Source organism: Xiphophorus couchianus, chromosome 11 (genome assembly GCF_001444195.1).
Source record: "Xiphophorus couchianus chromosome 11, X_couchianus-1.0, whole genome shotgun sequence".
Taxonomy (NCBI): domain Eukaryota; kingdom Metazoa; phylum Chordata; class Actinopteri; order Cyprinodontiformes; family Poeciliidae; genus Xiphophorus; species Xiphophorus couchianus.
The window spans coordinates 27,696,111-27,811,399 of NC_040238.1; the positions used below are offsets into that span (position 1 = coordinate 27,696,111).

Below are 115,289 nucleotides of genomic sequence, written 5' to 3' on the forward strand. Positions count from 1 at the left end.
ACTGTTTCTCCTCGTCGCTTTCATGCTTCTCTGCGTAAACAGCTGGCTGGCGTGCAGGAGGCTGTGGGACGGAGACATGCCGCAGGTTAGAAATGCACCAATCGGGCAGCCAGAAATCGGCTCCCTTGATTGGCTCTGATCAGTGACCAGCAGGTCAAATACAGAATAATTATTTTCTTCACTTTGCGAGCTAAAACTCACAATTTTTTATCTATAAACACTGTGTACTTCGAGTAAAATAAAAAAAAATCTCTCTTCACTTTTATTAAAAAAAACCTACAACACATAATATTTTTCTTTTATACATTAAAGTCCTTAAGAATGAGAAAACACATGGAAATTGTTGGGTGCGTCTCTAGCAGATGTGGATGATTCACTTACAGGATTTGAAGGCGCAAACTGCTCAGGGTCAATGTTGCTGCAAAAAGACCAGAGATGAAGACGCCCATTAACACCGCAAACTGCGCTTAGATTTACATCACGCTTATAAATCGCTCAGATTCTCACCTGACAACGTCAACGATGCCACCGACAACTTTTTTGAGAAAGAACATCTTCTGTCAACAACAACAACAAAAAAAAGAACAGCAGAACATAAACTTAAGGCCTCGGTTGGGTTTGAAAACAAAGGAGTGAGCGAAGTAATCAATACAAGATGTAATTAAACCCCCCCGACAAACTACATCAAATCAACTCTTGTGCTTGTTTGAACATTTTTGCTTTACAGAATGCCAACAGAACAGTAACGGGTTTGAGCTTCTCAGTCTCACCAGTTGGTCTTGTTAGTCACAACTAAAATTTCCTCTGCTTTCCTGAGAGTCAATAAGCCACAGACACGCCCCGCAGCCCCCTTCAAACACTTCCTGTTATGGAAGCAAACGCTACATCTCACGCACACAGAGGGGGGGGAAATGCAACTAAACAAGCCACTTAAACACAATTCAAATATGTACACGGTGTTACGTTTTGTTTGGGCTAAAAGTTAGGCATTGCCTGACTAGACGGTGCTTTTTAGCTAGCCAAATATATCCTTCAAGGAGGTTTACGTAACCGTCCAAACTTAAAGTAAAAAAAGTTGCAAATGAGAAACTGTAAGTTTAAGACACAGTGTTCCGACGCAAAGCAGCTAATTAAGTTTAGCTTCAGCTAACGGACCAACTCCGACGTCTAATTAAGGAAACCTGGACAAACAGGAGTTAACAGCAGTAACCTGCTACCACTCCGTGTTTAATATGTAGTTACCGTGTGGCTGGAGGGGTTTACAAACTTGTCCTGTGTCCGAGCCTTTGCGTGACTTCCAACAATGTCAGTGAGAACCAAGACCCGTGAACACGCCTTAACTGACGCAGCAGGGATGAAAATAAGGGAGGCGACAGGAAACGCTCAAGGCAACTTCCGCTTTCCTTCTTACAAAATAAAATGCAGCAGAGAGGAAATTACTATTACTCTTTTTATTTGCCGGTGTGTTTTAGTATATTAGATTGGATTGAATGTAATTATTTCTGATTAAAAATAAATCATTCAGAACAATCAACAAGTTTGGACATTGAACCTTCTCTTGCCTGCGTACAGAAACTTGACCCCAGTGCCTTATAGTGGCTTGATGGAAACTTCATTGGATGTTTGGCTTGGCAAACAATGGCTACTACACTGATCATTTTGATAATCGTAACCAGCACCTTAATATTTTACTTAATGTATATATTTAATAAATAAATAAATATATAAAACGTGTTTCTTAGCAAATAAAGGTTTTACACAATACCACAAAAAACTAACTGAAAATTATTTCCATGAACTTGTCATTGCTACTTTTGCATCAATTAATGCATGAAGGAAAGTATGTCATAGAACTGTCACTAATGTTGGCAGCATTGTTAGTTACATTATACTCTTTATAAATCTATGTGCTCTTTTATTTATGTAATTATATATCTATCTATTTTATTTTATTATTTTTATTTTTTATTTTAACTTTTTTTTTTTATTTACTCATCAGGCTTCTTAAACTGGGCCGAAGCATCCAAATGTGAGCTGGTATGACAACAAAAAATCCTTGAATCCTTGAACATTATCCAAGTTTCTTCAAAATTTTGTTGTAGATTCTGATGACTGTGGACAGGAATATTCTCGTGTAGCAGTGTGTATTGCTACACATCTGCTGAAGCCTCTGACTGAGGACACTTGTTGTATCACAGTCTGAAGAAGAGGGATGCTCTTTAATTTTCTTGATTCTATGAATCCAGCTTGTTTAATAACATTCTTGTATCAGAAGACACAGTTTGAATGTTCCCCTTCTTTCTCTCCTCTTTATTCCTGCTTCAGATTCGCAGCACCACCTTTTCAACTCATCTGGGGTTTATGGGTGCAGTTAAGGTATCATTTGAGCTTTTGTGATGTTAACCAGCTGCTGCCAGTTGTAAACCACCTGGTTGCCCTGGTTATGCATCATAACAAAAGCCCAAAAATGGAAAAAGTATCAACAAAAATTCTTCCAGCTGCACAGGATTCAAAACCAAAGAACACTGATCCAACATAGTGATAGTTTTTGTCAGAGAGGAAAACGTTTTTAAAAAGAAAGAAAAAAACAAATTGACAAAGGCACTACATGCTGCCACATAGAAAAGCTCTTTTGTGTTTGTTCTTATTTTCTCTCTTTGCAGATTTTTTTTCAGTTTTTTTTTTTGAGACAGCTCCTCAGTCACCTCGTCTTGGGTTCTGTGCAGCTGGAAGGATTTCTACTCCAACTTTTCCAACAACAAATATATATATATATTACATTCTATATATATATATATATATATATTAGATCAATCTGAATGTCAGTGAATCCACACAATCCCGAGAGCTTAGTGCTGCCTCTGAACTTTTGCTGCAGTTCACACGTGAACTTTGTTTGCGCATGTAGGTGCTAAATTCAGCCGGTAGATGGAGCCAGAGAGCATCTGACAGGGCTGAGTTATGGCAGAAGGAGACGTTCATCATCCGTATCCGCTATGTAAATATTTTGTGCACTATGAATGCAGATGTACCCATACATTAACACACACGCCTGAAAACACGAGCATTTAAATATTTCAAATATTCTTATTCTTATTACGATTTGGATGCTGGAATGTAAAATTACAATTCAAAAGAAACAAACTCCATGTATACTTTGCATTACTTTTTTTTTTTTTGACAAATAAGACAATCTTCCAAATGTACCAGAATTGGGAGCTCGTTAGTCTTGAGCAGTGGCATCACTTTCATCTCACGTTTTGAATCCAATCTCCAATAAAACAAAAAAATAAATAAATAAAATAAAACAAAACCAAAATATAATTCAGCAGTATTTATCAGTCTGCTGCGTTTTTCTAGATAAGTGTTCTGCCTTTCAGATTCACTAAAAGTCAAGCCTCTAGTGCTTTGAAAGAGAACAACTCTGTCTTTTAAATCATATATACATCCCCTCTTGACTCCTCTCGCTCGAAGATGTGATGGTTGCATCCTCGTCTCCCATCTCTTGTTAAAACACCTCAAACTCCCCACAGAAACATGGCTGTCAGACAATGTTTTGCATATAAAATGATGATTGCTACGGCTGGGATTTTCTTTCTTCATCCCAAATCTCACTTTTGGTTTTGTGGAACAACACAACCTCAAATGAGAGAGTGCATGTCTGCTACTATTGCAGTCTGCTTTTACAAAACAATGCACATGAGCAAATCCTCCAAACTGTGACACGTCCAGAATGTTTGTGCTAAAAAAAAACAAAAAAACATACAGCGTGCGACATGACGTCGAGCTGAAAGACATGATAATAGCTGACATGGAGAGAACAGTGATATGTTTCCCTCAGATCCCACTCCAGCTAAAATTACTCCATCCATGAAATAGAGGTATCCATGGTTACTTCAGGAGCCATGTTAAAGGGTGCCTCGGTGCATCTCTATTCTCCAGCACTTTCCACCTCTTCTCTCATTCATCACTCGAGAGAAATCGCCGAGCCACCTGAAGGTTTCCGACAGCCACAATTTGGTTTTTGCAAATGAGATCTGCAGAGAATAATCTCACCGATGTTGATGAAGATGGAGCGGCTATTAGAGAGCTGTGAATTATGAATGCAAAGGACATTACATCTGCAGTCACCTGGCCGGCTGTGAGACAGCAGAGCCCGTGTGGTTCGCTCCAGCAATTGGGGTGTGGGGGGGTATATTGTATAGGAGCATCACCAACCACCAACATGACATATTTGCAGTCTTCAGAACAACCTGTTACCTTGACAACGCAATTTTATCATTCAAGCCCACTGCTACCTTCTCCCACAGCAGGAATCAAATGTGCCTTAAACGTATACTGATGCAGGTTTTGTTTTTTTTTACTCCTCGTTTCAAGGGAGGACAGAGGACAAATCCTGACCCAGTGTTGCACAGTCAGAGTTCTGCAATTATTATTTATTTCTTTTGTCCTTTAAAAGACTTCCGTTGTGTGTGTGTGTGTGTGTGCGTGTATGTGTTTCTTTTTTTCGTGGGAGGAAACTCATAAAACATTGAATCAGATAAGATTTTTGTCAGATTCTGAAAGGTAAACTAGATACTGAAGCTGATATTTCACTAAACCCCTAAAACGTGAGCAGCAGGGAGAATATTTATTTAAAAGAACAACTGAAAAAGCTTTTATAATGTTTGATATTATAAAACATTATAATATCCCATTTCAAATACAAAGCAGCATAATATTGTGAATTGGAAAGAAAATTGTGCATGGTTTCAGAAATGTTCTGGGTTTTTTTTTTAAAGAAATTATGGGGTGCATTTGTACTAACTTCTTTCTGATACACATCACAAACAGCTGCCTTCATGAGAGAAAAACTAGAAATACATTTCATCTAAATGCACCGCAGTCTTAGATTCAAACTTGAATATTTATTTACCCCAAAACCCCTGGCCCCCAAAAAACAAAAAAAAGTCGGGGATCTGTTGTGAGGGACTATACAGTGAACTTGTTTGGTAAAGTGTCTAATTTTTCTCAGTCATGCGATTAGTCTGTCTAGTTTAGTATAGTTTAACTGTATATAACTATTACTAGTGCTGTTACACAAAAAATGTTAGTTGCTACATTTTTGAACCATCATAAATTAAATTGCAAATAACTGTTTACTTACCTCCTTATCTCCTTTCATGAAGATTTGTGTGTGTGTGGGTGTGTGTGTGCGTGGGTGTGTGTGTGCAGTAATCTGAGGTTACTTTTAATTATTATTACCTAACATCATATACATCAACCTGCCAATGGGAGTGGAGATGGAAATTATCCACTTGGCTATAATCTTATGTATTTGCATCTTTCTTTTTTTCCAAAAAAAAAAAAAAAAGACCTTGAAAGAATTAACAGCAACAAACAATTTTAATGGCAGTTTCTGTCATCTACTGGCATGGAGTGCGGAATGGGACGTGAAATAAAAAAAGGGGCAGGGAAACTATTTTATATACTTCAATATTAGCTGATCTGTAGCCTCAGGCCTCGAGTTTTGACCCGTTAATCTATAGATTAAATGACATGAACAAACTCTGGTGGGGGTGGCTGGAAAACACTTAGGATTATAAAATTGCAAAGTAGCAAATAGTTCAACAGGTGCTGTCATTAACTAAACAACAGTCATCTCACGTTTGCTGCTGTTTATGGTCACTTTTCCATCCAGTTATATGAAAACACCAGTTTATATTTGCAATTTAATTATTCATTTCAATAGCTGTCATGCAGGGACATGCAAAGTTTTTTGTTTCCCAGTCCATGTGCCACTCTTTCTCTGATACAGGATTTCACAAGCAAACAGAAAGGAACTAAACAAAAATAAACAGATAGAAATAAATAATATATATAATGCTATAGATATTAATCGGAACTGGATATTCTGAGAGCCTGATTAATAAAAGATGTTTTCAGCACCGATTCCAGCCAGAACCTGTTTTTATTTCCTATCCTTCCTGTAAATCAGCATCAGAATTCAGATCCCACCGTTTTTCTTCTAGATAATATCATAATTGCAAAAGCAAAAACACCAAGGCCGTCGTCGTTTCTTTATAAATGCGCGATGCGCTCCTCATGGCTTGTGCAGCCGAGCTCAGAAGATTAGGAACGCATTCGATAATGAACAAGGTCAAACCGCGTGGGAGGAAGAGCTGGGTGCAGGATGGCTCATGGCTGTCAGTATGTGAGAGTCGTGTAGACAAACTTGAACTGGACCAGCTCAGCCACACTGGGAACATGCCCTGTTATATTCCAACCCAAGCTTCCTACACAGAAGCACGCCTGTGGTTACAAACAAACATCTCTGGTTGCCAGAGGAAGGACTGAATTTTACTGAACATGTTTTAGCAAATCAGGCTGTTTAAATGTCAGTGAATTGAATTGACACATTTCTGATGGTTTGAGGATTTAAAACTCTATATGTATACGTAAATACAGGTTGTGTGAGTAAAACTTACGTATCCAGGCAAGATGCTTAGATTTACATGCTGTTTTGGCACAAAAGATGACTTAGAGTTGCTCAGTTTTGAGTGGAGCTTAGAGTGAGATGAGGACGTAGGGATTAGAGTAATTATGAAGTCATTTCCATTGTATTGTTGAAGCCAGATAAACCTTTTAGTCCTCACTGTCAGTTGCCATCACCACCATAATTTCCATTTGCTCAATGCCCTGAATAATAAGCAAGATCACGTTTTCTTCTGGACCCTTTTCAAATTCAGAGGTTTACATCGAGGTTGTTGTAGTAAACTAAAACTACTGTAGCGGGATAACAAAAACTGAGATTGAGAACGCATTTTTGCATTTAACCGAAATAAATAATAACGGGAACAACTAGAACTACAGTAACTATGTTGTCTGTTTGTAAAACTAACTAAAACATAGTTAAATTATACGTAGATATGATGCCCGTTGCGTTCATGTTTGTAAATTTATTTATTGTCCTTTCAAACTGACGTGAAATTGATTTTTTTTCTTCCCCCCCTTACATCAGCTGTCTGCTCCCCCTTGCACCACAATGCTAGTTCACTAAATGCGACAGCAAAAGTCGGGAGAAAACACCAGTCAGTTGTATAATAGAATACATTTTTTGTGAATATTATCTTCTGTTGAGTCTTCATTACCCACTCAATGGATACATAATCACAATACAATAATACCTTGACCTTTTTGAATTCAGCACATAAAATATTAACCAAAGTGTGAAACAACTAAACTATGACTATAACTAATAAAAACAAACTGGGATGTTTGAATTAGACAAACAAGTGGCTAATTCAGTTAGTTTAGTTTTATAAAAATAAACTACAATGAAAAACCCAAATCTATTATAACCCTAGTTTACATAGAGTAGGATTAGTAGTTACATAGAGTATTTCTAAGTATCTGATATCATCTGAGTTGAATGAAGACACACCACTGAATGTATTTTAGGGCAACAACTCAACCACAAAGACACAGAACAATTTCATAAGTCTGGCTCATTCAAGGGTAAAAAATTGAAATGCCTATCTGCTTAAATATTTAAATATTTTATGGGACATACAAGTCCCATAGTGTCCTGGAGATGAAAAAAGCAACAGAGCTTTGTTTAGATACTAGTTGAGGCTACTAAGAGAGCGTTGTTATCCACCGTGAAAAGATTTCCAGCATGGGCTGAAGAGCCACTCTGATGGGAAGAAGACTTTACTCCGTTAGCAACGTAAAAAGACTGATTACAGTTTGTGAATGCACACAGTGCAGTTGCTGCAGATGGTTAGACACGTTACGTTCTTCCTCAGGTAGAAAACTTTTAACCAGCTTGAATAAAAAGGTGAACCTAACTGTATTGTTTGATAACCGGGATCATGTATGTCACTGACTCTGAGTCATGTACTCAGTACTGGTTCCAGTTTCCAGTCACTGTGACATTTCTGCACCCGCATGTTAAGCAATCACACACATTCTATCTGTGCCTGGTGACCTTCCGTCACTATTTGGACTGACTGTCGGTTGCTTCAGTAACTGCCTGTACTGATTATGAGGCCACACATGCCCTCCTGACGCCTTTTCATGTCCACTCCTTACAAATCGATCCAGATGTAGCATCAGAGGCAGGCAATCTTCGTGTGAATGATGCTCATATCAGACGAGACACTGAATAATTCATGAGTGTGTTGGTTTTACTCTCAGTCACTCAGGTCATCTAAACTTTGAAACTAATTTCAACACTTTGTGCAAAAAGGTCCATTGGTGCCTTTTCTGTCTAAGGAAACTTTCTCGTTTTAATATTGACTGAATCATAACGACCACATTTTACCAGGATTTTATTGAGTCTGTTTTATCCTTTGCCATGGTGTCATGGTTTGGTGTATGAGCCAACAATGTAGGACAAGATACTTTTAAAGGCAGCATTTTTCCTACTGCTGTTTTTGAAATGAACAAACTGAAGTGACATTAACACTTCAGTTTACTCTTCTATTTTATGCCCTGCTTTGATGTGAATTTGACTTGTGGAGGATTAAGCGCCATTAAATGTGAAAGGTACTGGTTATGTTGATGTTCCAGCATCAACCAGTTTAAAGATAAATAAGAAACTGTACTAGTCACTCTGTAGAGGGAAGAAGTTATAACGTGTTTCTTCCTTCCTTCTTTCTGTGTTACGTTTACTATTATTAGTAGATTATTAATGTTATTTTACTATCATCATTATAAGCACTAGTTTTTTAAAAATTGTGTTTGTTATAGTATGATTATGAGGTGCTGATGCTGCATGTCCAGTAGCTATTTACAGTTGTCGCTATGATTATTATTATTATGGGTCAGTAAATTTTCCGGTCCTGTTTTGAGAGGTAACTTGTAATTATTTGTGTTTTTATGTAGAGTAACTTATTTGTAAGTAAATTGAACCGGCATATGAACACCACAACATGTTTTTAATTACAAATTTCTGATCATTAAGTTGGTAAGAGATATATTTCATTAAACTGAGATAAGGGGCAGGATTAAATTAGTGTGTTCAAACGGAGAAGTAAAGCTAATGATTTTGTTCTTGGTTATGTATGCACTTATTTGTTTTGTTGATAAAAACCTGTTTTGAAATAAATAAGTAAATGCAAAACACATGTTTCTCCATTTTACGGTGTGTGTTTGCATGGATGTGCCTGCCTTGCATCTACTTTTGGGTATAAACAAAAGTAAGCTAACTAAAGCTAACCTAACCTAACTTTCTAAAACAGGAAAACCTACTAAAGTGGGAAAAAAAAAGCCAACCAACTGAATGTCTGCCAGCATTGTTGGTCTCCATTGATCATCCCATTAATGTAAATTTTATTGCTACTAAATCTAGTCAGGCTAAGATTTATTGTGCCAGTATTGACTTGCAATTGCAACTATACTCAAACTGTTGCACTGGGGAAAGTTTCACCTTGATTAAGACAATAAAGGTTTATTAGTTTGTAGAACACGTTTATATGAGGATAACCCAGTTGTAAAAGGCTTTTTTTTTTTTTTTTTTACATCAACATGTGTCTTTACCCTGCAGGGTGTTGCTTGAGAGTTTGAAAGTCTGAGGAGGTCTTACTCAGAGATTTATGCTCTGCAGATGTAGTTCTTGGAGTTCTTCCCGTTATTACATTATGTTTGAGAGGATGGCATCAATGTTTTTGGGCTATATAATTTTTTAATCTCTAACTGGATCATTAAACTCTTAAAAAAAAAAAAAAATTGCCTCCAAGCTGAAATGAATGTACAAAATGGTCACTCTACCAAGTCGTTGACTGATACATTTTTGGAAATGTCTCAAACCTAACTCGGAGTGCAAATGCTTTTCCAGAGCAAGCTAATGTTCTGTCTGTTGAATTGAGAAACTGGGCGAGCTGAAGCGTCTAATCACCACTCAGGAGGTGATTAGACGCCTCAATCACAGAATCTCCACAGCTGCAGTTCTCGTGGTCTTACAGAGGTAAGAATAGAAAAACTATTAAAATTGTGCTAAACATATGGGCAGCTCAGCCTCATGATGTAGGTGGGAAGCAAAGCCCTGGCTGGTGCTGGTCTAGCTAATAAAAGAGTGAAGACAGCTCAGATTACAGGCGGGGTTTTTATGGGTCCAATTAGAAGAGAGCAGAAAATAATGTAGGGCAGTTTGTTGTATATCGCCGCGTACACAGCAGACAGGGTGGTCCGGGTAGCCATGCTTACTTTTAGCCATGACTGTATCAGACGAGCTTAAGTGCTACGCGAAGCACGAGAGGAAAACAGCATCTTGTTGTCTCATTATCTTCCAAAGTCTGTTTACCTGGAGGGGACGGGCGGCAGTCAGAGGGGGAGACTCTCGGGCCTTTGTAGTTCAGAAAGACTCCGCGTTTACAAAGGAGCGTTTTAGTCTGAATAACATTATTTTGAGAGTTTTTAAATCAGGCTTCCCAAATGTTTCAAATGTTTATTGAAATTATGTGCTGGAAAAAGGACGAGTGTAACTTGAGCAACTCTCGAAGTTTAAGTCACAGGTGTAAAACCCAAGGCCCGTGGACCAATTCCGGTCCGCCATAGCTATTCCTGTGGCCCTCTAGACACTACAGGACCACATAAATTGAATTTTAGCGTAACAGTTTTGTGCTCAAAGCATATAAAAATAATCCTTTACATACTGGTTAAAACTATTACTATGTTGTACAGTAACTGTCTGGCATGAGACAGATGATCTGTAAAAAACTGTCTTCTCCCAGTGGCGACTAGAAACAACCAATCAGAGCCAGGAGCAGGATCTTAGTGCTGTCAATCACAATCTCATGTGCACTGCTCATCCCTTCACCTCTTTGCTCTCTAAGCTGCAGCTGGCAGAGGCTGTTGTGAATGCTCAGGCTAGTCAGCATGGCCACTGATGACGGCAGATAAACGGTTTTCCTGTAACAGTAGCTTGTTTGCCATTTGCACAATTAGCAGCCTGTACATGAGGGTGATTGACAGTGCTAAGACCCACCTCCTGGCTCTGATTGGTCGTTTTTGGTCAGGAATAGTGCATTTCTTCAGATGGTAACAATAACTCAGGGAGCAAGTGAAGGAGATTGACTATTTCACATTTTATGTGTCATAAAAAAACATTTTTTACAAAAGTTACATGACATAGCTTTAAATATTATTTTATGAAATTAAATCAGTTTTTATATGTACAGGACCAAATTACACTGATGTTAAAATTTTTTATATTTAAGCACTAATTGCCAGCAAATCTCCTATCTGACCTGCTCTAATGGGTAAATATTCACTTTATTAAATCATACGTTGACAATGGAACCAAGTGTTTTTTTAAATGCTTTAAATGTATTTATTCCATTTTGGAAATCTCTGTAGTATTTTTAAATGTCTTATTAGTTTCTAATTTCTTTAGGAAATTTTTTTAGAGTCTATTAAAAATGTAACATGTAGTTTTAGCCAGACCAGACAACCTGTGGAGGAAAATAGAAACTCTCCTGGTGAGAAATTTGTCAAGAAATTTACAGAAGGGTTAGCTTATAAAGCATGACCCTGAGCTTTGAGCATCTCCTGCAGTTCTGCTTAAACTGTGATCTGAACAAGGATTGAGTATGAGCGACTGTGCGCCAAGGTGAAACACGGCCGTCAGCTGGCAGGACAGGAAAAATTGAAATGGAAAAGAAAGAAAGCGATACGTCCTGTTTGTCACACAGGCGAACACAGCAAACATGTGGGAGAAGGTGCTGAGACCAAAGATAAACTTTCTGATCTAAATGCAAAATCTGTGGCAAAAAAAACAACAAAAAAATAACTGACCATACACATCCGCCTGGGCACACCACCACCATGGTGAAACAAAAAAAATCATAAAATTAAAGATCCAAAATTGAGTGTACTGCAATTATCCTATTTTTTTGTAGTTTGGTTTAGTTAATCAATAAATTCTTAAATATAAAAAACACAAGAAAGGCTTCAAACTGTTGCCTTACTAAAAGGAAAACAATTTCCACGTTTAGGGTCATCAGTTGTTTTCTGTTTTGTTGGCCAAAGTTTTACTCTTTTTGAGTTGGTGGACTGATCAAGCTCATTTTAAGGGCCACATCTGTTAGGATGGCCTAGTCAAAACAAACTGTAACTGCAACTTCAGAGAGGCTGGTTTTACACATGCAAACTAGTTTTCTGATTTATGTAAAAAAAAAAAAGAAAAAAAAAGGAAAAGCCATTGATGTTCTTCAGAATTATGAGCCATTTTGTGACCCCCAATAAATTCCATTAAACTTTTGGTTGTAACCAGGCCTGTCACAATAAGCAACAAATTAACTTCTGGGACAATTTATGGTCCAACGAAATTTGCCGTTGTGACGGGCAAAGGTGAGACGATGCAAAAATTGTGAAATGCATGTGAATCCTTTTCCCAAGGCACTGTATAAAAACCAGGTATAAAATAAATGTTTGCCATTTAGATTTTTGCCCTCTCCTTTTATTTCATGTCATGTCAGCAGCGATGGCGTCAGAGCGGCGTTGCATAAAACGTGTTGGTTGCTGCTGCGCAAGTCCGACCAACCTGAGGCCGAGGTGGAGGAAAAAAAGGAAGCAGAAGACAAGTGATGTTAAAATGAACATTTATAATGACTCTTTGTTGCCGTCGCAAAAATAATCTTTAAAAAACAATTCAATTATTAACACTGAAATGCTGACTTCACTGGTAGTCCACGAGTCATAGAACACAACTCACTGAATTTCTTTTACAAACACAGTACTACAGTTACATTAAATAGTCATTACCGTTAAATCTATTATGAGTGATGCTCAAAGAAACAAACAGAAATAATGACAAGTAATTAATCCTCTCATTCCCTCACCGTAGTAGCTGTTGTCTTTTTATAGAAAATATCCTGCTTCTGAGATGTTTCTGACCAAAGCAGAAAACAGACTGGCAGCATAACAATAATGGTACGTCAGCTCCAACATTGCACAAATAGGGTGATGTTTTTTTTTTTTTTTTATGTTGTTTGTTTTTTTTCCTTTTATAGGGGGGCGGAACCGGGACGGGATCGTCCCGCAGATCCAACAGTTACGACGGCTGGATGCCTTTTGGCTCAGTGTGGAATTATTTGGCACTCTTATTGACAAAAAGCTTTCTCATTTTGTTTTCCCCTTAAAATGGCACAAGAAGGCATTTTCTTTCCAAACCACGTTCAAGAGACTGGTATAAATGCTCTCAGAGAAAGCCCTTTAGGTAGTCTTACACTGCGGACCTTCACAGATTCTCCTCGTTTGTCACAACAGAAAAGACGGAATCGTTCTCGCTCGTAGTATCGAAGAGAAATATACCCAATGAACGAAACATCACTCTGCTCAAGCCGGAAATATTTGATCTTATGCTGTCAGTCCATTTTTGTCTGAGATGGAGTGAACGGAGGTTAAACGTCAAAGCAAATCCCAAAACCTAAAGACATGAGAACTTTTGCAAAATACAAATGTGCTTCCCTTACGTTGACACATAAGCAAGCGTTCAGTCAAAGGAAAAAAACTAAACAAAACAGAACAGTCTTCCAGAGTTTGAGAGTTCAATCTCCACACACTCATGAGTTCTGAGGATGTAGAAGGTCAACAAAGTCCATGGGAGGTTCTGAGGGTCAAACACAGAAATGGCCTCATGTCTGGTTGGCAAAGAATCCATTTTTTTTCTTTTTTTTTCCCCCCCCCAGAAAAGCCTTAACCCGTTTAAAGGGTGGTCACAGTTGCAGGTTCTCGGTGTAATGAAACAAGTCGTGGTATCGTGCAGACTGAGCAAGAGAGAGAGACTCAGGTAGAATTGGTTCAAAGGGAGGAGTGAGCAGCCGTAGCCAGTTTTGTAGCGTTTCAAAATCAGTCCTGGCCTTCTTGTGAAGGGGGATCAATGTCCAGAACACGTTTGGAGTGAAAATCAAAACCGACAAAAATCACCTTTGGAATGACGCTGCCAATTGGTCTGGCGCTCAGATGCGAAACACCCAACGATGAAACGGATAAATCATTGATACAAGCAGGCCTTAACCAATCACAGCTTTTCCTTTGTAGTTTTTCTCCGTTTGGGGCGGCAGAGTCGCTCTTCGTGTTGCTGGTGCCAAAGGTGTCTCTCAGATCTGATTGTAACATCAGCTAAGATGTTTCACCCTTCACTTCAAATCTTCTGGCAAAACATGAAAAAAACAAAACAAAAAAATCCTAATTTGAGATTTAAAACCAAAGTGGAAGCGAGTGTAGAGATCAGTCCTCCGGGAATGTGGCAGAAAAGCCTTAGAGAGAGGAAACAGGTGCTACTTTTCTATTTTGTCTGAGATTCCAGCCCTTCCCGTCATTCTCGAGACCCAACACGGAAAAAGAAAAACAGAAAAACTTAAATCAGAACAAAGGATGACAACAACATGGTTGTGGAAAGCCAACACGGTTTGCCTCATTTCCCACCCACCCATCAATAAAGTGCATTTATGCAACACCAAACAAACAGGAAAATGTTGACAGCGAATCGGAAGTTGTGTTCGCATATCTGGTTCATGACTGCGGCCGTCTGAGGCCTACCTGACCGGAGCTGTTTAAACGCATTAACTTTACATGTAGTTGACATTCCTGCCGTGAATTTACATTAAAGACAGTTAGACATTCAACAAAACTCCTAAAAAAAAAATTAAAAAAAAAATTTTTTTAACAAAAATTAATCAAAAGAAAACAAGAAGAAATGAGTACATTCATTAGATTAGATCTGGGCTTTCAAGCTGTGATAAAATAAAATAAAAAAACACAAGGAGCCAATGCACTGAGTAACATTTTCACGTTTGCTTGTTTCACATTTGTAATCCTCCTCTGGATCTAAGAAAGGAAGAAAGAAAAAAATTATAAAAACAAAATCTTCTCCGATGATGTTAGAGAGATGAATTCGACCCATGAGAAATCCAATCTCAGATGCGTGTTCATGTTTGTGTCTTTTTTTTTTCTTTTTTTTTCTTTTCGGGCCAACATGACGATAATGAGCTCCCTCCCAACTCACAACATAAAGATAAACAGTTTTAACATGAGGTGAGTTCAACTCAAAGAGATATACATTTGACTGCATGCAGCGTTTATGTCTCTGAATGTTGCGAGACTCCTCGCAAAATTTTTTGACTTTTTTTTTTCCCCATTTTTTTTTTCCTCCATAATTTTACTTTGATACCATGCAATAGAAGACGTGCAAAAAGATAACACCGAACTCCACAAACACATCGTTTGATTGTTAATGGCTATGTTATGGATGCTTATAACATGTTATGCTTAGTCCATGCTGGCCTATAGAGACATTTGTGAGAAAACAGCGGTACTTAAGCCACAGGTCAAACGAACACACAAGGGATGCATGGAGTGTAAAACAACATGGATCCATAAAAATCACAATCTTTAACTCTTACTCTATGTACCTATGGGATAAAACAATGCACAAAAAAGTTCTTTGTCCTTTGTTTTCTTAAGTAATGTGTTTGATTATCTTTTCTTAACTTAAAAGATAAGTGTTTGATTGGCACTTGATCAGCACTTCTAAACAAGTTATTGATATCTAACATTTGATCGCACATCTACAAATTCAGAAGCTGCGGAGGTCTAGTTTGGCACAGGTCATACTATGGAGTCTACTATTTATTACTTTTACTATCTTACCAATACTGTATAGCCTTCTATACACCTCGGCTTAATGCTCCACCCCATCGGAGCACGTCTCTAATCAACAGACCAGACATCTTTTCCACTAAAATATTTTTGTATAGTTTACTTATCAAATAGCAGCATTTTCATAACTTACAAAAAGAAGTACATGTAAACCTATTCATTCAAAATCTTAGTAATTTCAAAGGTTCATACAACAGACATAAAACACAAAACAGGACAACATGCTACTATATTGCTTCCAATATTCTTAACATTTTTCTTACTGTCAAACTAAATCATCAGTGACAGAAATATGGACACCACCGCTCGATGATGAGGCATCATAATGCACAAACAAACTGCGAAGCTAATCTTAGTCAGGCTTAGTTGGCACTCTCATCATCCACACAAATATAACATAGTTTCACATTGTATTGACAACGCTGGACTGCATTTGGACTACAAACTAGAATAGCTACAATAAAGTACATATAGATCATATGACGTGACATATTGTATTCCACAGAAATGAGCTCTAGTCATTTTTCAGATAACAGGATATGCATAAAGGATGTCACTGTTTCGGCTTGAGGTCACAAACAAGTTCCCACGTTGCTCTCTCTCATGTGTCTTATGCATTCTGTCCGAAATATTTTGTTTAGAGCTCGAGCTCGGCCATCGGATTAATATTCATTCTGCCAAGATTTGCCTTTTAGTTTTGAAAAAAATAAAAAATAAATAAACAAACAACAAACTAAAAAATTTTCCGTCCTTTTAAAAGGCCAAACCTATCCCCCAAATCTTCCTTCGTTCTTCCCGCTGAGGAAAAATTTGACACTTATGAGCTAACGTTTGCTGGTTGGTCTCAGTGGGTGTCACAGTTTTGGAGGCAGGTGTTTTCTGTGCATTTTTAGCCTTGTGAACTCTGCGGCCCGGGAAAACATTTTCATACCCCTACGACCCGTAGTGCATAACTCCCACCCACGGCACGTCCGACACATCGCCCATGAGACGACAAGACAAGAGGAAGGAGAAAGAGGGGGAGAATACAGGAGGGAAGGGGGTAGGAGGGAAAGAGGACAGACGGAGCGGCTCGGGGACGCAGGAGGAGTCTCAGAACGCAGACAGAGGACATGTAGGGGAACGAAAACATCGGGAGGAAGAGGAAAATTAATGAGAGGGAGAGGAAACAGATTTGGCACAATGTATGGATCAGAGAGTTCTGAAGGAGAAGCTCTCTGGAGTCCAACAGTCCAGTTGCATTGATAAAACACCCCCTTGTTTTGTGCTTTTATCTTATTATATGCTAAAATCTTGGGCAGTAAAAGGTTCTCTTATGCAATGATTTCACAGGTGGCCAGATTGTAGTTATGGATGACTGTGAGGCCTTCCAAGCACAGAGTGAAAGGAAGAGACTTGAGCTGGGAAGAAAGGCCCACTGCTTGTATTGCCACACAGAATGTTGACACACAAAGAGTTGCTTGAAAGTAGTTTGAAATCTGCTTACTTCTTTCTTTTTTTTTTAACACACACACGATTTGTCAAAAAACAAAACGTCCATTCGTCAGATTCTCCTGAAAACTGGCAGCACCAACCCTCACAGCTTTGCATTAAGGAAGCTGATCATAGAGCTTGGGTTGATGGTGACTATATTGGAAATGACCCTTAGAGCAACAGGGAGGTGGACGTACGAGAACCGGGGAGGTTTAGTTTGGGTCGGTAGGTGGGTAAATTTAGTAAAGGGAAAAAGTCAAAAGATGCAGGTGTAATAAATACGTGTGGAGAAATCCTCTCTGTTGGTACAGTCAGGCAGAGCCGGCCCAAGACCGTATGAGGCCCCAAGCAGAATTTCATTTGGGTCCCAATTCCAGTTAAGCCCATCCACCAATAACACCTCTTTAAACTGCCCAAGCTTGATTGTTTTCTTGTTCATTCTTTAGTAATAAGACAACAATTACTTCTTAATCACAGAGTGTGTTTCGCTCGACCTGCAAATTATTTACTTTATTCACATTATTTGTCTGTTAGGCACCAGCGTAGACAAAAGCAGGACAAAGAAAAAATAGACAAAAAGACTAGAATCAAGACCATTGACTAGAACTTAATCATATTAATTCTGATTAAATATAGATAAAATTGTGGGTAAAAAAATGACAATGCATTAATTGCGGATTTAAAAGTTCTCTTAAGTTTTTGGCACATTGGTAACACTGTTGCACACCCTCCAGCCCAGTAGGAGGCAGTGGTGCACCTTAAGTCTAAAGTCAATGTACAGGACGTGTGTGAGCTTGGTGAACAGTGATGGAGGTCTTGGCTTGGCTTGTTGGGCGGAAATGTTTTTTTTTTGCAACACAAGGGCAGCTAAAATAAAAACATGGTTGTGTGCAACTTGCTGCCTACACCTAGACTTCAGAGCCAAGTAAAGCAAATCTATATCTGACCTGATCATTTAAAACATGTAGAAATCTACTCACTGATTCAGTCATAAGCCAAAATTAATTAGAATTGACAAACTTGCCAAGTATTGCTGATTAAAAAAAATAGATTAATCAATATTAATTAGAAAATTTCCAATTAATTTGAATAATTGCATTCCACAACCACTGTTGGAATCAAATGAAGAACATTTCTCTCTACATGACTTCAATTACTACATTTGTCAGATCTTAAAAATAGATACATTTTTTAAAGACAATATTCCATTTTAATTTTGAAAGAATTTAAAATTCTTTTAGAAATTGCTACTTAAAAACAAAATCTTCAGAGCAACGTTGAAGATAAACTTATGCTTTCTAAACACTGATACATATTTGACGCTTTGGGAAGTCAAGTGCTCTCTGGGGTCTCCTGCTGGCCTTGGAGCTCTAAGTAGTTTACTTATTCTATGCCCTTGGATAAAGGTTTGTTAACAAAACTTGGGATGGAGGCTAAATGCTAACTTTAAAAAAAAATTGACATGTCCTTGATATGCTAACCTAATAAAGACAACCGTAAAAGATGGTCATGTTTGGAGCGTTGGGCCGGCTCTGCAGGTTGGTTTTGATCTTGTGACATAAATGTGCATATAAAGATGTATTCACACCCCTAGCAGGACAGACACACTTTACATTGTGGTCTAAATGCCTCACAGTGCAGTCTTTAGAGCCAGCAGACTCAGGATGAATGCTATGGATAGCAGCACACAGGGGGACGCAAGGTAATCTTGGAGTGCTTCAGACATTTGGCCTGCCACCGTCAAGACAAACAAGTGGCAAAAAAAGACAACAATCAAAAACATGTCATGTTTCATTATATGCTCCACTCGAGCATTAACGTACGTTGGGAACAATAATATTCTGCTTAGGTGAACTGCAGAAATTTCTCGTTTGTCGTCATGTCAATTAGGAAGCATTTCTCACAGAAAAGTGACTCCAAAACTAAGTTTTCTGCTCCATGTTGGACTATTTGGTACCCTTACAGAAAAGGCAATAGTTTCTTTGTTCACAGATATAGGTTCTTACAGCTCTTCTTATCAAAAATGCTTTTGTAGTACTTTTGTTCTCTTTGCAAACTGCCACTGCTTTCAGGAAGTCTGAGCCTTTAGATAATTCTTGGGTGTTACAAATGTCTGGCTAAGGCAAAAAAGTATGTCTGGTGTTATCTACTGCAGGATGTTCGGCTTGTATTATAAAATAATGGACTTATATTAGAACAGCCGGACTGCTTTTATTCACAAAATCCTGAAATCAATCAATTGTCATTAGGTAAGAAGCCGGGTCAGATCCAGTGGGCTACCAATGGCTGGACGACACGTCAGCTACTTCAAATCAAGTAAAAACTCAAGTTGTGGAAACGTTTGAATTCCACGGTACAGGAGGTACAAATCTAAGCCTATAGCACCAAGAAAGGGTTTGTCAACAACATATTTCTTTGTGTTTGTAGCAGTGGCTGAATATGAAATGATGTTCTAGTGTTTGTGCGTTTGTGGGAGCGTTCTCTATGTGTCTGTGTTAAAATATAGATATACATTCCTGTGTGTCTCCTCTGTCCTCTCACATTGATTCTTCAACCCCTGAACTATACCTGCAGACGGCAAGCACACAGTTCAGTCTGGGTTTGAGTTATACATTTCTTTCACTGCAACACAATGTTTGATCCCTGGAAAGAAAAAAATAGCAACAGGCTAAAATTGTTTTTACATTCAGATCAACCTGCATTTACAGGTTTAAATAATCTACTTGTGTTTGAATGAGACTATGTCAATAAGTTAAAGGATGAAAATATAAGATACCCAAATTTTGTCATTTCAATTATGAAATGAGCTAGAATTTGACACACGTCAACATAGATGCGCTTTTGTTTGCTTGTAAAGAAATTATACTTGAATTGCTGCCCTAAATAGCTGAGATGAGCTCAGGTGCTTGTCATAAAACCTCTCCCCTGTTAACAATGCCTTCTGCATTGAACACAAAGAGCAAGGTTTATAAAACAGCTCGATTAGCTGGCCGGATCTTTAACTGATACGCTCAGCTCACCGGGAGCTGAGGTCTCAAACCGACGTAAATCCAACAAAAACAACAACAACAATAAAAAGAAGAACAAAATGAAAACAGTAATGAGGTTTTAGAGGAGGGTGAGACTCCGCAGCCTCACTCCTGAATCTGCAACTTGGCAGTGGACCAGTTCAGCTTACTCTGATCACCATTGTCAAAAGGACTTGACACAAACTTTTAAAAAACATCAGGACTTCTGTCCAAAAAACACACTCACAAATCACACACACTTATCTTGGTTGTCTCCCCCGCCTTCTCTGTAATTCTCTCGTTTGATACTGAAATATTGAACATATATTTGGACATTTCTTTTTTTCTATTCTTCTTGACTCTCTTAATTCCTTTCTATCTCTGTCTTCATCCTTTCCCTCTCTTGTCTTCGTTTTAGCCCACCTTCTGTGGGTTGGTAGCGCGCACGCCCTGCTCGTACGTGATCCGCTGGCTGATCAGATACTGCGCTGCTTGTGTAGCGGCCGGCGACCCTGTTATTGTAACTTTACGGTTCCGAGTACCTGGAATGAACTCTCCTTTTTTGGAGATCTGGATGCGGGCTCCTGTCAGCTCCTGGTACTCTACCAGTGTTTTCCCTCCTTTCCCCAAAATGGCACCCACCAGATTCTCGGGCACAGCAATTTCAACCACGTCCTTGGCTCCGTCTGCTAACTTTTCTGTTGCCAACAGGGAGGAAGCCATCAATGGGGATGAAGCATTTAGGTAACCATTGGAAGCTCCAGTAGCAGCTGCTAGTGAGCCCAGGGAGAACCCACCGAGGCCTGTAGCGGGGTGGCCGGCACTGCTGGAGGCATCATTAGCGTAGGAGGCTAATAGGTTAGCTGCAGCAGCAGCAGCTGGGTTGGCACTAGCTGCCACTGCAGCGAGGACTCCAGAGGCAGCTGCGGGGTTGAGACCCAGGCCCAGGGTGTTAGTGTTGTAGCCGTAGCTGGCCAGTGTATTCAGGGCTGAGGTGATGGCCAGCAGATCGTTGCCAGAGAAACTGGACATGGTGGCAGGGAAGGCACCCATTCCTGTCAATCCGGCCTGACCCAGAAGGCTGGAGGCAGTGGCAGCTGCTGCGGCTGCGTTGGGCAGCACCTCGGCTGTGTTGGCGTAAGGGGAGCCGGTGGGGTTGGAGTTGGCCACTGGGCCCGAGACGTTGGAGTAGCTGATATTCAGGCAACTGCTGCTCTGAGGGTCCTCCTGGATTTTCTGTACAATGATTTCCACAGCCTTACGGTTCTGTTCTGGTTCTCCACTGATGGTCACCACCCGCTCCTGCAAGTTGATGCCCTCCGGCTTCTGAGAGAGCTGCACCCAAGCTCCCGACTGCTCCATCACCGCTTTCACTGTGGCACCACCCTTACCAATGATCAGCCCAGCGGTACTATTGGGTACAATCAATTTGGCCTGCAGAGAAATAGAAAGATTGTGGTAGCAAAAGCAAGAAATATGAGGAAGATTGCACAGCATTAATGGTAAACAAATAAGAGGAGTTTCTCTAACTGAGTCAGAGTACTACACCAGCCCTCACTCTACTCAGCAGTTTGTTAATCCCTGGGGTTTAGGCTGCAGCTGCCACACGGCCACATGGTTCTGTCTAGCTATGGAAGACTGCAGGTAAAAATAACCCCATACACTCACATTTTCCTGACCCTACCACACTGTAGGTCACAGACCACAGAACAAGTATGATAGGTAGCAACCAAAGTGTTCAGGACCCGCTTCACACCTTAATACTCCTATTTGTTAGAGATATTAAGTATTGAAACCCTTGGAAAAGGACAGCTGCTTTAAAAACTTCATTTGTGTTCCAAAACTAAACTATAGACAACTACTGCATTGGAGATACCAGATTAGGTTCGCAACTGTTTATTTCTTTTGAAGGATCTAGTTGCTAACTCAACAGACTCTTACCTGTTTAACGCGGTCAGGGTTAACCGTCGTCTGTGGTTGCAATATGCTGACAGGTTCTGGTTTCTGGGCACTCTGGGGCATCTCGCGGACTTTCTCCGCAATGAAGTTGTGGACACTATTGAGGGCTTCGACAGTACCCTGTATCAGACAGACTCTTTCAGTTGTTCCTGTGATAAAAGAGGCAGAAGAGGACAAACATGATCAATGGGCAACAATTACAGTCCTCTGAGTGGATACTTGGCAAGCAGATTTGAGGGCTTTGCTTGTGGCTAAACTAAGATCTACATTTATAATAAGTCTTGGATATAATGAATGGTTCTCTACGTTAAATGGAGCTATTCTTCACTCTCTCCATTTACACAATCAACTGAGAAACAGCTGAAAGAGTGAACACTGCTTAGTTAGCGAGCCACGGGGGGGGCGAAGGATTCCTCTTCGATGATGTAACACTTACAGTGCTGTAATCCTGAGCCTGTCCTTGCCTTGCAGCGTTAATAGACTAAACACACATTTGTTCTTCCTCCAGGCTTCTTTCTACGCCCACATTGACGACCCAACTGGCATTCTGTTGCCATGGTAAAGTACCCAAGCCTTGGAAACAGGTGATGCAACACTAAGTCTTTTATACTGGCTTGCACAATTTTTACAACACTCTCCTTTTTATGTATCCATCTTGCTCTTGGCAACATTTGCCTGTCCTTTGGAAGAATGGAGGACGTCTACAGATTTTTTTTGTGTGTGGGTGTGGGTGTGTGTGTGTGTCGGCTTGACATATATCTGTGCGCAACCCGAGAGAAAGGTTTGGATCCCTACTCTGAGTACAATATGCAAAAAGACTACCTGATGAGATGATATTTAACAGGTCTGCTGTACAAGTCTGCGTCTATCGTCTACCAATTTACATGCACTCAGGACAGCCTAAAATGAATAGGGAGAAAATGCATTTGTCAGATTTAATTTGTGTTATGCTACAGAAATGTTGAATAATGGATGTGGACAGACTGTTGGTCAGTTTAAGCATCACAAGAACTGAGAAGAAATTCTCTGTTCAAAATTGGAAACAACACAAGGCGTATTTGAGTTTATTTCCTCGTTCTGTTCTAGATGGCAAGAAGAACATTATATTTCTTAAAATAATCATTCCTGTAGGATCTGTGGAGAGTCTTTTCTATTTCTTTCTCTCACATAGTGAGAGTAGACTTGATTTTCAATATGCCGGCTCACTGGGAGCTTAGGACTCCTTACCAAAGAAACATTTATCACAGAGGAAATTAATAGCCAATTTAAACACAACATCCTCAGCAACACCAATGAATACGCTGTGTACAATAATTATCTGGCAAATGGTTACCTTGGAGAAATCAATAGGCATGACTGAACACATCCACGCAAAGTTTTCAAACTTTTCTAACTTGTTGTGGCAGAGCCTCAGTGATAATGTTGGCTGTAATATAAGCAGAAAATGGAGATCTGTTTTCCGTCGCATTAGCAAAAATAGACACATACTGTATAAAAACTGTCTGAGGTTAAGTCAGACTGAACGTTTCCTGTTTTAGCTTTGTAAGGGTCACCAAACATATTTCTGTTTCTAAAGGCATGAATGTTGAGAGAGAGGATGACACAAAATATATTTCTGGGAAACTAATTCCCTACAGGAAGGATTATAATATGAAATATATATTATATATTTCCTTAGCTTTTGGAAGAATTTGGGTAAAATATTTTGGATTTCACTCCATAAGCTTTTCACAACAGTTTACTGGAATATTGACCCATTCCTCCAGGCAGAAGTTGTGCAATTAGTCAACTTTGTAGGTTACCTTCTTGGCACACATTTTTTCAACTCTTCTCCACAAATTTTCTGTGGGATTGAGATCAGGACTTTTGCACAACCACTCCTAAACATTGACTTTGATGTCTTTGAAACTAATTTGCTGTTTTGCTTAAGGTCGTTGGATATTTGCAAGACTCATATATGCTCAAGCTTGACTTGATGGCTTACGATGGTGCTTCATTATTTCCATCCATGATGTTCTTTCATCATGGAGTCATGTGTTTTTTGAAATACACAAGTGCTTTTTGAAGTAAAATACACGTAACATGATGATGCAGTCCTCGTACTTCATACTATTCTTAGGTTTGCTTAGTCAAACACTTCAAAACTCTGTTCTTAAATACATTTGCAAAATGTAATCTGATGTTTTACGTAGCTTTTGAAGCAATAGCTTCCTGTTGCCCCATATCAATGCAGGACTCATAATAACTCTTATCAGCATCAACCAGCATCTTCATAAGATATTTTGCATTTGTTTTGGGGTTGATATTCACATATTGCACTAAAACATACGTATACCTGGGACACAGAATCCATCTCCTTCCTAAACAGTTTGACATTCCCATGATCTTTCCGCTGTAATTCTGTATAATGCGGGTGGACACGGCATATTCAGGCAAGTAAATACCTGGATATAACTGTCGTGTTCCTCACTGCTGTTTTATTTAAGTGTAGAATTTCAGTTAAGCGTAGCTTCTATATCCAGAAGCAAACACAAGCGAGTTAAAATAAATCCAGAATACTTACTGACTGCCACAATATTTTTTTTGTTTGTGTTCTAGCGTTCTTTTGGAGCTTTATGAAACAAGCAGACTTGCACACTTTGACATATATCTGCCTTTCTGTCACTACAAGTAAAAATTGGGGACTTTCAATTTCATCCTCTAAATGAAACACAGGAAGCTCTTTAAATCTGGCCTTTTCTTTAACATCAACCTGTTAAACATGGTAAGGGTTCTAGGTTTTAAAGTGCTAAAGGAAAGTATGGATGCTATATTTTCGGAAAATGAATGGAGTTTGATCCATTGTCTATACGCGCTTGTCCTTGCAGGGTTGAGCAGGATGTGTCTATTCTCATTGGTGGTTGGGCGAGAGGTACACCCTTGAAAGGTGACCAGTCCATCACAAAGAAAGAGACACACAGAACTATGCTTGTACTCTCATATCTAAGGGCAATTTACACAGACCAATTAACCTGGCATGTTTTTGGACAACGGGACGAGCCAGAGTACCAGGAAAGAACTCATGAAAGCATAAGAACACGCAAACTCCATGCAGAAAGACCCCAGGCTAGGATTTGAACCCAGAACCTACTTGCTGCAAGGCACCAGTGCTACTAACTGTTCCATCATGCAGGCTGTTTATATTAAAGGAATTACTGCAGAAAATGGTAAAACAAGATATATACTTGTTTAAGAGTGTATATATGGAGGCCTTTTACAGCCTCCATTATTGTAGGTAAAAACAAAATGCACAAAGTCGGCCTCTCTCCATGCTGCCTTAGATGCAGAAGAATATGAATTGGGTCATCTTCAGCTAACCAGAACACACTTAGAAGATGCATAGCCCTGAGTAATCTTGCTTATTGCTTTTTCCTCGGTTTTCCAACACTAAATGCTGAGTGAGGAAGTTGCTTTGCTTGGAACAGTAATTTTGAGTTACACATCTACGCAACCCAAAGGCTTTCAAAGACTGACATTACATCTCCCCGACAGCAAAGGTGTTTAAATGCTGAAGCAGAGACCTCTTGCTGTTGATGAGACAAAGAGGACATGAAACTCTCTGGATCTCACAATAATCTCTGTCCGCTTTTTCACTTCCTGAAATGTTTGCATCAGCTTTTGCCTTGCTTTTGTCTGCAACAGTGAGGAGTTTTGTGGTGATAGGTGTGCGCGCATTGAGTCCCGCTCAGAGTTTGCTCGTCCTACTGTTGTCATGAGGGGAGAAAAAAAAATGTGTCAGGGCCCCAGAGAGCACACATCTCTAGCTTTCCCCACAAGACCGAAGCCTCTCACGTTCTCCATCTTGATAACAAAGTGCAAAAGTTCCAGCACTTCTCAGGCAGCTGGCAGACAGTTTTCGAGATGAAAATCTAGCACAGAATGAGCTTTGTTTGATTTATTAGGACTGTTCACACTGCCACACATAAAATACCTCCATAATTACTGTCAACACATCAGCAGCTTTCCGATGATATTATCCCCGCTACAAACTGAGCTGAAACATTTTTATTGCAAATGTCAAAGCTGAATATATTTATCATGTCACATTGTTGCCATATGGGATGTCTGTAAAATGTAAGCAGTCACTTCAAAACGTGAGACCTTATTGTAATCTTCCATTTTCACAAAGCTAACCAGAAACAGTTGGGGATTACATCACATCCCAGCCAGAGGTTCAGACAATCCGTGTGACCTTGTATGAAAATCAAGCATATAACAGCATGTTCACCGTGAACATTTGCCATCATGTGGTTTAGTGAGATAGGTCTCTAAAGCACAGATGGATTTGCTTTATGTCAAATGTTTTCCTCCATAAATGGTAAGGAAATTGTCAAAGTTCCACTTTGGAGGACTTTGATCCTCCAGGACAGATAATAACGATGTCTGGTCAAGAAGTGTACCAGCCTGGTAAAAACCAGCCTCCTGTTCTACGCTTTGCTTCTTACAGGCACAACAAACTTCAGAAAATGGCACCACACCACAGAGGTGTAAGACTCCAATAACAAAGCCAAATACATCATTTTGTTTTTCTTGTTTTTTTTTAAATAACTTTATTAGTGATTAGCGCTATTAGGGCTGCTAGCATCACTAGTAGCAGCAGTCTCTCCTCTCCAGGTCTTGAAATTTTCCTTTCAAGACCTTTTTGTCTTATAAGCAAACTAATATTTCCAGATCCTGCATATTCCATGATAGACAGAGGAAAGCACAAAAGCAAAAGCAACTTTCTGTAATACAGATAAGCTTCTGGTTGTCTGGTGAAGCTCCATGTAGCTCATCTGTCACTCAAGTTATCACTGTGCAAAACCTTCTACCTTCTAAATGTTTGGCCTAAACATAAAGCAGTTAAAACTTCTCCACAGCAAGCCATGCAGTGCAGCAAACTGTTCATTCAGTTATGTAAACTCACTTAAATGAAGCTGTTCTTCCTACCGATGCTCGTCGGTAGCTGCTCTTTCAGACTGCTACAACAGAGAGCCAGACTTTGACGGCTTCTCATCCCTTCGCCATTTTAAACCTTTGTAGTTTTGGTCATTTTGTACCTGACTTTTTCAGGTACAGAAGAGAGCTGTCTTCCACATTATGTCAAGTCATCAATTCATTCTTGTTTTTGGAGATTCCATTGAATTTGCAAAAGATGAGTTAGCCCAGAGGAGATCCCAGAAAGGCTGAAAATCTTAGAGCATAGCTGCTTTCTTTTATGGTGTGAAACATGGAGGGAGTTCTGTCAGCATTCTGGAAAACTCAGAGTTAAGGTAGGAATGTAGATTCCCTTGGGAATACGCACAGAGACTGATGTTGGTGACAGTAGAATATGCCCACTGTGCTAATTGCTTTATTAGGACATGTTAAATGTTAACATGCTAACATTTAAAAACTTCAAATCATAATGCCATTGTTTTAAATGAATTAAACACAATTTAACAGTGACTCCTCCCCCCCACACAGTGGATCATCACCTCTGCTCCTTGTATAAATAATCAGTGACCTCTTGTGGCAGGAGGGCTAGAATAAAAGAATGTTGACAGATGTTAATTAGTTTCCCAGAACAAACAGAAATGAGTTAAATAGACACCAGCAGGTCAAAGTTTTGACAAAAACAGGGATCAGAAATCGGCCACAGATCTCTGATGCATCTCTACTGCAAGAATACAACTGTTTTTGTTTATGCCTGAACTACTTCTGAATGCTATGTGAGTTAATGTTTCTGACTTGGAACACAGAACAAGAGTTAAGGTATATTCAGTGAGTGTGATCGAAATTTTCTCACAACACCAAACTGGAATTCAACCTGATGATTTAATTCCAACATGAGAAGCAAGAAGTTCCTCAGTACAATATGGCTGCAGGACATATAAAACACAGATTTAGTAATTATCCGTTTTTACTGTAGCTCTTACTTGTATTTCTTGCTAAAGCAGTCAACCCAGAGCTTATTGTGCTGTCTTTATCTGTAAATATATTGGCTTAGCTTTGGTTTGTCCAAAAAGTTGAGAAATGTCTTGCTATGGATTTGTGTTGCTAACAGCCAGCTCACTGATTACAAATGCTAGCAAATCCCACAGGCTTCCTGACATGGTTAAGCGGAGTATGATGTCACTCTGTGACCTGGGTTTCAACTTCTTCTGCAAAGCAAACATAGTAAAAACCCGGTAAACCCGATCACTTCCCCACATCTTTTCTTCCTCCTTCAGCAAAGCAGCTAATCGTAAATGAGCCTTCCTGAATGTCTTAATGGGAAACAGGACTAAAGCAGCAAAAGTCAAGATGTTCGAATTTCAGGTTTAAATTAATGTCTGTTTCTAGCTCCACCATTACAAAATCTTTTCAGAAATGTTCTGTTATAACGTCGTCAGGTCGAAGCTGAATAATTTCCCAGGGGGATTACAGCTGCCTCTGCTTAAGCCTGTCACAATGATATCATTTTTAGTAGACAATTAATTGTCGTGCAAATTATTGCAATTAAAGATTCAATTATCTTTCTTGGAAGTCACTGTTATAGTAAAAGCCAACTAATAATTTATTGATTTACCTCACACTTATGGGAAATAACTGCATCATTAAAAATATTATATTTCTTGCCTTTGAGACTTTGTGTGTGTGTGTGTGGGGGGGGTCTACAAGATGGTGTCATTGAAAAGGCAAAATATAGAAGTAGTCAATTTTTGGTTATTTAACCTGCCTGTTGCTATGCAAAGACAAGAGTTAATATGCGATATTAATATTCTGCCAATTATTATTTCAGAAACATTGGTGTTGTGTTGCTCTAATCAGCAGACCTTTACAAATATCAAGAACTAAACAAATCCCAGCAGTTGTTGCCGTGTTGAGTACAGCATCAGGCTCATACACCAGGTCAGCAGACAGTCAATAGTAACATCTTCAACAAGATGTTAGCGTATATCAGATGAACAATAGAACGATGAACATCATAACAACTGTTTTAGATCAAAGTTGAGCCGTGATTCACCAGAGAGGCCCAGACAAATGTGGGGAAGTAAAAGCTCGAGTTTCAGTCCGTTGACAATCCCACCCATGATGTCATCTTAGAAGGGATACTGCCCTGAAATCAGCATCGAGACATGAAATGTTTGGAAAAGCTCTTGTATCTGTGCTTGCTGACATTTCTAAATAGCTTTCCTTTTACTCTGTTTTCTTTCACAGAACTTCACTGTTTAATTAAGTGTTTTTTATGACATTCCAACAGAGTGTTATGCTGCAAACAGTGTGTGCATGTATTTGGCTGGTGGCAAGCTGCAGAAGGCAAAAGGCCGAAGTTTTGTTTCTATGTTTAAGTCCAAACGGAGAACTCCCACCTTTTTGCAGCTACTTAAATATGCGCATGTGTGTTAGTAGGTGTGTGTAGGCGCCTGCATGAGCAAAACGCAAAGTGCAAGTGGGTGAATGCGTAGTGTGTCATGTTTATCATATCTCTAGCAACTCAACAATGCACCAGAGAACATGGGCTTAAGCCAGATAATGAGAAGAAATCAAAATCAGCAGCTAGGTGCAGAAACCATGCAGAAAAAAAAAAAAAGAAGAAATAGATTAAAAATGAAGCATGACATCATCACACTTGGCCCAAACTCTCCTAACTACCAGGAACCAAATCTAAGCACAACAATGATCGGCAAGGAGGAAAGAGGAAACTTGGCGTGTGTTCGAGCAGCTTGAATACAGCTGGGAGAGGCTATTTCTGGGCCTGCACCTTGTCCCCTTACTCTCCTGCAATCATGCATCATCCACTCCCTTCATTCTGTCCACTCATCCATCTCAGTAACTGCAGGACCCAGTTGTACACTTCCCCATTATGACATTCAATTCAGGTTTGATTTCTTCTGCCGGGCAGCTGGGCGATACAAGGAGGGTGGGAGGCTAACTGTGAGCCGTCACGGAGAGATTTCAGGACAAAATGGCTGCATTGCTTATTGACCCTTGATTGGTTCGGTCTGCTGTCATGAGTGTGATTGTTCTGTGGTCTGAACTCGGTGGAACATTGTTAGAATGTTTTGTTTTAAGGCCGGAGATGCACCCATCCGATTGGAATATGTTCCTTTGATAATCGTTAATCAGCAGAATGTTTATATATAATTACTGGTGGAACTCGGTTAAAAATTGTCTGAGTTAATTACAGACCCTGTAATTATACGCATTCTAATAAAAAACTATACATCAACAAAATAAGCAACATTTTCAATTCAAAAACCCTTTTTGCTGCTAAATTATTGAGTTAATACACATGTGAGCTCCACAACAAAGATATTAAATGTTCTTAATCTGTTATCTAGGTTATTCAACTATCAGAATGGTGCAAAGTGCTATTATAACCATTCAGCAATCAGGGTTTTCTGGAATCTCTGCTCATTCATTGACAAATTCTTTGAAAAGACCCTTATTTTGAAACGTGGACGCTGACATTAACGTTGGGGACGTCTGTGCTGCTGCAACATGTTTAGCATCGAGATGCTATTTTAGGCTTGAAGAGCTTCGCTGGTGGGCTCACTGGTTTTAGCACAACTTGCACAAAACAACAGTTGTTTCCAGCATCTCATCAGATAGCTACTTTGTTGTGCGTCGCTGTTGTTTGCGGATGTCGCTTGTGCGTCAGATTCACAGGATGTACCAGAAATGCACAAATAGAAAGATTCTGGCATGAACTTTTGCATATTAAAACTAAATGCTATTAATTTAAAACTATCTAATTAATGAACTGAAATGAATGCATTGAGGTGGCGGACTGATAAAGACAGAACTCTCACACTGTCCAGTCTGTTAAGACACCAAATAACAGCATGTATTTTGATGCACTTTTTAAAGTTTAATAAAAAAAATTAATCAGATAATGTTGAAGGAAATGTGTTTGTGGGATTCTCTTGTATTAGTTAATATTCTGTTGCATTCAAATTCACCTTTAAAAATACCTGAACCATGTATTTTTCTTAAATGCTGCATATTGATGTAAACTGAGTGGTAGTCTCTCATGTTCTTGGTCACTCTTTGACTAGACTTTGGCTTTAGCCTCCAAGAAATCTATATTTATACAAAACAAAAAGAGCTATTGGCTGCAAGTAAGATTCTAACACTTTAACAGAAACTCATTTTAAAAACCCAGAACTATCCCTTTAGCAACCCTTGAAACTCTTAAATTTGTAATGCTTTGTTATCACAGACCTTTCAATCTGTCGATACTTGAAACAAAAAAAAGTTTCGGCTGCACCAACTTCCACAAAGCGGGACTTTACTGTACAACAGCAGCTGCTTCGTTTTACTTGTGTGGGCCAGAGTAACCACCCAATCAAATTCCTGCCAGCACCCTCTCCCTGAACTCCTCTTCTCACTCATCACAATAATGAGTTAGGGGGGATGGTGGCGAGCAGGTGGTGGCCTATGAACACATTCATGGTTTAAAGTGAGAAAAAAAGATACATATGACTCGTTTTATGTGTTCGGTATCTGCAGAACATTCCCTCAAACATAGCTGTCCTCCCATGCACGCAGCGCCCTTCATCATGGCTAGCAGAAACAGGGTGTAAGATAAATTTTTAGAAAAATATTTGCAAGCACAAGCCCTTCCTGTCCTGCCCTCAGTGATTCCTTACTGCAGTTCACTTGAAGAGTGAACACACATTTCTGAAAGAACAGGGCAGATCTAACTTATATTCTATGTTTTTTTTTAATCCAACATGTACTGTTATATTCTTTTCCTCCAAATGTTACTACGCAGTGGGGATGGGCCAATGTATATAATTTCCTATTGTTCTGACAGTAAAAAGTAATTTTAGAGAAATTAAAGAGAAAGTGCCACAGCTAAATTCATGAAGCTGTACACTGCCAGTCAGCTCTCTAATAGACTTAGACTTAGACTTGTACTTTATTGATCCTTTGGGAAGACTCCCTCAGGAAATTGAAGTTACCAGCAGCTCCCAGGCAAAAAACAAAGTTAACACACAGTAAGCAAAAGTGCAAAAGAATACAAAATTACAAATTAAATACTAAGGTACACACCAAATGTGAGTAACCAAAACCTTAAATTACGCAAGAAAAACCTAGGAGGCAGCTACAGTTTTCCCTTGCTTCCGATACAGACAAATTACTTTGTTTGTGAATTATTATGGTCACAAATAACACAAATAGTGGACATTAAGTGAGTCATGTTCAGTAAATTAGATTCAACATTCGGATGAGACCAATTTGTCAGATTAAAAGTACCTCTTGAAAATAATATCCTTCAAGCAGGTATTAAACATACTTTTTATTAAGTCCACAATTCTATTAAAAATGTTTGGGTTTTTTTCCAATGTAATATTCTAATTTCAAACTCATGGTTTTTATTATCTGTAAGTGAAAAATCATTATTACAACCAAAAAAGCTGTCAAACACCCATCTGGGTGTAATTAATCTATATAATATGTTTCACTGAGTAATAAAGCTCCTAAAATAAATAGACTTTTCAAAATTATTCTAATTTATTGAACAGGTCTGTCTCTATCGCAACAACATATTTACTAAGGTTCCAGAATGCTTATTAAATTTAAAGGATAGTCTTATTTTTAATGTAATAATTAATGTGCTATTTGTTTTTAATGGGAATAATTGCTGTTTTCCTGCTTTATATCATATGGTAAGAATCTCATACCAGCCCATTCCTACTACAGAGGCTCAGTGCAGTCATTTATAACTCAGATTGTATTCTGGGAAACAGTGTTTTTCTGCCTTTGTGACCCAATAGCAGTAGCAAATTCAAAATATGAAAACATCTGGATTATCACCTGAATAAATAGTTCATTTTTGAGCATGTTAACAAATTACAACTGCTTATTTCTTACTTTAAGCACCAATCTTGCTTTCTAAAAGTACCTTTAGTTGATAAAATGTCTACAACAACATAAGGATTATTTGCTCGTATTGGTTCTACGGAGAACATCTGGACCTAATAAGCAGAGAGACGCCTAGCACCTGTTATTTGCAGCCGGCTCACAAACCTCCTCTGAAGCATGAAGGACAAAGCGGCAGGCTCCTCTATGAATCAAGCGTTTGGTGTTTGGACGGTAAGATGTATCGGCGCTGACCTCCACGCTGACAGGGGTCACTGAGCTGCATGTGCAACGTTCTCCTATTGCCATATTTGAGCGATACTCTTTGGTAAAATGAATGCGTACACCTCTGCATATCCAAACGGGGAAAATTATTTTAAGGGAGAAGTGCACAACAGCAGCCAGGTATAGACTTTTGTGGGGATTATCAGGCAGCTTTTGAAATAAAATCTGCAACCTTTCTGGGAAATTATTAAAGTTGATTATGTAAAATAAACTTCTTTGAGCTTTAAGTCATGTTATAATGTTATTCCCTCATCAACACCCGGAGTGTTGCTTTGATTCTTTCATGCATGTTTGAGAAGTCTTTTAATCTCCCATAGCAAAACGCCTGGTTGGACCGAGCGCTGCCTTCAAGATGCAGCTCCTCCTTTTATTTATTCAGTTGCAGTTTCCAAGCTTCCAATCTTTCGCCTCACAGAGAATCCCTTCCTTCTGACTCCCCCACTCAGCTCCTTCAGACTAGCCAGCAGCAATTAGCAAACACCTGCTGGAAATGTGCATCTGCTGAGCTCTTTGTACGAGCTACTTCTCAGAGAAATGCTGGTAAAAAGTTTTTTAAAGGTTCATAGAGGAGCAATGTTGGGATGGCATCTTGAAGGCAGAGTTTCAGACGGAGCAGAAGTTTTTAAAGAGGCAGAGGCCCAATTTCAAGGCATTAAATTACAAAGTCAAAGGTTTTAAGTCATATTTGTTTCTGTTATATATATATACATATATATATATATATATATATATATATATATATATAGCTGCTGCTCACTGCCAGTCAACAGGCTGGAGGACTGCTCCTGAACTTCTCCCTTCCTAACAGTAAACACAGTTCTGAGATATTTCTGGTTGCAAAATACACAAACAATCCTGGTGAGGTACAAGAGGCACATGTATGAGGCTGCCGACTGTAGGCTTTCTACCTCACTGAGAAGCCCAATTAATTATCTAGTAACATCAGCTTGTTATGCTTCTGTCACTCTATGGAAAATGTTTTTTGTGTGGGTGTGTGTGTGTCTAATTTTAGCGGGTCTTAATTACAGCTTTCAGCTTCAGTAGTCAATGTATCAAACTCTAAATACCTTTATAGAGATGACCGTTATCAGTAATAATCAAATGGTAACGCCACCTAAGGAACAGTTGTTGTTTTTCTGTTTTAAATAAAAACTATGTTTTACATTTTGTTTTTGTTTGAGTAGAACATATGAGTGTTTTTGGTTGAATGTAGCAGTGGGACATTATCCCCCTCCCCCACTTGTTGCGGTGAGCTGTCAGCTCATATCTCCAAAGCTTTATCTTGTTTAAAGAAAAATCAGGTTGGCTAATATTTCAACTCCTGACACGACTCCAGCTTGTAAAACGTTCTTGAACACATGCTAGCAACAAACATAGTCTGTCTGTAAAATATCCAACCACCTGCAGGCTAACGATGAGGTACATGTGCAGCCTTCCAGGTTCACTTTATAAAATCAGGGTCCATTACTTGAACTGATGGCAGACCAAGGTTTATGATACTCCAGACAGAGTTTTCTCTGGCTGCATGGAGCATAGAGCAATGCCGTGCTGCCCCTCCCGCACCTCTTGCTGCACATTGCCAATAAAGGTGTCCACTAGGGCTGAAACAATTCCTCGAATGATTCGAATACCTCGATTATTAAAATTCCTCGAGGAAAATTTATCTGCCTCGAAGCTTCGTTAAATTATGTTTTATTATTTAGCGCACCGGGTTCTGGCCGGGACATTATTTGCGTTGCGCAGAGCTCTGACTTCCACCTCTGACTTGTTAACGAAAGTAAGTGTTATCATAAAGTCCAATTTTCAAGTTCATTTTTATTGATAAATGATAATGTCCGAATTTTCGTTGTTTTCGGGGGACCAGTAAGAATCCTTAAAATGACTGGCGCGATGCCTGGAGTACGGCAGCTTTTCTCCTCCGGGAGCTGCTGGTTGAAAGCGAACGGCGGGAAGAGCGCTGCAGGAGTATTTATACAGGTGAGCGGATAGACTTAACAGGGCAGACGGCTGAGTAGTTGAAGGTTACAATGTAAGTGTAGCTTTACGGACGAACCGCACAATACATTTCATATTATCCAGGTCTGAACAAATGGGTGGAGGAAATCATTGTGGCGGCACATGGCTGGTAGATGAGTTTCTGAGCGTGACGAACGAAGGTGACGTAAATATCCCGTTTCCCCTCTGCCCCCGTTCTTACTTTCGTCCCCTGGTCTACCGGTTCCTAGACTTGCGTTAGTCTTTCCCCTGGTCTATTTCCTGCTCTCCATCCTCACTCCAGGCGACATTTCCCATATTCTCAAACCCAAAGCTTGACAGATATGGGGCAAGGTGAGAACTCATCCATTAAACTGACTGAAGATGAGTACATAAACTAAAAGCTCGATCAGAAACATTTTGTGAGCCTCCCTCTTTATTATTAAATTGAACATAATTTCAGATTTTTGTATTACTTCAGGTTAACTTAGAAAGTGAGCTATTATAGTTACAGGTTAGTTTACTAAACTATAGAAAGGTAACTGTTAGGGATGCTCAAAAATGAAAAACTGGACTGATATTGATATCCAATAGAAACACCGGTGTTATGCCAGATTTACCAATATTGTTTTTTTAATAAATTGTTTTATTGATTACTCGATTAGTCGTAAGAATAATCAATAGATTACTTGATTACTAAGATATTCATTTACAACAGTCATAGTGTCCACATTTTTTCCTGACATGGAAAAATATAAAAAAAGATGGCGGCTTAAAAATATTTGTAGACATGTACAAAAACGTCAGTGTGTGCAAAGTAAAGAATTGCTACCTATCACTATTACTAAGACAATGCTATTTTATATCTGCTAACTGGTTAAACAAATAGATAACTCAGCTAAATAATTTTAGCTATGTCAGCTAACAATATTAGCTTGATATTTTTGTTTTACCTCATAAAAAGCAGTAATAAGAAGAAAAAGTGAAATAGTTGTGATATGGGGTTGCATGATTCAAATCCCAGCATGCATGGAGTTTGTGGGTTCTCTGCTCTGACTGTTCAAAAACATAAATATTGTCTGTAATAAAAAGTCAAATTTAACATCATACATTAGCGCAAATATAAAAATTCCCTACAAACATTTCTAAATTGGCACCACAAAATCTGTAATTTTGATTGCAAAAAACACAAAAAAAATATCACAAACTCCTGGAGGAACAGCGATTTATTGATATTTTAACAATTGAATTGGTTTTAACAATATATTGTGGCACAACTGGCCCTTTAAGAACATTCAGATATTTGATTTGGCTCAAAATAAAAATGACTGACAGCCCTGATCTAAAGTAATCATACTTGAAGAATCTTTTACCATACAAAGTTCAGATGTCATTTTCGCAACATTAGCCAAAGAATTCGCGTTCCTCCTTTCCAAGTAAGGCAATTACATGTAAGCTGTAATTTTTCTGAAGGGTTGAACAACTGGTTCAGCTGAAATAATTACTTCTCCACCTATTCTTCCAGAACAGATCACTAAATGACACCAACATAGCGTCGGTATATCTGTTATTTCACCTGAGGGCAACATACGCGCATCTCTTCTGTCACCACCATATGGCAACCAAGTCAAACTCTGTCAGATCTTCCAGAATGACAGCTTGCTATATTAAAGCCTGTTATTGTTACTCTATAATGTCTGTTAAAGCTCAGAAGGATTTCGCAACACAGCGGTGGCTGGAAGAAGTTAGAAACATCAATATGTAATGAGAGAGAGAAGTGAAACTCAGCTCCAGACTTTCAATCAGTCTCCTTCATTTAGCTCAGATGCTAGAAAAACGCCCCGGCGCCGCAACGAACTGTCACCAGTGGAAGCAAGGAGAGCGGGATGAAGCGGCCTGTCAGATTCCCCCTGAGCAGCTGATTAGAAGTCAAATTAACCAACCTCTGCTGTGGGTCCGGTAATGTTACTGCAGTAGCTCAGAGAGCCGCCATTTTGAAAGCGACACATATTTGCTTCAAGGTTCCATCAGGTCAGATCGCAATTGCAAATTCTTGGAATGACACCAACACGTTGAGTTGACACCGGATTAGTAGAGAGCAGACGTGCTTTGGAGAAGCAACGCATCCAGATCCGGTTTTATTCTCGAAGATGCTTGAGTTCACAGTGTGGATAGAAATATATTGCTGAGAAGCTAAACGGGGGGAATAAAAAAAAAAAAGAACATATACCCTTTTTTGCCAAAGCATCTCTCGCCCAGCTGCCTGATGATGTTTATGAGCCGTTCTGATTTGTCAGTCTGATTGAGTGAGTGAGTGTCCCTTCTTACCGGGGTAGAAGTCTTTGGATTTGGACAGCTTAATGGTGGCACCCGTCTCTTTCTGCAGTTGTACGATGGTCTGGCCACCCTTGCCAATTATAGAGCCGGCTGCATAGCTGGGGATCAGCACCTTCAGGAAGTACTCACCCTCCTCTGGGGGAAAGACACACAAAGTGGGAAAAAGGCCACATCATGTACAGCAGCACTACACATCATATACGACATACATATGTATGTATATATATATATATATATATATATATATATATATATATATATATATATATATATATATATATATATATATGCACTGAATGACCTCAAAAAGCAAAATATTAAAGAAATAAATTATAAAAACATAACATCATCAGTATGTGTTTAAGATAGAGCAAGGAGAAAGGTTGGTAATATATTTTTGCTAATATTTTTCTGAAGGGGAAACATTTTCAGGTATTTTGGGTAGGAATATTTGTAGCTTTCACATTCTATTAGCGATTGGAGGCATGTTCTGTGTCCTGGCCCAGATTTTCATGTAGAGTAAATGATGACCTCCTTTCCAGTTTGCAGAGGTCTAATTTTAACCATTTTCAAGGAGTTTTAGCAACACTCTGAATAAATACCCGTCAATGCTCGGTGTCAAATAATCCTGTTTCACGCTGGAAATGCCAGAAATCAAAACAAGTCAAAATGTAAGGAAAAAAAAAAATAGAGCCTCAAGACGCAGACTATCAGGACAAAACACAATCACATCCAACTCTTCATCCAAGCAGCTTATGAATAGCCACAAAGAATTATCCGTTGTAATTAACCGATGTGTGGAGAACATATGGGAAGCAATCCTGCAGATTTGCTCAAAGGGTATAGAGCCAAAATGGTTTAAATCTCCTCCATTTTGGAGGGGCTTTTGTGGTTTAAAGTGGCTTTTAGTAGTCACTGATTGACAGAGTGTCACTGTGCAGCAGAATGTGTTTCTCCTCTTAGCTTGGTAGAGCTCGATTTTCTGCAGTTCTACTTAGAAATCAGTCAAAACCAAGAAAGCCCTCATGCCACTAAGTGCAAACTGCGACGGAGCAATCAGCCACATTTGGTGCTTGTGCCCGTGCGTTATTGATTGACCTGACAACGTTGTGATGATGTCACGGTGAACATTTGACACAGGTGCACACTTGAACTTAAGCACGGGCACAAACAATCTCCTCTGCATGCTGATATGGATGCAATGACGTCATGTTCGATCCCTCTCAACTGCCAATAGGGGTGACGTCAGTAGAACGGGGCAGGGATGTTACAAAGCGCCGTAAAAGCTTTCTGGCCACGGTTCTTCTACCTTTCTCTAAAGTGTGCCGTCAGACTGTCAGCCGTCGCAGCCTGTCACCGTGTTTTGTACTTTGTTGAAGACATGGAACGCGGAGATGCAACCTGCGTGCTGAAGACATGGAGGACGGGGCGGTGGGGAGGGGGGCTGCAGGTGGACTGAGACCAACCTGTTGCCTCGATAATACACTCATTAGATTGAGATGTGAATGAACATGGCACTGTGACATAGGGGAATTTCACAGCCCACATGGTAGCTCTTCCTCTTGTTGCATTAATATGCCCCTCATGTTCCATTCAGACGTAGGCTCGGTTTGCTCAACATCACTCGTAACCAATGACTCTGACAAACATCCACATATTTGGTGCCATTATTAGTAGCGAAATTTTTAGTTTGGCTCTATTAAAACTCACTAATCTCAATTTGACAATTAAAAAAAACACCACATTTTCAGAATATTTCAAGTGAGGATAAAAGCTGACGTATCTTTTAAGTAGAAAAAGAAAAACGATTAGATTCAATGCTCTTTATTCTCCGTCTCCTTTTTGGATATCTGAATCTTGTGCAGGGTTGCAGTCAGCTCTCTGCTTTTCTCTTAACGTGAAACACAAAATGACCTTGATGGAAAAAATAAAACACCGTTGCCAAAAACCTCCCGAGCCACTAAACTACCTACCGCCTGATAACCGACAGCATGCCAGTAGGAAAACATTTCACAGAATGATTTCTTTTTACTGGATCCTAATATTCCGAGACCTGTTGTTGTCAGACGAGCCCAAACCCACTGCGTAACTTTCTGCTCATCTTCAGCCGGGAGTGAACCCAGCAGGGGAGAAAGCCGCTAAGATTCCCCTTTTGTCGCCCTCACAGCCACGTTTGGTGTCATTAGTCAATAATTAATTCCATCCCAGTGTCTGAGATCACAGTAACAGGTTTTAATGGCGTCATGTGGTAGAGTAAACATGGCAATCTGTCGCCAGGGAACGGGAGCAGTGGGGCACATTGGGAGGTTGAGCCAGTGGGGTGTTAGTTCAAACCCTTGCTTCCAGTACTGGAAGGATGGCTTGGAGGAGAGACATGGTCTCTGAGCCAAATGCGTTTAGTTAAGTCACTCAAGGGGGGTGGGTCAGGAGGAAATGCCTTGTGACCGTCCTCCCCTCCTTCTCACAACCCTTCCAAGTACCCTTTCTGCATTTCAATGGACCAACCTGCTCCTGACGGGGGACCAAGGACGATGGAACAAAAATGAGCCGCAACGAACAAATCCGCCTTACGATGTATGAAAGTACTCATGGTGCAGCGTGATGGATAAATTCAACAAGTCAGACAATCAGAGTTTGAAGCTTACCCATTCTGAGATCTGCTGCTTCTCAAGTCCTCTGTCAGATCGCCATCAATGCCAGGGCGCAATCTCTAAAGGGGCTCCTGACATTAGCCTAGGCATAGGTGCAACGGTAGTGTTGAGGAATGCGGCCAGTCGACCTTTTTTTTCACCGAGGTCTTATTCATCAGTGGGGTGCAGAAAAAGAGATTTCACCGCAGCATCCGAGCCATGCCTGCAGCTGGCCCGAGCCTCAATTGTCTGAGAAAATGCTAATGCAGGCTCTGAGTGTTTTCAGTGAAAGACGGCACGCATTGTTCAAGCCTGCATCGGTTTGAAGGGGGGGGGTCTTCCCTGCCGCATCACCCTTTTCACTGCTCTCATCCATATTCATCGAGTGGCCTGTCCGTCTGCAGCAGCACGCAGGACTGGCAGCCAGCGCAGCCAATGGCCGGCCTCCTCTCCTCAGGACGTCACGTTCCCACCCCCTCCGACGCCGGTCCCCAAAAAATTGAATTTTCTCCCCTACTCCGCCTCTTTTGACGCAGCACTATAAAGTACGGCAGTCCATTCACTCACTCTTTTCAGAGAAAAGTGACAAAGGTGAAGTGGCTGAAGGAGCGGACGGCAGCGTCGGACGAGGAGCTTCGCACAATGACCTTCAGTAGAAGCAGGAGAGGTGCATGGAGAACATAGCCAGATGATGGAGGAGGTGGAGGAGGAGTGATCGGAGACGGCGCGCTTTACGCCACCCACCCTCCTTTCCTCTTTTCCCCCACCCCCAATCCCTGAGACGGCCATGTTTGAGAGGGCGGAGGGGCTCATCAACCATTGCAAATGGCAGTGCCGCAGAATGGTGGAGGGGGGTGATGAAGCCAATCACTACGCCTATAAATCTTACACCGAGAGGTATCTTAAGTGACCGAATGAGTGTCGAAAACTGCAGTGTGCTTGTGTGCAAGTACCTGTTAGTGGACACGGGGGTCCAGCTTCATTTAACGGCGCATTCCAGGAAACCTGCACACAATGAACTCTCTCCCTCCTGGATGTTGATCAGTTTGATCAAACTCTAACATTTTTCCTTTATTTTTTATTTATTTATTTTTTTGCTGTTGAAACAAGCCACTTCCAGATGATTCTAGCAGAGAGATGCTCCACTATATAGCCTCAGCTTCCCTGTAGACTCCACTGACTCTCAGGGTCTATCTGGCTCCTCTTTTCTCTCCGTCTCCTCATTACTTTCGCTTCCTCCTATTCTCTGTTTCGCTGCCACCTGGCAAATTCACAGTCCGCTCACGTCACATCGCTCTGCAAGGGCACCTGTGTCCTTCCCTCCAAAAAAAAAAAAAAATCTAATAAATAAATAAACAAATAAAAACACGGTTCACATTCCTGTGCCAGCCTTTCCATTAGCAACATAACAAGATCATAACCCCCCCCAGCAAACAACCTTTTGGAAGACGTGTGCTTGCCAACAACGTGGGTTCACAGTATGGATAATTTAGAAAGAAAAAGAGTGAATGAAAGATTGCTCATTTTGAGGAGAGAAGGGCGTAGCTGATAAAAGAGTAGTCATTTCCCTCATTCAGTGTCCATGGCTCCTAATGCACAGCGAGGGGGGGCTCTCGGCTTTGAAAGAGCCAAGGCTTTCTTCTCTTTGTTGTAACTGCCAGTCATGTTAATGATCAGTTGGGTTGGAATAACGTGATCAATATCAGACGTAGTCTTGGGGCTGGTGATTACAGGGGTGGCTGAGGATTAGCAGGCTGTCTAACACTGTTGTCAGACAGGCTGCAGAAGAGACAATACAAAGATCACTGGATGAAAATGATTTGCTTTTCTGCATTTGTTTTAATTTTTCCCTCAATATCAAATTCCAGTAAATAATTACGCATTTCAGAAATGGCTTTGAGGCTGTTCTGCATACCTCCTTGCTGTACTGTTAACCTTAGTCTATATGCAAATCATAAATTTAGGCAACCACCTGAAACATGAATTAGCTTAGATGTTAAAAGAGAGCAGGATAAAATTCCATCAATTTCTGGCACTTGAGCACAAGAAATACATTTCCTGATCAATGAATAGCAAGTTGAAGTAAAATAAATACTCATCAATGTCAATTTAAATAGTTTTTAGAAATTTGAATCTATTCCAAATTTATATTCCAACTAATGTCCACCCATCGTCCTGACTGGCTTCTCAGAGGGGCTGCAGCAGACAGTGGGCACAGGGGTGGGGGGAGCTGGCTATAGACAGGGTTTCAGTCTGTCACAGCGCAATGCAGGGACATACAAGACAACCATTCACACCTAGGGGCAACTTAGACTCACAAGATTTTGGATAACAGAAGGAAACTGGAGTACCTGGGAAAAATGTATATAAGCACCAAATTTCTTCTGTAGGTTGAATATCAAATTACATTTTTTCCCCCCAGTTTTAGTGTCAGCTACAGCTGTGATTTATTGCTATTCTGATTTTGACACGTCAAGTAATGCACGTGCTGTATAGGCATGGCGGTGGCACAGGGGTGAAGCGTGCAACCCATGTACGAAGGCCTCAGAACGACACATTCGTCACGGGTTTGAGTCCAGGCCCGCTGACCTTTGCCGCATGTATTCCCCTCTCTCACAGTCCACTTTCCTGACAACTACCTCTCAAATAGAGGCCACTAGAGCCAAAGAAATCCTTCAAAATAATTAATATGATACAAATATAACAATCTGATAGCTGGCTGACTAGTCAGGTCGCCATCTCTGATCCTGTAACTGACATGATGCTCCATAATGACTGACTGTGATTTATGTGACTGAAAACATGTTTAAATACCCACTTTCTTGTAAATGAGTAAGTCTAGTCTTTTCCTTCTGCCAGCTGACTGACAGTGTGCAGCAATAGCTGGGGAGGTGGCAACAGTCAGAGAAATCCTGAAACTTTCTATAGCAAACATTAAATAGTAGGAATGGTAAGGTGGAACATTTTTTTTGTTTTGTTTATCTTTTAATACCTATTAGGCACAATAACTGGACAGGACACAGGAAGGAGAGAAAGGGGAACCCAGGACAGCCGCGTCGAGGACTACAGCCTCTGCTCTACTGACTGAGCCACCCAGCGTCACAATGGCAGTTTTGAAACAGTAGCTTCATAAAATATGAATATGTGGGTAACTAAGCCATTCCTCTTCCCCTACATACACTTCAAAGACACACACAGCGGGGTAGGTGATGCTAAGCTGGTAGGAGATGTCAATAACTAGAGTTGTCTGATGTTTTGACTCGGAACATCTCTGATATACGTAAATAAAAATGGATGGTCTTCTGATGGACTAGCGAACCTTCCAGAGTGTACCTGTTGTCCCTCAGTGTCCCCTGGGACAGGTGCCAGGCTCCTTGACTGATCCTGTATTACTTAAGATATAAAAACCCTGTTCTTGAAGCTGCTCTTTCCCCAGAGTCACTACATCACAATTATCCAGCATCAGATTGTGAAATTATGGAAGTGGCAGCCATAAAAAGCCAATAACATATGTGTGAATTGAAACGTTCGTCAAGCTCCTCCAACACTCGCATCAGCCGGTAATTGAATGAGAAAATCCGAGCCAGGTGTTGGTGCTTGCAGGTAAACGGTGAAAAACTCCCTCCGAGAAGCAGGAACGTCACATTAGTTCTTCTTCTGCAGCTGTTTTCGAGGTGTTAATGGATGACATATGGGGTTTGGAAATATTCTAAAACACTGCCTGGTGCCGTCAGGGCTCCCTTCGTGCCTTGCTGAAATTTCATTTCTGAGGAGCAGTGAAGTGCAGAAAGGATGCGCTCACGCTGTCAGAAAATATGATATAATGCTGCTGTCACCGAATGAGGTGCTGCTGGTGCACAAAGGGAGAAATCTTAGTAACATATGGTGAAAAAAAACAACAACAAAAAAAACCAGTGTTTCTCTGCAGACATCTAATTAACCTTAAGTTGTTGAGTAAGTGTTCGCTGTGAGCTGCGGAGCATAACAGCCCTACGCCGGAGTAAGACGTACAGTAGCTGGAATCAGCCATCATCCTCTGACTGCGGCTCTCTAACATCTTGCAGAAAAATCAGGACTCATGCAGTGGTTCTTCGTCACCACTAAACCCAACCGTTATCTGACAGTGCAGCAAATAATTCCCCATTTTTAATATCCTATGTTTATCTTGTAACACGTCTTCTCTTACATCTTTTTTAACAAGCATTCCAAGATTTCTGATTGGAATTTTACCCTCCAGCCTGATTGGCCTCATCAGCAAACCTATAAATAACTGTGGTTAGATAGAGATCTGCACTACGACCGGCGATGAGTGTTCACCCTGGAGGCTTGTATGAATTTTACCTATTGGTTTTCCTGTTTAGCTACCTTATAATTTAAGTTTAACATTTTGAGAGAGCCACAGCACTGAGAGCAACACTGAAATTCACAAAAACAAGAATCCACCAGACCTCCGCTGTTCCTCATCAATGTTCATAGAAAAACATCCAGAAAGAAGCTCATTTGGTGATGGATGAACATAGTTGTTTAGCAATTATATTCATAGAGTAACGGAATAAAAACCAGGACAGATGCTGACAGGAGCAGAGATGCTCCTAGAAATGGTCTGGTAAGCAGAATATTTTTTTCTTTTCCAATCAGTGAACACAACATGTGAGTTCTCACTCTTTAAGCCGACAATAACACTCTTTGGTGTGGAAGCTATTACCAAGTGATTGACTCAGATGCTTCCACCATCAACGGGGTCAGTGAAAGTACAAAAACTGTATAAAGCTTCAGTAAAGGAGGCTGTATTTTCTACGGTTTCTTCAAACGGCTGCAAAGAGGAGTCAGACATCAGCAGATAAAACGAAGATTAAAATATTACAGTAAAGTTACTGTGTTTATCCTTTTTAAGAGTTGAATTATTTCTGTCATAACACATGCTGGATGTGCTTTGGAAAGCACTCAGTTAAGGAATGGATCTTGTCTCCAAGGTAGCTAATTAGTAATGCTGACAATGCTAATCGCCAAAATAAAATGCTAAAACCAATTCAAAAAGTCAATTCTGTAATCATTTAGTCTTTGTATTGAAATTTTAGAAAAATCCTGCACACATAGCAACAAGGCCCCCTATAAATAATTAATCACAATACAGAGACTTCGTTAGGTTTTTGTATACTAACAACAAAGTTCAATAAGACCAATAAGTTGGTATCAGCGGTATGATCATTGCTTTAGTTTAAGAATCTCTCCTAAAATTTTATTTTAATTTTGTAATGGAGTTTCTCAACTCCACCTCAAAAAAGACTTTCTTTTGATTTGTTTACAAATGATTTTTTTTTGTCTGCTTTGTTTATGCAGGAAACGATTCACACAAATATATTTTGTTTTTCTACTGAAGTATAAACCTACAAACTTTGCAAAATTCTGTTTTAGGTTTTAACAAGAAAGAAAAATAAAGGAAAACCCACAAAAACACCTAACGGTCAGAAGCCTGATGATACATTAAACCTGAATAAAAAAAGTTTCTGAATGGGTATCGGCACCGCTCACACTTGGTATCAATATCAAAACATGCCTTACGTGCCTCTAATAGTAACATTAATGGCTTAATAATGACCTCAAAGACACATTGATTAGTCAATTTTATTTTAGTTCTACATTTCATAATGAGAATATGTTTTGGTTTTAGCCACTTCCTTGGATGTGTTTTTATTTGTGTGGAGGACTCCTGTGCAAGAACCGCCTCTTTCTAAGTACCTGAATCTGCTGTGATCTGTTTTCTCTACAGTTCCAATTATCCCTGCCATAAACACTGTTTGTTTCTTGCTTTGAGGGTGGAAAAAAGAAAAAAAGAAGTACAACAAAGATTTTTGTGAGTCTAATAAATCCGAGCCTATAACAGAGAGCAGACTAATGAACAAAGCTAGAAGGTTTAACCAATCAGCTCTCTGCTTCTCTGCATATCTCCAGCTCCAGATGTGGAGCAGAGAGTTTCTTTGGATTCACATTCAAAGCCGACCTGAGCTAAGGAGGCCGTTCAGTGAGTCAGGCAGCCTGCCCTCCCTATTGGGATATGAAGTAACAGCCATAAACACTGGGGAGCCTTCCAAAGCGCACAGGTGCTGCGCTGGAAACGCCAACAGTCAGCCTCAGCCTGTTCTCTGGGCTTCCATGCGCTCTGGCTGCACGCAGACCGCTGATACTGACAGACCGTTTTGCTGTTTGTTTGTTTTGTTTTTTTGTTTCTTGGCACGGATTCCGACACCAACCTGCGGCTTCATGTGGAGGAGACGCGGAGGACTAGCTGATTTCGTGTTGCGGCGCTCTTACCTCCGGTGTTGGTGCGCTTGGTACAGCCGGCCTCTTCAGCCGGAGTTTCCAGCGGCCGTTTGCGGGAATCCGGGTTATCCGCCTCCATTTGACTCTGTTGCTGCTGCAGGTTGTGGAGGTTCGGGTTCGTGTATATCCCGTTGTGGTCCATAGCTGCTGCTCCACCACCATCTCCACCACCGGCCATCATCATGTTTCCACCGATAAACTGTTCCCCCTGCCTCTCTCCTTCTCCCCTCTCGCTCTCTTCCTCTCCCTCTCTCTCTCTCTCTGACACAGACGGAACACGCAGCGCTCTCACCACCACATCCCCCCCAGCCGCTGCACCGCGGCCCCGGCGCTAGGTCTCTGTGGGGGTTCGGATGTTAAACAACACCGGGATCAGGGTCTCCTCTACCCGCCACGCCGCTGCTGCTCCTGCTCCCCTCACGGGCTAAATATAAAAGCCAATTGAGTTCAAGGTGCCGCTCGCTGATCCCGTATTGTTGCGCCTTCACGTGAAATAAAGCAGAAGCGCGGAGGGGGAAAGAGATCCACTCAGCGAGGAGTAAGGGGATTGGGGGGGGGGAACAACAACAGCTTTTTAAACTCTTCTTCACGACACATTTCTCTTGTAAGTCCGGTGTGATGAGCGCAGCTGCTATTATTGTTGCCTTTGTAGTGCAAGAGGGGAGAAAATAGTTTTGGGAGGGGGGCCTCCAGAGATACTACTGTGCCACTGACCGGCCGAACTATCCACAGAACCAAAATAAGAGGGACCCAGCTCCATTAGCTGCTGTAACTCTGCATCCAACTATACAAACTGTTTCTATAAGTTTTATTTTATTTTTTTCCCATCAGCGGTTACAAATTATTTCGGTTTATTCTTTTAAGCTTAAAAGAGGAACTCTATGTAAAATTGACTTTTTAAAATAAGTTCTAAAGTTATTTCGTCATCAAAAACGTACCCAGAGTGTTGCTTTGCTTCTTTCGTGCATGTTTGAGAAATCTTTCAATCTCCTGTTGGCAAACCATTCAGCTGTGCGAAATGCTTGGCTGGACGGAGCGCTGCGGCTCCTCCTCAGAGAGCTGCAGTTTCCAAGCTTCCGCCTCACAGACCACTCCCTCACTCATCTCCTTCAGACTAGCCAGCAGCAATTAGCATGGATCTGGCTGACTGCTCAGTGTAATTCTGGTAAAAATGCTGCTAAAGTGTAGGCAGAAGAACTTGTGAGGCATTTCAGAAAGAGCTGGGAGTTTTACAGAGACAGAAGCCCAATTTCAAGGTGTTAAATTATGAATTAAAATGTATATTGAGTCATATTTTATATATAAAGCATTTTTATAACAACTGAGGAAATGGAAGAAAAAGAAGTCACAGTGCAAACACCTTTTTAGTGTTTGTGAAACAGGTTTCACTACCTCCATCTTAGCCAGCTGTATTTGAATTGGTTTCATAAAGGATAGTCCATATTAATAATCAACATGAGTACACTGAAACAACCATGAAGATATGCCAGATTTAGCCATCAACACATATGTAATCCCCAGTTGGGTGCTGTGGGGTTTCAATCAGGGCCTTCAACAGACATCAACTATACCTGAACAATACCAGAACAATGCAAAAACTATGCACCACACCAAGCAACAGGCATCTAATAACATGCAAATAAATAAAAATACGCCAAGTAAAGCAACAATGCATATATCAAGCAATATATCAAAGTGTATTTTAACAAAATACACAGGCAACATCGCACATAATTGAACAGCCAGCAATTTAGCAAAACTTTTCTTTGTTTCCCAGTTAAGCTCAACATCAATCCAAACTGCTCAAATAGCACATGTGAACAATTAAAAGAAAAAAAAAAATACTAAGCAAAGTTTGTATGAGAATGTAATAGAAAAGCAACACTCACCCATTACTTGTAAATAGGATCCACAGGTTGTTGTGCGCTCAGTGCTAGCTGTTAGAAACTCCTAGCGCTCATAGCTAAAATACCTTACAAGTACCTTACTAAGTTCTGACTTGTCCGTGTTAGTGAATCCAGGTTTGGTGTGGATTTTAAATTTTTAGTTATTTATTTTTTACCCGTTAAAGAGCGTCTTGAAAAAGGCAATTTTGATAAGTCTGCAACTAGGTCAAACGGAATGGAAGCGGATGCGGCCGCCATTTTGTAAATACCAAGATCACTACAGTGACGAATTCAGGGGAAGCTCTTGCCTTACAGCAGAGCCTGTGGGACGACAGGCGGTTCTGTCAGTCACAATTATTGGCTGATAATTCTGTCAGTCCTGCCAATACAGACCCCCCTGTTGCGGGCATTTTTGATAAATCGGTAGCTGAATTTGTACAGCAGGTCCTGAGGCGGAGCAGCTCGCTAGATGCCTTTAAGGCACTTTTTAAAAGTAGGAAATTAAAGTGAAACATCCATAATACGTAATCCCCAATGGCAGAATGAAGAAAAACAATCGACACAAACGGACAAACACACAGAACATATAATTCATAGCAGTTTATGTGCTCTGAATTACAAAAAATGGTTAATAATAAGGGTTAATGCAAATCAGCAATTATAAAAAGGAAGTCACACCCATAAAAATATTTAATTCCCCAATAGTTTGGTTGTTAATAACTCTATAGTTCACCAGATTGTATCTAATTCCATGCACAATACCTATCATTAATTATTGTGTCAGAGTAAAGTTTGGCGCAGATAAGAAAATGGTGTGGGGTTTCTTTTCAGGAGTTGGTTTCAGCTCCTTAGTTCCAGTGAAATGAATCCTTAAACCTTCAGCATACCAAGAAATCCCAGACAATAATGTGCTGCAGACTTTGTGAGAACAGTCTGGGGACGAAAGCTTCTTATTCCAACATCAGTGTCTGACCTTATGCTTTTAGTAAAGAGCCAAACCAAATGAGGACAGAAACATTGCTTTGGAATCTCATACTGACAGTTGTTTAATTTTGGTATTTTCCTATCTCCAACAACAATCAGCGTTCTCACAGAAAACACACAAAAAAAGACCACACATCCACGAATCCAAATATGTTATTTATTTTCTGTAAAAACCGTACACTTTAACGATCTCAAGATCACATCACTTTATTCAACTTGAACAGTGCTCCCTTGTTTGTTTTTCAGCGTACCTGCAGCTACAGAAACCAACATACTGATGGTTTGCCTACTGAATACCAATGTGATGTTCTATGATCTAATCAGTCCTAAATGCAGTACACCCCTGAGATAATCCCTTAAACTGCACTTTAATTAGGATGAAGCATTCCGGTGCGGTCCACTGGGACTAACGGGTAAATAAATGCTGGATCTTTAACATGTAGACATCTGATCGCCACCTTCCGGGCTCTGAGCTGGAGCACTGCTGTTCTCAGCGTCTGCCGCTTCATCTGGCTCAGGGTTGGCAGCCAGCGCCGATACCCTCTGTGTGAGCCTCTCCAGAACCAAATCAGCAGTGCAGGTGAGGCTGTGCTGAAGAGATGACCCACAACAACAGGTCAGAACCATAACGTAGGAGACAACTGCTTTCAGTCATGCAGCTTTGCTGGGGTTAAATAAGCGAGACTGAGAAAGCTAAGCATTTGCAGTGATCAATTCAAGGTAGAACAAAAGGACTTCCTTCATCTTTAAGAAATAGTCTAATAAGCAAAAAGCAGATATGTATTTTAGCAGAAATATGGTCAAACTGAAAAAAATATTCAACTACGCTGCAATTTCTCTTTCCAGACAGTAGAGGTCAGCAATTATCACTTGTGCAACAAGATATTTGACACTCAGCTCTATGGTCACATGGAGCCTGATAGAGAGATGGTGTCCTTGACAACAGTGTGCTACCTGTAGGATGTGCAGTCCTTTCAGAGTGAGGACAGCCAGCTCTCTCAACCCGTCCCCGGTCAAGTCGAGGTAGATGACGGACAGCAAGGGACTCTTGAAGCTCCGCCTCCACTGAAGCTGGAACTCTCCGTCTTGTCCGCTGCCTGCTGGCCGGAATTTGTAACAAAGAAGTTCCTTCAAGATAGAGACGGAGAGCTTTATAATGAGGAGCTCACTGTTCTTATCTGGTGAATACAAAAGATGATAACATGTCCTGTTTTATCTCGTACTGTTCAGATTAATCAGATATGACTTTGAATTCTTAATGTCAAAACATCACCCAAAATCAAAAGAGCCCTTTGATCTCACGGCTCAAGCTTTTGACAAGTGTTTTTGTACTGTAGTGTGATCAGATGTAAATTTGATCATCGTAGGTCTTCAAGGAATTTGCTTAATTTACTTATTTGTATTTCTAGTTTAGAGAAAAGTGTACAGGTAGGATCACTTTACAATGAAATTGTCTCATGTATAAGACAACTACTCTTCAGACTGAGTTACAGCCATGATTTAAGTGTGACAGGAATGCAGTGGGCCAAAGGGGGGATGCGATGTCAGTTTGGCTGGGAGCAGGAACGGAGGATGCAGAGCTTGCTGAACTTCGAGCTAAATACTCTTCAGTAATTCATTGTTCCCTTCCCTGAAGGTTCTTTTTTTTCCCCTTTTCAACAGTTCCTTTTAGATCAATGGTGATACAGGGTTTGTTATTAAAGCATCTCACTGTTATGGTGAGGATGGTGTTGTCTACATAAAAGTTTATATGGTCGGTCACACACTCAGGCCTCTCTACGAGTGGCTGGCACAGAGCAATCCGATCTGTAGCGTAAAAACATCCCCTCAGAGCTTCTTCAGCTTCCTGTGACCTTTTCTCATAGTTCTTTTTTATTACACGTTGCCTCTAAAATTATTTTAGAAAACCAATTTGTGGTCTGATTTGCCAAGAGTAGGTCTTGCAACAGAGGTGCATTCATACCTGACATTGTATAAAACAAATTAAACACATTATTTCTGACATAGTAGCTGAGAAACGATTGAAACACTAATAACAGGAGAGAGTAAGGTGTGATTAAAATCACCTGACATCAGAAGCACTAATAAACCACCTCGTGTTGCTACTTCTTTAGATCTTTTTCTTCTTGTATGGTTGGAAAACCAACCTCAGCAACATTGCAGTTTGTAATATCATCCTATAGCCACAGCTCAGTGAAACATCCTCCTGATACGCTGTCTGGATGTTTGTCAGTGTTTGAAGTTAACCCATTTTCATACTGGAGATCTCACATTCCCAATTATGAATTATTAGGAATGTGAGATCTCCACTGTCTACACTGGCTTTATTATTTGAACCTCTTCCGCTTTGTTTCATGGCGTTACACATCACAACTGCCTAAAATAAAAAGAAGTAGGAAAAAAAATCTTTCCAGCTGCTGAGTATCCAAAATAAAATAAAAAATCCCAACACATATATTATTTTTTTTACCCCTCCAGGGGGTCTTTTTGTGGGCTCTAGTGTCCCTTATATGACAGTAGACTGACAGGAAACGGGGAAGGAGGAAGACATGCGGCAAATGTCGTCGGGTCTGGGAGTCGAACCCGCGACGGCCGCGTCGAGGACTCAAGGCCTCCAAATACGGGTCGTGCTAACCGCTACGCCACCACGGCACGCCCCCCAACACATATATTTTGAAGACTCAATAAATCAATTAGAAAAATGAGAGGAACATTTTTAAATGAGCAAATTACAAGGACTGTACAAGAGCCACTCCAATAAGCTGCCACCATGTGCGGCACTGTTCTAGAACTACATATTGCTGATTAACCGTTGTGGTGTTCGAAATGGTTCTTCATCACTACAAGAACTATAATTCATAATTCAGTCAAGCTGTTTGCCTAGAGACAAAGTATGAGAGAAAGGAGCTGGCAAAATAATTGTGGTTCTGCAATGACTGGATTTAATGGCCACCAGAAAATCATCTCTCAGTCGTCAGTGGTTCTGACCTGTCCGTATGTTCCCAACAGCACCTCCTTCTGCCCATCAAAGTCCAGGTCAATGACCAGAGCACAGAGGACGGCATCCCACTGGTCACTCCCTGAGAGACATGTGGAGCGCGACAAACCACACTCCTGGACGTCTCTGAGGAAACACATACCGGATTGTCTCAGTAAAATCGATTAACTCAGGAAAATCCTAAGTTTCCTGACACAAACCTGTAGACCACTGCCATCTCTATGGTGCTGGTTATCAAAAGGTTGTAGCCATTAAGTTTTTCACCTGGGAAAAAATAAAAAATAAAATAAACAGCAACAACCCTGAGAAACACTGTGGATTTAGCGAGACTAAATCCATACTTCTCTCGCCGCTGGCCTCACTGGACTTGGTTTGGCAGCTGAGTGGAAACAGAAGCACGGTGGAAATCGGGCTGTCAAACTGCACCCGCCATTTCTGCAGGACCTCTTATTGAAACACACAATAAAATACTCATGAGTGACTGAGCGCCCAGCTTCAGGTAGGTGTGTCAGACTTGTAATGCTGCAAAAGTAATTATGGCAAGTGAAGCCAGACTAAATCAAACTGTGAATGCCTTGGAATGACCAACCTAACTGTATAAGTATACACTGAAGTTTATGTGGAACTGCCTAAAGTTTATATTATCTCATGTATATCTTTTAATAATCTGAGCAAAGGGGACAAATGAAGGATAAAGAAAAATACCTGGAAGATGAACAGTATTTGAAATGTATAACTTTAAAAATAAATAAATAATGCAATTCACACAGGACCAACTTTCAGTTGAACATGCCTTATGTTTTTTGAGCTGCTTACAAATGAGCAAAGTACTGTACATATTTAGGTCTGCCAGGAAAATATTTATCTCCTTTTGTCATTTCTGTGCATTTCTAGTAGAGAGTCACGTAAATGTGAAGAAGAAGAAAAATACAAGTACACACCGTTCATATTGCCGTTTTAGACTTGGGCATGTTTCCATCAGTATATCATTAGTTCTATTTGCTTTGTAAATCAGATACCACACAGCAGAGACACAACATGTGGATGGTGGATGTGTCCCTGTGTCTTCACAGCAGAGTGCTATTTGCAAAGTGCCTAAAGAAGCACAGTAAGGAGGAACCTGTTTTATTGTAGATCCAGATAACAGAGCAATCCTTCGGGGCTAGGGTCTTTTTGCGCTTAAGTGATTCAGAGCTGCATGTTTCTGATCTGCATTTACGACTCATTTCTTCTCACCTGGTCCCTTCTGGTTGACCAAAGCCAGTCCAATGCAGCCGTTCTGACAGCCATATGCCGAGAGCCTCTTTCCACCAGCTACACTCGCCATATCCAACCACAACACACTGCACAGAGGGAGAGAGCAGGAAAAAAAAATAGTGAACACAAACACTCAAAGAGATGCATCAGCTTGTTTTTAGCTCGGATGTTAAGGCTGCAAAATAGTAAGAGAGAGCAAGACTTTCAGGAAAAAACAGGAAGGCAGTACCGTCAAGATAATCTGATTTATTATTCTGAACATAAGCAGCTTCTATGGAAACCTGATTTACTGTACGAATCTCTATTTTCCATTCAAAACTAAAGATGAATGTTTAGTTAGCATTGCTAATCATGTTAACTTCTAAAATAAGATGCTGAAGATATATTAAAATGTGTCAACTCTGTAATCATGCTGTCTTTGTTTTAAAACAGTAAAATTATTTTCTCTACCAACTGCCTTCTCACATACAAGATGTACCTCCCAATATAAATAATTAGTGACATCTAATAGGAGGGAGGCTAGATGTGTTTATGTCTTTTCATAAAGACCAATCAGAATTGACTAAAATTTAATCAATTACCGATTTGACAGAAACCACAGGTCAAAAATGTGTTTCCACAAAAGCCTAATGGTGCATCTAATTATCAAATAGTGAATAAAATAAACTAGATATCAGAAAAGCTGAATAGATCGGTAATAAAGAGCAGTGCATGCATTATATACACAATAAGCAGCATGACATAGGTAGTAATGGAGGTGAGAGGCTCAGAATAACCAACTTGCTGGGCAGCTGGTGTAGTTCAGGGAACAGTTTCTCTACTGGTTGCTCTTCAAACTGGTGCAGGGAGGCATTCTGTGGAGGAACCAGAAGTCAGGCTTCAACAAGTACAGTCACACTCAATAACTGCATTAGAATATGTGTTCAGATGAGGCATGTTTGTCAGAAAATAACATCCTAAATGTAGGTATCAAACATACTTTTCATTAAGCCTACACTTCTGTATTAAGACTGTTTTTATAATTGGTCTGATGTAATATTCTCCTTGGCAACTGAATTGTTGTCCGAGTGCCAAGGAGAAGCCCAACAGTTTTACTTTCACAAGTGGGAGTATTGCAGCTTTTGCTATAATGCTCCATTAAAAAAACAAACAAAAACTTTATTTGTAAATTGCTTTGGGTTTATCTAAAATGCAAAATGCATCCTTTTTCAAGAAATGGGTCAAATTGGACCACTAAGCAAAGGTTTTCCAGTTTGATATGAAATCTGTGCCAACCTCCTTGTACAGGTGGATCCTCTGGTCATGACCACTGAGTAGAAAAACCGTCTCCAGGCCTTCATCAGGACACTGCACTCTGACAGAGCAGAGAGAGAAAAACACACTCCCAATCAGACACCCAATCACAGAGCACGAACTGAGTAGTAATAGCAAATTTCTATTTAGTCCAATTCATGGACAGAAAACAGTGTTTAGGTGTCAACACATAATCCTGACTTTAGCTTAAAAAGAAACCCAACATCATCTGTTACCATGGTAATTGAACTCATCACCTCTTGTCCTATATGGGGATAAACTCACTCTGTGTGGTAGAGCTGGAATGGGGTGAACTGCAGCTCCAGATTCAAACAGCTTTCTGTTCAGAGGAACACGTTCACGTCACCGCCAGGACAAGTGTCGCTTTCATACGGACACAGCTTCACTCACGCGCAATGGACTCCAGGTTGAACTCGGAACCGGGCTCATAGTCGCAGTAGATGTTCAGGAAGGGCGTGGCTTTGTCACCGGAGTCCTGCAGTAGGTCAGATACAGGAACTGTTCAAACCACTGGAACATTTTCTGACATGACAACTACATACTTCAGAAGGGTTTATTAAGACGTGATGTAATAAACCAACATATAGTTGCATAATTGTGGAAAGAAAAAGGATAGGTGGTTGATTTAAAAAAAATAATTACAAATAAAAATCTGGAAAGTGTGGCATGTATTTGTATTTTATGATGTCGTTTTAGGGCCACTATAAATAGAAAAAAAGGAGGAGTAGGTTTCTAGCAAAAAACACAGAAATTTTGAGGATAATATCAGAAATATTCAAGTAACAAGGAAGTTTGTGAGCTTCCAAAGTAGAAAATTTTAGAAAGAAAAAAACTCAAATAATTTTGAGGTTAAGTTGAAAAGTTTACTCTTTTAAAACTCAGACAGTTCCATGTTTTTTTTCAGAAGATTTCTGAGTTTTCACGCAAAAATATTTTATTTAAGAAGCTCAGAAATGTCATTGTTTTCACTAGAATATTTCCAAGTATAATCTCAAAATTTCTGAGTTTTTTTGGATGAAAATCACAATGGCCCTAATATGCCATAATAATGTTCAAATCAATTTAACTGAGATACAATTAATACAATACAGATCAATAAAATGGCTTCAGAAGTCACTTTATAGCAGATATAACTGAATTGTGATACTGAATCTCAGTATATAGACACAGATGTTTTGTGAAGTCCTCAGATGTTAGTGAACAAACCATATTCTGAATATAGAGAAACACAGCAGACAGCTCGGGGAGAAAGATGTATATCAATATTTCATACCTTTATGAAGGTGATCCCCACTACCAGGCCTCTTTTGGGTGAAGACTTGTTGAATGCATCAATTGATACGATTTCTGCATCAACTGCATAAAGAAGTTAGGACTTAGTCTGCAACACCAAGCAGCCATTAGCAGAAAACACATGCTTCTTTAGTAGTCCCAGTACCTGGTATGTAGGTGAACTGGACCTCCTTAGCCACCGGACGGACTTTATGCTGCAGCTCCTGGTACCTGAAACACACCACCTTCCCTTTGAGAGTGGCCGCGAGCAGCTCCTGCTCCCCGGCCTGACACAGCCCGTAAATGTTGCTCTGCGACGGGAAGCGGCTGAAGCTGTCTTCCACGAAGGGGTAGGACTCCCGGAGCATCATACAGGACAAAAACAAGCCCTTTAAATGCTAAAACATGGGATTAATGGAGCCTGGTTGTTTATGTTTCAGCGGTTCCTCATATACTCAAATAAAATCACAGAGAGTCAAGTTAGGTCACGGAAGACACACCACTTCCGGAGGTTAATTTAAAAAATAAAGCCGAAACGCCGCCTTCTCGTCTAGCGAGAAGGATCTCGCTGCAGCAAGCAGAAAGGGGCGGTGACGGACCACTGGCGGAAGTGGAACTGCTGCACTCCGGAAGTGAAGGGGGCGCTATTTCCTATATCATCCTCGGTCTCCCGTTTTTCATTTCTTTTTAAATCTGTGATAAATCTTCGTCTTCATCTTTAGTAGTAGACCCGAAAAGTTGCAACTAAGGAGTAGATTTAGAAGTACGCAGAAAGCTCTCTGTTTGCTCTACTTGCGCAGAGACAGCTTGAGATCCTATAAAAAACAGAAGGAAATCTTTGAAAGAGCCCTCTTGGAAAGCAGAATGAAAATATGCGCAGCAGTGTTTTGTGATAAGTAAGATTATTTCTTTATGTAAGAAGCAGTTCTTATAAACAACGTTGTTTGTTTATTTTTTGAAAAAGTAAAGCTGTGTATGCTGAAAGGCTAAGGACACTACATATTCTTTTTTGTGAACATTAATGTTTTATATTATGTCGGGGAAACAGTAGGCTATATTGTTTTGTTGTTTACTTGGCTTAAAAGGCTCTCAAGGACAATTTCATTTACATTTCATAATGATTAAGCCTGGGAAAATAATTTATTGGGTTAAACATATCCAACAACTCTATATATGTGCAGCAAGTCTTTCTGTTGACTTTCCGTTTTGATGATTTTTTAAATAAGCGCCAGAAAGAATAGATTGGCACAGCTTCGCGCAGCAACTCTGTGGCGCTGCAAAAATATCCATCCATCCATCCATCCATCCATTGTCTGTTCACCCTTGTCCCTAATGGGGTCGGGAGGGTTGCTGGTGCCCATCTCCAGCTACGTTCCAGGCGGGAGGCGGGGTACGCCCTGGACAGGTCGCCAGCCTGTCGCAGGCTGCAAAAATAATTTTAATTAATTAATTAAAGCACAGAATAATAATGACGCCTATACAGATGTCAGCTGACCAAGCAGCAAATGAGCTGGTCTCTGGCTCCATCTTTTGTAAATTACAAGCAATTGCAGTATAATGATACAATGGGAATTTTTATTTTCCCATGAACAGTTAGCGATTCCTTTCTTCAAGGACCAGTGTGTGTATATATATACATTTACTTACAACTTTCATGAATATGCTGCCTGAGTCACCATGGTTACCTTTTTGTGAACTCTTAACAAGTTAGAATATCATTGCAATGTTGATTTATATTAGTAAATCAATTGTAAATGTAAAATCACATATTTCAGTCAGAGAGTTTCATTTTTAGTGATTATTTCTGTTTTAGATGATTAGATGGTTATTATTATAATAAGTAATGAAAACACAAAATTCCATTTTTCAAGTAACTTGTTACATAAAACGAATTTTAAAAATTAAACGGTGGACTAATATTACAAATATATATATATATATATATATATACATATATATATATATATATGTATATATATAAACAATAAAAAAGGACTGGGTGCCCAAGTTTTAACTGTTTGTGGATTTTTCTTAAGCCACACAGGTCATGAATATAAATACAAGCTCAAATATATACATACACCTTAAGTCATATATGGATGAATGTCCCAGTCTTGGTGCCCCTCAGCCTATAATTCTTGAATTATTTCCTTCATCTGACGCCAACAGTTTGACCGGCCCTTGGCTCAACCATACAAGAAAAAAAATTTACCAATTCTGGTTTTAAGGATTGTAAAATGAATGGTGCCCCATTAAGTTGAAGCACAGAATAATAATTACGCCTATGATTTCTACATGTAAAAGTCTGACTGTCAATACATATCCACTGATCTATTGTTTATACCCACTTATTTAAACTAAAATGAAAATAAAAAGTAAATTTTTTCTGAAATTGTTTCATAGTTCTTCTCAAATCATCTTTGTCCACAGCTATGATATTTTTAATCATTTTGATAATCATAGGTTGTTTATCCATAATATGTTTTATATTTAACAACTTTTTTGCCCTTGAACTTTCCATTTATTGGTAGCAACTGATGCCATGAAATCTCAAAAATATGACTGCAGATATACAGATGTCAGTTGACCAAGCAGCAAATGAGCTGCTATCTGGCGCTATATACATATATACGTATATTGTAGTTGCCTTGCAGCAAGAAGGTCCTGGGTTCGATTCCCAGCTTGGGGTCTTTCTGCACGGAATTTGCACGTTTTCCCTGTGCATGTGTGGGTTCTCTCCGGGCACTCTGGCTTCCTTCCAAAGTCCAAAAACATGACTGTCAGGTTAATTATTCTTTTTCTAAATTCTCCCTAGGTCTGAGTGCATGGTTGCTTGTCTTGTCTGTCTCTGTGTTGCCCTGCGACAGACTGGCGACATGTCCAGGGTGAACCCCGGAGGAACGTTAGTTGGAGATAGGCACCAGCACCTCCCGACCCCACTAAGGACGAGGGTGTACAGAAAATGGATATATATATATATATATCAGACCAAAATTTGGACACACCTTCTCATTGAATTCAATGAGAAAGTGTGTCCAAACCTTTGGTCTGTACTGTATATATATATATATGTTCTTTTTTTTGTTGAAAAAGAGCAGTTGCATAACGTGTGGATTCTATAGCTTCTATGTTCTCATAAACTGATTTTATTCCTGTAATAAGCAGATCCCTGCAAATAAAACCTTGTATCCTTGGTATAAACTAAAAATGTCTTTTTTTCTTTCATCAGCATAATTACTCAGAGCCTCAAATGCCCAAAACTACAGCTGCTCCTGGTAGGCACAGTTTTTCACTGGGAGTGAGACACCTCACTGTTGCTTGGAAGGTCATTTGAACACAGCAATATTTCAAAATGTATTATCCATGCAAGAAAGGGAGTATGTGATGTGACAGTGAGCAGTTCTTGCTGATTTCATTCTTATTTTACGGTTGTTTTCTTTACTGTGGTTCGGTGTGGCTGTAGTTCAGTTTACTGTACTGACGCACAGAATCGCAGCTTTCTTATCATTTCATCTTACTGTCATTTTAAAGCAGTTTTCTGTAAAGATGGGACTAACAGTAAAAAGCAGGCTAATTCCTGGCTCACACATACATGGATACTTTCCAGCTTCAAATATGGTATCTCTACAGTTCCAACTATCAAAGCCAATGAAGAAATCTTGTGCATGGTTCACTTTCTCACTTGATTATTTATTTATTTATTTATTTTTTGTCAAATACTAGTATATTTTGTGCATAATTTACATGTAGGTCAGAACATTCAATTTTGGTCTTCCTGGCTAGATCCCCTCGTGCTTCGTGTTCACCGATTCCTCGACATCACTTGTGGGAAACTTTGATTTGGACATCTATTAATTTCTTACAATATTCTTTTTAAAAATAATGTTTGCCTTTTTAAAAAAAATAAAACCAGATTTATTGAGTGCAGGATTAGTAGCTGATCTTAAGACAGATTCTCCCACTTGAGCTATGAATTTAACATCTGCTTAATTTAGAATCTGTCTCAGCAAAAATGCAAATATTTAATTTTTAATACAAATTAAATTTGCAATTCATACAAACCCATGAATTTAAATGGGTCTGTACGCATCGGAAAGCACAGTATTTCATCTCATTCAGAGCACCTAGGGATATTCCAGTAAAGATCCAGCAGAGGGCGGAAGTGAATAGAGAAAATGAAACGAGAGCATGTGTGTATAAACACACCTGCTGTGGGCTGCAGCATCAGCACCACTCCTCCTCCAGATCCCTCCCTTCTTCTCCTCCTCCTTTTCCTCCAGTCTGCAGCATACCTCTCTCGTCCTGCACCGTTCATGCCATCCTAAACCTGAGCGAGAGCAGAGGAAGCAGCAGAGCCACGCGGCTTTGTTTCCAATAGCAGCTCCTGTGTTTTCCGCCAGCCTCCTCCGTGAATCAGCACCAGAAAACCCTGCAAGTAAGTGGCGACACTGAAAACATCCGACGCATGGTTTTTGCAGAGGCCAGTTGCGGTTTTAAGATGTGTCGCACATGTATTTGCTTGTTTTTTTTTTTTTTTTCTTCTACCGAATTGATTCCTTCGCAGCTAAATATTAATGTCATTGTTTTGTTTATTAAAAAAGGAAGGAGGAAAAACATTTAGCATGTTTGTATAAAGGAGACTGCTCTTTTATGAGTGTTAAATAATACAGGCGGGATTGGAGGAAAAAGTGAGGTCATGCAGGTTGATGAGATGGATGGAGCAGGTGAGATATCTGAGCGTGTGTGTTGCTTGTGATCTTGTATAAATTGCAGACTAGAGCTATCATCCACTGGACAGAGAGGTAATTGCCACTTGCATTAAATTTGTATGGAATTCAACAGGAGTGTTACGTGCTAAGTTGTTAATAAAAAACAGATTCTATTCATTTTTACCTTATATTTTATGTGTAGGATCAGAAAAACATCCTGATATTTATATAATTCTGGGTTATGACTCGATGACAGGATTATCTAATTACCTTCTTAATTTACAGTTATGATTGCTCCAACCTTATTTGTCTGGATAGAGTGCGTTTACATGTTGAAATTTTTCATTTTTAAAGCTTCGGCCCTGGGTGTAAGTGAATTTTCCAACCATTGCTTATCAAAGAAATTGGGTTCAACTGTGCATGTGACAAAACACATTAATCTGCAGATGATCTGATTCAGGACTTTTGGTGTTCTCATTCTCAAAATCTGCAAATATTCATAATCAAATATTAAATAGAAAAACACTGACACTCTCAAGAATATATCAGTTATACTGCTGGACTTTGTGCTCATACCTTTATTTGCAATAATATCTATAAGTCTGATGATTGTATCATGAGTCTCAGAACAATTCTTGAATGCCTTTATGTGCGCTGTGACTGTTAATGGGAAAAAAAACATTGAGAGAAGTCACACAAAGCAACCCATTAACATAATAGTTTTCTGGTTTAATCAAATAAAGCATTTGATTTGACATTTGATTTTTAGCAACATGTATTTGCAAATAGTACAATTGGTGTACATAGATAAGTGCAATCTTTCCCAATATTTTCTGCATTACAAATGTTCTTATCACGTGTCAAAGTTTTCTAAGGCCACCTTCACACTGCAAGCCTTAATGCTCAATTCAGATTTTTTTGTGGATTCTGAAACATTTTTGCGTAGTTGTTCACATTTCCAAATATATTCGACTTGCAAGTGATGTTCTGTGTGAACTGCAAACAACCTAAAAGTGTGCAGCATGCGCAGTAGAGGAAGCAGTAGTGTCACATGTAGACTATGCTGAATGTTTGCGGAAGTAAACATGTCTGCTAATAGTGGACAATATCTTTAAATTTTAAAGGTGTTGCCCAACTGGAGCCAGCACATTAACAACTTAATCCACATTTTTCTTCCTGCTTTCTTCCACATAAACGCAGGTCATATTTTGAAAAGATCAGATACGTATCAGATTTAGAACCAAGTGAGTCGCATTTGTAAAAATTGGATTTGTGCTGTTCAGACTCTCATTAAAAGATCAGATACAGGTCGCACAAGGGCAAAAAAAAAAAAAGTATTTGGGTCACTTTAGGCTACAGTGTGACAGGCAGCTACAGGCAGCTCAAATTTTCCAAGTCCTTTATGTTGTAAAGTAAAAGATGTGTTTTCTCCCAGTTTATATTAATCTAAATGTTTGCACAAACCCATATATATTCATATTATATTTTTGTCAATTCAACATTACAATACCTCTAAAAAAGATCATGCTGAGCATCAGAGTGCTCACTCTGTAGCAGCAGCAGACTGCGCTGAGATAGCTTTTCTGTAACAAGTTCTGCCCCTATATTTAAAATGAATCTTAAACAAAGCAATCTCCCATATCTGACAACAACCATCTGTTTAGTGTATCAATACTGGATCGGATTGACCCCCATCTCTATATTAACCCTATTTGGAAATTAAACCTTCACTATTTGGAAACTACTGAAATTTATAGCTCTTTGGGCCAGGAAAACATTTTCTGTGGATATTATGCTGGAGAATGCACAAAACAAAGAAAGCAAAGGCAATACAAATGGGAGATAGGTTGAGCTGTTCTGGGTGAGCTGCTCACCTTAAATGAAGGTTAACAAAATTCTGCCCAGGGCCTCATACAACCTTGATCCAGCTCTGTTGGGAGGGCATTAATTAAGACCTCATCTTCCTGTCTGATACCTTTCTTTTTTTGCCAGAAAAAATCCAAACTATGGTTATTGGATTTTTCTGACACTTTTGCAAAACTGTTTTCAGTCTCTCCATCATGTTGCTTGGAGACCCTGAGAACCTGAGGTGTGAAATGAAGCATCAAACAAAGGTTAAGTGAATATGTTTCGCACCTTAGTAATGCTGGTTAATAGTTGTTTCTAATAATAATGTTGTCCTTGAGATTGTGAAGAGCAATTTGAGACCAACTTCACCCCAGTTTTTGTATTGGCATCTTTAGGATTTTGCATTGATTAAAGCCTGGTGGTACTGGTTAAACTAAGAGCCTTTTGCTAAAATGTGTCTGATAAATGCTCTTCATAGTGTTTATTGATTCCAGTACCACAAGCTTTCCACATTTATGGATCATCCAGTTCATTTTATTAAACCTCAGCAAATCCTTCCTGTCATGTTAACGCGTAGGCTGACATGACGCTGCCAGTGAGTGACCTTTGAACTGTCTGCTGTCGGTGCCTTTCTGGATGCTGACGTTTGCATGATTGATACATTATGTCTGACCTCAGCTATATCTCAGCTGCGATCAATTCAGTAAGAACACAGTGTGCACTGCTGCGAACGTGTGTGTCTGTGAGTGTGTTTTACAGAAGCCATCTGTTTCAGATATCATATACATGCATGTGTGTGTTTCTGCGGGTAAGAACGCTTGTCGAAAAGCCCAGGAGTGTTGCACACTAGTGCAACCTTCAAGGATATTGTAAAGGGCAAACAAGGAGAAGGAGGATGGGAAACAGTTCAGTTGAGAAAATTACGAAGAAACACAGAAAGTGTGTCAGTGTGACTCTTAGTGCATGCTATAAAGTTTACTTGAATTAAATATGCACCAATCAATCTGGTTTTTTTTATTACCAATACTGATTTTGACTTTATCTGTTTGGTTTTTTTTTTGTTGCTTTGTCGCCAAAGGATTACAGCACAAAAAGAGAACAAACAAAAAGGGGGAAAAAGATTAATTATATACAGTTAAAGTAAAATTAACTGCATTACATCAACAATAATACCAAGTAATCCCACTGGCTTTGAACTCGCTGAATATTTGCTTTCTCTGAACACACCAAACATTGTTTAAAACACATGTGAACAAAAAACTCCCAACAACTCTGAGCTCTGAAAGATTAATTGGTGCACCTCTAGTTACAGTAGTTACGTTTTGAATAGAAGAGTCTTAACAATTTAGGAAACCATAGAGAGACTCTAGTTAGTTTGACAACTGTATTGTTGCAGCCACCTCCTAGCCCACTTTTGTCAGTATGTATATAAATCTCAGCGTGTTATGTTTGCATGTGAGTAAGCACACTCAAATCCACGTTTTCAAATTCACGCTGCTTTTGTCTGGAAGGTGGCAATGAGTCCGCCGTGGCTCCTCCCCTGCAGTCATGGCCAAGACATGAGGGGTGAGCGGGGGAGAGACACGCCTCCTCGCATACGCACATGCACGTCCCTATGCTGTGGAGAGTCAGCATGAAAGCCATTGTTTCACTTGTGTGCAACCTTTTACAGAATGTCAGCAGTCAGTTCAAGGGCACAGAGTCAGCTCATTTGGGTAACAAGAGCAAGTAAGCTGGAGCCGCTACTTGAACAATTCTTTTCATGTGCAGAGATCCTTGAAAGCCCGTTTCACAAATCAGCAAGATGACAGAAATCCACATGATCAATATTTAAAGAGCCCTCTTCATATTCTGCATCTATCCACTTCTGTTTTTCAGCCTTGTCTGTGTTGCTAAAAATAAAACTGTTCGCCAGAAAAGTTGTGCATGTGAGATGTCGCCCCCAACCCCAAAGGAGTTCATGGCTCTGTTAAGCACTTTTCTCCCAATATGAAAATAGTCACTTCTTTTCTTAATATATTCTTTCCCTCTGTCCCTCCTGAACCCTTGTTTTGCAATTTTTTTACTCACTCCTCACCATCTTCCCTCCCCCACACATCAAGGGTTTGCACATTACAACACATTTCACATTTACACATAGCAGTGCAATCTAGAATCCTCTCTCACCCCCACTAGTTCAAATCAATTGTACTTCCTCTGTGCTTCATCATTCAGTCTGTATTTTCTTAAAATAAACAAAGGTGACTCAGCCTCTTGTCCTTCCATCTTAATGTCTGGCTCTGAATGTCTGCAGCCTCTGCAGAGTCCAACAAAGAATGCTTCTCTTTATTTGTACTCTTCACAGCTTGAATGTAAGGCACATTTTTTTCCTCTCTTTGTCCCATACAGTTTCAGGCATGCAAGAGTTAACATTTCTCACTCTGCGACAGGCATTAGGGTAGAGGGTGGAGGGGCTTTGTTAATAATAATGCAGAGCTACCAGCTACCGGTGTGGACAGGCAGCCTCATTTCACGCCTCTTTCAAGCTGCCACCAGTGCGATGGATGCTAGTCTGTGTTTTGACTGCTCTCTCACAATCTCCTTTTTCACAGTATTATGACAAATGGGGCGATTCTGCTCGTTTACACCAACGTCGGTCGCTTGACCAATATCAGTTTGTCCCATCTTAATAACTTAAACCCCAATTTAATTTTCTCTACTCTTTTGGCTCTGTCTGCATTTCATCACGTTGCAAGGTGCACAGCACAGCAAAATAAGACGGTGAAGAAACAAAACCTGCCTTATGAAGTGAAAATTGATTCCTGGTGATTGCCAAAGGCAAGAATGAAAAAATATGAAGTACATAGCACAAACATCGCCTGTTTGCCATAAACCTGTACTTGCGAGTGACAGCTTTTTTTTTTTTTTTCATCAAATCTGGCTACAGGGATGCTGTGTGTAGGAGTATTCTCGTGCCTTGAACTTTTACACATTTTTACACATTCAGCCATAACCATAAAGGAATTTATTAGCAAAAACACTCTTTTACTTTATAAGTAGTATAAATCTAGTTGTCTTTTGAACAAATTCAGTGATGTATCAGTAAAAATTACAAATATTGAACCATGCACACTAATTCTTTGATGAGAAATGATGATGGCAGCATCATACTGTTGGGATGCTTTTCTTCCGAAGGAACAGTGATGCTGATCATTGATGGGAAGATGGACGGAGCTAAACGCAGGATTATAGATGCTGCAAAAGACACAGGTCTTTCTTCCATATAATGCTTATGATGTAAAATTAGGAAAAAAGAAGTCAGAACTAGAACTTCTCTTTTATTAAGTTTTTAAACAATGAAAATCTCAACAATGAAGAGGTTAAAAAACTGCTTGAATTTCATGACAAAAAAGATGAATTGAAGTTGTATTGTTTGCAATAAAAAAAAAATTCAAAAATACTTATTTATCCCAGAGGGCAATTTAAAATCTTTCTTCCACTTACTCAATTATGTTCTACTTTGGGTTACATACAAGTTCAGAAAAATACATTGAATACATGATAAAATGAGAGAAAGTTGCATTGTAGCTACAGACTGAGCTATGTGTGGTTGTATAATGGAGTTACTAAAATGTCCCTTTTCTTCTTCTGCATAGAAACAAATTCAGAAAATGATGCATGTCGAGTTTCTTGTTGCCTTTTTAGAATACTTCAGAGCTTGTTGCAGATTTTACTGCAGTAATCTCTTGGTTGTGAGAGCAGCACAGAAACAAAGCATGAAAATGTTTCCATGTCTGATTGCATTTGGCCATTTCTGACTCATCTGATGAATCCCATTAGTGGCATTTTGTGAGTTTCTGTCAGTTTCAGAGCAGGTAGCAAACACAGCATGCCTGCACACGGTAAGGAGATAAATCAGCTTTTATTGGCGATGATCTTATTTCCATATCCCCCTTATTCACTTAGCTATGACCACCCACTCTGACCCAAGATTCTCAATAAATCCTGTTACTGTCCCCCCTGCGATGTGGGAGTGCAGAGAGACAGATAGCGAAGCTGCAGACTGCTGATGTGTCACCTTAGAACGATGGAAATGGGATTGATTGCCTCACCCTGCTCTTATAAACACTTCATTAATAAGATGAAAGATTTGATTGGCTGGACCAGCATGGCAGAAACTTACAAAATTCTCATAAAACAGATGGGATCACTGTGGGGACAAAGCTTGTCTGAATATGGTGTGAACCACAGACTACAGAAGCAAAGTGGAACATTTGTTGTTTTCAGATGCAGAAAAGGAAAACCAGTTCAAATCAATAAAGACAAAAGCTGCAAGACTATTTATATGTCGTTTCCTGAGCTGCTTTGCTTCTTTTTTGTATGTGATGGTAAATCCCATGAGTTATCCCTTGACTTAACGCTCAGTGAATCGTCTTGTGAGATTCTGCAGACGGGGTGTCTATTGTGCACTGTGATAATGAAGCATTTAGCTCATTCCACTGCTATTTCTGCCCGTATTATGCTGCAGACAGATATAGGAGGAGCAGGCAAGGATTGTCTGAGCTTTTACATATTGGATGACTTTCATGGAATGTTCTGTTTTTGTTTGTTATGTCTGTTTTAATGTGCTGACCAGCAAAGTATTAGATTTATTACCTCTATGCAATAAATATAGCATTAAGTGCATTGACGCAAGTTCCACCTTTCTGGGCAACCAGTTTTAATGCAAACCAGGTGCTAAATCAGATCATGTCATGTATAAATATTCAGGAGTCACGATTTATGGTGATACACACAAACAGACGTCATTGTTCTGTGCCGTCTCGTTTGTTTCTATTTTAAGTGCTGGAATTCACATCTCAGCACAAGTGTGGATGAAAGAGATGGGAAGGGGGAATACATGTGTGAGAGTGTTGCTGGTGTCCCCCTTGGGGACCACAGAGCTATAAAACCTGTCTGCTAGCCAGTGGGGGGAGGAGTAGAGTAAAGCGAAGTGCCAAAGACAAATGGCTTTCCTGAAAGCCGCTTGTGCTGCTGGACGAACAACAAAGATACCGGGGAAATGCATGTTGGGCACAAGTGTGCGCCTGAACATTCGATTGGCTTTGTATTGTCTTAGTAGTTGTGTGTGTGTGTGTGTTTGAAAATGGAAACAAATGCTGCAAAATAACAAAATAGGAAAGAGAGCACGGGGCTCAATTCAAAGAATTTTTGGACTTTTAGATAAAACAATGCAAATGTTTGCCACTTGGCTTTGATTAACCTTTTTTTTGACTGTAGACTGTTTTTCTCAGAACAACCTCTGTGCATAGGAAAGAAAGAAATAACTTAAAACATGTCAAATCACTCGAGCCTATTGCCCAATCACGAGAAAGAAGCATCTTTTTACTGTCTCATGCAAGTATTCATACCACTTGATCTTTTTCATATTTTGTAAGTTTACAACATCAAACTTGTATTTTATTGGAATTTTGGGATTCACAGACATGAAATAAGTCATATTTAAGCTGGCATTAAATACATTCTTAAGAGAAGCATTTCCACAGCATTATGTTGCCACCACTTTGGTGGATTGAAGGTTTAGATTGTTTTCTAATCTAGCCCTGCTTTAAACTTCTCCACAGCTTTGTCCTTGACCTGGCTGCTGTACTCCTTCAGCGAACAGCTGTATTTAAACTGAGATTAAAATGGTTAAAAGGGATTAAGAGGTTGCACTGAATTTTATTAACATTAGATGACAAATTCAAGAGGTCAATTTGTAAAAAAGAAAAAAAAAAAACACATATCCTTCCAATTCACAGTTGTGAACTCAGTTATGTTGCTATACCCCTTAAATTTAATGTATTTAGTGATAGTAACCAGACAAAATATAAATAAATCGTTCATGGGATATGAATACTTTTACCAGGCACTCTGGAACATCTCCTTCACATCATAAAAAATTATTAAAAAAATAAAACAGTCACTTAGGAGATTTGTCCGTATTTAAAAGGAAGAAAAAAAACCCCTCATTAACTAATCACTAATTTCCTGTTCCTTCAAACTGTATTTGATTACACCATAATTTTGCCAGTAGTTTTAAATAAATAAAAAAATGTTTTGGTAGTCTCTTATACTCTCTGTAAGTGCTTTTATCTTGAGATTCACTTACATCTGTCTGGAGAGAAGAATTTTATTAAAGCGGAAGTACAGGTTCCCAGTTTCATCAGTGTGAGCATTTCATTACTAATGAGCCTTATTTGTGGTCAGGGATTTCCAATAATGGCTCTGCTCCCCTCTCTTGGGCTTCAATCGGTAAGTCACATCATAAACGGGGCCGTAAAGCTCATATAGCGGCTCTCATTACACATTCCCCACCGTCCGCCTAATTAGAAATCTTCAGCAACTTTTTTCTTTCACCGGTGTGCAAGTCTTATCCCTCCCACGTCAGATTATGTCTCAGTCTCTCACCCACTCAGACTGAATCCTCATAGTCAAATTAAGATGAGTCTTTTCTCGGTTTCTTTTACATTTTCAGCTCACATTATGTTGAGATCTTGTTCATGTCATGAGCGACTTAATTGGTTTGTTTTAAAATCACATAAGGGTTCACAAAAAGTTCTGTTCCAAAATCTGGAACAGAACTTGATTAACATCAAAGTACCAGCTCTTCCTGGGTCATGCTTTCATCATGTTATGCATGCATCCATTTGTAGTAGGGGGGATGTACCTCCCTCATCTTGTTAGTTTTTAGTGAGTGTCCATCCATCATTGTGCATATTTGTTTCCACATGAAGGTGTGCCAAACACATTTGATTGTCAGACTGGGCTACGTTCTGCAAAATTTGGTACCATCCCTGTTTATACTGAAAGAAAATAACATATTGGCTCCTAGTTAGCACATATGCCCTAGTTGCCTAATAAACTGCATTCTTTATGTCAAAAAAGAAAGGGAGCCAAGTGTATTTTATTTTTCTCACATTTTTCATTTAATGTTTTGCACTGAAATACTTTTATTTTGTTTTGTACCAAATTGGCATTGTCAGCCTGGTTGTTTGTTGAAATGCAGTTTATTGAGGTACAGGAGCTGTGACTGAGCAGAGCACTCAGCCTCCCTCAGATTGCTGTCACCAGCACACGCTTCGGCGCTACATCAGCACTGTAATCAATCTGGCACCATGTCCTCTCGGAGAATTCAGCCTCCTCCTCCTTTCCCTACCACTTTGAGTTTCCCATGTGTGTTTTGTAACCAGCTAATTATTTGATAGCGAGCAACATACACAGGAGCAGAGTGGGCAGATTGCCTGTTGTTGTTATTTGTATGTAACGCAAATTAGGGTTCTGTTTCTCTTTTTGATGCAAAACAGAAAACTACAGAGAAGTCAACAAATACTTAACTGCAATCTTTACGTATAATAAAAGAACGTGCACATTTTCTTATCTTTTTCAAATAGATCGTTCTTAGCTCAGTACCAAATTCACAAAACCAACTGATCATCAGGAAAACATATTCTGTTTGATGCTTTCCTTTCTTGTGCACTTGGAAAAAAAATTCACAAATAAGCCACAGGCAGAGTGAGCTGCCATCTTAGCAGTGAGTTCGCTAAAATGCCTGCCATCAGATACATGAAGAAAGGACCTGCTAATGAGAACAGACACCTCTGCTGGAAAAATAATTATGTGAGGGCTCAACTTGAATTTCTGAAATGATGCAAACAGAATGGAAAGTGAAGGAAGACGCATGATGAGGTGTACAAAGACAGTTGATGGAGAAAAAAACCAACATAAACTAATTGGCTCAATATGTTTTATACTATTTGATAAAGATTTAAAACAATATGTTGCACTATCTGGATCCATCAGCAGGCTACGTTTTAATAACTATACATGAAATTGGAATAGCATAAAAGTGTCAGATTTATTCTGTATGCATTGTCAGTTTTTCTTTTGTGTGCATTTCAGTACACGGATAATTCATCCTGCACTAAAAAATGCTTTCACCATATTTGTTTCAGTTTAATTGTTAAAGAAGAGAATAAAATTATACAGATGCAGACTGTGTTCAAAGAAAATTGTATGTGGCCAGTAATTGTGTATCTGAATGTAAGCTATTATCAACAGCCTGCAACAAAAAACAACAAAACAAACCCACAATGTCGGCATTATTGTTGTGCCAGTACCTTCTCACTCCTTTGGAAAAATCTGTATTGGATGATTCAGAAAATACATCCTTCCAAAGTCACCCACTGCCTACTCAAACCTTTCATTAAATTCAAGCACAGACACTGCGCTCATAATCAACTCACATGGCTCTTTCTGCTCCCACAGCCCCACTGCTCATAAAAAAGTACATACTCAAAGGCATAACATGCTATAATTCATGTAAAGATTTAAACTAAATGGCTTTCCCTGCGCTGCTGTATTTTTACTTACTTTTTTGCACCGTCTTTGTATACTGTATGCAAGATTACTCAGCTCAAGGGAGAAGAAGAATCTGTATGAAAGAGATGTTGTTCTGTAGCCATAACATTTTGTCATTTTCCATTACTGTACGCAATTTGTGGTGCTAAAAATAGACCTCCTGGTACCACTTCTGATTCAGACAATATATACATAGTATTTGATTTTCATTGTGTTCATAGCATGGATAAGGCATTTTGTTTTGGAGATGTTGTGTCAGGCAAAGGCATTAACACCCGTCTGATGTGCTAACCGTCATTGCCTTCTCCCAAAGAGGTTACCTTTGCTGCCATTTTCTTCTGTCCTAAGCCGCCAACCCCACAACAAAATATAGATTTTACTAATATAAAATATTCATAAATTATCTAGAAAAAAAAATCTTTCTTTGGGTTTATAGTATAAATGGGTACATGTACAGTATATTTGAACATTATTTCTCCTTGAATGTATTGTGCTACTGTTTATTTTATACTTGCATCAAGATTTGATTTAATGTAAATTGTATAAATGATACAGTTGGAATTAGTCTGGTAGAAACCTTTTCTACGCTTTTCAAGTATGATTGAATTTAACTACTATTACTGTTGATCAACTCTGCAGTTGCCAAATCAAATACAAGTAAGATAAGATTTATTTGCCATTGTCATCAACAGATTACAACAAGATTGAGATTTGCTCGACTCGAAGTTAAAATGCAGGTTATGTGTATATACATAATATACAATATACAGTACAGACCAAAAGTTTGGACACACCTTTTAATTCAATGAGTTTCCTTTATTTTCATGACTAATGACATTGTAGATTCACACTGAAGGCATCAAAACTATGAATAACACATGTGGAAATATGCACTAAACAAAAAAGTGTAAAACAACTGAAAATACCCCTTATATTCTAGTTTCTTCAAAGTAGCAACCTTTTGCTGTGATTACTGCTTTGCACACACTCTGCATTTTCTTGATGAGCTTCAAGAGGTAGTCACCTGAAATGGTTTTCACTTCATAGGTCAACCTGCCCTGTCAGGTTAATAAGTGGGATTTCTTGCCTTATAAATAGTCATGAAAATAAAGAAAACCCCTTTTAATTAGAAGGTGTGTCCAAACCTTTGGTCTGTACTGTACATATACATACATACATAAAAAAGATAAAGAAATAAATAGTACAAAATGAGAAATAAATAGACATCAGAAGATGGTTGCAGCGACTGGAGGTGTCGCAACAGAATTTACATTTTTAACAAAGTGGTCTCAAGAGCAGAAGTTCTTATGCCTTTGAATTTAGTGCCATGATTGCCATCGGGTAAAAACTGTTTTTTAGGCGATTTGTCCTGGTTTTTATTGCTCTGTATCTCTTGCCTGATGGCAGCAGCTGGAAGAGACCAAGGCCAGGGTGTGAAGAGTCATTTAAAATGTCCAAAACTTTCTTGTGGAGCCTGGAAGTATAAATCTGTTCCATAGTGGGGAGGGGGCAGCCTATGGTTCTCTCTGCTGCCCTAACAACCCTCTGGAGCGCCTTCTTGTCCGCGGATGTGCTGCTGCCGTACCAGACACACAGACTGTACGTGAACACACTCTCTATGGAGCAGTGACAGAAGGCCTGCAGCAGGTCTGAGGGGAGACGGTTCTTCTTGAGTATTCTCAGAAAGTACAGTCTCTGCTGTGCCTTCTTCAACAGCTCCTTGGTGTTGGTGCTCCAGGTTAGCTTGTCCTCCAACTCCATGCCCAGAAACCTGAACACTGGGACCCTCTCCACACAGGTCCCACTGATGGTGAGAGGCTGGATGTCCGTTTTGTTCTTCCTGAAGTCGATCACCAGCTCCTTTGTTTTGGAGATGTTGAGGAGCAGGTTATTGACTTTGCACCACTCTGACAGCCGCTTCACCTCATCCCTGTACTCCAGCTCCCCCTTCCCGCCTGAATGATCTTGTTGCTGAGGTGGTTGGAGACACAGTCATGAGTGTAGAGGGTGTAGAGAATTGGGCTGAGCACGCAACCCTGTGGCGATCCGGTGTTCAGGCTCAGAGCAGTGGAGGTGTGGGGGCCCAGTCTGACCCTCTGGGAGCGACCTGTTAGGAAGTCCAGGATCCAACTGCAGGTGGCTGATGAGAGCCCAAGGTTTACCAGCTTGGACACCAGACGTTGGGGAAGCTATTAGTCCAAGTAGTCCAAGTATTAAATGCTGAGCTGAAGTCCACAAAGAGCATTCTGACGTAGCTCCCCTGCTTCTCTAAGTGGGTCAGGGCGGCATGAAGTGCTGTGGATACTGCGTCCTCTGTGGACCTCTTTGCTTTGTAGGCAAATTGGAGAGGGTCCAGCTCAGCAGGCAGGCCAGCAAGGATGTGACTCCGCACCAGTCTCTCGAAGCACTTCATGATTATCGGTGTGAGTGCCACTGGACGGTAGTCGTTCAGGGTGTTGATGTTGGTTCTTTCCGGCAGGGGGACAATGGTAGAGGACTTTAGGCAGGGAGGGACAGTGGCTTGAGACAGGGACTGGTTAAAAATCTTTGTGAAGATTCCAGCCAGTTGGTCTGCACAGTCTTTAAGCACCTGTCCCGACACACCGTCAGGTCCCGCAGCCTTCCTTGGGTTCACCTTCCTCATCACCTGCCTCACCTCATACTCCTCTACTGTGAGAGCAGAGCTGCTGTGGACAGGCAGCTGTGATGGAGCTGTGGTAGGTGTCGCCTCAAAGCGGGCAAAGAAGATATTCATCTCCTCTGCCAGGGAAGTGGTTCCCTCCCTGCATGGCTGGTTGCTGGATCTGTAGCTTGTAATGTGCTGGACACCCTGCCACACCTGCCTGGTGTTGTTGCTCCTGAGCTGCTTCTCTATTCTCCCTCTGTATGATGCCTTAGCTTGGCAGATGCCTCTTCTCAGGTTGGCTCTGGCAGAACTGTAGAGTGCTTTGTCCCCAGACCTGAAAGCAGCATTCCTGGCTTTCAAGAGGCCCCGGACCTCCTTAGTCATCCAGGGTTTCCTGTTCGGATAGATCCTCATGAGTCTGTTCCTGGTGACATTGTCCGTGCAGAACCTGATGTAGTCCAAGACTGCTGAGGTGTAGTTCTCCAGGTCCTGGTGTGCAAAAACCTCCCAGTCAGTTCTCTGGAAGCAGTCCTGTAGTTGGTGAGAGGCATCCTCAGGCCAGATGGTGACAGTCCGGGTTGTACTGGGGACACATTTCAGGGGGGTGTAAGCAGGGATCAGTAGCAGGGACACGTGATCAGACTGGCCAAGGTGTGCTAAGGGTTTAGCCCTGTATGCTTGTCTGATGTTTGTGTCCAGCTTGTCCAGAGTTTTATCACCCCTGGTTGTGCACTTTATGTGTTGATGGAATTTGGGGAGGACTGATTTCAGATCAGCATGATTAAAGTCCCCAGAGACGATGTGAACAGCCTCGGGGTACTTGTTCTGGTTGTTGCTGATAGTATCATGCAGGAGTCCCACGGCCGAGCTAGCGTTAGCATCCGGTGCTATGTTAACCGCAGTGAGTAGAATGGCGTTATCGGGGTCTGCATTTAATTGTGATGAACTCCACGCCGGGAGAACAGTGGCTAACAACTACTGTGGAGTTCTGTACACCAGCTGTTATTTACATAAACGCATAGTCCACCTCCTCTTTTCTTACCGGAGCTCGCTGATCGGTCCTGTCGGTGTGCTGTGTAGCCTGCTAGCTCGATCTCCGGCTCCGGTATGGTTGGATTTAACCACGTCTCCGTGATCACCAGAACGCAGCATTCCCGGATGAGGTTGTCAGTTGCAATCCACAGCTTCCATTCGTCCAGTTTGTTAGCGAGAGACCTCACGGTGGAGAGAAAAATGCTTGGTAGAGGTGGTTTGTGTGGCTGTTTCCTGAGCCTCGCTAACTAACACGCCGCTGCGACACCCCCTGTTTTGTTTACGATCTCTGCGCCGTCGCCCTGTCGTAGATACTGGGATTGTAATCCAGGGAGAGCCCGGTGTCCGTGCAATATCGACCGGAATGATGTTGTGGACACGGAAAAGCTCCTGTGACAGACTTCCCCCGATTGCTTGACCAATGGCCAGTAAATTCTGTCGGTTGTAGGTGTTTTTAACCGCGCAAAGTGGAAAAGACAAACTTTGAGTCGGAGAGCACAAAGCCGCTGCGTCTATGCGCGCCGCCATTTTATTGCAGTGAAGTAATCATTTTGACAAAAACTGTGTTAATACTGAAGTTCTGATTTTATTTCTTTATACATTTATGGACACATTGATTGATGACTCCCCACATTTCCTTGTGTAGAGAGGTTTTGTGTCAAAGAACCTTCTAACGACATAACTTACAAATTTAAAGAAAATAGCACTGTGGGCAAATTAACAGCTGTTATTCTACAAATACACTGGGGACATAAACTATTTCTGGAACTCTATAGGGACAAAATCTGATGATTTTATCAGAAGTTTATGAACTTATTTGCTCTTTCTTATAGTTTCCTTTGTGTTTCTTCTTTTTCCAGATTTATCAGACTGCTATCTTCACTTAAATCCATTAACATCAACTTAAATAACTCAATCTAAAGTTGTGCGGCAACTTGAAAGAAAGAGAGAGACTTCTTGAGATGATAACCAACTCCTGGATAATTCTGACAAATGACTCTAAAAACACTGACCCTGATAAGGAAGAGCAAAAATTAAAGTAACTCTTAAAACTCTGTAAATGGCCTCAACCCCTGAACGTGCTTAATAAAAAAGTCAAAGATGAGCATTCCAACTAATTTTCATGGATTGAGGGTCAGTGTTGAAAGAGGAGAGAAGATTGGAAATAAAACCCATTTCACCTCATCAGGAGATGATAATGCCAATCAAATAACTTCAGCCACTGACCAAGAAGGAGGGGGTCTGGTTGAGGTTACAGGGTACAACACAAGCTCTATTCCTCCACTGGTTCGTCAGAGTGACTCTCCAGACAAAATTGTAATCTGGGGATCTGAGCAGCAATGTATGGAGCCTGAGCTCAGAGAATTTGAAATCCACACATTCTTAGGAAACCAAAGTCAGGAGGAGCATAACGAAGAGGAAGATGATGGAGAAAGCATGAGAGATGGTAAGGATGAGGGTCCCATGTCCATATCCTCAAGTTCAACGGCCAGTTCTGCTTCAACCGGTGTCAGGCGAAACTACCACCACAACAGGGAAGAGAGCAGAATACAGAGGAGCAAAGAGAAACGCATTGCCTGTCACAGTACTGAAGAGCTGGATACATACGTGACAGGCTCAGTAGAGAAAAGAGACACCAGAACAGGCAGGGATAGACGGACAGGGGGTCTGAAGGAATCCAAGTCTGAGACAAATGTGTTTGTTTCCAGTCTGTCAGCTGTTGCTCTTGGTGGAAGTCTGTCTAGTGCTCTGGATTCCAGTGGTGAAGCATCTCTTATTTCCCTACCCAACCCCAAGACAAACCTTTTTCCCAACACCAACTGTTCTACCTCAGCCCAGACCAGCAGAAGGACAGCTTCCCTAGACACCAATCAGAATTCTCCACCATTTCGTCCTCAAGGGAGATATGACTGTCAACAATACTATGGCCAGGAACAGAGACTGGAGGAAAGGAGTCATCATAGAAACGGAAGGTCCTGTGATGGAGCACTGGGCCAAAGGAGAAGGACTGGATTTGAGGAGAGGGTACTGCCACCTCGACAGCAACAGCTCGTCAGACCCCTCTGCCAGACAGAGATGATAAGAGACAGGAACTTGCCAGAGCCTAAAACTCAGCAAACTGGGACAGTGCTACATTCCTCCAACAATGCATCACCAGAGTCACACAGCAGCAGGTCAAGCAGAAAGCTTACAAAATCTGCTTTACGGGAACCGTCAGACTTCTCCCACCTTTACAACATGAGTGCTGTCTCCCAGCTAAGACAGACTAACCAGGCATCCCATAGGGAGGTTCCACCCATGGAAAAACAGACAACTACAACTGCACAACATCTATCTGGTCCCTCTAACATACCCACTCTGGAAAACAAACCTCAGGCTCAGCTCACTTATCGAAGGAACTGCTCCAGTCCCAACAGGACTGGAGTTGAATCCAGGTCATCTACCCCTCCTCAATCCCCTCTCAGGACACCACAGGGCTCACCACGCAGGCAGCCCTCTATGTACCTCATTTCCAGGAATGTCTCTGGAGCTTCTAGGCACATCCCATCAGGATGCAACCCAGCTGTACCAACCTCAGCTCAGGGCTATGGCAACAGTTGTTTGAGAGCTCCAGTGAAAACAAACATAAGCACAAGTGGAATCCCAAAAGCGCCTCTTAACATCCAGCAGAGCTCCTCTAACTCTAACCCCAAAGAGAACTCTCCATCACCTAAACTTAAACCTAAAGGAATCCGCCCCAAGATCATAACGTCTGTTCGAAAGAATCCTCAGTTTAAACTCCAAGCTGCTGATGGACCTTATCAGGTCTCATCTCTGCCATCCAGACTTTCGACTTACACTCACAGCCAACCACCAGCGGCCTTTAAGGACCCATCTAAAGACCCGCGCAGAAACCCTGACGCTGAAACCCGAGGAACCCCTGTACTTAGTGCCTCCAACCCACTTTACGATAAATATCGCCAAGAGATGCAGGTGAATAGTTTCCCACCAGGGCTGCCAAACAGGAGCATTAGGACTCCTGGAAACACAAACACAGTTCCCCCAGCACATGCACACAGCCACAATGCATCCCCGAAACTGAGCGGAAGGGTGGAGAACTACTATGGGACATCATCTGAGGTGAGTTAGATATATGCGATGTACTCTATATCTTTGCACTGAGATTGATTTTCAAGTATCTATTCTCAATTCGCTGCAGTGATTTGTCCACAGTAACTAAATTGGGTACTATATGGCATGCATTTTTATAGTCATATGGAATAAGTTGGAATATTTAAGAAAAATTCAGACTGGTATTTTCAAGCCCTTATTGTTGTTAATTTTATGATGATTTTTTAAATAGTAAATAAAAACACATTTAAGATTAGAGTATTACATCAGCCCAATAAAAAAAAGAACTTTTTAATACAGAAATATGAAGTTAATGGAAAGGATGTCTAATAGCAGCTAATACATTTTTAATCAACACGTCTTTTTGTTTGCTTTTGTGTGTGTCTGATCATTTTTAATTTTCTTTTCAGTTTGTCTTGAGTACTGGTGAGCCAAAGGCAGTTTTCCCCCCGCAGACAATAAAGATTTTTTTTCTATTCTTTTCTATGCTACCTTTTGCCATCAAATAATAAAAAAAATGTTATGTGCCATGATTGACATATTTGGCAAATTTTATTTACTACGCATGTATTGCTGACACATAGTTGATAATAGATCCTCTGTATCTTTTTCAAAGTCCAAGCGCTGATCATTATCGCCTTAACATTAACATTTTTATTAATTTGTATTAAACAGCCTTATCTGGCACTAACATCGAAGAGGTATAGGCTAACTCTGCAATGTGTGTGAAAGGTTTGTCCCCATTAATTCATTTCCAAACATAAGAAGGGAAAACAAGCAGAAGCTGATCTTTCAACTGCTATGCTGATGTTTGTTTCTTCTATTCATAATGATGTCTGTGCATTAGAATATGTGCTGCGGAAGTCAGGAAATGTCATGAGTCTGTCATGTTTTAGTCCCTTCAGTAAATGTAGTGATTCTGATTTTTAGGTGGGGCGATCCAACAGTTTAAAAGGCATCTCCTCTGAAGATGCATTGCAGGGCAGGACAGTTACACAGGCTGAGGGAAGTGGAAGTCTCATTCGTTCTGGCAGAGGCCTCCGTTTGGGTCTTGGAGCCGTCACCAGGACAACTGCGGTTTCCGTCAAGACCCATGGACCCAGTCAAGGACAGAGGTCGGCGTCGATCTTCAGCCAGCCAATCCAAACCGTTAGCCCAGCGATCAGCCAGAAAAGCCAAGATAATACAGGTAGGATACTCTACACGTTCACCTCCGGAATGCCAACTGAAAATGACTTCATCAGCCCAAACTTTGACTGAGTACAGCTTGGTCTTCCTGCTGCCATGCAACAGCTAGCAGTTGTGGGACCTGTGCATCCCTCAGCTTGGCTTGAGATGAAGGTAGTTCATTAAAATGCATTCTCTCTGAGATTAATTTTGGCAGTCCTGATTGGATGGCTGTAGGAGGGGACGCATTCTGTACCAGAAGGCAGCAATCTACAAACTGAAATGTAAAAATAATAAATAAATAATAAGCCACTCACATCTTCTCCTCAGTGAATTTCTAATTTCAATGATAGCCTCTGACTGCGCCTCTGACTGCTGAAATCAGATTTCTACTTCAGCTCATCTGTCAATAAAATATTGAAGTATGGCATGTTCTCATTCCTTCATTCTTTGCTTGCGTAGTGTATTTCATTTGCTTTTTCCCTTAGTAATAACTTAGACATAACGTAAAAAAATGATCAGCATAGTTTTATGGTTTATCTTATATTTCTTACTAATGCATATCTAAGGCATATCAGTCTGCTTGGACTGTTTGTCCTCTGGAATTTTTCTTAGCTCATGTGCACTAGATTTGATAAACACCTAATTAAATGTTGACACAGAACATTTGTCTGTTATGAGTACAGTGTCTTGCAAAAGTGTTCATACTCTTTGGACATTTTATGACATTAAAACCACAAATTTAAATTGGTTTACTGGGATTTGATGCTACACACCCATTTAAAGGTTGCATAGTTGTAAAGCGAAAGAAAAATGGTAAATGATTGTCAATTCGTACTGCCAGTTGAAATCTGAAATGTGTGACATGCATTTACCAGTACATTCAGCGCTCCTTGAATCAATGCTTTTTTTTAGAATTGATTTTTGCTGCTATTACTTTGTGGTGTGTCACCACCATCTTCGAACATCTGCAAGTTGAGTAATTTTGGTCATTCTGATGTTCAAAATAACTCAATCTAAATCAGACGGCAAAGAAGGGCAGAATCCAAATACATATAATTTAGATTTTGTATGTATGAAAAAATTTAAAACGCATGTATCATTTTCCACAGAGTTCCCTTCAGCCATCCATTCTCTGTACCCGGGTTAGTTTCCTTTTATTCTTATGCACTAATTGCAATTATGACTTTTTCTGTATTTTGTAAATGAAAATGTCTGACACCTTCTAATTATAGCAATTATATAATTTGTGACAGTTGTGTCACATGATTGCAGTGCATAGTTTAAAGTCTGTATTGTTATGATAATGAGGAAAGTCCACTTATAAGGTAAGACAGTGAAATGCAATGAGCTATTACTGCCAGTGGATTCCTTCATGCATGCTTCTCCATGCTTCCTTTCAGTAGCACTGCTGGGACTACACTGCAAATGCAATGTTATTACATTTAATAACATGCAGCTTAAGCCTGGAGGTGGAAATCTATACACACTGTCGCCTCTCACTTTGGATTGTGATTAAAATCATTAGTGCTTGTGCCAGCTGCATGTCCTATTGATTTTTCCTGGCCTTATTTACATAATTTATCCAAAGTGAGAATGGCCTTGTTTCACTCAAAGACCGTAGCACACTTTGGCTTTATTCAAAAGATTTATGATATATTCTGCATTTTTAAGTTTGACCTGAATTGTAGAAGGAATTCTCTGTTAGGAACAGAAATAGAACATACATGCAAAAATAAAAAGTAAGCAACATAAGCTATTTAAATCGGGGATAAGTGGATGTTTGTTATACTAATTTATAATTTCTCCTCCCGGTCTCTCAGAGGTGATAAATAGGATAAGGAGTGGGGGTGGGAAAGCCAGGATGCAAATTAAAATTTATCCTTAATGATCCTGACATTCTCACTCAAGAGGAAGAAGCTCCAAACTCATAAGTACACCTCATGGCACACAGATATTAGTGGTGGAGGAAATATGTGATAAGCATGAGTTGCATCTCTACTGATGCTGGAGGGGGTGGACTTTTCCATTTTGTTCCCATTCCACTTTTTCCTCTCTCTAACATCAGGCATCTGTTTCTCCCTGTGAAACATGGTTTTTCTTCTGATGTAGTAGTTATCCTCTGGGCTCCACTGAAGCACACAGTTGTGCCAAATGGAAAGGAAAGGAGAGTCGCGTACCTTATCTCTGTAGCCAGCAGGGGATAATGCTCTTCTTCTGTGCAGGATCTTGACCTTGTTTTTGCAGACCATTGAAGCCAAAATGGGGTTTTTATCCAAAGTCTTGAGATTTGACCACTGAATACTGTGTGTCTCTGTACAAAGCCTAAATTGTTAATGTCTGCACATCCTAACTTTTCTTTTGCTGTGAGAGGCAATAGAATCCATACAGGCAGGACTATAACCCACTGCTTTTTGACAATAACTTGTACTATGGACAAAATGGTGCCACAGATTATTGCTGCATCCTCCACAAATTGTGCGGGCAGAAAATGTCTGAGTGGGATAGATTAGAGCAGCAGGACTGCTGACAATATTTATACAATAAAAACAAAACAAAAAAACCCATCATGATTAAACTTTAATATTGTGCCATGTTATTTAACAAACAAAAATGAACATTAACAGCCAACGAAGAGCAGAAAACCATCACTTAGCCAAAAGGATATTGAATATATAACAAATAAAAGAATTGCCCTCCTCAGTTCCTTTACAGACTCGTATAAAACACTTTTACATAAAAAGATTTAGCGTTCGTCAGATCCTTGGTTTCCACAAATCATTTCATGGACCTGATACATAACTCATATAGAAATATTTTTGCCTTAATGTTGGCTGATTAGGCAAAAATATCTCTCCAAATGTCTCGAGGAACGCAGTGACCTTCACTACCTTCACCTTATTAATGGGTTGTTTGTGAAGTTTTTGTGATATTTAATCTGCTTCCCTATCAGGTGATCTTGCTTCATGTCAATTACAGCTAAAGGGGCAATTATAAAGTCTTGTTTGAGGGAGACTAAAGGCACATCACCCCTGTCAGTTTTGTATTTGTATAAAAACATCAAAAAGCGTTCTAACTTCTGTTCACATCACAATTATGCTTTACTTTGGGTTGGTTTATTACATGAAATTCCAATTAGAGTGCTTTTTCAAAGCACTGTATCAAAAGAAAAATAACTTTCCCCTGTGCTATTTTGTCAGTGTTGAATTGAATACCATAATTGCATTAAAAATATTTTGGCCATTAGTCCAGCCTGTTAGAGCCAAACAGCTATTTGCAGTTTAATTGTACACAGTTATTTTGTTTGCTTGCTGGAACAACCAGAGTCACCACAAAGTAAAGCTCATGCTCCCTACTGAGAGAGCTTTGTTAACAACTCATGATGAGTGATCCAGCAATGGTGTACCTTGTTTTTTGAATAAAATGAAACAACTGCCATATTTATTTACATCTTGCCTCTTGAAAAATGCAGTCTTTCTAAAGATTGATAAACAATTCAATGTCAAATTGCTGTTTCATCACTAGATGACCAGGTTTTCAGCCATCAGGCTCCTGTGGCTCCTCCTGCTTCCACAGCAGCGTCTCAGCCCCCGTCTACAGCTTCCAGATCTCTGCTTCCCAAAGTCAGTCAGTCTGGGTTGCGGGCTCCAGGTTTCTCCTCCAACCGTCTCCCGGCAAGCCGCCTGGCAGCCTTTGGTTTCGTCAGGAGTTCCAGCGTCTCCTCAGCGTCCTCAGCCCACTCCGCTGACAGCGTGCAGAGTGATCCCGGCAGGACAGCACACCGTGAGTTCCCTCTAAACAAAAATAATGATGCTTTTTTTTTTTACCAAGTATGAAATTTGCATTTGTGAAACTAAACTTTTTTTTTTTTCATTGAACATCTTAATCAAAACATTAGCTATATTTTGATCACATTGTTTGTTTCTTCAATTTACAATGCTTTGTAGAAAATCCTTTTATTTTCACCTCATTTTAGACCAATACAAAGAAACACATAGTTCTAAAGTGGCATAAAATCCAAATCTTAAATGTGTGGCATAAATCTATACCCCATCACCCTAAATCAATACTTTTTACCACATTTCATTACAAATCTTTTGGTAATACACATCTCCCAGACTTGCTCATCTTCAGACCCTCCTTATAATCTATAACTCATTTGTAAACTCCTTGCAAATAACTTACGTTGAGTCAAATGATATAAATAGCATCTTTGAATGTTTATAATCTATAAACACGCAGTATGTTTTATGTTCTACAGCCGCTATCAAGTTTTCAGAACCGCCCACACCATGATTCTGACACAACCATGTTTAAAAAATTATTCACAAAAAATAACTACTGTAATTTAAGCCAATGAAAGCCACATTTCAGAATATTGTCACTAACATCTTGTTTGGTCTTGAGTTGTGGTGAGTCATACGATCTTAGACGGGATGCTGCACGTTCCAGATTAAAGTATTACACAGACTGTTTCAAATGAAAACAGTAGCAGTAATTTAAAGATTATCGTAATTCAGAAAGCTCCAAACTAGGTCTGTGCCACAGATTCTGAGCAATCAGAATGATAAGAATATATCAAACGTGCTGCTGGATGAACTGTGTAAATTTTCTCAATTCATGGTGTGAAACTCTGAGTTTTTCCAGTTGTGATTTCATGGCTGCTTGGTTACTTGGCTGAGTTTTGAGGTAGCAGCATGTCTATTTAATGTGACCTACATAAGAAGGCTTGCTCCTCTTCTCCCAGTTACAGTTGACGTAAGCGCCTGCGTTCTCGCCTCACGCACATCAGGCCCCCTGTTATGTCATCCCCCCTTTCCTCACTTCCTCCCTTTCAAGCATATCGTTTTCATGATTTTTTTCTCTAATTAAAAAAAAAATGAAAAAAAAGAGTTTATCATCTTACACAAACACTTAAATCAGCATGGTGATCTCTTCCAGAAGAAGTAAGAGTTTCTTTCCTACAAGAAAGCTTCTTTGTTGAGCTAGGAGGTTCAGATAGAGACAAAAACACAATCATTTAAAAAATAATGAACATGATACACACGGATTTGTGTACGAAGGGAATGCTTAAGATTTCTTTAGATTTTCCCCTTAAGTTTCAGTTGCTTTTGATCTGAGTTTTTCATTACATTGCACTTAAAGCTGCACTCATTTAACCATTTTCTCTTCACATGGGCATCTGTACTATTTGCTTAATTTGAGAGACGGACTCAATTTTTCTTTGACACTGTCTGAAAGGAAATGTTCATGTTTAGTTGGTTATTTCAGCATTCAGACAACAGTATTGTTTATTATTGCACGTGTAAACTTCTGAACATCAGAGTATATATTCAGAAGATCTCAAAAGCCGCATGTGCACCAGTCTCTCTAATTTGCAATGAACTACAGAAGGTTGGGAGGAGATAAAAGAAGATCAAGGATGACAGTCATGAGAGGTAAAATACTGGGGGCCTTTGATGAGAATGTAGGTGGGTTTGCTTTTGATTTTGATTGTGTGTTTTTTACGTGACCTTTGTTTGTGAGGTGTTTGAACTCCTTTCTCTATTTAGGTTTAAAATGAGCCAAACTCATTCTTTCAATCCTTCTGTGTAACATAAATGGGCGTCTTATGTCTTTTTCATGCTTTTATACTGGGAACAGTTTTATGATCATAGTAGCTTCTCTATGTTTTGGACCTGGATTCAACGGTTTTACACTTCGTCGTTGAGAGTTTGATCACTGAAACCTAAAGCAGCATTCAACTATTGTTGATTTTGAACACTTGAGGAAATCGGCATGAATTTACAGTTGAGCCATTCTGTGTTTCAGATTTCTAGTTCTGTTCATTTGATCACGTAACTGTATATAAATCCCAGTGCCTCTCAACATTTCCAAACACTTTTCATATCTAATATCTTTATAACGTTTTCCTCCAAAGAATGTAGGATTGTTATATCTTTGGTATTTTTTCCTCCATGTCACTATACGTCAACTTGAATAACAGCACGCCCATGCTGACAGCTGAGGTTTTACACACTCTTTATTCAGCTTTCCACTTTCCATTTGTGCAGTAAGAGTAAAGCCTCGGTTCTCGGTTGCTCCTTTTCCCCATTGATTCCCAATCTAAAGATGGAAATGTAGATCTCTGGAGGATGCAGACCAAATAAATCATTAAGGATATAGGCAAAATAATGAGGGGATTTTTAGCTCTTCAGTAAAGGAGGTCAGAAAAGTAAAACACTTGAGCATCAGACTGCTCTAAACAGTGGATGAGGTTGTGCATTATCCAGCTGTAATAAATTAATTAGTCTGTACAAAATAATAAAAATCAGATGAAAAACTATTTGTATTCATGAGTACAACATCTTGCTAAGTGTTTTTTGACACTTTAAGGTGTTTTATTGGAATTTATGACAGACGAACATAGCATAGCATATAATTGTGAAGCAGAAGGATCATCATAAATTGTTTTAAAATCTTTACAAATGAACTTTTGTAAAGTGTGGAGTTCATTTGTACTCAGTCCCCCGAGTCAATATTTTGTAGAAACATATATTGCCGAAGTTATAGCTGCAAGTCTCTTGGTGCAATCTTTCTGTTACCACTGCACATCTTAAGATTCAAATCTTTGGATATTTTTCTTGTATGTGAAACATCAGTTGTAAAGTTTTGCCTTTCCAAATTTTATTGTAACTCATAAGTATATGTTTGTTCTGATCTGTAGCTCTGGATGTAGGTTTCAGGTTTGCATCCAAGTGGAAGGTGAACATATGCCCCAGTCTCAAGCACCCTCCATCTGTTTTTGATCCAGGACTGATCTATATTTAGCTCCATTCATCTTCCCCTTTATTGTGACCAGCACCTACTGAAGAAAAGCTCTTTAATACTGTTAGGATGGTGAGCTGTGGGTGATGTAAGTGTTTTGCCACATATTGTATTTTGTACTTTGGTCAAAAGCATCCATTTTGGTGTAATCTTCCCCTTTTTCCGTATAATCACCTTTTTAAAATAATGGCCTAAGTCATTTTTGGCTAACGTGATTTTAGGAAAAGTAAATAAATAAAGATCTCTTTCCAAAAAATGTTTTAGGCAAAAACAAAACAAGACTTTTGGTAAAAGCGATTTAATCCATTATGTTAGGAAGGTCACAATATGTTTTTTGCTCACATGGGTTGTTTTGTGCTTTCTTTTACCAGTGGCTTTTCTCCTTTTCACTTTAATATAAAAGTTATAACTGGGACGTCACCAATTAAAAGTCGTCCTGTTAACAGATTCTCACGTCAGATCTGTGGAAGTTGTATTGTTTTCTTTCCACTTTGAAGCTTACTTTGCATTTATCATTCAAAATACCACCAAACTCTATGGAGGTTTGATCTGTAATCTGACTAAATATAAAAATGTCAAGGGAAACGAACACATTGACAAGGCAATGTGACAATATATTTAGAAATATTTTTCACACACAAACTAATGTAAGCAAGGTAATTTTGATCCAAAGCTTCAGTGATGACCTTAATTGATTCTTATCAATTGTTTGCATATAAGAGGCTTGTAAATAAGAGCGGAGTAGCCGAGCATCTTGGGAGCTTTAGGTTTCTCTGTATGAAATCAATACACCATTAACAAAATCCAGGCATTAGGGTTGTCACTCAGGCCTCCTCAGTTGTTGCATGGTTGTCTTTGTTGGTGTATTAGAGAGGGAGCATCAGGCTTCAGGTTATCCACTCCGGCCAACATAAAGCGCTGAGAAGTGAAAGCAGCAGAAGGAGGCTGATGAAGCCTGTGACTGAAAACTCAAATCCTAAAATAGAGTGCTATCACTCTTATCTGCACTTTTTTTTTTTTAAATGAAAAGAATAATCTAATAACGCAAGAAATCAAAATGAATCTAGGGAGCAGAAGGAAGAAGGTGAAGAGTGATGTGGCTGTAAACACTAATCCAATGAGTCAAAATGAGCAGCAAGCATAGAGAATGGGAAAATGGGATGGAGGGGGAAAATGAGCGGAAAGAGAAGCATCAGTGTAGATGGAGGAGAGGATGTCAAACCCCAGATGCCACACAAGGCTTAGATCTGGTCTGAGACTCATGCCAGCTCACTGCGAACAGATGGTTTCTGTGGTGCATGCACACACACACAAGCACGCATGCATACATGCACACAAGTTCTCACCCAGAGAGCAGCAAATTAGATGGGCCAATTAGATATGGATGCTATTCTGTGGATAAGGAGAATAAAACTAACATGGCTGACACTTCTTAAAGCATCAGAGCTGTGACAGGGAAGATAGTCTCATCAAGCCTGTTCATTCACTGACAGCTTCAAAGTGCATTTCATTCAGCTCGCTGTTAACTTGGCTTTATGACTGAACCGGCCATTTCACGCTGGAAAAAAACTGCTGGATCGATAGCAGCCAAACTTTAGTGTTTCCTGCATTATGTGCTAAAGGTAAACATGAAGTATTAAATGAATGCTGATATGATTATTTGTGTAATAAGTTTTTAAGATTTCTTGCAAAATATTTTTGTTAACTGATTTTTAGTATATGTTCTCGATTTTATTCTTTGTACTTTTTAAAATCATCTCTTATCATATGGTATCATAAGTATGGAAAATTGACAAAATGCCATTTTCTTTTACATAAAATTGTTTGAATTCTTTTTAGTTTTAGCATTCACATAACTTTTTAAAGTGTACAGTGTTTTTTTTCTTCATTTGACTCAATTGATAGTGCTGGTTTACATGGCCCTGCAGTGCAGCCTGCGGCAGTCAAATATTAAACATAAGTTATGCTAAGGACTTTTTTTCCTAACACTTTTGTATTATCTTTCTTTAACATTTGCTGGCTATGTTTTGACCTTTTTCTAAGATAAAATGCAGGTTTTATTGTTCTGTCTTGAGCTTTAGTGGTGGTGCTTTTTCCCCCTTTATTTACTACAGTTCTACTTACTCTCTGTGAGTGAAAGTGTGTGAGAAAGTCTGTAAACAGCAGGCACAAATGTATACTACCTACTAAACTGCAGTGGAAAATTGACCTAATCTATACTGAGTGAGGAAAGAGTGAGCACGTTACAAACAACAAATGCACCCTGGATGTACTCAGCTCTTTTGTATGTGATTATTGCCTCAATGAAATGATTGATGTGTGTCAGGCTGGCAGTAAACCAAAACTAGAAAAAAAAAATCTTTCATGTTGCTGTCTGTAAATCACGTCTCGGAGGTGTGTAGATGAACATTTCAGCGGGCTTGAATCTGGTTCTTGCTGGTTTTTGAGTCCAGTGCAGCTAACAGATGGTCATCTCCATAGGTCCTTCTCTGCCCTGTCTATATGTTACAGGACCATTGTGTGCTGTTCAAGTGCTCTCTAATTTACATTTTAAAATGCTACAAGACCTGATTTTGTATGTGTTTTGGTGCACTTGCTTACATCTTAAATTGCATACAAATCTTATTTACAAAGCAGAGGAATCTTAAAGGGCACTATAATGAAAATCAATTATTTATTATTGTTACTAAATGATGTTTTTTTGCCGACAATTACAGTCATTTGCCATACAACCCCTTTATTTTTCAGAATAGCTTCAGGTAAAAAGATTCTGCACTTAAAGTCACAGCTCCTTAAATAAAATCAGTTTGTATGAAAGCTCAAAATAGCACAACTGATTAAAAACCCCACATGAAGGTGGAAAATCTATCTTGTAGAAACTTGTGAAAAGGTGTGTGAAATGCTTTTACATGCGTTTGAATGTGTAAATGATATATAACAACAAATTCATAAGGAAAAGGCTGAAATCCGTTTAAAATATTTTAATTACATCATGTAGTGACGGATGAAACATATGTATGATCTACCACGAGTTTCACATGTTGAATTAATACCAAGCAGCGTCTAAAAATCATGAGATAACCCTGCAATATATTTTACATGTGGAAATTATATAATATGCAATCCATAGGAAATCTTCCATATAGGAAACATTATTCCACATGTGTTCGACATGTGAGACTAATATTATGTAGCAACATTAGAAACAGATACAGGGAAACTTACCACATGAGAAAGGTTTTTCTACATTGTGAAAAATGTTCCTTTACTTGTCAGACAGACTTATTTTTTTTCTTGAGATCATAATGTGTACTTAGTGTGTGCATAGACTGTAAGCAGAGTGGAGATCTGAAAGATCTTCCAGGCAGAGCAGTAGCTTTAATAGGATATTCTGAATGATGGTGGAAGAATGACAGACATTTTCTACATGAACCTCATACAGAGGAGAGGAAGCAGCAGTTGACAGGCAGAACAAGCATCAGTCTCTGATGGATTTACTCTTCATACTTAATTACACCCACTAAACTGACTGTAGTGTGCATCTGTCAGAGGGAACATGTTGCTTAATTAAAAGAAAACTGATGAGGTATGATCTAAATATATTTCCAAAGATTATCAGATGTTAAATCCTATATTTAAAGGCAATCAAAACTTTGTCGTTTCCTGAAAACTTACAAATATTGAAGTTGTTTTCATTTACATTGTAAATGTAAAGCTGGTATTTTGTAATTTTACTCACTTAATAGTGTTGAAAAACTGTTATTTTGATTTAAACTATTTGAGAATATCAAAGACACTTGTTATTTCACTGAAGAACATCAGATATGATTTATGTTCCCTAGTAAAGATAAACTAAATCAATATAAACAAACCAAAGTGTACATCAACTTCACCAGTTTGTTTTATGGTCATACTATAGCGTGAAATGTTTAGTTACTTCCAGAAGGAGAATGCATTGATGACTAGGATTTTTTTTTCTTTGGCAAGTCAGCAGTGCCAGCTGTGCAGCTTTATTCCCTGTCAACACTTAATGTGTTTGTGTGAGCACCTGGAGAGGGCAGCTTCCTGTAAATTCAGCTGAGATGGAATGGATCAGATCCTTTAGGACAGCATTTGAGGGTTTTTTTGCTGATGGGGAAGGCTCCAATTAAGCTGAGTTCATCAAAAATAAACGAGATTTTAAGTCCAATGAAAAGTCTTTTAGAGCCATTTCTTATCACTTTAAATAATCAGAATTGTATTTTTCACAACAGGCAAACTGTGAAGCTATATGTGGGATTTTTATCTATTCATCTACTTTGACTAAAACAGAACAAACAAACAAAAAATCTGCATTAGTTTAGTTTTTGCAGGAATGTTCAAGAAATTTCTCCTAGAGAATGGCCTCCTGCTGAGGTGTAAAGAATGCTCCCTACCTCATCCCCAGCTGTTTCCACATTTTCATGATTTCTGTTAAATTTGCATAAGATTTCTCATGCACTCTCAGAAAAGGCCTGGGTCTTCCTCTGTCTTTCATTTATTTCTTTTCATTGCTTTTTTGCCAGTCTACTTACTTGATCAGCTTCCCCCTTATTTAAATCTCTTCCTTCCTCTTCTTGTCATTTGTCCTATGGTGTACTTTGTCAATCACTATGTTTTATCATAAATAATTTATTTTATCCAAGGCATCAGTCTTATAATGGCTCTGCTATTTATATGTTTACAAGACCTTTGAGAGCATCAGTCAACTGTCTTTTGATCAAATATTTACTTTAGTAGATATTAATATTTCTGAATTCCCATGTGATGGAATAGCAACTAGTGCAGGTTGTAACCGGCCCCTCACCCAATGACCATTTGAAATAGGCATCAGCTATACCAGAGTCATCTGTAGCTATTTTAGAGCAAGACTTTGGTTTAGTGCACCAACCAGATTATGGGAGCTAAACCATAATATTAATGAGGACAAAAATTGAAAGCTTTGTTAACCTATTTTTAAAATAATAAATGCCTGACAGAAAGGGCAATTATTTAGTGAAGTCGACTTAAAGGGGACTTATTCTGCACAATATTATGATGTTCACAAAAGCATTTTTGTCTAAACAACTGTCACCAGAATAAGTTTTATAATAGTGATCCTCGTATTGCTTGAACAAGTCTCACTTTTCGCCACATAATTCGTTCTTTGGTTAAAGTGTATTTGATATGGTTAAACATGCAGGAGGATTGTTTGGAGAAAATTTTGATTAATAAATTTAAGTCAGTTCAATTCAGTTTATTTATAGCACATGGCACCAATTCACAATACATCATCTTAAGCCACAATAAAAATTTCAAGTCAATGATGCAGACGTGTCTAGAGTCAAGCAGTGAAGTGATGCATGGACAGAGGGCTCTGTTTGGAGATCTTTTTCATTCTTTAGATTTCAAAAAGTAGCACAATGAAGCTAGTGTTAAAAAAAGTGATGGATTTCTTAATTATTTGTTTGGAATTATCTCTTATTTTGTAAATGTTTCTGTACAGGTTTTTGTCTCAATCTTCTTGATAGGAAGATTGAAACAATGTTCTCTTGCATAACTGCTCTGAAAACATGAGGCACCCTGCAGTGAGCTATTCTAATCCCAGAAACCTGAGGGGGTTTTGGCACAACATGAGACAAACCTTCAGTCTTCTGGTGGCACAGAGAGAAGCAAGTTGTTCTACTTGACTAAATTATAATCTTAAAGTTTCTTTGCAGCAGCCTTAAATTAAACGAGTTATTATTTGGCTTGCTCTGCTGTGCTATTATTGATCAATTTTGCAGAGATGAGCTTGGGAGATGATGTATCATAGCTGGTTAAGGTACATAGTAGACAAGATAGCAGTGCTAAAGACTGGAACAAGCAATCATCAGTATTATGTGCGAGTTGAGGTGAGTCGGTGTGTCTCAATTTGTGTGAAAGAAGGGGTGTGGGTGTGTGTGTGTATGTGCATCTGAAGAACAAATGCTGTGATCCAGGTTAGAAAAGGAGGATTGAGGGCAGCAGCAAGACCCTCAAGTAACAAACCATTTCTCAGTCCAGTGAGTCCAAATTTAGATGTAACACCAGGGTCGCACAGCCAGGCAAGGAAAAAGGTTGTATTCATGAAAGGTTGGGATAGATGGGTTTAGAGAAACAACTCATTTGAGATTAAACATTTGATTGAAAATTAAAGCTCAGAGAAGTAAAATTGTATTTGATGTGTTCCAGGTCTGAGTGTGAGTGAGGAGCCTCCGCTCCACAGAGTGACAACGAGCCCACCATCAACAGATCAACAGAGGGATCCGCCATGTCGCAGCAGCAGCCTCCAGCCCCCTTCTACCCCAGCGTTACCACGACGCTACCTGCCACCCCAGCCAAGAAGCTCACCTGGAGGTCAGTAGACCATAAAGAAAAAACAACTAGTCTTCCCAAATATATAATTAAAGGCTCAGGTGAGCTGTTTTTATTTTATTTTTAAGTGTTGTCGTAAACAACTCTTACAACAACACTTACATGAGCAGTTTTATCCCCAAAAGAGTCAGAAACTGATAGCTGAGTGCTGCAGTGCTGTCAGAAAGGGTAATATGCTATTTTCAGACTATTGTTTGCTTGCTTTGCACCAACCTGGGCACCTCGCTGTTTAGATGGCAAGGGTTGTTTTTTTATTTTGGTTTTCTGCTGAAATATTAAACTGCTATAAACAACCTTCTATGAGCTAGTTTAGCTTTTCAAGCTGAAATAAAAATGTGAAATTCATGCAGGATCACACCTGACTTTGTTAGCACCAATAACACTAGCAACAGACATGGCTGTGATGCTTTTCACACACAACAGGATTTTCACTCGTAGAGTTAACACTAGATACCGTGTGGAATAAAATGTGAAATGTATTGTTTTTATTCTTTATAGGATATTATTGAACAATGAACACTAAATTTATGTGTGTTTTATGTAATCTGGTTTGAGTAACATGTGATTTATGGAGGAATAACAGCACATTTGCAGTTGCTGAACTTTTTCTCACCCCCCAGTCAAACTACAACTACAGGCAACACTTTTTAATATGAACATTAGAATCAGTTATTATCTGTGTAGTGTGATAAAACTCAGATTTGACAGAGTTATGCAGGACTCTTATTTCTTAAACATCTAGCTTGAAACTGTTGTTCACATTATCTCTACTTTTCTGCTTTGTTATCTTACTTATTACATTTATAGTGGTGATGTTTTTTCTTGGACATCTTAAATATTCACCAGTCCATTGCAAATCTATTCAAACCCTTTGGACGTTTTTTTTTCACTATATATGCTGAAATTTCAGGGTTGGGGTGAGATGAGTAGTTATGTGATATAGATGAACATTATGTAATGCTTAACTGTAAATTGGAAGGAAAAATACAAATGCTCTGGGAAAATACTGTATTGTCAAATAAAAACCTAAAAAGCAGAGCATGCATATGTTTTTAGCTGTCCTGAGTTATTACAGTGGTATATGTCAAAAGCCTGGAATCTTGTTTTATTTATTCATTAATTAATTTATTATTCTCTATTTTAGTCTTTCCCATTAATTAAGTTTCCTTTGACTTTAAGAAATGTGCTAAGTAAATAAGTTGCATCAAATTCACCAGTACACAAGATAAAACAGTTTGAGTGTTTAGCTGGTATGCAGCTGCCACCAAAAGCTTTTATCTTCATGGATTTGAGAAACCAAAGAGTCTTTTGAAAACCACAAAATGTCAGAATGCCTGTGGAGTGAAAACATGACGGACGCTGTAATCCAGCCAGCCCCACACGTCTGTGGCTTGTTTTTCATAACTCTGCAGTGTTACCCTATGAAATCAATTCTTATGCTAGAATTTTAAGAAATATTTCAATGAAAAAATAATTAGCATCAGTTTAAACTCAGTTTTCAATAAGGCTTGTCATATACTTGCATACATGAGGACATTTTAAAATGTCGGCTGAATTTTAGCTTTGATCGCGTTTGACTAAATCTGTACGGCAAAGATCTAGTCCTAAAGATTGTATCTGTTGCTACCATAAAATGTTGATTTAATTTGAGTGTGTTTCAGCTCTATGTTATGTAGATCTACAGCAGTCAAATGGCTCTGCTCCCATAAAGAGAATTGTAAATCTTTCGCTCACTTGTGACACTGATGTTTTTTAATACAAACTCAAACTATTACAGCAATATGAATTGATCTGTGATATGAGCACCAAAATTATTAGCCACTCTGAGAGCAACATTTGAATGACAGCAGAAAAGCATGAGGAGTGAACACACATACAGTGAACCCATAAATGATCTCTCCAGAGGCCCAGAGTATCTCTCTAGGGTTATATGGGGATTTGCTCAGGATCAGAGGCTTCTCTCCCATAACAGGTCTAATTAGTTTCTTTTCAAAGCTTCTCTTTTCCCTCTCCTCTCTGCCTCATGACAGACTCTCTACAAACCTCTTCAAACTTCCTTTCTTCTCACTTTCCTCCCGTTACCGTTTTAACTTCACACAGTTTCATCCGTAGCACTCCAGTGCAACACATCTAACGTCATTCTGTAAAACCTGTTGCTCGCTTTCCACCTCACATTCCTGCAGCTGTGTAAAAGGTGTAATACAAGCAAATGCGCAAGCACAAAATAGAAAAAAAGATTAGAAATCCCTATTTGGAACCTATTCTGGCCTAGAAAGCGTGGAATGTTACTATGAGCATGAAGGTGATGCTTATGTAGACCCTTGAATGCCCTGTTCATGTTTGACAGATGGTACTGAAAGATATTTATAGCACACAGCATTTGGGATAGCAGGATATGAAAGGGAAGAGTAGAAAAAGACTGAAAAAAGTAAAGAGTTTGATGATTGTGACACGTGCACACATACCCATATACATATACTATCCAGCTAAACATGCCTTGATAAAAAAATGAACACTTTTGCCAGATGCTTCCCCTTATGGATTTTTAAATTTTGTATGATTTGCTAAGGATGAAACCACCCACTGATTTATCAAACTTGTGTTTTGACAGTTGGCAGAAAGGAGTTTCAGCGGAGTTCAGAGGTCACACGTTCTCTTCCTTCTTCGCCAAAAAGGTTGGCAGTGGTTCCCCCGAAACTCCAGTCCCCAGGTAAGTTCTTTAGCTGAGTACTCATTAAAGCCTGTTTTGTATATCCATTAACATTTTCATTTCAAGACTGCATGAAAAAATGCGATAATGCATAAACTCACTCATATGGACTGTTTATTGTAATAAGCAATTTGTTTTGGACTTTGGGAGTAAAAACTTGCAGACTGCGCCTGTAGAACTGAAAATAAGAACGTTCTCTGCTATCACTCATGATTTCTATCAGTGAAAGATTCAGAATAAAAGGAATAACTATTCTGGGGCCAGCATTTGACTTATAAATGAAAAGGTTCAACAAAGGTTGCAAAAACTACTTTGAAAGTATTTCACGAAAATTAACATTTTCATGAAAACATAAACAAAGCTGATCATCTGACTGTATGAAATCAGTCTATATAATTTTTATAGAATGTATATATTTATCCTTTTAAATAGAATTACTGAAGTAATTTAGGGTCTTGATGATATTTTAATTTAGTCAGATATCCTGGTAACTATATTATTACCTCTACCTTTACAGTAAATATAAATGCAAATACCTTTGTCTTTGTCTGGTTCTTCATATAAAGATTTCCTTAATACATAGTTTGATCCTCATGTTTCCATTCCAAAACTACATTTCAGCTCCATGTGGTTCTTTACTCCTTTCCTCCAGCTCAGCCTTTCGAAATATTTTAAACTATGAAATTTACCCACAACCAATTGCAGCTTGGATGGTATGTCGTTATTCCAAGTATGTCGTGCTGAGCTGAGCACACAGCTCCATCTATGATTTGATTTAGTCCATAAAATGCAGAGCTTTTCCTTCTTCCAGCTCTGCAGTGGTGAAAAAAATTTTTTTGTCATGGGATTGCAGCAAACATCCAAATGTCTCCTTATAAAAAAAAAAAGTCTCCCCAGGCTTTGTTTTTTTCTTCTGTTTAATATTTCCACTGCAGTGTTACTGGTCCTTACTTTCCTCCTTGCACTTCACCTAATTTTACCTTTACCTATATAATCAGACAAAGAATTTCCTTCTGCCCAATGAAATTTGCATGTATTGACATAGATTTATTATTCAGTGATATTTCCAGGCATCCGTGAAAATCCAGGTTGTAATAAATACATTTAGAATTACATACTGTTTGCAGTCTTTTCAATATTTTAACAACACCTAAACCAAAAAAAAAAAAATCTAATCTCTGCTGTCAGCAAGATCTTTCCTCAAGTTTTCATCATTGTTGCTCGTGTTAATATTCCAAATCCGTTCTCCCTGCTCCCATCTGCATCACACTCATTTAGTATTCAGTATCCTCTCTGTAACCTTTCAGATGGAAACTACAGATGTCTGCAGGTATGTGTGCACATGTGTGCTTGTCAGGAAAAGTAGGGTGGAAATAATTTAGAGTCACAACAAGGAATAATCATGTGGATAAATGCTCCAAGATCTGCTAAATGGTATGGTTTTTGAAAAGCAAAGTCTTTTTCTCAACCTTATTCACTTCCTCTTTCAGGGAAAAAGTGATGTACTTTTCTTATCAGCTTTCTTTCTCACTCATCTAAATGGGCTTTAGAAATGTATCATTATTACAGTGATTCAGCTCCTCATCCCCTCCCCCTCCTGCTCAATATTGCCTTGCAACTCTTTTCTCTCTTTTATCTCACAGCTTTTTCTCTTATTTTATCCCCCGTCCCACCCCACCTTCCTCCAACCAATTCTTTCCCATTACCTGGGACCCTGCACCCCAATCTCTGCCTCACGTTGTCATGGAAACCGCTCCCTCTTGCTTCAGTAGGTCCGAATAATCTGGCTCAGGCTGGGGATGCAGAGGTGCAGACATTTAGTTCTTTGGTTTATAGGAGGGATTTAAAAATTACAATAACTGTTTTAAAACATTGACATTTCAAAACTAAAAGATGTTGTGCACCTTTGTTCACAACCATTGACAAGGTGGAGCTCACACAGGTTAATGGACTTGTCTGTATGTCAGCTGACACATAGTGGTGGTCTCCCTATTGGGATAAATGACGAGGTGAGCATGGTTGCCCAGCTTTCAAATTGCTCTCATCATTAGTGGATGAAACCTTTATTTAGATTGATAGTTAACAAGTAAATACTTGCACAAGTTATTAAAAACCCTAGATGTTCACAGTGACACTCTCTGTGGATTAATTCGTGTACAGAGCAGATATTAGTCCCATTTATCATAAAATTAGAGGCGGGTATATCAGATTAGGGGCAACCACAAAGCTTCCTTTGCAGAAAAGATTTCATTAAGTTCCAATCATTTATCTCATGAAGCGATCATTAGCAGAGGGTCAGGTCAGATCTCTCCTAATTTAACAGCGGTCAGTTTCATTGGTACAGAGAATTAAAAATTAGATCATGAAGATATATCCAGTGTGTTGCAAAAGTTTGCACACCCTTTCAACTGTTTCACATTTTGTGGAATTGCAACCATAAATTTTAGGTTGACCAACAGTGAATAACTGTAAAATAAAATAAACATCATACATGGTATTCACATTTTACAAATGAAAGTCTGGAAAGTGTGGTGTGTATTTATAGTCTGTGGTCAGTGGAACTACCTTTTGTTGCAATTACAGCAGAATGTCTTTTGTATAACTGGAAATTGATGTTGTTGCTGATTGTTCTTCACCAAAAAGCACAAGTTTAGTCATATTGAATAAAGTCTTTCTAAGATCATCAATTTTGAAGTCTTGGCACAGATTCTTGATTTTGATTTGTATCTGGAGTACATGCAGACTTTGATACACTTTGAACTGATTTCTATCCTGGGCTGCATGTTAAGTCTCCTTCCAAGATAGTTGCACTCTATTTGTTTATTAGGTAACTTCTGACTTAATTTAGGGACTGAAAACACATAAAAACATATTAAGATAAAGAAAGCTTTATATTACGTTTCCCCCCCCCCCTTGTGAAACACATAACTGCGTCTGAACTGCATTGTTGTTGAAATGTGTTATACAAAATAAACTTGACTTCGACCCATTTATAGCCTCTGCTTGCTTTTCTTCGCTCTAAAGTCCAGCCCGGGCAGCGACCTGCAGCGGCGGTGCGGGGTTCCACTCCTTCAGGGTCACCTCGGCGTGTGGCTCCCCTGAGGCCGCAGCAGGAACACCAGGAGAACCTGCAGAAAGAGAAAGAAGAGGCTCAGCAGAAAGAGCAAGAAAGGCAAGCAGATGAAAAGGAAAAGATGGAACAAATGGAGGAGGTCAGTAATGAGAGAGTCAGCCTAACTACTTAAAATTTGCTTTCTTCTATTGCATTTATCTACACTTATTTGTTGTTTTTTTTGTTCTTTTTGTCGCTCAGGTTCACAGGCTACAGAGGTACTGCAACCATCAGGAGAGGCAGCTAAAGGCTCTGAGGGATGAGCTGCAGAGAACTTCTCTAGGTCTTGATGCCTTTATCATCACCACTCAGCATTATTGCCTCAAGGTAGCCAAAATGAAATGATATAATGAAAGTATGACCTTGTGCCTGTTCCACAACAGTGGCCCTATTCCCAATTAACTATGACTTCACACATCATAAAGCAGCCAAATAATTCTCAGTGGAGAGTAGAACTGATGATCAATGTTGTGATTTGTATCTTTCCCTCTGATTTCCCGTGACACAACTTTTGATTATCAGTGGAATTCATCTCTTCTCCTCCATACACTTTCCACATGATGTTTCCTCCGACCATTTTTCTTTGACCTTTGATTGTAGCAAACACATGTGCAATGCCTGTGCAAACTGTGAACATGAATAAGGACGGATGGATAATTTCCCACCATGAGGTGAGATTCTGGATGATGAGTTAGAGTGACTGTGTGAAGACGGGCTCTACGTTAGTGTGTCCGAACTGGTTTCACCCTGCCTGATGATGTGTTTAAGGCGCTGAGACAGGAAAGCAGTGATCCTGTCTGTATCTGTCTCACTCCTTTATAGTCATTGTCTGAGCGCTGCATTCGATCGGCACACAGCACAGAAATGCAAAAGACTTGGGCAGCAGAGATGGTTTGAGCACCCCCTGCTGATCAAAACTGCACAGAGCAACTGTTGTAAATGATATATGCCTCATTTGAACTGACGTGTTTTTGCTGTGCTGCTCATGCAGGTCACGTACACTCCCCCCTTGCAGGGCAAATGCACCCTTCCGAAAAACAAAATTAATTGAAAGTGACATTGAACCCTGTAAGAACAAGGACGAATGGACTTGTAGTGTACTAGTCAGGGAAAAAAATAGCAAATATCAGTAGAACCCAAGCAAAATGTTACATGGTCTTCAAAATTTTTGTTGATAAAAATGGAAAAAATTTATTTTACATATGTACTCAGTCAGACTGGATGGAAGGTGTGTGTGAATACAAATTTTTAAATTCACAGATTTACACTTTGATTGGTCTCATTTTAACAAATGAGTGTGAGTGATCTAATCTATTTTGTTGTAGCTCTGGCTGTATTCTGAGAGATGTCCCAGCTTATAAAAAATAGCCTTATTCAAATTGGAATAATCAACTATTGTTTTGTGGCTGTGTCATTCACCCTGAGGACTTTACAGAACTGCTGCATTTATACTCAGATTAAATTATTAACAAGTATGCTTATTCTAAACTCATTTTATGTCTTAATTCTTAGGAATTTTTGAAAAAGTGTGTATCCTAATTTTCTGTTTATTTTGCCTTATGTTGATCTTTGACAAAATGTGAAAATATTCAAGTCACATGAATACATACTTAAGATTTGCAACTTAGTCTCAGTGTTTGCTTATGAAGTCCACATGTAAGCTCATTGTGACCTGCTGTATACTCTTGCAAAGTCTTGCTACTGCTATAAAGAATGCAAACTTTTTACTGATAATTATTTTTAGATTTTTCACAATGTCAAAAATATGTAGTTGTTTTCTCTGTAATTTGCAGAACAAAACTGCTGAGGAAGGTCAAAGCGAATTGTCCTTGGAGTTGAAGAAAGCTAGAGAAGAAATGAGTAAGTGAGAATAGATATGACTGAATATTGATGTAGACATTTTCTCTTGCTTTATTGTATAATTCCCAAGAGTGTATTTGTCAATTACTTTCACAGATATTAAACAGTAATTCACTTAATTATTAAAAATGCAATATTTTTCATTTTTAGCTGTTTCATTTAAAATACATCTTTGGTTCTCATAAATTTATCTCACAGACTCAGTGACTGAATATCAAAATTACTCTGAGTTCTGGTTAGCATATAAGCCAAAAAAAAGGGTAATTTATTCACATATTTATTTGTCTTTCTACAGATATCATCAGAATTCTTACGTTTATTTTTTTTCTCCATGAAATTCTGTTAGGCTTGAACACGTTTTAGCTACTCAAAATCGAAGATTCTTTGTTAAAGTTGAAAATTTTCATTTCCTTTTTTAATCTGCTTGATGTGCAGCTTCCCACTCGGTGCGCTGGGAGAGGCTCCAGCAGGACAAAACAGCGCTGGAGGTGGCATTTGAGCGCGAGCTGCAGGAGCTCCAGGTGCAGCAGGAGGCAGAGCTGGCTGCGGTGGAAGAAGGCCTCAGGAAGTGTCACGCTGCTGAGGTGGAGCACCTGAAGGCGGAGCATCGGTTGGAGATGGAGGAGTTGACGACTCAGCAGCAGGAGCAGGTGACAGAGAGGAATCAGCGGATTGGATCCGGTCTTTCATGTCCAATGTGAACTGTCTAGTTTCTTGTATTTGTATATATATATATATTTATATATGTTTGTGGATGTGTTAGATGGAGGAGGTGACAGTTAACCACCAGGCAGCTATGCAGGAGCTTAGAGACATGCATAATATCACCATGGCAACACTCCATGAGGAGCATGCTCGTACCATGAGAGGTATGTTTTTAGATATGAAATAAGAAACAAAATTGTGATGCATGTACTGCTAAAACTGACTTCTCATTTTGTTGTGTTGCTGTGTTTGTGCGCAGACTTGAGAAAAGCTCATGAACAACAGAAGCTCCTCCTAGAGGAAGATTTTCAGAAACTCAGGCTGTCTTTACAGGTATTATATCTGCAGAAGATAGTACTTTATGTATTCCTTATACCTGCTTGGCAACTTGGATGTATGATGTTCAGTTTCTGCTGTGTGTCTTTGATTAGGATCAAGTAGATACGCTCACATTTCAAAACCAGAGTCTAAAGGACAAGGCCAAACGCTTCGAGGAAGCTTTGAGAAGGAGTACAGATGAACAAATCATTGTGAGTATAAATCTAAGTTTTCCTAAACAGAACCATCTGTCTCACTCCTCAAGGATGTCTCCAAAATGAGTCCACTTCAGTTTGGCTTCTTTATAAATACTTCAAAGTTAAATAAAAATAACACAGTGCTTTTGAAAATGATATATTTTCAACTTTTTGTCATGTAAAATCCACAAAATACAGTTTTGTGGCTTTAACAGCAGTGTTTAAAGTCTTACATCCACTGAAATCAATAGATGTTTTGCAGATGCTAAAATTGCTTAAATAATAGATTATTTTAATTTAGCAAACCCAATTTATTATTGATAGTAGAAAATCAAATAAAGCTTAGCTTAGTTATCATTCACTCTCTGGCCACTAGATGGTGGGAAATTACTTTCAATACAACCCTTGGTACAAATAAAATATAAAGTCCATCAACCACTCAGTAATACCAAAAGCAGATAGAGGTAATATCTGAACAATTATCTAAAGGGAGTTGGAATACACAATAGCTTTTGCTCTGCATTGCCTTATGTGTTCCTTGGTATTGTATGAAAACAATGTTGTTGTTTTTTTCATTCCATTTCACAATAATTCACTTTGTTTTAATTTATCATTTATAATGCACATTATATTAAAGCCTTTTCTCCTTCTTCTTCTTCTTCTTCTTCTTCTTCTTCTTCTTCTTCTTCTTATTATTATTATTATTATTATTATTATTATTATTATTATTGTTTTTAACAGGATGCTTTAGCTCCATACCAGCACATTGAGAAAGATCTGAAGAGTTTGAAAGAGGTTGTTGAGATGAAAAATCAGCAGATTCACCAGCAGGAGAAGAAGATCTCAGACCTGGAGAAAGTGGTAGGCTCAAATAGGCCTTCTCTAGGCACAATCTATCAACCTTTGCATGCAAATGACAGATGCAGAGCTTTCTGGATTCCGATGATGTTGAGTGTTTGGTTAATTAAAGGTTGCACCTCTGTTGCATTCTGAATTTGAGCAGGCTCAAAAGAACGTGTTTCTCGAAGAGAAGATCCAGGTTCTGCAGCAGCAGAATGAAGATATGAAGGCTCGTATTGAGATGAACCTCGCTACGTCTAGGTAAGACACATCTGGAAAGCATTGTGAATCACTTTTACAGATATTTACAAAATTGGGCAGAAGAGCCTCTGTGTTATACGACTTTATGGAAATGTATGTTGTTTCAGCAGCTTCTGGAAATGAGAAGTCGCAGATCTTGTAGTGCAGGATCTGCTGATATTAACACAACAAATGTTTTTATTTGAATTGAATTGAGTCTGTTATTTGAAGTGCTATCTAAACTATTCTTGTGAAACATTGAAGGTTACAGTGAGTAGAATAAGTTTGACTCTCGATCCAGACTCACTAACACTGGTGTTAAAATAGGCTGACTTTCAGCATTCATGTTTAGATTAAATTTGTATAAGAAAGCACTAAAAGTCCAATTTCCAATATAATTTTCTGGGCTTCAACATTGGAACCATGACGAACCAAGCTAACGTGGCAATATAAAAGACGTCCATGACCATCTTTTAAGGGGTTGGTTTTTGTGGGTTTTTTGGTTTCATTCTGCAGCAAGGGCAAGGAGGAGAACAACTAGTTCACGGTTAGTTCTAAGATTACATTGTATTTCCTGTTTCATGCAGTCATTTATCCTTCCCCATACAGGCAACTGACAGAGGAGAACGCCAACCTGCACGACTCTGTGGAGAAGGAGAGCACTGAGAAGAAGCGCCTGAGCCGCAACAACGAGGAGCTGCTGTGGCTTCTCCAGACCAGCCCCCTCATATCCCCGGCCTCGTCACCGCTCCACCGCTCCTCCTTCTCCACCTCCCCTGTTCCCTCCTCCCCTCTGTTCTCCTCCTCGCCCTTGGCAGGGTGCGACTCGCCCACCCACTGTCACGGCTGTCCCAGGCAAGCTCAGTACAGCTCCCCATCGCACAGAGCTGCCGTCAATCAAAACCTCTCTCCCGGACCTGCCACGCCCACACACAGGGCGGCTTTCAATCACAACTACTCCTCCGGCCCGAACACGCCCACTCACAGGGCGTCGTCAGGTTGCTGTAACTCAAACACCTCTTTGCATAATTAAAAGCAGCTTCCAAAGCTCACACATTTCCCGTTTTTTCTCCAGCACTCCAAATCTTTTCTTTGTAGGCATGTATGGTGTTACAAAAAAGCAACTAGAACCAGTTACCATAATACTGTACAGACACTGTGAACCACTCTGACGGTGGTGTTCGTGATGCAGAGATTCTATAAGTTAGATATACAAACACAAAAAAATGCTGGCTACCACTGAATTTTCCAGTCAGAGCTTCTGACTGTTCAATGTGTGTTCATGTCTTTTTAATTGCACACTGTAAATATTGTTAAAATTAGAACAGGTGTTGTTGATAGATAAACCTCCCATGCATGTGTCCTGCATAGTGCAAAATGTAGAGATGGAAATTACGCATTCAATCCACCAGAATACGATACTTTGATGTGGCAAAAACGCATTCACACGCACACACACACACGTCAACACACACATGCATCCTCAGTAAAATAAGCTGTTCTCCATTAGAATAAAATGTGGAAGGAGAGTCAGTTCTCTCCTTTCATCTGGACTAAACAAAGCGCCTTAAACTTGGTCCTACCACCTCACCAGCAGAGAGTGACCAATGTTTTGTTTATAAAGGACTTCGGTTCAAGAATTGGTTTGTAAATCGAAGCAAATTGCCTCCTCGAGTTCTATTTGAGTGTTTCTAATTAGCTCAGTGCTGATAGTTTAACCTCCTCGGAGCCATGTTACCTGCAAAATACTGAGAACTTTGTGTATTTTTTACAGCCTTGCCAGGTCTTCCTTTACAAGACAAGCTCCTCTTTACTTCAGGTCCCTCAGGTCAACTTGCAAAATCTGTGTTTGCTGTTTTCTACGTACCTCGGTGGGAATGTGCAGTCTGTTGTGTCTCAACAACAGCAATCACAACACAACAGTTAACGAAGCGCTTGGAGCTAAAGGAAACCTCGCACAGGATTTATTGTTTTAATTGTTGTCTATTACTTTATAGTACAATGTTTAACTGATTTATTTATTACATGTCTTTTGCTAATTAAGCAAGCATGTACTGTGAAAGTCTTCCAGTTTTAACGTAAAAATGATTATTGCTGTTATCTATTTATCGATGCTGAAATGTTTAGAAAATATTTGTGTGTTTGTAAGTTTAAAAATATTTGTCATGGGACAGAAGTGGAATACAGATATATGACCCCAATAGAGCAGATAATCTGGAGATCCCAACTATATTGTACATTACACTGGTTTGAATATGCAAAAGTATTCACATCCCTTAAATATTTTCACATTTTATGGCATCAAAACTTCTTTGTTTTTATAAGGATTGTATGTTATAGACCAACATCAAGTAACCAGATTTACTCTCATCCATTGCAAGTAGTTGTCCATTTTATTATTTTTTTTTATAAAATTGCATGATAGCTCTAAATCAGCAAGGATGCAATTGTGAACACCCACTTTCAAGTCTCACCACAGACTCGTATGGATTTAGGTCTGGACTTTGATTGCACCATTCTAGCACATGATTATACTCTTTGATCTACATCATTCCACCCCCCAATGTTTAAAGTCCTTGTCCTTACTTTTTCCATTTTGAGATGATCAACAAAACAGTATTCTGTGAGGTGTGCTTCGTATTTAAGATCTTTTGAAGTTGAAAAGATCAGTTTTGTTCCATTTCGCCTAACTTTGTGTTTGGTCTATCACAAAAATCCTAATAAAATACACTAAAGTTTGTTGCTGTAGTGTGACAAAGAGTTCGAGGGGCATGGATTCTCGGTATCTGTGGTGCATGAATGCATAGTGTTTTATTTCATTGAGTGAACAGAGGACAAGTTTAGAACAAACAGGGCACAAATTACTGGATTTGTCCATGGCTGCAGAAAATTCTAGATTAAACTTCGAGGGGACTGTCTTGTGTAAAATGCGTCTAAATTATGTAGGTAAAACAGAAAAACTTTGTTTACCTTTTGTGATGTGCTTAATTAGTGTAGAACTTGTAGAACCTGTATTTGTAGTACCTCTTCATCCCCTTTTTTGTAATAGTCCTTAATTTACAATTGGTAATTCATTTATACTTTTGCATACTAAAGAAAACCACAGCATCATAGAATATCTCATTCAGGGAAATCTGAGTTGTAATTCAAAAGATTTTCTTTCTTTCTTTTGTACAGCTGCCCTGTAAAAACAATTTTAAAAATTTCCCCCCAAAATTATTTTACAAAACGGCAGAGCACACCACAAGCCAACTATGTTATGTCTGCTTCTCATGGTCTTTTTCCTGGCTTAAAATAATATACTGTAAGCTACAGATCTTTATCCACAAAATTGAAACAGTTTAAACTTTAGCCACTGTAAATAGATAGATCTAGAGAGTCGGTGTCAACAGTTTTACTACCAAGGGGAGCATGCATTTGGATTAGTAGTTATTGTAGTCGTATTTATTGGTAAATAAAGCGATATTTGGGAATTGAAGTAGTCGGGTTTAATGGGGTTTTAATGTGGAGATCCGGTGCTGGTCATTAAAAAACTCTCTTGAATACTTACTCTGCAAAGAAAATGTAAAAAGATATTTACCAGCACACTTGATTTGAATGTTTACACCTCAGCAGGTGAGCTTCATTTAAACGTTATTGGACCAGGCTTTCAGTAACAACAATTCTCCAGTAAAGATGTGTGCAAAAGCCTTTAAAATAAATAATAAATTCTTTTTTTTTCCTCAATGGTTTTCTGACAGAAAGTTTTGGAAGGTAAAGCTATACTTCAGCCTAACTTTAATGCATTTTCTCTTGTCTTTCCCATGCAGAAGACTTACTAGCAAATATTGGCCCTTGTGTCATGGATTACCCATTAAAAGTTTTTCACCACTGCTGAATTCAATGATTATTGTTCAAATTAAAAAACTGCTTCTGGATTTTGAGAAGTACTTTAGAAATGCGGTTAAAGTAATCCTCCTACCCCCTTATTTAATTTAAATGATGGATTGCTGCAGCAATAAAAGAAATATTTATTATAATGCTTTTTACACATCTTTACTGGGGGTGAATAAAAGCTACGGGAGATGTTGGTCTGTAACTTCTTTACCAGCACTTTTTGATGGTCTTGAAAAGAACTCTTTTCATTACACTTTGACTTTTTGTATGATGTGGACACAGGGTTGAATGCTCCTAGCAGAAGAATGTCAAATGCAGTGTTCGAGAAATGTATTGAAACGGTCACAATTCTTTTATGTCTTTTTTCTACACTGATGATTTTAAGAATGTCTGCTCAATTGTAAAAAGGAAAAAATAAAACAACAAAAAAACTAAACAAAACAAAAATACCCACACAAAAAGAACGAGGGGAAAAAATACCAGTCAAAAACTGTGTTTTCAGATTGTTTTGGATTATTTTTCCTCACTTACAACACTAAAAGATTCCTCCTAAAGGTTCACCTCAGGTGCAAAAACTACAGTCTACAAAGATGCAACAAATCTATTGTTTACAAATGGCAGCATACAGTTCTGAATTTCGAAATAAGTCTTTTGCATGGACTACAGTTTCTAAACCCTAAACTGGTATTGTAAAGACCCTGCAATGTGTCCCGTGGACATTTGTGTCTCACTTTGCTCTGAATGTCAAAATTGTAATGATTGCATTTTGTAAAACTCTTTCATGCCATTTTGTTTACTAAAGAAAGACCTCTTTTGTGATCATTTTGTAGCAGCTATTGAATATGTAGCATTTGGACAAAACTACTCACAGAACAGCGTGGATAATTTAATATATTTGGCAATGTTTTTAACACTCATGTTGGTTTCTAAATGCTGCTGTAGCACATGTGGCTTGTCAACCTTCAATTCAATTACTAAAATTTATAGAGGTGATCTTTAAAACTTTAGCTCCTATGGATTTTGATCCTGAGACGAGCTTTTCGGTGCTGATTGTATGTTTGAATGTAAATACATTTACAACATGAGTTGTGTGTCTTAGTGCACCGACAGAAATAGAAGCATGTTTTCTCAGCCTTTGCTGTCCTTGTTCTACTTTTCTCTTCTTTGACCTCTTTGCATTGTCCATGGTTAGGTTGTAACTGTAGCGTGGGGAGACGTACAAGAGAAGGAATAAAATCATTCATCAATGTAATATGAACACAGTATGTTGATGCCTTTGTTTGTCATTTACGGGGGGAGAGGACAATACTAAAGTGTTTAAGAAAAGGTAACAGTGTTTGTGCTATCTTTTCAGAATGACTTGTGCCATTCAAGAACCTTTATCCAACTGCAAATTATATTCCTTATGATATCCAACTGCAAGTGGATATTCTCTCATATGTCACTACTTATATAAGAAGAGATATAGAGTGTCTTTTAGGTGTTGGCATTCCTTGAATTTTTTTAATATACATTTTTATGTTGTAGCTGCAAATATAATGTATTTTGATGGAATTTAGTTTATATATTATAAAAATGTAGTGAATAATTATGAAGCAAAAGGAAAGGATTTTGTTAATCATATATGGACCGCACACCTTTTACATTTTAGCTGTATCAAAATATGAAGGGTGCGTTGTACGGTTTCATTAGGGAAGTGAGTCAAGATTGACGGACAATATCTCTAAACGGCAATTTCTCAATCTCACCATAGTTTCTCAGAAGAGATTTTGGTGTGGACTTTGACTGGGCCCCGTGGCACATAAACATGCTTGATTCTAAGCTGTTGCATCTTAAGGCTTATTGTTGTGTATGATTTGTTATCATCCTGGAAGATTAACCTCTGCCTCTCTCTCAAGTGGTTTATAGCCCATAACAGATTTTAAATTTTTTTCCAGATTGCCCTGTGTTTAGTCTCTACAAACTTCTTGCTCAGCTTCAGAATAACTGAAGGTAACTTAGTAACTTTACTATGGTATAAAATGGCACCATATAAAAACACACACTGTCCCTTTAAGGAAGTTGTTTCTTTGTGTATGTTTTTTTTCTTCATTAAACTTTAGAGTCCTTTACATACTGAAATTAAATTACACACATGATTGTTTACTGCTTATTTGACTTCTGAACACAACTATTGGCACAGAAGCTTTGCGCCAGAGTGCCCCAATACAAATGCACAACACACTTTTCAGAGTTTTATTGTAAAAAAAAAAAAAAAGGTTGAAAAAGCCAAGAGTTTTAGTTTGACCTTTTCAAAACTGTGTCATTATAAGAGTTCATGAAACCAAAACATGACTTTTCAAAAACACATTTAGTTTCTTTGTAACGTCACATTAGCGTTTCATTTGGGAGTTTCCAGAATTAAGATACGAAAGAAACTTTTGGAGTTTTTCGACACAATGAAACAAACACATTTATTAAAACATTTAGTTACTTGTATAACATCATTACAGACCCAAAATTAGAAACCACATTCCATTTGGCATTCCATTTTCTATTTATATCACATCCATAAGAAAGACTTTGTTTGATCAAAGCTAACAATCACTAAGCCATGAAGGATTGGCAATGATTTCTGGCAGTTTTTTCTTTAGCATATGCTTTTTTATGTTGTAGTTGCAAATATAATGTATTTTGATGGAATTTAGCTTATATATTATAAAAATGTAGGGAATAATTGTGAAGCAAAAGGAAAGGATTTTGTTAATCATATATGGACCGCACACCTTTTACATTTTAGCTGTATCAAAATATGAAGGGTGGTAAGGGTTGTATGTTTACATTAGAGAAGTGAGTCAATAACTGCAGCCCAACTACTTCCTTATACTCCAAATGATAGCGTCAGCAGCCTCACTTGCGCATGAAGTGAGATATGATATCCATAGGGAGTGGGAAGATGATGGTGGAGTTCTTCTCCGCTGCAATGGTGTTGAGAGTCTGCAGATAGCGGAGCTGCAGGGCTGATGGAGACTCTGCAATAACAAGGGACGCCTCCTTCAGGGCCCGGGAGGCATTCATTTCACCTTCAGCTGCAATCACCTATAGCAAGAGACGGATATTAAAATAAAGCAAAAACACAACCAAATGATCAGGTTTTATGTGATGCACTTGTCTTTTTTTTATTTTTTTTATCATGTTCAGTGTCCTGACCTTTGCCCTGGCCTCTCGAGATGCTTCAGCTTCGGCAGCCATGGCTCTCTGCAGCTGAAGAGGCAGTTTCACATCTTTGATCTCCACACGTTCCACCTTGATGCCCCAGTTGTCCGTGGCTTCATCCAGACTTGACTGGAAAATAGAGAAAGATGATCATTACCTCATATTTGAAATTAATATTATGTGTTGTTCATTTGAAGAAAACAAAAGGCAGCATTATATTTAACAAAAAATCTTTCTAAAGTTTGAAAGTACCTTTTGAAAATAATTACCTTAATTAAAAGCATACTTTTAAAAGTATGCTTAATTAAAAGGTTACTTTTAATTAAGCCCAAATGTTTTTTATTGGTCTGATATAATATTCCAATCTTAAATGCCAGGTTTTCATTAGCTGTAATCAGAAAATCATCCTATTTAACAGAAATAAAGGCTCGTAAATATCAGTCTCTCTGTAAATAATGTGTATTGTGTGTTTCACATCGTTAACTAAGTAATTGAAATAAATGAACATCTTAAAAAAACGTATTTATTGAAAATAACTGAATATACATATCAAAAGAGAAATCTATTTTGTATAGCATGGGTTCAGATGGTCCAGGGTATGGGGAGAACATGACCCCCCAAAGCCTAAGATTCATAGTGACCTAGTCCAAACCTATCCGGCCCTTTCCGTACAACCCCGAATTTACATCACTGGTAAAATTGACGCTTAATAATCAGTTAACTTGATAGATTTTTATTGCAGCTTGTTTTAAGAGACCAGTGTTTTTGTGAAGACAAATGTTGTTTTTCTGTGGTGCACAGTGTACTACAGAAACATAAGTGTTACTAGTGACATAAATAGCTTCACTCTGTATAAACTCCCACAGAGCAGGGCATACTTGACTTGTTCTCAGGGGGACTCAGTGTGGAATAAAAGTGATAAGCTGTTCAGTGGGAAAATTCTGCTCTGTGGGAAAAAGTCTCCACATAAAACAGTTTTTTATGTGAGACTGAGCAGATGAGGACAGCTGACAGCAGCTCATTGCTCTGAGCAGTAAGTCAAGAGGACACACAGTATCACTGCAACTGGTGAACTAACAAAATATAAAGTTTCCCTTTTATTTAACCATAAACAAATTAGAATGAGAAATTTGAAAAATTCTGCCCTTTTTTATTTTTGGTATTGTCGTTTTTCTAAGTCAACTTTTAAATGAATAAATAAATAAATAAAAATACATTCCTTTTCTCTCATTTTATTTTGAAACAGGAAATATAAGGAACTACGCATGGATTGAGAACACCAAACTGATTTGTATTGGTTTGTGCGATTTGTATAGGGTGAACGCAGAAGAATAACGGATGATTTCACCAAATTTGTTACTAGCATCCTTAATCTGCTCTAGCTAAAACACTAAAAAACTCAGACTCTTTCTCAAACCTGGACTTGATTATTTTATACTACTTGCAGAATATCTAAAACCTAATAAACCCCAAATCCTAACACAATTTGTGGTTTCTGAAACCTTTATTTGATTTGTCAAAGTGCAGACATCTGCCCGCATCTGAAAAGTCTGACTAATTAATCCCCCCAAGTCTAAAAATCCTAACTGCGCCCCTGCTGTGAAGTATTCTGGTTCAGAAACTTGTCCCATATACATATACAATAATAATGACCCTTGGGGTTTATTTGAACTTTCTAGGCCTTTGGCAAACACATTGATTGTATATGAATCAGGAGGGAGGGAACAAAAGTCAGAGAGTATGTAAGAGCCCTTTCAGCTTCTATACCTGCATGCTGTGGGCGATGCCCTCCCGATCAGACAAGACCTCTGCGAGGTTCTTGGTGCCAAGAACATTTCTGAGGGTGGTTTGTGCGAGCAGGCGAGTGGAGAAGTCAGCGTTAGTCACGTTGGCCACAGAGGCGATGGGGTCGCTTACTCTGAAGTACACAACACCGTCCACACTCACAGTGACTGAATCCTTAGTGAGAATCTAGAGCAAAAATACACATTATAGACATGATATTAATCTGACTTTTACATGAAATTCCTCTGAAAGTGTGTTGTTGTGTGCCTCTTGCCTCTTGTGGTGGGATGTCAAATGACACAGTTCTCAGATCCACTTTCACAATAGAATCGGTGCATGGCAAAATGAAGAAAATTCCTGTCGATATACAGCAAAAAGGTGCAGGTATGAGTGTTTGGCTAAAGCTAAAAAAAAGTAGGACATAAATAGAATAGACATGATTACTACACCTGGTCCTTTTGCCTTTCGGTCGGTAATGCGACCAAGTCTGAAGATGACGGCCCGCTCGTACTCCTGAACAATCTGCAGTATTGGCCACAAACAATCAGTTCATGTTCTTGTTTGCACTGAAACGAAATGGGTGCTTTCTGGTGTTCAGCTCACTCACCTTAAAGCAAACCCAGATTGTTATTGGGAAGGTAAAAAAAACAAAAATCCCTGAGAGAATGACCAGCACCCAGCCGCAACATCCCAGAGATCCAATCGGCCCTTCAGCTAGTGAAAGAGAAAACAAAGTCTATAAAACGTGTTAAGAAACAGAAAATGATTTGACACATTTCTTGATCGTAAAGAAATGCCTGTTTTTTGGTTCTGTTTTTTTTGTTTTGTGGCACAAGTATGCTGCATTAGTAGTAATTACATATGAAACAGATAAAGATAAGGAGGGTAAGAAATGCAGTCTGAGTATAAAGGTTAGTCTTCAAACCCTGGATGGCTGTTGAGGATTCATAGCCTCCATACATGGGGTGCTTCTGCTACATCAAGTGCCACCTGTGAAATGCCTACTTTAACAAAATCTGAATCCCTGGACAACTGCCGATATACAAAAGTAATGTTAGAAGTTGAACTTTAGCATTAAACATTAAAGCATTACATTTTTGTTTGGACTGTACACCAAAGAAAAGTTAATGCTTTATTTCACAACATGTATCTTTTGTTTACTTGTGATCCTAAATGCCACCGACAGTTAAAAGGTGTGTCGAAGGTTTATTTTATATTATTATTGAGATCATGACAGAGCACCCCCAAACAAAAACATATTTGGAAAGATCAATTATTAAAATGTTGGCTTATGCAACATGATCTCTGGAATAAAGCTTTGTGGAGAAAGGAAAGTAATAACACACAACTAACGCTGCTTCCAACTTGAAGTGATAAATGCATTTCCAGATGAAAAGCCATGAGGATATTTCCTTTTATATTTGTTGTTATCAGAGAAAACACAATCACATTTTGATGGAAAGTTTTATCTTTTGTGACTTTTGCTGTAATTGTCAGCGCCCACACAGACACATTTAAACCAAAACCACATTATACTAGGTCACAGGAAATCAGTTGAACAAACAGAAAAAGCTTCCTGTTGTTCAACCTAAGAAAATTTCCCAGTTGCAAATTAAAAAAAAAAAATCTAAGGGACAGTTATTTCTTTAAGGGCTCTCAAGATCTTTCGAAGCAAACACAAAAAAGCTGCAAGGGTCTAAAATGAAATGTTGCCTTGCAACACATGTATTTGTGAATGTCAACAAACGCAGCAAACCCTTTTCTTTAGCATAAACTGCTTTCACATGATCAAAAAGGAAAGAAAACAGGGTCATGTAATCAGTTTCAGTTTTATAGATAAGTGTTTGTCCACATTTTCAAATACCGTATAGACAATCGCTCTATTGTGTTTTATGGAAAGAAGCACTTATCTAAAAAAACCAAATCGTAGACAATTTACATACTTGTGGTCAAAGCTCTGAAAAACAGGGTTTCTTTTTGCTTGGCTTAATACAGTGTAGAAAATGCTAGAGAAGCTAAAGAAGCAAATAATTCTCAGTCACATGATTCAGTGACTGTTTATCTTAATGACATGTGATTTCTGTCTCTACGCTGATAAGAGGTCTGCTTTCCTCTTTGTTGCGTCGCTGCTTTTTATCAGCACAGTTGTGTTCTCATCTATTCATGAAGTACATTTAACTCCTAATGTCATAATTAACAGTGAAAAACCGTCATGTAACATACAGAACACCTGGTCAGGATTACATAAGGTCTTTAATAACCAAATAAAAAAAACTATTTGTAAGTAGTGATAACCACTATACTACATGACACAGACTGTCAAGTCATGTTTAAGCATGCAAATGAAACAAACAAAAAAAAATATTTGGCTTACATATTAGCGTATCTCTGCTCACTCCTCTCCTCTTCTGGCTTTCCATTTGGTCCTCCATTTCCATGTGCTGCCCAGACTTCAGTGAATTCACTGGAAAAATATGCTGAAAGGGTTGTAAAAGTGCCTCTAACCAACAGGAAGGGATCCAGCCTTTTAAAGCTGCCACACTAGTATCATATTTCTTAATGTGGAGGCGTGGCTTTGACTGTGAGCTGATCATCAACAGAGTGGAATCATAAAACTTCACCCAGGTTCAAAGATAATTTTGTTGTAAAATAATATATCTTGTGTGGCGGGGCTGAGAGAGCACAGAAAAATATTTTTTTGCATGATATACTGTAAGTGTTACATACAAATAATCTTTGAGTAATTTATATAGATACAATGGCAGAGAATTGTATATCCATAATATTAACAAGTTAATTATATAAGCACAATATTCCCAAGTACTGTTCACTCTGTCTTGGTGTGCATAAAGGATAGCTTAAACATTTTCAGTAATAAGCATTTGCTTTCTCTCACACATTTTCAGACAATGCAAGATTTTATTTAAATTATGTAATCTGAATTATGGAGCTGTGTGAACAAGCTTTCTTTAACATATATTTTTGAGTATTTATGTGCTAAAATTAAGATTTCCTTCATTCACTCCTGTAGTTATTATATTGGCATAACTGTGTATAATGAATAAAAATAGCCATGTTTTTTTTTTACAATTTATACAACAGCAGAATTTCTGAGGGATCTGGATAGAAAAGAATTTCATATTTTTAATGTTCTTTTGACAGACTGGATGGTATCTGCCCACTTCACTTCAAATTAAAAGAGGAAACCATTTAAATTGTAACTTCCACCATGTTTTAACAACTTCCCAGGAGATAATGGAGTCAAAATAAACTGTACATTTTGAATAAAGTTGATTATGTTCAAATATATTTGAACATTTATAAAAGATTTTAGAAACCTTTTCTGAAAATATATTTTTTTTAAAAGTGAACTATTCAAAAAAGGTAAACATTAATAGACAAAAGAAAATATTACGTATTTCAGATCCTTTTCAGTTATAATGTAGAGGATTTTGAAGAAACATAACGGCTGATAGAGGAAGAGGATGTGAAATACATCATATTTTCCTTTTCCTATTAACATTATCCTTTTCTGAACTGTTCATGTTTTCCTAGTTTAAGTTTAGTTTAGTTTACTAAAACCCCTTTTAAATGTACAAATATATATAAGTATAATCAACTCTATCAAAAACAAACATAGTGAAAACACATTCATAAAAATTCTGGTAAATGTTAACTACAGATACAGCCTTGACTTCTAAGTTGAGTAGCAAATAGTTGTGTCCATGTTCTCTGTATTGCACTAGTTTTTTGTCTAAAGTGTACATTAAATCTATCATTTAAAAAGTTCATAAAAATGTCATAGTTCTCAATTAAACATATTTGTGAAATGACAATAACAATTTCAGATGAAAATCCTAATTCTATGAAGCTTTTGAGAGAACTGTATGCATATACTTATCTATGGGAGAAAATGTTTAGCGTTTACAATCTTTCACTTGTTTGGAAAAGGTGAGTCAGTGGAAAATAGAGATGAATGAAAATAGCGCTAAAGGAATATTATGACCGGCAATCCTTGTGACTAATCGACACCTGACCGGTCACCTGTATTGAGCAATAGCACTGATGTTGATAAGTATGATAAAGGTTGACTGTAAGTGTGCCATAAAATGATGAGTACTGTGTGTATGTATATATATATATATATATATATATATATATATATACAGTGTATATATATACAGT

General features: G+C 39.1%; 5 protein-coding genes across 9 annotated transcripts in view; 1 reads left to right on the forward strand and 4 right to left on the reverse strand.

Moving 5' to 3' along the window:
- capns1a (calpain, small subunit 1 a) overlaps nt 1-1,440 on the reverse strand; it is a 5,376-nt gene extending 3,936 nt beyond the window's left edge. Inside the window, exons 1-4 of one of the 2 annotated variants that reach the window (XM_028031022.1) lie at nt 1,243-1,440; nt 508-557; nt 382-418; nt 1-61 (exon numbers count right to left, since the gene is read on the reverse strand). The exon at nt 1-61 is cut by the window's left edge and continues 32 nt beyond it. In XM_028031022.1, the coding sequence (XP_027886823.1) occupies nt 1-61; nt 382-418; nt 508-554 (145 nt within the window). In that variant the 5' untranslated portion in view covers nt 555-557; nt 1,243-1,440. The remainder of the gene's footprint in view (nt 62-381; nt 419-507; nt 558-1,242) is intronic. The other variant, XM_028031023.1, reaches the window with a different exon arrangement.
- Nucleotides 1,441-12,567: 11,127 nt separating this feature from the next.
- Nucleotides 12,568-48,727, reverse strand: nova1 (NOVA alternative splicing regulator 1). Of its 3 annotated transcripts, none has more exons than XM_028031435.1 (4): nt 48,373-48,727; nt 37,524-37,667; nt 22,068-22,234; nt 12,568-21,560 (listed from the first exon to the last, which is right to left on the reverse strand). In XM_028031435.1, exons 1-4 carry the CDS (start codon nt 48,374-48,376, stop codon nt 20,541-20,543), a joined length of 1,335 nt encoding a protein of 444 aa, XP_027887236.1. In that variant the 5' UTR covers nt 48,377-48,727; the 3' UTR covers nt 12,568-20,540. The 3 variants fall into 3 exon arrangements, with proteins under 3 accessions (XP_027887236.1, XP_027887233.1, XP_027887234.1); XM_028031432.1 differs by lacking the exon at nt 48,373-48,727 and adding an exon at nt 46,475-46,965; XM_028031433.1 differs by lacking the exon at nt 48,373-48,727 and adding an exon at nt 40,178-40,858.
- Nucleotides 48,728-49,490: 763 nt separating this feature from the next.
- Nucleotides 49,491-56,792, reverse strand: kptn (kaptin (actin binding protein)). The gene is made up of 12 exons (XM_028032399.1): nt 56,361-56,792; nt 56,196-56,278; nt 55,313-55,397; nt 55,187-55,241; nt 54,884-54,962; nt 54,389-54,462; nt 53,588-53,694; nt 52,693-52,797; nt 52,552-52,615; nt 52,342-52,477; nt 50,308-50,481; nt 49,491-49,944 (listed from the first exon to the last, which is right to left on the reverse strand). The coding sequence occupies exons 1-12, from the start codon at nt 56,563-56,565 to the stop codon at nt 49,786-49,788; spliced, it is 1,326 nt and encodes a 441-aa protein (XP_027888200.1). The 5' UTR covers nt 56,566-56,792; the 3' UTR covers nt 49,491-49,785.
- A 3,649-nt stretch (nt 56,793-60,441) lies between these two features.
- Nucleotides 60,442-107,455, forward strand: mtus2a (microtubule associated tumor suppressor candidate 2a). 2 transcript variants are annotated; one of them, XM_028031565.1, is made up of 16 exons: nt 60,442-60,629; nt 75,649-77,908; nt 78,830-79,088; nt 82,592-82,849; nt 92,084-92,248; nt 94,878-94,976; nt 98,001-98,188; nt 98,290-98,415; nt 99,882-99,948; nt 100,384-100,598; nt 100,712-100,817; nt 100,913-100,986; nt 101,085-101,183; nt 101,910-102,029; nt 102,169-102,269; nt 102,858-107,455. In XM_028031565.1, exons 2-16 carry the CDS (start codon nt 75,890-75,892, stop codon nt 103,279-103,281), a joined length of 4,320 nt encoding a protein of 1,439 aa, XP_027887366.1. In that variant the 5' UTR covers nt 60,442-60,629; nt 75,649-75,889; the 3' UTR covers nt 103,282-107,455. The 2 variants fall into 2 exon arrangements, with proteins under 2 accessions (XP_027887366.1, XP_027887367.1); XM_028031566.1 differs by having other exon boundaries at nt 102,172-102,269.
- A 1,092-nt stretch (nt 107,456-108,547) lies between these two features.
- Nucleotides 108,548-113,691, reverse strand: stoml3b (stomatin (EPB72)-like 3b). Its single transcript, XM_028031567.1, has 7 exons — nt 113,479-113,691; nt 111,712-111,818; nt 111,554-111,626; nt 111,379-111,461; nt 111,087-111,290; nt 109,314-109,448; nt 108,548-109,202 (listed from the first exon to the last, which is right to left on the reverse strand). The coding sequence occupies exons 1-7, from the start codon at nt 113,540-113,542 to the stop codon at nt 109,014-109,016; spliced, it is 855 nt and encodes a 284-aa protein (XP_027887368.1). The 5' UTR covers nt 113,543-113,691; the 3' UTR covers nt 108,548-109,013.
- Between the last annotated feature and the right edge of the window lie 1,598 nt (nt 113,692-115,289).

What these genes read in the sequence shown, in the direction of transcription:
- stoml3b (XM_028031567.1), bottom strand. Translation starts at nt 113,542, where the DNA reads ATGGAAATGGAGGACCAAATGGAAAGCCAGAAGAGGAGAGGAGTGAGC. An exon ending in CAATCTGGGTTTGCTTTAAG is followed by an intron (nt 111,627 to 111,711) that starts GTGAGTGAGCTG and finishes CCAATACTGCAG; the next exon opens with ATTGTTCAGGAGTACGAGCG. An exon ending in TTGACATCCCACCACAAGAG is followed by an intron (nt 111,291 to 111,378) that starts GCAAGAGGCACA and finishes TTTTTGCTCTAG; the next exon opens with ATTCTCACTAAGGATTCAGT.
- kptn (XM_028032399.1), bottom strand. Translation starts at nt 56,565, where the DNA reads ATGATGCTCCGGGAGTCCTACCCCTTCGTGGAAGACAGCTTCAGCCGC. An exon ending in CAACCTGGAGTCCATTGCGC is followed by an intron (nt 55,242 to 55,312) that starts GTGAGTGAAGCT and finishes TCCTCTGAACAG; the next exon opens with AAAGCTGTTTGAATCTGGAG. An exon ending in GAGATGGCAGTGGTCTACAG is followed by an intron (nt 52,478 to 52,551) that starts GTTTGTGTCAGG and finishes GTGTTTCCTCAG; the next exon opens with AGACGTCCAGGAGTGTGGTT.
- mtus2a (XM_028031565.1), top strand. Translation starts at nt 75,890, where the DNA reads ATGAGCATTCCAACTAATTTTCATGGATTGAGGGTCAGTGTTGAAAGA. An exon ending in GCATGCTCGTACCATGAGAG is followed by an intron (nt 100,818 to 100,912) that starts GTATGTTTTTAG and finishes GTTTGTGCGCAG; the next exon opens with ACTTGAGAAAAGCTCATGAA. An exon ending in GTACAGATGAACAAATCATT is followed by an intron (nt 101,184 to 101,909) that starts GTGAGTATAAAT and finishes TGTTTTTAACAG; the next exon opens with GATGCTTTAGCTCCATACCA.
- nova1 (XM_028031432.1), bottom strand. Translation starts at nt 46,667, where the DNA reads ATGATGATGGCCGGTGGTGGAGATGGTGGTGGAGCAGCAGCTATGGAC. An exon ending in CAAGCGCACCAACACCGGAG is followed by an intron (nt 37,668 to 46,474) that starts GTAAGAGCGCCG and finishes TCTTTCCCCCAG; the next exon opens with AGGAGGGTGAGTACTTCCTG. An exon ending in ATCCAAAGACTTCTACCCCG is followed by an intron (nt 22,235 to 37,523) that starts GTAAGAAGGGAC and finishes CTTTTATCACAG; the next exon opens with GAACAACTGAAAGAGTCTGT.